The sequence below is a fragment of the Tamandua tetradactyla genome, chromosome 13 (assembly GCF_023851605.1).
Source record: "Tamandua tetradactyla isolate mTamTet1 chromosome 13, mTamTet1.pri, whole genome shotgun sequence".
In the NCBI taxonomy this organism is placed as follows: domain Eukaryota; kingdom Metazoa; phylum Chordata; class Mammalia; order Pilosa; family Myrmecophagidae; genus Tamandua; species Tamandua tetradactyla.
Genome location: NC_135339.1, coordinates 14900297 through 15044475, shown reverse-complemented (window position 1 = coordinate 15044475; position 144179 = coordinate 14900297). Strand labels below are relative to the sequence as shown.

At 37.7% G+C, this 144179-nt stretch overlaps 1 long non-coding RNA gene across 7 annotated transcripts; it reads left to right on the top strand.

Moving 5' to 3' along the window:
• Window positions 1–32310: 32310 nt before the first annotated feature.
• LOC143653029 (uncharacterized) lies at window positions 32311–119363 on the top strand. 7 transcript variants are annotated; one of them, XR_013161040.1, is made up of 6 exons: window positions 32311–32388; window positions 37485–37560; window positions 72364–72456; window positions 82709–82817; window positions 105190–105215; window positions 118916–119363. It is a non-coding gene; the product is annotated as an uncharacterized LOC143653029 (long non-coding RNA). The 7 variants fall into 7 exon arrangements; XR_013161039.1 differs by having other exon boundaries at window positions 105190–105258; XR_013161034.1 differs by lacking the exon at window positions 118916–119363 and adding an exon at window positions 116067–116387 and having other exon boundaries at window positions 105190–105258.
• Window positions 119364–144179: the final 24816 nt, after the last annotated feature.

Below are 144179 nucleotides of genomic sequence, written 5' to 3'. Positions count from 1 at the left end.
TGTTAGAATTTTTATTGTGATTTCTTTGAAGCTGTAAATCACTTTGGGGAAAACTGATATCTTAACAATATGTCATCTTCTAATCCATGAAAGCAGAATTCTTCTTTGATTTTTTTTAGTACTGTTTTACAGTTTTTTTCAAAATTAAAAATCTTTTATTATTATTATTTAATTTTTTATTATGAACAACAAACATACAAACATTCTTGACATAGTTACAATCACTGGCTCACAATATCATCACATAGTTGTGTATTCATCACCATGATCATTTGTTTTTGAGCATTTGCATCTCTTCAGTGAAAAGAAAGAAAAAACAAAAAAGAAAAAACATAAACATACCATACCCCTTATCCCTCCCTCTCACTGACGACCAGTATTTCAATCTACTCAATTTATTTTAACCTTTCTTCTCCCTTTTATTTATTTATTTCTTATCCCTATTTTTTATGCATCTATCTATACTGTAGGTAAAAGGAGCATCAGACACAATCACACAGTCAATTGCAAAAGCTATATCATTATACAATAATCTTCAAGAAACATGACTATTGGAACACAGCTCTACAGTTTCAGATACTTCCTTCTAGCTACTCTAATACACCTTAAACTAAAAAAGGGGATATCTATATAATGCGTAAGAATAACCTCCAGGATAACTTCTCGACTCTGTTTGAAATCTCTCAGCCACTGACATTTTATTTTATCTCATTTCTCTCTTCCCCCTTTTGGTTGAGATTTTCTAAATCCCTTGATGCTGAAACCAGCTCATTCTAGGATTCTTGTTTCATGTTGTCAGGGAGTCATGTCCCAAGTAGAGGGATGGAGAGCAGTGAGTTCAGTTGCCATGTCAGCTGATGGAGAGAGGCCACATCTGAGCAACAAAAGAGGTTCTCTGAGGGTGACTATTAGGTCTAATTTTAAGTAGGCTTAGCCTATCCTTTGCTGGGATAAGTTTCATAGGGGCAAACCCCAAGACTGAGGGCTCAGCTTATTGATTTGGTTGTTCCCACTGCTTGTGAGAATATTGGGAATTCTTCAAATGGGGAAATTGAAAATTTCCTCCTTTCTCCCCATTCCCCCAAGGGAACCCTGCAAATATCTTTTTTATTCACTGTTCAAATCATTCTGGGATTTATTGGGGCATCACACTAAGCCCTTAGAAGGAAGTTGGACACCAGACCAGGGGAATGTAGTCAGATGGTCGGGAATGTCAAGGACTCATCTGAGGGAAGAGGCTGTAGTGGGTTGAATAGAGTCCCTCAAATTGATGTCCGTTGGGAAGCTGTGAATGTCATTTAATTTACAGATATTCTTCACAGATGTAAGCAAGTTAAGGTGAAGTTATACTGGGCCCTAAATCCAATGACTGGTATCCTCATAAGAAGACTATATGATGACATGGGAGACACACACACACACACATGGGAGAAGGCCATGTGAGGATGGAAATAAAGATGGAGTTATGCTGTCACAAGCTAAGTATCACCAAGGATTGCTGCCAACCATCACAAGCTAGACAAGGGAAGAAAGGATTCTTCCTTAGAGCCTTCAGAAAAATCACATTATTTAAGATTTCTGGTTTCCAGAATTGTAAGATGATAAATTTCTATTGTTTCACATCATCCAGTTGGTGGTACTTTGTTACAGCAGCTCTAGAAAACAGAGGTGATCATGAATTTATGACAATTTCTACTTTCCTTATTGCCGCAGGTAGTATCTAGCAGCAGTACTGTGTGCAGGGTCAGAGAAAGGAGTTCACCAAAATTCAAATTAAAATTGATTCTTCATTTTTTTGGAAGTATTTATCTTTTGACAAATATATAGTGGTGTGTGTGTGTGTGTGTGTTCACTCATCTGAAAGTCTGGCTACTTTTCCCTCCTTTTCTTAACTTTTCCTTCTAGGCTTATTTAACTACCACTCACATATCTTAAAGTATATCAAATAGGTATTGCTAAAATTCATAAACATTTAAAGTAATTCATGATATTTATTCCCACCCCAGAACCTTCTTTCATTCCATGTGTACTTTCACAACACTTTTGGAGGCAGGACAGATTTGAGGGTTAAGATAGTCAATAACTGACCTAGAAATCAAATTCAGAGTTCCTGGTCCCTAATCTTTTTATACCACGCTAATTCTTTAAATCTTATTAAAACATTAATTACTATAGATTCATTGATCTGGGAATTTAAATGGACAAGAATAGATAAAGTTTTCTACTCCCTGATTAAATATTCAGTGCAGTTAACTTCCTTGAACCCCACCCATCGTCCAACCTCTCCAAGGTAATGGAGCATAGAAATTGTGGAAGTTTCTCTTGACTGTATGCTTGAGTGCAATCATAATTCTAGGTTCTACAACCACCAAGCTATAGGGTACTTCATATGGAGGGAAGTTTATAACACTCTTATTTCGGACAGAAAAGCTAAAGGGTTGACTAAGGTTGATATGGGCCTTTCTTATTTCCTTTCTTATTGAGCTTTATGACATTTTGACAGAAGTAGGAAGAAAATGACTGTAGGAAGCTTGTTGACATTCCCTTTTCTTGTTCCATACAACTTACCCACTGAAGTCTGAAAGCTACAGTCCTGTAGTGACTGGGCAATACTTATTGGACCATTTCTAGAAGGGATCACAATACCTAAAGGAGAAAATATGTCATAATTGGCAAAGGAACATTGGGTTAAAGTTGAACTTTTTCTTCCCCTCATTTTGCAATTATTCTAAATTTCAGAAGAAAAAAAGAAATATGAATATATTCATACAATTTTGCAGGTTATCCTTAAATATCCCAATGTAATGGTGCCTAAGATTATTTTACAGTTGACTAAGTATGCTTTTGACAGTGAAAATCAAAGTTGAAACATAGTAGATACAGACAAAATTTGCGACCAGCTATTTTGTTTTCAATCACACCTTACACTCTTTCTGTCTGTAATATTTAATTTAATATCTTCTCTCTATATGGTATGTTATATGGTATGTCATAATGTCATAATTCCCAATTGTGCTGTTGGGAAACTCAAGGACACATGCAGCTGCCATCTTCCAGCCCCTGCCTAATGCCTTGATTTTCCCTTTTCGCTTGTTCGTGTGCAGGTATGTGCTATGTTTTCACTCTTGTTTATTTGCATGTAAGTGTTTCCGTTTGTGCTTATTTTCATGCAGGTGTTAGATATGTTTCTATTTTGTAAGAGAGAAGATATTAAATTAAACGTTACAGACAGAAATTTAATATCTTCTCTCAGTTTATCCATTTGTAGAATGGAGAAGATAATCACTAATTTCTTCAAGTGATAGTCCAGATAATAAGGCAGTAAAATGGTAGCAGATTGTTTTCAGAGAGGGCATCAAGTTCATTTGCTTGCAACTGACAGCAGTTGGCAGAGTTTTCATGTGTTTGGTAAATCTGAGCACCTGGATTGTGCCAGAGCAAAGTCCTGACTTTGGGTGATGTGACATGGACACTGGACCCCAAACCTCCCACTGTACAGGATCAGGGTAATATGAATTTTGCTTTTCCAAAGATGAGCAGTGATGCCAGCTTTGTGGCTCCACGTTTAAGTTTGGGTCTTGGAAGTCTTTTCTTACAGAACACAGGATAGCTTTATAGCTATTTAGCAAACTAGCTGTTCTCTCCTCTTTTTCTTCATCCTTCTCTGCTTTTGATGGTAAGGAATTCTCTGATGGGGCTTCTGAGAGTAGAGTCAAGGCCTCGATGACTACTACCTGCTCAAGAGTTAATCTCCTGTCTTTCATTAGGGATAAAAGACTTGGTTGAACTGGAGACCCATCTTTTGGTTCTTTACCTGGTATGGTCTCAGGAGTTTTGGGTTGATCACTTTCATTGTTGATACTGGCTTGACTATTCAAATTGAAGTTTGCAGAATATGGAATAGACTTGCAGTGAAAGCCAGGCTTCTGGAAGACAAAAACATCACTCACCCCCTTGAGATGATCACAGTTTGCACCATTTGCAATGAAGCTCATGGCACTGTTGAAGTTTGCAGTGTCTTTCAGGAATTTGTAGGAATTGTTTTCAAGTGCCTTGCCAAATTCTTCAATATTGAATTTTTTAAATGATTCGTTTGTTTCAGTTGGTAAATAGGGTACATTTTAAATGGCATTTCTTACAGTTTGTGCAAAAAATTTCTGAAGTTCAAGGAAGTTGGTAAATAGGTCTTTTATCTATCCTCTTCAGACTTTTTCAATTTTTTAGCTTCAGTCATAATATCACTGAAATCTCCTTTGACATAGTTGATTAAATGTGATTTCTTATTTCGTGTCCACTTCTCCACTTCAGTGCCTGTTATGCTTTCTTCATTTTTAGCTACATTTTCAAGGGGTGTGAATTGAATTCTAATCTTTGTTCTTCCCTATGAACACATCTACTGTATTCCATGGATTCTGACTTGGGGCCATTTGCTGGTTTGTTGCCAGAATCTGCCTTGAGTACTGCTAAGAGTCAGATGAATGAGCAGGGCTTACCAACTAGCATTGCACCGAACATGACATACTCTTCTATAGTGATCCTTCACATAACTTCATTAAGGGAGTGTTTGTGATCATTATCACTGCCTATTGCCAACACTGATATTCGTATTGCCAGTCCATATATTGCCACCAGGGGAGGAATTGAAAAGCCACAGAAAGGCAGGGCTGTGTCAGCCCAGAGAGGTGGATCCTAGAGACCTGAATCTGCACTTGCCCTACCTTGGTGTAGAATGGCCTTAAGATTCTTCCCTGCCTAAACCAGATAGGAGCCATGGCAGAGCACTCAGAAGTTTCCCAGGATCAGAGTAGTATGAAGCAGCAAAAGTGTGTGATACCACCAGGTGTTAGTTGTGGAACTGCGAGCTTCTGCTGTTGGGAAACTCAAGGACACATGCAGCTGCCATCTTCCAGCCCCTGCCTAATGCCTTGATTTTCCCCTTTCGCTTGTTCGTGTGCAGGTATGTGCTATGTTTTCACTCTTGTTTATTTGCATGTAAGTGTTTCCGTTTGTGCTTATTTTCATGCAGGTGTTAGATATGTTTCTATTTTGCAAGAGAGAAGATATTAAATCTTAACCCATCCCAGCTTTCCAGAGCACAAAGGTTGCTCATTGGCAGCGCCCCTTCCCCAGGAGTATATAAAAGCTCAGCATTCAGTCAGTGCAGGCGTCCTTCATCTCTGATGTGAAGAGAGGAATGCAGAGCTGCCGAGCAGTTGGCCTCACTGTGGGACCAGTCAATGTGGGGTCTTTTCCTCTACCCTTTTCGACTCTTTGTGCTGTGCAAGGCAAATGTGTTCTTTTGCTGGGAGCCTCTGTTGTGTCTGAGTCTGTGTTTCATGACATACCATATAGCAATTTGTTCCACATTTGTCCTCAGTGGCTGCCTGTGCAGCCCTGTGAGAAGTAGTTACCTCGTCTGCCCTTTAATCAAGGTAGAGGAAGTCTGGGGGAAATGCTTAGGGTGGGGAGTCTGTATTCTAACTCTGAATTTCTTAACTCAGTTCAAGAGTTGATTGTGGTACATTTTGTTTCTGTTTGAATGCTATGCTCAATTTTTGGTTGTTTTTTCCATAAGGTTTACTTAAGTGAACATTCATCAAACTTACTGTTAAAACCTAAGTTGAACACTTAAGATAAGGAACAAGAAGCATTGGGGAAAACTTCCATGCCGCTCCAGCTTGGGTATTGAGTCCGTCACTGGAGAGACAACCTTAGAAGCCATGGGCCTGTTTTTACTGTGGTCTTTTCAGATGTGAAGTCCCCAACCATAGAGAGATACACATGTACAATGAGCCCCTGGCCTTTCTTTGTTTTGTTCCTCTGTGTATCCCTGACACACTGAGAATTGGATAAGTTGATCCTTTGTCCCATAATGCACATATGTCTTTGCTTGATGACCTCCACAAAAATACCCGGGCACTGGCCCTTTTGAGTTGAACATCTCCAATCTTCAACACACCCAGCAGAAATTCTTCAAAGCGTATGCCATGCGGGCAGCTCCTTTCTCTAATTCTGAGTGTTAGTGTAGCTTCTTCCAATTCCTTGGTGGGTTTGATTCTATTTGTCAAGTAGAGATGTAGAAGGAGTTGGGGCATCACAAATTCTTTAAGTCTTGTGGGCCTACAGTGGTCTCATTTCTCATCATGGTGTTGCAATTATTTGCATGCTGATATGTTTATCCCACAGCAGAGATCTTTTAGGCAGGGGCCCTGTCACATGCATATCTGACCCTTTAGTGTACATCTATCATAACATGTACAGGACATGTATGCTGAAAACCACAAAATCCACTTTTTATTTCATTCATCTTATCTATTGTTTGTTTGCAATTTAATTAATTTCTGCTCCTTATCACTCCCTTCCTTCTGTTTGCTTTCCATCTGTTTTCTCTTGCTCTTCTAGGTTCTTGAGATGATACCTTAGATTATTGATTTGAGACTTCTCTTCTTTTTAAAATATATGCAATAGTTTAAAACAGCTGCTACCTCCCTGATGACCCTCCTTGTGGGAAAAGTATACTTCTCATTCCATTGACACCAGGCACAGCTGTTGAGTCTTGCTTTGGCTAGAGAAATGTGAGCAGAAATGAAGACTCATATTTAGACTAAAGCTTTAAGAATGTTCATGAGGAATTGCCATTCTTCTTCTTTTCCCTCTGCCCCAGGAATGACATGTCCAGTTGGGTGCCTCTCCTTCAGCTGGAATCCCAGATTAAAAACAACGTGGAGCAGAGCAATAGCTGAGCTGTAGAGGACATATAATCAATGAGAAATAAGTCTTTATTGTTGTAAGACCTGAGATTTCAGAGATGTTCATCATAAAAGCATAACTTAGTGAAAGCTAACAACTACACAAACTGAGCATCATGATGTCTCATCTTCTCTACCTGAGTGTGGGGTCCCACCTCCTCTCAGACAAATTCTGAAGAGGGTCTTGGATACACTTATTTATAAGAAAGACTTCAATTTTAATGTGTAAGGAATTGGAATATGATGGTCTGGTGAGGACTCTTTCTTTCTTGAATGAATGAACATCTTGAATTGAGAAAGGTCCTTTTTATTTATTGATTTATTTTTCATTTTAAATCCTATTTTATGGCTCACTCAATATATAATATCCAGTAAAATCTTATAATGACTTCTAAGGTGAATTCTTTTACATACAACTTTATTGAGGTACAATTTATGTTCAGTAAACTGCACACAGTTCAAATGTACAATTAGATGAATTTTGGCAGATGCATACACCTACGAAGCCACATTGACAATCACGATACAGAACAGTTCCATCATCCCAAGATATTACTGCATGCCCCTTATTGTTCAATCATCTCTGGACCCAGGCAACCACTGATTTGCTTTCCATCCCTAGAGATCAGCATTGCCTTTTCTTGACCTTAAATAAAAGGAATCATGCAGTAGTAATACTTTCTCATGTCTGTTTTTTTACATGGGCAGGCACCGGGAATCAAACCTGATGTCTGGTGTTTTTAAAGGTGACTCTTTTTTAAATGAAGTGATGGATCTCTAGCTCATCCAAATTTTCAAGTAAATGATTTTTCTTAACTTGGAACTCCTTTTATACAGAGATCATATTGGGAAACCCTAAGAAATACATTGTTTGATGAGGTCTTTGTAGATTTTAAGGTAGGTTGAAATTGAAATTAACATTACTCTTTTTCAGAGCCATCTGAAGAGGAGATAGCAAGCTTTTATTTAGGTATTTTCTTTAATGTTTCTATTTTCAGCCAATTTCAGGTGTTTTGAAACATTAAAATTCAGACTAAATATGACACTCTGATATATGGTATCTGATGGGATATTGGAAAATCCAGGAAACAAAATGACGGCCTTAAGAATGACTTTAGATTTAGAAATTATAAACTAAATGCCAGCAGTATAAAAATCTCAATTACTAAAATGCCCAAGTAGCTGGAATGCATTTTCCTTTTCCCCCTTTATGTTAGAGGCAAATCACAAAAAATGAGACTACCACTCAATAATCAACAACTACACAAAAAAATTGTGCCTTCCCCCCTGGAAAGGTCCTTTTTAAAAAACAAAACCCAAACCTGTTATGGTTCTATAACAGTTTACCCAGCATCTATTTAAACAATTGTTATAAAATTTTGTTGGGTTCTTACTTAACACCGTTCATCCTTTCAAAACACATTCTTTTTGAATGAGCAATTTTTTTGTTGGGGAAAAATATAAAAACACTAGAAGAATTTTTATTCCAGATTAAGTATTATTACATATATAACTGAGTGTTGTTAATTATACTCACAATATTGTGCTACCATTACAACCATCCATCGCCAAAACTTTACAATCAACCTAAGTGGAAATTCTTCACAAATTAAGCATTAATTCCCCATTCTCTAGCCCCACACCATCTCCAGTAACTATATTCTAAATTCTGAGTTTACTTATTCTAATAATTTTTTTTTCAGTAAGATCATACAGTATTTGTCCTTTCGTGCCTGGCTTATTTCAATCAGCATAATGTCTTCAAGGTTCATATGTGTTGTGGCATGTATCAGAGTTTCATTCCTTTTTATAGCTGAATAATATTCCATTATATGCATATATCACATTTTGATCATCCTACACTTGGGTTTGAGCTACACTTGGGTTGTTTCAGTTTTTGGCAATTGTGAATAATGCCACTATGAATGTTGGTGTGCAAATATCTATTTGAGTTCCTGCTTTCAGTTCTTTTGGATATAAACCTAGTAGAGGGATTGCCAAGTTTTATGGTTATTCTATATATACTTAGTTTCAGAGAAATTTCGAAACTATCTTCCACAGTAAAATGTACCATTTTATATTCCCATCAATGAATGAGTGTTCCTATTTTTCCAAATCATCTTCATTCTAGTGAGTGTGAAATAGTATCTCATTATGGTATTGATTTGCATTTCCCTAATAGCTAGTAATATTGAATATCTTTTCATGTGGATTTTAGACATCCTTTTCAGAGAAATGTCTTCTAAGGTCTTGTGTATGTTTTTAAAAAAATTGGATTTGCTTTTTTTTATTGAATTTTAAGATTTCATTATATATTCTGGGTATTAACTCCTTACCAGGTATGTGGTTTCCATATATTTTCTACTTTTGAGTATGTTGTCTTTTCAATTTCACACCAAAGTCCTTAGCTTTGTTTTTAATTTTGAGGAGGTCCCATTTATCTATTTTTGCTTTTGCTACTTGGGCTTTGGGTATAAAGTCTAAGAAACCATTGCCTATGGAAAGATCCTGAAGATGCTTCCCTACGTTTTCTTCTAGGAATTTTATAACCTTGGTTCCTATATTTAGGTCTTTAATCCATTGTGAGTTAATTTTTGAATAGGGTGTGAGGTAGGGGTCCTCTTTCATTCTTTTGCATATGGATATCAAATTCTCCCGGCACCAATTTTTGAAGAGACTGTTTTGTTCCAATTGAGTTCACTTGACAGCTTTGTAAAAAATCGATTGGCCATAGATGTGAGGATCTATATCTAAACTCTCTATTTGATTCCATTGATAAGTATATCCTTGTGCCAGTACCATGCTATTTTGTTTACTGTCTTTTTAATATTTTTAAAGTCAGGAAGTGTGAGTCCTTCAACTTTGTTCTTTTTCAAGATGTTTTTGGCTATTTGGGGCCCTTTATCCTTCCAATAGACTTGATGATTGGCTTTTCCGTTTCTACAAAGTAGGATGTTAGAATTTTGATTGGGATTGCATTGAATCTGTAAATCATTTTAGATAGAATTGATATCCTAATGATATTTAGTCTCTGAATTCATGAACACAGACTGTCCTTCCATTTATGTAGTTCTTCTTTAATTTCTTTTAGCAATGTTTTATAGTTTTCTGCATACAAGTCCTTCATACCCTTGGTTAAATTTACTCCCAGATATTTTATTCTTATAGTTGATACCACAAATGTGTTTTTCTCTTGAGTTCCTCCTCTGATTGTTCATTGCTAGTGTATGGACTCGCTATTGGTATTTGAATGTTGAAATTGTACCCTGCACTTTGCTGAATTCATTTATTAACTTTAATAGCTTTAATTGTAGATTTTTGAAGACTGTCCTAAACATAGGAGCATGTTATCTACAAATAGTGAGTATTTTACTTCTTCCTTTACTATCTGGATGACTTTTCTTTCTTTCTTTTATTTTTTGCCCAATGGCTCTGGCTAAAACTTCTAGTAAAATGTTAAATAACTAGTTGACAGTAGGCTTTTGTTCCATATCTTAGAGGGAAAACTTTCAGTCTCCTACACTGAGTGTAATGTTACTTGTGGGTTTTTCATATATGCCCTTTATTATATTGAGGAAGTTTCCTTCTATTACTGTTTTCCAAAGTGAAAGAATGCTTGATATTATCAAGTGCCTTTTTTGTGTCAATGGAGATAATCATTGTTAATATGGTATATTTTTTCCATATATACCCCTCATTTTGTTAATATGGTATATTACCTCAATGGATATTCTTATTTGGATATCCTTGTATACCTCAGATAAAACCAGATCATGGTGTATAATTCTTTTATTGTGTTGTTGGACTCAGTTTGCAAATATTTTGATGATTTTTGCATCTATATTTATAAGATAAATTGGTCTGTAATTTTCTTTTCTTGTAGTACCTCTAAGTGGCTTTGATATGTGGGTGAAGTTGACCTCTTAGAATGAGTTGGGCAGTTCCCTCTTCTTCAATTTTTTGAAAGTAGGTTTGAGTAGGATTCATAATAATTCTTCTTGGAATTATTGGTAGAATTGATCTGTGAAGCCATCTGATCTCAGGCTTTTCTTTGTTGGGAGGCTTTTGATAACTGATTCAAGCTCTGTATTTGTAATTGGTTAGTCGAGGTCTTCTATTTCCCCTTGAGTCAGTGTAGGTTGTTTGTGTGTTTCTAGGAATTTTTTCATTTAATCTAACTGGTCTAATTTGTTGGCATACAGTTGTTCATAGTATCTTTTTTTGATCCTTTTTATTTCTGTGGGGTCAGTAGTAATTTCCCCTATCTCATTTCTGATTTTATTTATTTGCATCATCTTTCCTCTTTTGTTCGTAAGTCTAGCTAAGAGTTTACCAATGTTATTTATCTTTTCAAAGAAACAACTTTTAGTTTTGTTAATTTTCCATATTGTTTTTTTTTTATTCTCAATTTCAGTTATTTCTTCTGTAAACATTATTTCCTTTGTTTATTACTTGTTTGGGGTTTTGCTGTTCTTTTTCTAGTTCCTCCAGGTGTGCCATTATTTCTTTGATTTTCTCTCTTCTTTTTTAATGTAAGCATTTAATGTTTTAAATTTCCCTTTCAACACTATGTTCACTGCTTCCCACAAGTTTTGATATGTTGCAGTCTTGTTTTCATTTATCTCAAGATATTTACTGATTTCCCTTGTAATTTTTTGACCCCCTGATTAGGAGTTTTATTTCACTTCCATATATTTGTTGACTTTCCAGTTCTCTGCCTGCTATTTATTTCCAGCATCATTCCATTATGGTCAAAGAAGATGCTTTGTATAATTTTAATCTTTTTAAATTTGAGACTCTTTTGTGACCTAGCATATGGTCTCTCTTGTAGAATGATCCATGTGCACTTGAGAAGAAGGTATATCCTGCAGTTTGGGGGTACAATGTTCTGTATATATCTGCTAGGTCTAGTTCCTTTTATATATCATAGTATGTAAGTTTTGTTTCCTTGTTGGTCTTCTGTCTAGATGGTCAATCTCTTGATGAGAGTGGTGTGTTGAAGTCTCCAAATATTTTTGTAGAGGTTCATTTCTCAGTTTTCCAATGTTTGCCTCATGTATTTTTGGGCACTATGGTTAGGTGCATAAATATTTATGATTGTTATTTCTTCTTGGTGCATTGCCCTTTTATTAATGTATAGTTTCTTTGTCTTTTATAATAGCTTTTCATTTAAAATCCATAAAAAGTTTGATATTTATTTAGTTATTCTAGCTCTTTTTTGGTTACTATTTGCATGGAGTAGCATTTATCAGCCTTTCACTTTCAACCTATTTGTGGCTCAAATGAATTGGCTCTAAAATGAATCTCTTGTAAACAACATAGAAGGATCATGTTATGTTTAAAATGTTTAAAATCTATTCTGCCAATCTGTGCCTTTTTATTGGGGAATTTGTTCCATTAATATTCAATGTTAATATTGTAAAGGTAGTACTTCAGTCATTTTGTCCTTTGGTTTTTGTCATATTTTTCTTCTTTTTGGCTCTCTTTTCCGTTATTGAAACCACCTTCTCTGTATAGTTGATCTTTTGTTATGTATAGGACTGATCCACTTCTCATTTTTGTTTCTGTATATTTTTAAAATACTTTTAGAGGTACCTTTCATTTGTACTGTACAACCTACATCTATAACCTACTCATTCGAAAAGATAGTTAGCTTTAATAGCTTATGTGTTTTCTGCTCCTATAACCCTGTGTTTCCCCTCATTATGTTACGTTTTCCCCACTTTACCACCTTATATTTGCATGTCCTTTATCAAGAAATATGCCTTTTTTTCTTGTTCAATTATATTCTGATTCTTACAAGAATTAAAGGCAGTTTCATATATTGAGGAGACAGTATTTTTGATACAATAATTTTGGATTTCACTTTTACCCTTTCAGTTACACTTACTGATCTTCATTCCTTCACACTATTTCAAGCCACTCTCTCTTCTCTTTTCTTTCAATCTGTAGAACTCCCTTTGGTAATTCTTGTAGGGCAGATCTTTTGTTGACAAAGTCTCTCAGTTTCTGATTATCTGTGAATATCTTTAACCCTCCCTCATTCTTGAAGGACAGTTTTGCCAGATAAAGGCTTATGGGTGGAGTTTTTCTCCTTCTGTGCCTTAAATGTATCACCACTCACTTCCCACCTCCATGGTTTCTGATGAGAAATCATCATTTCATCTTTTTGAGGATCCCTTGATATGATGAACTGCTTTCCTCTTGCCGCTCTCAGAATTCTCTCTTTATCTTTGGCATTTGAAATTCTGATTAGTCTGTGTCTTGGAGTAGGTCTACTAGGATTTATTCTGTTTGAATTATGTTGTACTTCTTGGATATGTGTATTTATGTACATATACATGAGAGTTGGGAAATTTATGACCAGTATCTTCTCAAATATTCTTCCCTTTTGCGTCTCTTCTTCATGACAGCTATGTTTGTATCCTTCATGCTGTCATTCAAATTCTTGTGAATCTGCTCAATATTTTCTATTCTCTGTTTGTTCTACTGACTATATGATTTTTTTTTTTTAACATGGTCAGGCACCAGGAATGGAACCCAGGTCTTCGGCATGCCAGGAGAGAAGTCTGCAACTGAGCCACTGTTGCACCGCCCCTGACTATATGATTTTGATTGTTGTGTATTGTGGTTCACTGATTCTTTCTTCTGCCTTTTCCAAATACGCTATTGCATGCTTCTTGTGTATTTTTCATCTCTATTATTGTGCTTTTTATTCTCATAATTTGTTTCTTGTTATATTTTCAAATTATTCTTTATTCTCACACATTGTCTTCTTAATATTTTTATCTCTATGTACATTTCTTTCATCTTTATGAATTGATTTAGTAGATTTCTTTTAACTTTGATTAGTTGTTCCATATTCTGTGTCTCCTCTGAAGTTTTAATTTCTTCCCTTGACTGAGCTGCATCTTCCTGTGTCTTGGTATGGCTTGTAATTTTTGCTCATATCTGGGCATCTGATTATCTTTATAAGTTACCTCTGAAGGTCAGCGTCATCTTGTTGTCTAAGGTCTTTCTTATTGTTGACTGGCTTTGTGCTAATAATTTTCTTTGATGTTTGGCCCAACTTGTTTTGTACCTTTACAGTAGCTCAATTATTCAGATTTTGTCAGATCTTCATATGATTCTAGCCCTGCATATTTGGTACAATTTTAAAGATTGCACTTTTTTTTTTTTTTTTTGCAATTGTTTCACCTTCAGGAGAAAGCTTCATTTCCTTGATTTCTTCTCCAGAAATGTTGATCTGTTCTGCTCTGTTATTGTGGAGAATTTTCTTTCTAGCTCCTATGATTTGTTTAAATTCTCCCCCTCACTCAGTACTCCCATTTCCTTATACTTCTTTGTTCTGGGACCCTTCTGTCTTTTTTTTTTATTGTATAGTATAACATATATACAAAGCAAAGAAATAAAAGGCAATAGTTTTCAAAGCACTCTTTAACAAGTCGTTACAGGACAGATCCCAGAATCTGTCATGGGCTACCATATGATCCTCTCATATTTTCCATTCTAGATGCTCCAGAATATAGGAGGCTAGAGGGCTTAAATTTTTTAAAATTTATCATCACAATTGACTTTTTTCCCTTCTTTTCGTGTGAAAAATAACATACACATAAAAGCTATAAATTTCAAAGCACAACACCGCAATTAGTTATAGAACAGATTTCAGAGTTTGACATGGGTTACAATTTCACAATTTTAGGATTTTACTTCTAGCTGCTCTAAAATATTGGATACTGAAAGAGACATCAATTTAATGATTCAGCATTCATATTCATTTGTTAAATCCTATCCTCTCTGTATAACTCCACCATCACCTTTGATCTTTCCATCCCTCTCTTCAGGGGTATTTAGGCTATAGAGATTCTAAATTTTTGATGTTGGAAGGGTCTGTCACTAATATGGAGTAGGGAGATGGAACTATCCGATGTTCTAGAGAGGCTGGGCTAGGTTTCAGGACTTATCTGGACCAGGGACCCATCTGGAGGTTGTAGGTTTCTGAAAAGTTATTCTAGTGCATGGAACCCTTGTAGAATCTTATATATTGCCCTAGGTGTTCTTTAGGATTTGCTGGAATGGTCCTGGATAGGGGTTGGCAGGTTATGATAGGTAGCAAGGTCAACCTGAAGCTTGCCTAAGAGCCACCTCCAGAGTCACCTCTCCACTCTATTTGAACTCTCTCTGTCACTCATAATTACATTTATTACATTTCTTTTCCCCCAATTGGTCAGGATGGAACTACTGATCCTATGGTGCCAGGTCTGGATTCATCCCTGGGAGTCCTCTCCCAGGGAGACTTTCACCCTTGGATATCATGCACTGCCTCCCTTATTTTTCTGCAAAATTTTCTCCTCTGTTTTCCTTTCCATTAGGGTATCCCACCATGGAAAGCCAGATGGGATCAATCCTGAAAAGTCTATTTTGCATTTAAGAGGGCTAGCCAACAGAAACTGAATTGGGTGCATTTGTCACTTGCCATCAGTTCTGATGTGGTCTGTCCATCTCTATTTACACCCCACCCCTCCCTAGGGCCCTTTTGTACACAGCTTGATACAGTGGTTTGTGTTCCACCTTAGATCTCTGTGGACTTGGGGCCTTGTGCCTGGATATGTATGGGGTTCTAACTCACTGCTGTGAGTGGCTGTATAGTCTGCTTCCAATGCAGGTGGGACTAGCTGTGTTCAACTCCCAAGCTGCACAGGATTGAGTGAAGTGGGGAAGTGGGGGGTAGTCCAGACTGGCAGTTCCGTGATGGAAATTTCCTACTGATCTTGGAGATTCTTTTTCTTTGACCCAATTTTTGTGGAGTCCTTTTCCAGTCTTTATCATCATCTAGAGCATCCTTTAGAGTTCTTAGCATGTGTGATTTGTCCCTTTATTGGCTGGTTTTGAGGAGAGCCTTTCCCAGGGGATGCCTCCCTTTACTACTAATGATTTACTATTATTGATGATATGACTCAAGACTAGAAAATTTTTGTCATGGGTTAGTTCCACTGGAAGTAGATTGTGAAATAGAGCTTACGTGAACATTATGGAAAGTAGGGGTAAGTACAGAAAGAAATCTAACTGCAGTGCCAGACGAACAAAGACTTGACCATCCCCACAGGGATCTCTGGAGTGAGCATTGCCCATCAGAATTATTTTGCAACAGATTCAAATGTCTGGGCTTTTACTTCTATACCTTACTCAGGTACCCGATACAGGCTGCCCCTCGAAGGGCACAGGCTGCCCCTTGAAGGGCACAACCTTGGGTGAGGTGTCTCTCTGCAGCTGAGGCAGAGCTGGAAGAAGATGACAAATAAAAGCTGTCTATTGACCCTCAGTCCTTCCAGAATGTTGACAAATACTTTTAAAATCTTAGAAACATAGTGACTTTTACATGTTTTATACCAGTGGTGGAAACCTTGACTGATGTTAGTTTTCCTATCTGTGAACAGTTAGTTTATTTGTCAACTTGGCTAGGTTTTGTTCAGTTGATTGGTAAAGAAATTGTTGGTCTGATTGTTACTGTGAGGATATTTCATGGGTTTATATCATCAATCAGTTGATTGTATCTATGGCTGATTATATCTATAATCAAATGAGGAGATTGGATTAGACTTCTCTCATTGTTGAAGGCAGTCCGTTGAAGGCCTTAAAGGAAATAGTTATAATTTCAGCATTCAGAAGGGAGAATTTCCATCTCTGTTTCAGCTCGCCAACTTGTCCTGGGGAATTCATCAAAAACTTTCATTGGAGTTCCAGCTTGTAGCTTCACCTACAGCATTTGGACTTGTCATCTCCAGTCATGTGAGCAAATTCCTATTAAACAAACTCATAATATTCACATAATAAAATATCTCCTATTTGTTCTGTTTCCCTAGAGAACACTGACTAATAAACTACCTGTTCCTCCAGGAAAACTCCTAAAGATTTCTGTATTTAAAATCATTATTAACAGTATCAAAAGTCAAATTGTGACTATTTCCTAGGTAAAAGGCTGTTTTCCTTAATATAGAAAGAATTTTAAAAATAAAAATAGACTAACAAATTTAATGTAAAATGAGTAATGACCACATACAATAAACAAAAAATACAAATGGCAAACATTTATTTAATATACTTAAAAATGTGAAACCTGTTTAGGAGCAAAAATTGGAAACTTAAACAATGAAATTCTTTTTCCCCAATTTAAATAAGAAGTTTTTATCCCTCTAGAAAGGTATTATTCAGAGTTAGCAAGCTTGCAAGGAAAGGAATATTCTCACATATTTAAGCATTGGAGTCCAAATTGGTAACTATATAATATTCTTGAGTGAAAATTTGATAACAGGCATCAAAAGACAACACATTTTTATATTTTGATCCAGCTGTATGCCTTCTAGAATTTTATTCTAATAGATTGGTTGGGAACCAATTTTTTATAGATACATTATTTTTATATTAGACTGCTGGAAAATTGTAAGTATTCTAAAGCAATGAATTGGATAAATCATTGTTCATTAATTAGCTTCTGCTGTATAATTACCTGGGATTTGGAAGAATAAAGACATGAAAATTATTCAATGTACCGTTAAATGAATAAAAAGTGAAGAATGATGGTTTTAGAATGATGGCATTAAAATATGTGGAAACTGAGCATATTTGAATCTTAGCCTTAACAATATTTAGGTGTGTAACCTTCAGCCAGCTACTTCATTTTACTTGTTTTCATACTTCAGCTTTTATTTCTGTAAGACAGGAATAATAATAGTGCCTACTTCATAGGGATTTTGTGGGGAATCCATGAATTAATACATGTCAAGAACTTAGAATAGTGCCTGGTATAAAGCAAGTGATACAGAAAAAGTAAATTATTAAGTAAATTACTTTTCCTATTACTAATATAGAAATATTGTAAATTTTGTATTCCAAGATGTTGACAATAACTAGAATTATGTAGGTGTAAGCTTTCAGGCATTTCTTTCTTTTTATGCTAGTCTTTATTTAAAAAATTTCTACAAATAATAAGAAAGTTGTTATAAAAGATGCATATGTATTTACCAAAATTTCAGGGAGACAGAAGAAAATATAAAATTGTTGTTGTGTGTGTATATTATGGAAAAATAAGAGAAACACCAAATAACTCTAATCCTTGGCTCAGCCACTCTTACTATACTTCTGTAAACCTTCCTATTCTTTTCATAAGAAAGTCTGTGTGTAGTTGTAATCAGAATACATGCATTTTAATCCTATTTTTCACTTAATACATATTTTAATGTGAAAATGTTCTCATGAGTTTATTTAAAGAGTTTTATTCACACATCATACAATCCATCCTAAGTGTACAATCAATGGCTCCCCATATAATCACACGGTTATAATATTGACATTTAGCTTTGGTTAGGTGCCTTTTTACAATTAATGAAAGCATATTACAATGCTACTGTTAACTATAGATCTCGATTTGCATTAATTGTATTTTCCCATATATCGCCCTATTATTACATCTTATAACAGTGACATACATTTGTTCTAGTTCATGTAAGGACTTTCTTATATTTGTACAATTAACTGTCATTGTCTACTGTAGGTTTTGCTAAGTTATACAGTCCTCAGTTTTTATCCTCTAGGTTTCCTTCTTGTGACATACAATGACTCGAGCTCTCTCTTTCAAGGATACTCCTGCTCAGATTTATACTTAAACTTATAGTATAGTGCTACTGTATGCACTATTGTACTGTTTCCAAACATTTACAATCAATCAATTTATTAAACCTCTATACTCCTTAAGCATCCTTTACCTTCTCTCTCCTAATAACCTATGCTCTCACATTTAACTCCCAGAGTTTGCCCACTATGGTTAGTTAATACTAGTGACACCATAGTTTGTTTCTGACTTATTTTGCTCACAATAATGCCCTGTCCTCAAGGTTCATATAAGTCATTGCATGTATCACAACTTCCTTCCCATAGCTGCACAATGTTGCATGGTATATATATACCACAGTTTGCCTAACCACTCATAAGTAGATGGATGCTTGGGCCACCCCCGTCCATTGGCAATTGTGAATAATGCCACAATAAACATTGGTGTGCAAATTCATGTCCCTGCTTTCAGTTCTTCTGAGTATATACTTAGTAACTGGATTGCTGGATTATATGGAAATTCTATACTTAGCTTTGCCATCCAGAGTTGCAGCATCATTCTTCATTCCCATGAACAATGACTAAGTGTACCTATTTCTCTATTTCCTCTCCAGCACTTGTTTTCTGTGTGCTTTTTTTTTTAAAATAATGGCCATTCTAGTAGGTATGAAATGATATCTCATTGTGGTTATAATTTACATTTCCCTAATAGCTAGTGAAGTTGAGCATCTTTTCATATACTTTGGAGTCATCTGTATTTCTCTTTGGAAAAGTACCTATCCATGTATTTTGCCCATTTTTAAATTAGGCTGTTTTTCTTTTTGTTTTTGAATTGTGTGATTTTTTTAGATATTCTGGGTATTAAAACCTTATCAGATTTGTGGTTTCTGAATATTTTCTCCCATTGAGTAGGCTACCTTTTTACTTTCCTGAGAAAGTTCTTTGAAGCACAGAAGTTTTGATTTTGAGGAGATCCCATTTATTTATTTCTTCTTTCATTACTTGTGTTTTGGGTTAAGGCCCAGGAAGCTACTTCTTACCATAAGATCTTTAAGATGTCTCCCTATATTTTCTTCTAAGACTTTTATGGTTTTAGCTCTAACGGTTAGGTCTTTGATCCATCTTGAGTTAATTTTTGTATAAGGTGTGAGATAAGGGTCCTCTTTCATTCTTTTGGTTATGGATTTCCAGTTCTCCCAGCACCATTTGTTGAACAGGCTGTTCTGTCCTAACTGAGTGGACTTACTGCCTTGTCAAAAGTCAATTGGCAGGGGTGCGTGAGTGGTTCAATGGTAGCCTTCCATTTGGGAGACTCAGGTTAGATTAATGAACAATGCACAACCCTCCACCCCCCCCAAAAAGAGTCAATTGGCTGTAGATGACAGGGTCTATTTCTGAACTCTCAATTTAATTCCATTGCTCATTATATCTATCCTTATGGCAGTTTCATGTTGTTTTGACTACTGTAACTTTGTAATATTCTTTAAGGCCAGAAGTATGAGACCTCCAACTTCATTCTTCTTTCTTTCTCCAGTTTTTTTTTTAAAGCTATTTGGGGCACCTTGCTCTTCCAAATAAATTTGATTATTAGTTTTCCTATTTCTGCAAATTAAGCTATTGTAATTTTGATTGGTATTGCATTGAATCTATAAATCATTTTGGGTAGAACTGACATCTTAACAATATTTAACCTTCCAAACCATGAACACACTATGTCCTTCCATCTTTTTAGGTCTTCCCTTGATTTCTTTTAGCAATATGTTGTTATTTTCTGTGATAGGTTCTTTACATCCTTGGTTAAATTTATTTCTAGGTATTTGGTTCTTTTGTTTGCTGTTATAAATGACATTTTTTCCCTGACTTCCTCCTCAGATTGCTCCTTACTAGTTTATAGAAAAAGTACTGATTTTTATGCATTGAACTTATATCCTGCCACTTCGCTGAATTTCTTTATTAGCTCTAGCTGTTTGTTATAGAATTTTTAGGACTTTCTACACATATGGTCATGTCATCTGCAAACAGTGAAAGTTTTATTTCTTCCTATACAGTTTAGATGTGTTTTTTTTTCTTGCCTAATTTCTCTAGCTAGAACTTCCAGCAGAAAAATGAATATCAATGGTGACAGTGGACATCCTTATCTTCTTCCAGATCTTAGAGGGAAGGCTTTCTGTCTTTCCCCACTGAATGTGATGTCAGCTCTGGGTTTTTCATACATTCCCTTTACCATGTTAAGGAAGTTTTCTTCTATTCTTATATTTTGAAGTGTTTGTATCAAGAAGGGATGCTGGATTTTGTCAAATGTATTTTCTGTGTCAATTACGATGATCATGTGTTTTTCCCCTTTGGTTTGTTAATGTGGTGTATTACATTAATTGATTTTCTTGGGTTGAACCATCCTTGTGTACCTAGGATAACAGCTATTTGATCATGTGTATAATTATTTTAATGTGCTGCTGGATTTGATATGCAAGGTTTTTTTTTTTTTTTTTTGGCATGGGCAGACACTGGGAGATATGCAAGTATTTTGTTGAGAAGTTTTACATGTACATTCATTTAAAGAGAATGGTCTGTAATTTTCTTCCCTTGCTGTATCTTTGTCTGGTTTTTGATTTAGGGTGTTGTTAGCTACATAGAATGAGTTAGGTTGCATTCTCTTCTCTTCAGCATTTGGGAAGAGTTTGAGCAGTATTGGTAATACTTCTTCTTGGAATGACTGATGGAATTCACCTGTGAAGCCATCTGGTTCTGGATTTTTCTTTCTTGGGAGATTTTTGATGACTAGTTCAATCTCTTTGCTTGTGATTGTTTTGTTGAGGTCTTCTATTTCTTCTCGAGTCAGTATTAGTTGTTTCTGTGGTTTTAGGAAGTTGTCCATTCATCTACCTTGTCTAGTTTGTTGGCATACAGTTGCTCATGAAACTTTTACTTTGTAGTAATGTTCAGTAATCAGTAGTAATGTTCCCCTTCTCATTTCTGATTTTATTTGTTTGCATCCTCTCTCTTTTTTCTTTGTCAGTCTAGCAAAGGGTTTGTCAATTTTACTGATTTTCTCAAAGAACCAACTTCTGGCTTTGTTTCTCTGTATTGTAATTTTTATTGTCAATTTCATTTATTTTGCAGTAATCTTTGTTATTTATTTCTTTCTGTTTGCTTTGGGGTTAGTTTGCTGTTCTATCTCTAGTTCCTCTAGTTAAGCAGTTAATTCCTTGATTTTTGCTTTTTCTTCTTTTTCTAATATAGGCATTTAGGGCAATAAATTACCCTCTCAGCACCACCTTTGCTGCATTCTATAAGTTTTGATATGTTGTGTTTTCATTGTCATTTGCCTTGAGATATTTACTGATTTCTCTTGTTATTTCTTCCTTGACCCACAGGTTGTTTAAAAGTGTGTTGTTGAGCCTCCATAAATTTATGAATTTTCCAGTCCTCTACCTGTTTTTGATTTCCAGATTCATTCTATTATGATAAGAGAAAGGTTTTTTGCCTGTAATTTTGTTTTTTTAAACTTATTGAGACATGATTTGTGACCCAACATGTGTTCTAGCCTGAAGAATGATCCTTGAGAACTTGAAAAGAATGTATATCTTAATTTTGAGGGGTACAATGTTCTGCAAATGTCTAAGTCAAGTTCATTTTTTCATACTACTCAAGATTTGTTTCCCTAGTGATCTTTTGTCTAGACATTACATCCATTGATGAGAGTATGTATTGAAATCTCCAACTAATATTGTAGTGATGTCTAATTCTCCCTTCAGTGTTGCCAGTGTTTGTCTCATGTATTTTGGGGCACCCTGGCTGGGTGTATAAATAATTATTACTGTTATTTCTTCTTGGTGGGTTGCCACTGTTATTAATATATAGTATCTTTGTTTCTTTTAACAGTTTTACATTTAATGACTATTTTGTCCAATACTAGTACAGCCAGCTCCCTCTTTTCTGGTTGCTATTTGCAAGGAATATCTTTTCTAGCCTTTCACTTTCAATCTATTTGTGTTCTTGGCCTGAAAGTGAATCTCCTGTAGACAGCATATAGGTGGATCATGTTTTTTCATCCATTCTACTAATCTTTGTGTCTTAATTGGGGAGTTTAACCCATTAACATTTAATATTATTACCGTGAAGGCAGTACTTTCTTTCAACTGTTTTGTCCTTTTGATTTTATATGTCATTTATCTTTTTCTCTTGTCACCCTTTTACTTATCCTAACTGATGCTCTTTATTTATACACTCATCTCCAAACCTTTCTCCCCTGTCTTATCCTATCAGCCTGCAGCACTCCCTTCAGTATTTTTCGTAGGTCAGATCTCTTGTTGACAAACTCTCTCAGTTTCTGTTTATTTGTGAATATTTTAAAAATTTATGAAGGACAGTTTTGCTGGTTATAGAACCCTTAGTTGGAAGTTTTTCTCTTTTAGTATCTTAAATATATCATTCTACTGTGTTCTTGCCTCTTATTGAGGCAAGACTTATTGAACTTCCATTTTATGTGATGGATTGCTTTTCTTTTGCTGCTTTCAGAATTCTGTCTTTGGTATTTGACAATATGATTAGTGGTGCCTTGCAGTAGGTCTATTCATATCTCTTCTGTTTAGGGCACATTGCACTTCTTGAATCTGTGATTTGATGTCATTCATAAGGATTGGGAAACTTTTGGCTATTATTTCCTCAATTATTTTTTGCCCCCTTTCCTCTCTCTTCTCCTTCTGGGACATCCATGATGTGTATATTTATGTCCTTTGTACTGTCATTCAATTCTCTTGAGACCCTGACCAAATTTTCCATTCTTTTCCCTGTTTTTTTTTTTTTTTTTGGTGTGTGTGTGTGTGTGTGTGTGCATGTGCGTGTGCATGCAAGATTTCACATCTTGTTTTCTGGTTTGCACATCATTTCTTCTGCCTCTTCAAATCTGCTGTTGTATGTCTCCATTGTGTTTGTTATCTCTTCTATTTTGCCTCTCATTCCCATAAGTTGTGCTATTTATTTTGCATGCTTGCAAGTTCTTTTTGCTCACCCAGTGACTTCATATCCTTCATCTCTCTTGCCACATTTTCCTTTATCTCATTGAATTGATTTAGAAGATTTGTTTGAACATCCTTAATTAGTTGTTTCAACTCCTGTATCTCGTTTGAAATTTTAGTTTTTCCTTTTCCTTTTGACTGGGCCATATCTACATTTTTCTTAGTGTGACTGGTGACTATTTTGTTTGTTTGTTTGTTTTTACATGGACAGGCACTGGGAATCAAAGCTGGGTCTCTGGCATGGCAGGTGAGAACTCTGCCACTGAGCCACCATCGCACCGCCCAACTTGTGACATTTTTGATTGTACCTAAGCATCTGATTTCCTTGATTGGTTTATTCTAGAGTTCACTTTGTGTCTCTTACCTTGGTTTTCTAGTTGATTGGCTTTGTTCTATAACTCTTCTTTGACGCTTGGTTCAATGTATTTTAGACCTCTAGGTATTTTGTGTTTGTTTTTCAGCTCTTATGTGCCTGATTCTTCGCCTGCTTATAGGGAATGATTTTTGAGATTGCTCTATTTGTGCAGTTGTTTTGCCCCCTGGAGAAAGCTTTCTCTTTTGTCATCCTCCTTAGGAAATGCTGATCTCTTCCATTTGTTTTTTATTTGCCTCTCTATATTTTTAACACTCTTTTCATTATATCTAGCTATTTTAACCTGGTGGGCTGATTCTTGGAGGAGTCCCTCTCCAGGAGAGGAGAGGATGTACCTCAGTTAGTTTTATCCCCGAGGAAACAGGTTGAGACCTCATGAAGGGGGTGTAGATCAGTTCCAAGGCTCCCTGGGGAGGAGACATAGCAGGATGCCAATATTTTCTGTGAACCTCAGGATTCTGTGCTTTTCCTGTCCTGCCCAACCAATGGCTCTTTTCAGCCCACTAATCCCCATAGGCCTAAGGTGATACTGTAACTTTAGTTCTCAGTTGATCCCATCCCTGGCAGGGACATGGATGAGACAGAGGATAAGAGAAAGCATCTGAAACTGTTTCTTTTTCCCCCAATCGCTAGGGTCTTAATTCTCTAAATAACTGCCAGCATCTGTGCTGTGCCTTTCCATACCCTTTCTCGGGGAACAACTGTCCTTCAGCACCCCATCAGCTGGCAAATTGCAGTGACTGTCAAGCAGCCCCACTTCCACCCCTTCCATTGTGTTGTGACCAGTGCTGAATACCATTTTTTTGTGTGTGGATTAAAACTGTTGCTGGGTGGGTCACGGTGGCTCAGGAGGCAGAGTTCTCGCCTGCCATGCCGGAGACCTGGGTTTGATTCCCGGTGCCTACCCAAGCCAAAACACACACACACACACACACACACACACACACACACACACACACACAAAACAAACAAACAAACAAACAAACAAAAAACCAAAAAACCAAAAAACTGTTGCTGATATCCCAGCCCCTGTGATCTAGATTCTCTAAGTAACAGCCACCATTTGTGCTAGGCCCTACCCTCCCCTTCTTCTCTTGGGGAAGAACTGCCCTTCAGTGACTTGTCTATATCACCTGCAGAGTTACTGTCTCTCAATCAACCCTGATTCTGCCCCTGAAACAGAGTACCAGCTGCTTTCTTTAATGGGCTGCTTACAAATATGTAGCTGTTCTCATAGCTGGAAGCCAGTACCCTGGGATCTCCAATCAAGAGCCAGAGTTGCTGCTCATCTCTGCCTCCCCTTTTTCATGGGGCAGAGCTATCCTTCAGCAAACATAGCTCAACTATTTCAGAAGCTTTTCTACTTTTCTGCCTGCACTGTTTCCTCACGTGCTGGGTGTGGTGCTGAAACAGAGCTGGCCAGTTTCTTTCATTCCTGGGTGAGTTGTAAATTTACCTGTGCTCTGAGCTGGTATCCAGCAGTCCAGATCCATTATCAAATCTGCAATTGGCTGAGCTTCCTTCTCCCTAATCCTAGGAGAGAGGGCTCCTGTTTCCCACTTGGGAGTGACTCCCCAGTCAGCTTTGCCATGCCAGTAGGAGATGGGCACAGTCTTCACAGCCTGGAAAGATTCACTCAGCTCTTCACCACGATTCATAGTCTCGTTCCTATACTCATTCCTGGCTGGTGTATGATGTATGTCTGGTTTCAGGAGCCCTCCCAAACAGTTGTTTCAGACAGCTCCTGTCTATATACTAGATGCCCCAGAGGACAGGCTAAATCCTAGAACTCCCTATGTAGCCATCTTCTTTTCAATTTCTCCTCACATGACATTTATAAATAAAGCAATTCCTGAAAAGGTTGTAGCATATGTAGTACGAATATGCAGATATGCTTCTAATATTGTAATTGTTGGATACAAAGAATTGAGCTACTGCAATTATCTCAATACTTGTAGCTTTTTTTTGCCTTGTGTTACAGAAATGGAACTATTGGACTAACTAGGACTTCCGAAAATTTGTCAATAAATTTAAATTTTAAGAGTCTCTGGCAGTTTATACTGCCTCCAGAATAAGAAGAGCACTTTCTCAGTGCATTAAATAATTTTTTAAAAAACCTTTTTGCTAACTATTTGGGGAGAACTGGTAGTTTATTTCCATTACTTTGTTTCTTGTGACATTGAACTTTTTCCCCAACATGTTAGTTTACAGGTTGTATTTTCTCTTTTGTTTATCTCCTGCTGATGCTCATTTATCTTAATGCTTTTCTTATTGACTGCCATGCTCTCTTTGTTTAATATGGGTTCTAACCCATGCCATATTTCCCACATTTCCCCAGTCTGCTGCTTGTCATTATATTTTAGTTATTTTTTATGTATGGATGTTAGCTTTGTCTATAGTCAAGTTCATCAATGTTACCCTTTGGCCTTTTTCCTATTACTGTTAGGCTTAGATTTCAGCGCTTTGAAACATGTCACTCCATTTTCCTCTGGTTTTTATGCTTGTTTTTTTTTTTTTAATTTAATTCTTTAAATCTGTTTCAAATCTATCCTGATGAATCGAAAGTGTGAAATAGGCTATCATTTAAATAGGAAAAAGAAGAAAAGCCTATGAGAGTATGATTTAAAGTAAATGAGAAAAGTGAGTTCCATTCCACTCTGCCTTTCCCAGACCTTCCTTGAAGTGCTATCTTTATTTCATGCTAGTTTTTCTGGCCCAGGTTTTGAAGGAAAATGTCAAGGATGACAAAAGGATCACATGTTTTATGAGAAATGGCTTGACAGTATAAAACTGAATGATGGTGGTTTAAGATGCTTGGATGCTTGTCAACACGCTGCGTAGTGATTAACAGCTCAAGTTCTGGGACTCAAAGACCTGAGTTCATGTCCCAGCTTTGCCACTTATGGGGTAACTGATTTAGGGCAAGATGCGGATTCATGTAAAATGTCAACGTTTTCATCTGCTAAATGCGAATGAGAGAACCTACCTCATGATTATGTTATGAATATTAAATGAGAAAATGCAGGTAAAGCATTTAGAGAGACGTTTGCTCCATAGAAGATGTTCAATAGATGCTGGTTATTATTGTTATTGTATTTTGTCCAAGTTCAAAGAGTAGAGGACCAAATATGTCAGTTCTTCTCCTGGATGAGGATTTGCCGAGATTCTGGGTTGTTTTAGAGAGATAATGAATCTTTTATCATGGAAAATTTTCAGGCGATGGCTGGGATAAGGTAAAGCATTTCCTGAGTAACTGGACCATGTGTTTCTTACAACCCTTCCATGCCGCCATGCTGTGAGGCTGGGGCCCTGCAGAGCAGTTGGTGAAAACTTGTTTTTTCCTACTCCTGTGTTCTCCTGGTGTGGTAGCTCAGGGATACAGATGAAATTCACTCATCAACACCAAAGGTGTTTTTGAAAAAGGGAAGATCTGACATGACCCATACTTTGAGAGGAAGGAGTAGAGTGGATTGGCTTAGAGGCAGAGAGGTGTAAAGGACATTTTTGCATTGGTACAGGTAGGTTCTCTGAGGCTGCGAAGGGCAGAGGTGACGACTTGGGTCAGGTTGAAGACACATTGAAAAAGCAAGCTGATAGGATTTGACCACATTTGTCTGGGGGCAGGTGTGTGTGTGTGTGTGTGTGTGTAGGAGCTCTCTGTGTAGGGCAGAGGACAGGTTAGGGGGTAGAGTTTGAACACTGGAAACTACTGCTCTTAGAATTCATAAGTGGAGTAAAACATTGTTTCCCTCATGCTGTGATAATCAATAGGCTAATATATATGTGAAAGGACTCTGAAAACTGAATTGATTATTTTTAATAATGAGACTCATAGGGAACTTGGATCCATCTTGTGCTGTGGATTTATGTAGCAGCATAATGGCCAGGAACTGCCAGCTCTCCTTTCTAATTCCATTTGAAAAGCGATTACTTACATCTGGCAGCATCACACTTGTCTCCTTGAATTTTTTTTTCCTTTCTCTTTGGACTTGCTTTCTCAGCTTCAGGCATTAAAACCTAAAGTCCATCGTCAAAAGCAGGGAAAGTGCTTTAAAAAGAATGCTAAGTATGTTCAAAGTGTGTCCAAGATTACTATCTAATTTTGAAAGCATTTTTTTTTGTATTAGTATTATGCTGAAAAAGAAAGAGTTTGATACTTCCTACTCTTTTCTGCCCTGCATCCATGAGACACTTTCTCTTGGAAAACCTTCAGTCCTCTGATGAAGACTGACTTGATTTCTCATTGTATGGAAAAGACTTGATACAATGGATCAACAGAAATGTTCAAAGGAGTCATAAATTCAATCAACTTCAAAGCTTAATTAATGCAAACTATCCTTTGGATTTGGATGAAAACACTAGGTGCAATTTGTTTTTTTGTTTTTTTTTTGAGGAAAGTGCTAAAGAATAATCTCTTCTGTTTTGATCATGCTTTTATGTTTTCAAAATGCTTTTCATAATCTCATTGGATCCTCACAACCATCTGGAGAGCTTGTTAGGACAAGGGTTAGGTGCTGAGGGATTTTGTGTGAATTAGTGGCTGAGTTTGTGGTCGAGACAAGGTCAGCTGCCTATTCACTCCAGGTGTCATAAAATATTGCAGACCCAGTCAAAGCTACTGGTTCTTGCCAAGACCACAGCAAGATGTTGGGAATCTAGTTTGAATCCATAGTTAGGCTTGGATGGGTAATCCTTGTTTGTAGATGAAGTGAGATTACAGTTCAACATGTGCGTTCATATCCCATCTGAGCACTTTTTGAAGAGCCTGGAGCTAGGAAAATAATGGTCTCTTCTGATGTAGGAATATGCTTCCTTTTGACTAGAGGACTTTAGGGACATCCAGTGGTTGACTCTGGAACTACCTCTGGGCAGGACAGAATAAAAGAAAGTTGCTTGGAGGAAGGTAGGCAGTGAAAATGCAGGGCTGGGACACTGGATGTGAAGGGTGGGTAGATAATTTCCATGCAAATTTGAGACAGAACTTGGAGTAATGGGTAGTGATTTCAGCTACACTTAAGGAGCTCCCTTCTAACAGCTGGAAATCCAGCAATCGATGAGACTGTCCCCAGTGTTCTCAGCACCTTTACATTTGGTATAAATCAGGTTTTCAGGGACATGGGAAAATATTCCCTCACTGGATGGGAGGTTGAATGGTGTGATACCTTGGGTCCCTGCCAAGGCAAACATTGTACAGCTTTTCCTGGATGCTGCTGGGGTGTAAAGTCTCACAGAAGCCTCTGGGACAAGGGTTTGTGTTCAGCAAGGACCACAGCACCCTTTGTTTTATGGAGGCTGGGGGATGATAAAGGGAGGGAAGATCATTTAAACTAGAAAAAGAAATATGCAACATGTCCTTGTTTCCATTTGCTAAACTGCTGGAATGCAATATACCAAAAATGGGTTGGCTTTTCAATGAAAATTTATTAGATTAAAAATCAGTAGTCCTAAGGCCATGAAAATGTCCAACTTAAGGCTTCAAGAGGAAGATACCGTCTCTCAAGAAAGGCTGCTGGCATCTGGGGTTCCTCTGTCACATGGGGAGGCACATGGTCATGCCTGCTGGTCCTCTCCGAAATGTCTCTGTGCTCCTGTGGGTCCTGGCTTGTTTGTCCTGGGGCATTTCTGTCTCTTAACTCTCTCCAAAATGTCCTTGCCTTTTATCCTCCCATAAAGGACTCCAGCAAGGGGATTAAGACCCACCTTGAATGGGCTGGGTCCCATCTCCATGGAAACAACCTAATCAAAGGGTCCTACCCACAGTAGGTCTGCACCCACAGGGATGGGTTAAATGAACACAGGCTTTTCTGGGGGTACATAACAGATTCAAACCAGCACAGCCCTCCAGATATGTGTATGTCTATATGTATAATTTAATTTACTTTTTGCTATTTTATTTTCAAATAAAGAAAGGAAACTGCCTTCCAAAAAACAATTTGACAGAGTTGATAAAGATCCCTTTGTTCTGAAATATATATTTTGATTTTAAAAAATAGTTTTTGTTCTTTTGAAAGAAGGGCTATAAGAGCTTTCAGAAATTTGTGCTCCTAGGTTTCTTTATCTCCCCAGTGCCATTTCTGTTCATTTTTCCTGCAGGAATAAAAAGTTAGAAGTTGAATAAAACAGGGAATTTAGAGAAATTAACGATGTGACTACTTAAAGATTTTCTACCTTGTGTCAGAAAAGTTATGGTTTTTGATGCCAGCCTGCCTCTGCCAGTGCAGTCTTGGACTGGCAGCTCATGGGTTTTCTGCAGAGAAACCAGTGACATTCTGCTTCTCACTGTCAGCTCATTTGTACCAAAAAAGTGAGACAGTAGCCTCGTAGATACAGTAGCCTTTAAACAGATTTTCCAGGACAACAATATCAATCCACTGTTGTAGTAAGGATCAAGAAGGACTCTGCTTCCTTTTATGCCTTTCTTTTCTTCTGAAGCTGATATTTCTACAAATCTAACTGCTTTAGTGACTCCTACAAGCCGTATTTTAAATATATATATAATGCAAGTATGTGACTGACTTAGAGACCCAGGTTAGAATGTTCCCATATATCCAACCTAAAATCCTGCTGATGTCTTGCTGGCTAGTTTATCTCATGAAGCAAATTTTTGGATGAATAGAATAATGTCGTATATTCTTCTATTAGATCTGAGCATATCTTTTCCCCCACTCCTATTCAGAAAGTAGAATCATTACTTCTGGCAAAATAGTCAATCTAAAAATTCATTTTCAAATTACAAATGCAATATTTGAAAGACAAAGAAAGTACAAAATAAATTAAAATCACTCATCATTGCACCCCCTCAATAACAATTGTACTTATTTTTTCACATTCTTCCAGCCTTTTTTTTCTATGTTATTACCCGCCCCCTAAGTCTCTCTCTATTTAAAAAAATGTAATAAGAAAACTGTTTTGTTGCCTTTTTAACAATCACATGATTTAGTGGATATTTTCTTGAATATTCTACCACATAACTTTAATGGCTGCATGGCATTCTAGGTTATGGATGGATCATAAAATTTATAATTCCTTTTGCACTCAGATATGACACTGTGATCATTTTCATATATATATATATGTGAAACATATATATTTCCCTTTATTAGAGAAGCTGTGGATTTACAGAAGCCTATATATTTTTGAACAGACATCTTCTAAGTATATTTCTCCTGAAAAATTCTGGGTTTTTTTTGTGCATATTTTATGGTATTTTAAATACATTAGAGAGGTATTTTAAATACATTAGAGAGGTAATTGAACGTATACTCTGGCTTCACCAGACCTAGGTTCAAACCCCAGCAGACCATGTGTTAGCTGTGGGACCCTGAGTACGTCCCGTCTCCCTTATGAGTTACTTAAGAGCTATTCTATCCCTCTGAGCCTCAGTTTCTTTTGTCTGTGAGATGGAGAAACAAATAGTTCCTACTTCTTAGAGTTAAGAACTCTAATCCCTTAACTATTTAATCCCTTAACTAGTAAATTAGGGGGGTTAAATGAAGGTAACACTGTTTGTGATAAGCACTTAAAACAGTGCCTTAAACTAATCCCATATGTTTGCTGTTATTTTTATAAGGCCAAGGACTGCGACTTATTGTCTTAAATTTTTATTTTATCATTTTATGTATACACATTTTGCATCTTATTTATACAAACTTATCAATTAAAAAATTGTTTTTTGCCTTTATGCTCAGGAGTATCTTTCTCAAACCATTGTTTTAAAAAAAATGACATTTCTTCTCAATGTATTTACTTTTACAGATATAAGTTTTAAATATTTAACTCTAATTCAACAGGAATTTGTTTGGAACAACATATTTAACTTATCATCATATGCCTTTGTGCAACCGGGTTTTTTTGTCTACTCCATGTTCTGTCTAACTGATCTGTGTCTTTTGAAATCAGTACTATTTTGCCTTAATAAAGTGATAAAGTCAAGTTAAAACTGTTGCATTGTGAATGGAAATTATTTTGTCTGTGCTTGCCTGTTTATTATTCTGGGTGAAATATGTCTAGGTCTTTAGGTCCTAATCTGTTTTCCATCATTCTATCCATCTGATTTCTTTTTTACTGCCTTGGCTAGGACCTGCAAAGTATTAAATAATAATGGTATTAACAAGCACCTTTACCTTGTTCCTGTCTTTTTTTGTTGTTGTTGTTTTTAGCATGCGCAGGTTCCGGGAATCATCCTGTCCCCAGCACATCAGGCAAGAATTCTGCCACTGAGCCACCATTGCTCCTTTATCGTGTTCCTGTTTTTAATGGGCATGCTTGTAATACCCATAAATTCTGTTTACTGTATATTTCTAGCAGATTCACTTGATCTGATTAAGGAAGCTTTCTTTTCAACTTCATTTTCTATTCTTTCCTTCTTAAAAATATGTGCTGAACTTAAATTATTTTTAGTAACTATTAAAGTGATTATACAGTCTTTTTTTTTTCTCCTTTAATGTAGACTTGCTGATATGGAATCATCCTTGCATTGCTGGGATAAACTCTTAATGCAATTATGGGTTCTATTTGCTAATTTTAGAGTTTTCACATTTTTAACCTTTATGACATCATTTTTCCTCCTCCTCCTTGCCCTCCCTCTTTGCTCTCCTGTTCTGATTTTGATTCAAGGACTCAGTTAATCTGTTCTCATAGGGTGAGTTAAAAGTGTTTTATTTCCCCCCTGTGGGTTCTGGAAGAACTTAACATTGGAACTTTCAGATCTCTGAAAATTTGTTAAAACTTTGTCCTTAAAAACTCTTGGGTCTTGTGTGTTTTTAAAGGAGGAAATCTTTGATCGTCTTGCAATTTTCTCCGAGTTTCAGTCTATTCTGGTTTCCACAATTTTGTATGTTTCCCAGAAAACCATTCATTTCTGTGTAAACTTTCAAACTTATTATAAATTGTACTCATACATATTGTATTTTTTTTAAATGGCCGTTTCTTTAATTTGTTCTTTCGCGTTTTGAGGGTTCGTGTGTTTTCGCTTTTGTTTTTGTTGATGTTCAGGCTTATCAAAGGTCTTTTTATGTCTTTAGTTCTTCCAGAGGTTTTTTGATAACGTCTACATGTGTTGTTTCAGCTTCCCCTTTTTCTGTCTTTTTTTTTTTTAAATACATTTTTTGGTACTGCTAATTCACCACCATTTTGAACTGCAAGCCTTTCATTTAATAAAAAAAATTGTGCGAGACAACAACACACAAATAATATTAGAAATGGTTGCTTTCAAGAGATTTTCCAATTGTGACGGTTCTATCAGAGTTACCCACGCAGTGGTTCTGAGAGGCATCAGTGGCAGACACGGATGTGCCCTTCTCCCAGTGTCAGTCCCTTAGAGGGAAGCCCGCTGCGAGTCGGTCAGGGGGAGGCCCCACGCCCCGCATCTCCTCCGCTAGCCTCTCCCGTAGGCTAGCGGGTGTTGAGCCCTGTGATCCCGATACAAAGTCTGTCCCGATGGCTTTTTCTCTGCCCAGAAGTTTCCCATCTGAGACTCTTCTCTGTCTTCGAATCAGTGTTTGGGGAGTCCTTTTTCAGTGTCTGCCCATCCTTCAGAGTTCTAGACGATTGGGGTTTGTTGAATCTCTGAGGAGGTTTTACAGGGATGTCTTAGGTTCCATGTTGATAATGTCAACCAGTTCATTTATTTTTCACCTTTTTTCTAACATGCATTTATAAACTTCTCTTTGAGCATCATCTTGGCTTTTTTGATATATGGCGCTTGGCGGTTTTGGTACCTGTGCTCTCAAAAGGAATGAATTCTAAGCGACTCCATTTTTGTTCTTATCTCTTTCATGGAAGAGTTAGTAGTTTAGATTGTTCTAGTAGGTTGTTAGTGCTTTTTTTTTTTTTTTTTTTTTTTTTTTTTGCTTATTTTTTCTTTTTAATTTTATTGCACTGTTTAAAGATAATAATATGGCCTCCCATGATTTCGGCTGTTCGGGCAGTAAGGAGATTTTTCTTTGAGTCCGAATGGAGGATCAATATTTGTCTGTGTTTCATGTTTTCAGGAATGTGATTTCTCAGTTGGCTAGAAAAGTTTGTCTCTCTCTTACCAAACCAATTACATTAAAGTTTTTAATTATTCAGATATCTTTATCTTTTTTTTCCCCCTTGATCTTACTAATTCTGAGAGAGTTGTGATTAAGTCTCCAGTCTCCATTATGATTGTTCATTTGCAATTTCCTCTTAAATGCATATCGATTCTTTCTTTCTTTAATTTGGAGCTGTGTTTTGAATGTAAAGAGTCCATGTTTGCTTTCCTTTTTCTTTCATATTTTCACATGACTTTCTTTCTCCTTGATTATTTTTTTCTCAAATTGTATTTTTTCTTACAAAAAATAAGTTTTTTTGTAATTAGATATATTGTATTACTAACACAATATTAGTGTTGTTGTACTTTCTTAATCTTTGTAAACATTTCCCCTGCATCTTTTTCATTTCTTGTTTTCAATTCATTTCATTTTCTCTTAAACATATCCTTAAAAATAGCAATAGATTTTTTTAAACAATCCCGTTGGAATATCGCTATTAAATTTAACTCACTCATATTTATTATAACTGACACATTTAATCTTACTCATGCTGAAATTTTAATTTATTTTAACTGAAAATTTTATTAATTATAGTGATATGCAGTATAAGAAATAAGATAGAGAGATCTTTTGTACACTTTTCTCAGTTTTCCCTGAGAAACTAAATATATACATGGACAATAGCCAGACCACATATAAAAATAGAACTCTGATCCACTATCTGCAGCATCCAGTCCAGGAAACTAATCATTATTTATAGCAAACAATCCAGGAAGCTAAACCACAATCCCTGTACCAATCAAACCAAAATAGGCAGGACTCGATCAATAACTGACAGTTTCCTTAATTTTTGTTCTCAGCTTTGAATTTACTAAGGGGAGAAAACCAAATATGGGTCCCTGTCCAATCACGCAGAATGCTCTGCTTATTGTTAGCCTGCTTCCAGCTTCCCAAGGCCATCAGCCTCCAGTCAGGGCATACCTGCAGATCTTCCCTTTATTCCACTATAAAGTTTTCTCACTCCTCTGCCCGCTTTGGGTCCCTGCCCAACACAAGTGATGGTCACTGACATCCTTGCTATAGTAAGCTCTGAACAAACAGTCATTATTTATTCACATTTGGGCATTTTCTTTTTGTGGTAATTTCCATATCCCTTTAGGTAATATTTTGCAAAATTATAGCACAATATCACAACCAGGATATTGACGCTGATATAATCCACCCGTTATTCAGATTTATCCAGTTTTACTTGTTCTCATTTAAGTGTGTTTGTGTACAAGTTTTACACAATTTTATCACCTGTGTACTTTGTGTATCAAACACCTCAGTCAAGATACAGAACAGTTCCATAACCACAAGGATCCCTCTTCTTGCCCTTTTACATCCACCACAATTTTCTTCTTGTCCCCATCCCTTTCTTAATTCCTGGTTTGCCCCCTGATTTGCCATTTCCAAAATTTTGTTATTTCAAAAATGTCATATAAATGGGAATATTCGCTATGTAATCTTTTGGAATGACTGTTTTACTCAGCATGTTTTCCTGGAGAGTCATGCAAGTTGTGTGCATGGGCTGCCTCTCAGTGGGTCAGGCTGAAACTGCAGGGGTTCTGGTTCCCTCTCTTTGCCAGCTAAAATCTGGCTCAACATGTGTCTGTGTCCCCTATTTCATTTGTGAGGATGATTCCCCCAGCTCTCTCAGCCTTTAGCGTCCCTCCAGGCGGAGATTAGGTGACCCACTGCCATTCACCACAGGGATGGGGGAAAGGACTTTCAGACCCAGGGCTGGAAACACAGCTTCTGTCCACATTTTCTTAGACTCTCTGTCTCTCACTGACCTGGGCCTTGAAAAGTTCTCCCCATGTCCTCCACGTCTCAAAAAGGTAAGCGTCTTTCCCACTGCTATGAAAGAATTCAGAGTCTTTGTCCCCATTGGTGGGGCGGGGTGTATCCCTGCTGCTGTTTCTTTGTCCATCCCATACTGTGTGCGAGACTGAGCCAGAGGATTGGCTGGTGTAGGGTGGAAATTTCCTACGTGATATTCTTATATTTCTTCAATTTAGCATTTCTAGGGTCCCTCTCCAGTACATATCCTCCTCCAAGTTTCTGAACAATTCAGAATTGTTCCTTCTTTTGGTGAATCTCTGGGGAGAGATTTTCAGCAGCTGTTTATGCCACCAAGTTGATGACATCACTGAAATGTCTTTTCATATCTTTTGCCCATTTTCTAATTGTGTTTTTTTTTACCATTTGGTTTTAAGAGTTCTTTATATTTTCTACATACTAGTCCTTTATTGGATATGTGGTTTGAAAATATTTTCTCTCCCTCCATAACTGTCCTTTCATCTTCTTAATAGTCTTTTGCAGAGCAAAAGTTGTAAATTTTTTTGAGGGCCAACTTATCAATTTTTGCTTTCATACACTGTGCTTTTGGTATCAAGGTTAAGAACTTTTTGCCTAGCTCTAGAACTTGAAGATTTTTCCCCTGTGCTTTTTCCTAAAGGTTTTATAGTTTGACATTTTACAGTTAAGCTCTGATCTATTTTGAGTTATTTTTTGGTATAAGTTGTGAAGTTTAGTTTGAAGTATGTTTTTTGTTGTTTTCTTTTCTTTTTTGGTGGTGGTGGTTTTTTTTCTTCTTATAGATGCACAATCACTCCAGTACTAGTTGTTGAAAAACTATTATTTCTTTATTGAATTGCTTTTACACCTTTGTAAAAAAAAAAAATCAATTGAGCATATTTGTGTGGGTCTATTTCTGTATCTTCTAAATGTTCCACTGATCTATGTGTCTATTTCTCTACCAATACCACACTATGTTTATTACTATAGCTGTATAGGAAGCCTTACTGTTGGGTAGTGATTCTTCCCACTTATTCCTTTTCAAAATTATGTGGCTTCTCTAAGTTCTGTGATTAACCATGTAAATTTTAGACTAAGCCTGCCTATGTCTACGAAAAACAAAACAAAACATTGCTGGGATTTTGATAACAATGACATTAAGCCCATTTTTTTTAGATCTTTTTTGATGTCTTTCATCAGAACTTTATAATTTTCAACATACAGCATAGGAAGACTAATATAATAAGGAATAAACAAAAGAAATTTAAGACTTGACTACTGTAAATTACAAAAGTTTTCTGAGAAATTAAAGAAAATCTATATAAATGGGAAATATCCTATATTAATGTATTGGAAGCTAACACATGTTGAGCCAGATTTTAGCTGGCAAAGAGAGGGAACAAGAACCCTGCAGTTTCAGCCTGACCCACTGAGAGGTAGCCCATGCACACAACTTGCATGACTCTGCAGGGAAACATGCTGAGTAAAAAAGTCATTCCAAAAGATTACAATTAATGTATTGGAAGTTTCAATGTTGGTAAGATGACCGTGCTCCCCAAAATCATCTATAGATGCAGTGCAACCCCTATCCAATATTTACATGAGTATATATAAATATTTATTTTTTCTTTGGCACAATTATAAATGGTATTGTGTTTTTAATTTTGGTTTCTCCTTATTCATTGTTAGTGTATAGAAATGTAATAACTTTTATGTGCTGATCTTGAATGCTGGGGCCTTGCCAAAGTCACTTTTAGTTCTAGGAATATTTTTGTAGATTCCTTAAGATTTTATATAGAGAGAATCATGTCATCTGCAAATGGACATAATTTTACTTCTTCTTCTAAGTTGTATGTCATTTCTTTTTCTTGCCTTATTGCAGTGGCTAAAACATCCAGTACTGTGTTGAATATGAGTGATCAGCACCGACATCCCTGCATTGGTCCTGATCTTATGGGGTAAGTATTGAACTTATCATTCTTCTTTACTATTTCTTTCTCTTCTCATTGTCTCCCTTTTTGATAGAATTGTCTTTGTTTCATTTCTTTTGTTGTTGTTGTTTTGTTAAGTGGGAAGGTGTACATCTTACTCCAAACATTTTTAAGTTTCTTTTATATTTTAAAGTTACCTTTACATTTTTAAACATAAATGCTTAAATTTATATTATTTATTGGTCTGTTGGGTTAATTAGTAGCTATATCTTACTCTTGAATGAGACAAAGACAAACTCCTTTCATTTCAAATTTCCCCATGCAAGATCTATCATAAGATCAATCTAGTACAATCTAAAGATGAAATTAAGATACAATTTCATTCACCATAGCATAGGAAGAATAATATAATAAGGAATAAACTTAATGAAAGAACTTTACGACTTGACTACTATAAATTACAAAAGTTTTCTGAGAAATTAAAGAAAATCTATATAAATGGGAAATATCTTATATTAATGTATTGGAAGGCTCAGTATTGGTAAGATGACTGTTCTCCCCCAAATCATCTATAGATGCAATGCAACCCCTATCCAAGGCCAAGCAGGGCTTCTTTTTCTATTTTTTTGCAGAAATTGATAAGCAGATTCTAAAATTTAAATAGAAATAGCCAAAGCAATTTTGAAAAAGAGCAAGGTTTAGAAAGACTTTCACTTCCTGACAGTTATTAAAATAGTTTGGTACTGATGTAAGTTTAGATACATGGATGAATGAAATGGAAATTAGAGTTCAGAAAAAATATTCATAGCCAGTTGTGTTTTGACAAAGTAGTCAAGTCAATTCATTGTGGAAGGGATTGTCCTTTCAAAAAATTGTGCTGGGACAACTGGATATCCACAGGGAAAGAGATGAACCTTCATCCTTGCCTCACACATGAACAATAATGAACACAGATGGATGGAAGTGGTAGGGTAAGTGAGTAAGGGTTTATAAGCATTCCCTTGTCTCAGGAAGCATGGGCCTTGTTTTTGAAAATTCAGATTAAAAAAACTTTAGAATCTAAATGTGTTTTTTTTTTTTTTTCCCTTTGGCTAATTCATTTCCATTTCTTACAGCATATTTGGAATGTAGTTTCAGGAAATGCTATCTCCCAATTTTACCCTGACCAAACCTTACATATACACCTCAGTGTTGGGAGTCTCTTCCCTGGGCTGACTCAGTGCACGTGCTGTAAGGGCTCAGGTTTGAGAGAATCTATGCAGCAGAACCAACTTCTCCCTCTTACAGCTCCTCAGTAATGGAATCCCCATCTCTGTGATGGGCAAAAAAGTTCCAAATAAAGCAGTTCCCTATCATCTCATCTATGCATATCTCCAGACCTCTGTCCCAATTGTAGTAATTCAGAGGTGTTTTCTAGAATTACTTCACTTATTTATCACGACACAGTACTATATAGTTATATTGAATAGAATTTGTCTTGTGAATTGCTTCTTCCTTCAATATTATATCTAGCTAAAGCTTCTTTAAAGTTAAAGTATGTGATTTAGGCAGTTTCTTGGTGTCAGTGCTAATGAAATTTTCTTTTTCATATTTGATACTGTTTGGGTCCATTTCAGTCAGTTCTTGGGAGGGAATTTGAAGATTATCTTTTGAACAATCACATTTATCACTCCCAGATTATGCCCTGTTTGTGTGTATGTGTGTCTGCGCGTGCGTGCATGAGAGAGAGAGAGAGAGAGAGATAGGATGGTTAGTTGGTACTGTTTTCTCTCTCCCCTTTCATCATTTCACTTGTATAGAAGTCTTTAAAAAAATATTCTGAAGGAGAACAGTGTTTCATTGTAGGCTCTCAGCAAGCCTGTGAGCTAGGTATTATATTTTTCCCTTAAGGAAACTGCATCTTTCAGACACTGTGTTTCAGATTACTAAACAAACAAGTATATGATAATGCCTTCTAATAATTGGTTCTATATATACTTGTAGTTAAGTGAGCTCAAAGGTGGTATTTTTCTTTTCAATTTTTTCAAATACATAACGATAATAAATATATTTTATGTGAACCAAGGAAAGGTTGAAAATTAATTTTCTTGAAACAATTTAGTTGATACAGTTAAATGATAGCTACTTTATTGATTATTCCAGCTTAAAGAATTAACTTTAGAAATCTATGTATTATATCTAGCTGAAACTTTTGTGTCCACTCTGTGTGTTTACTTTTGAAATAGCCTAAAACTTCCAGTATCCAGTAAAGATAAGTCATGTTTCTGCTAAAGAAGGTGACAGAAATTGACCTGAAATATATGTTCAACTGTCTACCATTCATATCACTTTTTCATGTGTTTAGCTTCTGAGTCTTGCTTCCAAAACCCATGTGTGATATTGGTACTGAGCTTGGAACATGGCATTTGTATATGATCCCACCAGATTTAGAATCTAGGATTCCTTCCATGGCCTTTAACTCAATCTTACATTCCTTTCTGTTTTGGATGATGATGTGGGTTATAATTTCCCCAATAAATGTCCCAGCTGGGTCTATTTCATCCTTATTTGGGGGCCTAGAAAAGACTGGATTCAGGGGATGTCTTTCCTGCCAGGTTATTTAGAGGATATGTGTAGATATTCGACATGATACTTAAAAAAAAAAAAAATAAATAAAGGCCCCTGGAATGGAATGCAAAAATAAAGGGTTTGGAATAGAGATTGGGATGTAAAGCATCTTGGAATAGAAATGTGGGCACGGTAAGTGGGACTAGGTGAAACATACAAATAAAAACTTGGAGCTTGGGTAAAAGGGAGAGAAGCCTCTTACAAGACATCAATAAGTGGATATAGTGCCCAGTCTACAATATCAAGGGAAAGTTTTCCCATGGGTGTGGTTAACTGTCACAGATATATAATTAGGTTTTAAAAACATTGTGCTATTTTAAAAGATGAGACTGATATATAATTTAGTATTGAAACATTGAAGGATACAGTGGGATCTGATATCCTTCAATTCCTTCTGCCCATGAGGCTGGTAGTAATTCCTTGGCCACCAGTATGACCAGGGGAACATTCTGGTACTATCTGGATCATTCTCCTGTGCTCCTTATCCCACTTAATGATTTTATGCTGAGATGGTACCTTGCTTAGAGCCTTATGTGCTATGATATTGTATTTCATCTTATATTTGATCAATATTCATTTTTTTTCTCTCAGAGCTCCCTTTTCTTCCCTCTCCACTTTTCCTGAACTACCTTTTTAAAACTTCATGTGTTTTAAAACTTCATTATCATTTTATAATGATTTTAATAGCACTTTGGGGGAAGGATGCTAACTTGTGCACAACTATTAACTCCTCCCTCCAGAAGCCATCTAAAAGATAAGCTCAGAAAAACCTGCATTAACCCAGAAATACTCTAGAGGGCACGATCAATATGCCAAACATCTGATGAAAGTCTGCTGTATATCTGCAATGGCCATTAAATGGAGTGAAGGCGCCAAGCACTCACCTGCCATTCACATTTCTAAGAAAGCAAAGTGCTGCTGTGGGAAGTTGCTAGAGAGAAGCTGGTGAACCCTGCAGCTACTGTCTCTGATTTAGAGCCATGGGGTTGGAGAGAGGGCAGTCCGGGGACAGGTGGGAAATAATCCACTTGGAGTTCGTTTTGCTACTTTGAATTAATGATTTGGAAAATGCTCTCTTGGGCTACTCAGGTGTGCCCACACCAAACAGAAGACCCCAGAACATCAGGGTTCTTGCCAGAGATGGCATGAATGATAGAAAGTGGCACATGGATGGGGCCTGATACTCCAGACTGTATGACTCAGAGGGAGAAAGTGAGAAATGTCAAGCTTCTAATCAGCTGGGATAACCAATGGAGGCTTTGCCCACATGGTTTTTGTGGTAAAAACAAAAGTTTTTCAATAAACTTATTATTGAAAAGTGAGTAGATAATAATGATAAAGTAAAAACCAATATAGTTATACTTTTCACAAAATTAATTATATCATTAAGGCAAAGGGAAAAAAATCAAATGATTATCTTGATTAGGGATCAAAATGTTCTTTGATTAAATTTCATATCCATTCCTAATAAAAATAGTTTTAAAAATATTTTTAGAATTTAAAATAAAAATGTAGGCATAAAACTGTTTTGAAATGTATCTTAAAGGTATGGCAAGTTGGAAATATGTCAAAGCCTTAAAAATAGGCTTACCTTTTCCCTCAACAATTCCACTTTTATGAGTTGATTTGAATTAGTAATTAAAAATGCACATAATATTTCATTTTCAAAGATGCTTTTTAAATTTTTTATTAATTTATAAATTAAAAAAAATACCAAAAAACATCAAATAAACGCAAACATTCTTAACTTTTGATCATTCCAGTCTACATATATAAATAGTAATTCACAATATCATCACATAAGCTGCATATTCATCATGATGATCATTGCTTGGAACATTTGCATTTATTCAGAAAAAGAAAAAAAAAAACAGAAAAAATTCATACATACCATACCCCTTACCCCTCCCTTTCATTGATCACTAGCATTTCAATCTAAATTTATTTTAACATTTGTTCCCCCTATTATTTATCTTTATTCCATATGTTTTACTCATCTGTTGATAAGGTAGATAAAAGGAGCATCAGACAGGAGGTTTTCACAATCACACAGTCGCATTGTGAAAGCTATATCATTATACAGTCATCTTCAAGAAACATGGCTACTGGAACACAGCTCTACATTTTCAGGCAGTTCCCTCCAGCCTCTCCATTACACCTTGACTAACAAGGTGATATCTATTTAATGCGTAAGAATAACCTCCAGGATAACCTCTTGACTCTGTTTGGAATCTCTAAGCCATTGACACTTTATTTTGTCTCATTTCACTCTTCCCCCTTTTGGTCAAGAAGGTTTTCTCAATCCCTTGATGTTGAGTCTCAGCTCATTCTAAGGTTTTTTTTTCAATCCCTTGATGCTGAATCTCAGCTCATTTTAGGATTTCTGTCCCACATTGCCTGGAAGGTCCACACCGCTGGGAGTCATGTCCCACATAGACAGAGGGAGGGTGGTAAGTTTGCTTGTTGTGTTGGCTGCAGAGAGAGGCCACATCTGAGCAACAAAAGAGGTTCTCTTGGGGTTACTCTTAGGCTTAATTTTAAGTAGGCTTGACCTATGCTTTGTGGAGTTAAGTTTCATGTTAACAAACCCCAAGACTGGGGGCTCAGCCTATAGGTTTGGTTGTCCACACTGCTTGTGAGAATATCAAGAATTCAACTTGGGAAAGTTGAATTTTTCCCCTTTCTCATCATTCTCCAAAAGGGACTTTGCAAAAACATTTTTATTTACTGTTCAAATCACTCTGGGATTTATCGGGGCATCACTCTGGACAAACCAACAAAAATCTCATGTCCTACTCAAGGTTCCATGAACTTATGGTGTTCAATTAAGCTTTCTACATAAGTTATATTGGGAAATGCACTAGTCAAAGTATAAATTTTGTACCAAATAAAAATGTTTTGCTTTAGTCTCACACATAAGTTAGAATTTTAAAATATTAATTATCATCTATTTTCAGCACTCTGCAGTAATGGCATTCCTTTGTTCTTCCTCATGCAAAACATTTTTTAATTTGTACATTTAGTCACTATCATTGTACACTCCAGGCATTCCTAGGTTATAGCATCTCAATCTTTATTGTCTGTCTTTCCTTCTGATTTCATTTGTGCCCCCAACCCTCCTCCCTCTATCATTCTCACATTCAGCTTCATTCAGTGTTTTAACATAATTGTATTACAGTTAGGTAGTATTCTGCTGTCCATTTCTGAGTTTTTGCATTCAGTTCTGTTGCACAATCTGAGCACACCTACATAGTCATACTTATAGTTTAGATCTTAACAGATAGCCATAAAACCCAGTCACCATTGTACCTTTGAAAGCCAAACTATAGAATACAGGTTGGCAAACTTTTCCTGTAAAAATCCAGCCACTGAATATTTCAGGCTTTGTGGGCCATACCCTCTCTATTGCAACTATTTAACTTTGCTATTGTAGCGCAAAAGCAGTCACAGATAATATATAAATGAGTAAGTGTCGCTGAAGTCCAATAAAACTTTAATTATGGTCACCTAAGTTTAAATTTCATACAATTTTCGTGTGTTACAAAATAGCCATCTTTTGATTTCCCCCCCAACCATTTAAAAATCTAAAATCCATTCTTGGCTCACAGGGTATGCAAAAACATGCAGCAGGCAGGATTTGACCACTGCCCTAATATTTAATAATATTAGGTAAATTTTTCATTATTAGGAAATGATAAATGTAAGCTATGAAGCAGTATATATATATACTGTCATCTTCATTTTCTAAATTAAAAAAAATAAGCGCTGGGGTGCAAGGGTAGTTCAGTGGTAGAATTCTCACCTGCCATGTGGGAGACCTGGGTTTGATTCCCGGCCAGTGCACTTCCCCAAAGCAAACAAGCAAGCCAACAAACAAACAAAAATTCAACCAGTGGTGCTGTGAAAATGGGATAGTCACATGTAAAAAGAATGAAATGTGACCTCACCATACAGTGTACAAAAGAAAAACAAAGTGCTGTCCAAGAGGCTGGGGCTGGTAAGAGGAGCAAGGCAGGGCTCATTTCTGGAGAGCAGGGCACACATGTGAGGGCACCAATGGACAACACAGTGGGATTGGTTGACGTCATTGGTGGCCCTCCTGACTCCCCAAATCAATACCCTTTGGTTGTATCCTCCTGTGCTGACCCCGGTTTGTTTATGTAATTGACTTTGGACAGTTGGGCAGTATGAAACTTGGTGCAAAGAGTCTTGAAGAAGTGTTTGCCTATTTCCTCTTTCTTTCTTGGTCCCTGCCATCATCATGAGAAAATGCCCAGGCTAGCCTGCTAAAGGGACACCAGACATGCAGGAGAGTCACGTTATCCCAGTTGAGGCTATCCTAGATGGCCAGCAGAATCCTAGCATCTCCGGGAATCCTGCTGAGATCATGCAAGCCCAGCCCAGAGCAGCAGGATTGCTTGGAGAGCCATAGACTTTTGAGAAGTAGTGAGTCTTTTTAAAACTTTAAGTTTTGGGGTGGTATGTTATAATCAGTGCTAATTGAATCAGATAGTTTTGAGATACGGTAATGAAATCTAAATCCTAACTGATGATTCAACAGGGTGAAGAGGCAAGAGAAGTGAGGTGAAAGGTCATGGGGTGGTTATCAGGGAAATCAGCTCACGGCAGAGGGTGGGACTCCATGCCTGGTGGGGGGAGACCCTAACCTAGGGGGCCACTTTTAATCTGCTCCTCCTGGCTACATCTGATTGTGTTACTACTCTTTCAATACCAGAAAATGACCTTCCTAGCCCAGAGTTTTTCAGGAGACACACCATGCTTGGTTATAACTCTCCGGGCTGAGAAAGAACCACAGAAGCTTCCTAGGAATTCTGGTTCTAGCCCTCTTCAATATTGGTTTCTGGATGCTAATTAGGAGTTTGGGCCCCAAATTGCCAAATGTTCTGGAATTAGGGGCTTACATTTAAATGCGTATCCTTGGGTTTATTGCAAATACCCCAGAATTCCTAAGATCGGTGTGCATATTAGGGCCTCATCTGACCATACCTGATTTTGACTGTCCCGTGGAGGGCCTCTGGCAATGCCTCCTGCACAGACCGAATGAACTCAGCAACTTGCAATTGCTTTGGTGGGTAATACATGTGTTTCTCTCCTTTTGTGATTTCAGTTTCATCTAGAATCTACAATCAATTATGGGATTATCACTATGCTGAGTAGAAAGAAGGAAAGTGCTTTACTTTTGCATAGCATTTTATAAAACTCCTTCACATGGAAAACCCCAATTATTCTCATTATAGCCCTTTGAGGGACAGATTACTATTCACTTTTAAATATGAAGAAACTGAAGATAAGAGAGGAGAATAATTTATTCCAGGTTCAAGTTCATTAAGGGGCAGAAATGAGACAGGAAACCCAAGTCCTTTGATTTAAGATCCAAGCCCCTCTCCATGCCAGCACAGCTTTCTCCAAGAACATAGCTTCTCAGGTTAGAGTATATGATTGATTTAACCAATTTTCTCCCTCCCAAGGCAAAAATAACTGGCTCCTTTAGAGCATCACTTGCTGTTGCCAGGGGCCCTGGCTACAGAGAAAGCAGGAAGATTGGTTGCCTGTTAGGCAGTCATTCAAAATATCTGCAAAACTGCTAGTCTGTGAACTGTGGGCATGTGATTTAAGCACATCAATCCAGAATTATCTTCTAGAAGTCCTTTGTCGATTGTGTGCTACCTAAATTGTGGAACTATGCTAGATCTTTCAAATTTTATTGCCACCTTTGTGCTCTATTTCACTTAATGACAGCTTCATACATCTAGTCCCAGAAGTCCCAGACATAAATGTCCCCTTTTACTTTTCTCTCATTCTTGCCTTCAAATGGGGGCACCTAATTAGGTACCAAGTGAAAGGTTTAGGAGGTGAAAGGGTGAGAAAGAAGGACGGGAGACTGGGAAATTTAAAGCAGGCGGGTTTATTTCTGCACTCCCGGGCTGAGCTAACCAAATCCAAGATGGAGGGAGGTGAGTTACCACCTGGGTGATGGCGTGGGCAGTTTTTAAGCAAGGGGGTCAGGTGACGTCAGGAAGGGGCGGTTCTCCGGAAGTCAGATGTCAGGAAGGGGCAGTTTTCCAGAAGTCAGGTGTCCAGAAGGGGCGGTTTCGGAAGCCATGTTGGGAGGGGTGACACAGCCTCTGCAGTTACGGTTGCAGTGGCCTTCCGCGTTCCCCCATCTAACACCAAGTTATGTGGATCTCATTGCCATGCCATCATTGTTCTTTCTTCCATTCCTCTGTCCACAGGACTCATCATCATCATCTACCTAGACTATCCAGCAAGCACTCGGATGGGAATTCTGCTTCCTTCTTCCTCTTACTCTACCTACCCTTATTTTGCACTGCTCCCAAATGAACCCTTAGAAGCAGAGCTATGAGTACATCACTTTTGTGGCTAAAGAAATCTTTCGTGTATTTCAAAGACGTCATTGACTTTCCAATTTATCTTTTGGGAAATTTTGCTATTTTTTTTGGAAATATTGGACCGAATGAGTGTCACAGTGGCAGGGCACATACACTCAGGAAGGGAGGGAGACGGCTCCCGTGGACTGAGAGCTCCCCAAGGGAGGAGGAGGAACAGGTAGAGAAAGGAGCAGGACAGAAAAACACTCTTCGCTAGAAATTTCTGCTCACAATCCCCATCTGAGAGTCAAAGAACTCTCTCATGCAATCCTTATTAAGGAGCCAAAGGACCTGCTCTGTGCCATCCCCAGACAAGGAGCTGGGAAATACAAAGAGGGAGGAATTTGCTGCTCAGGGATCAGGGAGTAAATCCCCACTGAAGAAGAGTCAAGAGGATTTCTGTCCGGAAAGATTTCTTGCTCTAACAGGAGAGAGCCAAGAGTCCTGTGCAAACAGAAAAGAACTGGAAGGAGCCTCACTTAATAGAATTAAAGTAGCTCCCTAGCATGCTACAGCACACAAATATCTGTAGTACTGGATTAGGAATTGTGATTTAGCAACATAGATTCCATTTCCTCATACGAGAAGGAAACAGTGGGTCTCACTAGCTGGCACGAATACAGCAGGGTCTGAGGGGCTGTCAGCATTCCACCCAGTTAAGGCAAAATAACTAATCATTAGTAAAGTGAAACTTTATTCAAAAGGATTATTTCAAGGGGGAGAAAATGGACTACTGCAATAGGGAAAATGCTCTGGCCATAAGAACTGCAGGCATCTCAAAAGCAAGCAAAGAGGTTTTTCTTGCACAGGGAAAGGTAGGTAGAGCTAGCAGAAAGGGGGAGTTGAGTGAGCAAAGGAGAAAAACAAATTGCATGGTTTGACAGAAAATATGTCTGTGGATTATCAGCCTAAACAGATAAGTGAGGCGTCTTCTGCATTTGAATGATTGCTCAGCTCGGGGGCAAGTTTCCATGGGAAAGTGGGGAGGAGAGAACCTGACTGAGGTTTGGTCAAACTGAAGCAGAGGGTTAGAAATGCAGAATTATGAGCACTTGGTCAAAGCACTGCCTGATGCTGCACCTGGGCTTGCATCTCTTCTGGAACAAAACTTGTTAACTCTTAATACTCAGGTGTTGTTTTTCCTGGGAGACCAGGGAATGCCTGAGTATGGTATTGACTCCTGAGCCAGCATTTATTCCTGGTGAATATTAAAATGTGAAGTTCCATATTAACATAAAATGGAGGTAATTATGTGGGCCATCAGGAAGCCTTTGAAATCTTTCCCTCTCTCTCTTGCTGCTTAGGGGTTTGACATTACAGAAGACTGTAGAGCCTGAGTCTCAGACATAGATTTTCCTTTTCTCATTCACTTTGCCTAGTTAATTGTTTTAGGACAACCCTGCTAGCCCCTTTTGTTATTCTTGGGCATAGCAGCCCAGATTCTGCCTTGGTATTGAAAACATTAAGTGATTTTGAATCTTCGAAAGTAAGATGGCAGTCTTCATTTTAGGAGCAAAGTATGAGGGATAGTTTGCAACATGTGAAAGAGCCAAAAATGCGCCTTGGTACGAGTTTGGGGTGTCTCCTTACACTGTCCTGTGCAGTTAACTTAATGAGTTAACTTACTACTTAGTCAGCATCAATTTTGCCTTTTCTAGGTTAATTTAGGACACAGAAAAATATCTGTAATAGTGTAATCTGTAATAGTGGCTATACAGGACCAGCAGAGCAGGTGTCATGGGTCTTCAAACTCAAGAATGAGAAGCTGTTTCAGTTCTGAATAATGCATCAGAGTCTTCATTTTCAAATAACTTTTTTCTTCTTTAGGGATTTAGCTATTAATTCCCCACTGGTTTAAATAGCAATGATATACTGAGCATTCATTTGTTCTTGAGGCCTAAGTGAGTAGCCAAGAGGATCTTTCCTTTAGAAAATATGTACTTTATTTCGCCCACTGCATCTAAATGAATCTACTGCAAAGCTGTGTTTACCCACATCTATATGCAAATATTGACTTATGCATTGCAACAAAGTAAGCTTGGTAGGTTTGGGGAGAAAAATACAACTCAGATAAACATTTATAAGCAATTCAAATATTAAAGAGCTTGAGCATTCTGAAAGATATTCACATTTGCGTTTTTCTAGGCTGTCGTTATGGTGCTGCAGTCATTTGCAAAATAGAGTTACTGAACTATACAGCTTTTATGTATGAAAGGATGTGTTTATTTCTGACAGCAATAAAGTCAATATGTTAGGTATTCATAACATCCTTTATAAGAGTCCTCGGGGATATATATTCAGCTCTATCTTCTCTTTTAAGGTAATATGCTAGTGAAATGGGACAGTAAATTTCATAAACTCTCATTAAATGTTGCTAATCATGGGTAAGGATTATTTTAAATGTTTACTCTGATGTTAAGAGATATATAACTTTACAGCAGAATATGTCATTTCAGTCTTCCTGGGTTTGGTATTTGTTCCTCTAAATATGACTTTTATTAAAATGTCATAGAACTTAGTTCATGTACGTGGTACTGTTTTGAATCCTGGTGGCTTTTTTTTTTTTTCCCTACTTCTCCCCTTCGTATAACAGTTAAATTAAAATACAGTTTTACCCTCCTCTTAGTTCCAAGGAGTGTTAAAACTGGTAAACTCACACCTCAAGACAAACTTCAGAAATGTCCTGAAAACTTGCTGATACCCCTGGCCTCGCACTGCACACCCAGCACCACCCCCCATCCCCCACCCCCCACCCCCCGGGGCAAATGTGATGCTTACCTGTAAAGCAAAGCAGTTCTGTGAGTTCTTCACTACAGCACATCCAGGGTGAGGATTTCTACTTTGTTCACAAGGCTTTAGGTATGTGGTCTTTCACTAAGTAAGGAAAACAGCTGTTATTAAAAGGAATAAAAATGATGGTCAAAAAAAGATTCTATTAGCTTTCAAAGGTAAAAACATGGAGGCTATGATAAATTAGTAGCTATCAAATATGTAGTTAACAAAAAGATTGCAGTTTATTCCACAAAGTTTATTGTGCCTTGAAAAATATCTCTGCTGGGTTGTCCATTTTGGGAACAGTGACCACTTAAAAAATGTATACCATTTTTTTAATGTTTAGATTATTGTAGTAGGGTAGTTTTTTTAATTAGAGAAATTGTAGGTTTACAGAAAAATTATGCAGAAAATACAGATTTCCCATGTAACCCTCATTATTTACACCTTGCGTAAATGTGTTCATTTGCTACAATTGATGAAAGATTATTATTATAATTGTACTAGAAATTATAGTCCATGGTTTACATTAGGGCTCACTGTTTATCGTACTATGCTTTCTTAAAAAATTTTTATTTTAGTAGCATACACACAACCTAAAATTTCACCCTTTAACAGCATTCAAATAAAGAATTCAGTGGTATTAATTATATTGACCATGATGTGCTCCAATCACCACCATTCGTTACTAAAACTTTTGCATCATGCTGTCCCCTGCTCCTATCCTGGCTCCTCGTAACTTATGTTTTAGTTTCTGAATCTATGAATTTGCTTGTCATATTTATTTCATAACACTGAGGTCATACAATATTTGTCCTTTTGTGTTTGCTGATTTTTACTCAACATGGTATCTTCAAGTTTCATCCAAGTTGTCGCATGTATCAGAACTTCATTCCAGTTTATGGCTGAATAACATTCCCTTGTATGTATATACCACATTTGGCTTATCTGTTCACTGGTTGCTCGACAGACACTTCAGGAGTTCCCATCTTTAGGCAATTCTGAATAATGCCACTATGAACATCTGTGTGCAAATATCTGTTCCAGTCCCTGCCTTCAATTCTTTTGGGTAAATACCCAGTAGAGGGATAGCTGGATTATATGGTAATTCTATACTGAATTTTCTGAGGAACCACAAAAATGTCTTCTAACTCCAGTTGTGAGACTTGTCTCTGATTTGAGATTTCTTCTTTTTTAATGTAAACATTTAGAGCTATAAATTTCTCTCTCAGCACTGCCTTTAATCCATCCCATAAGATTCGGTATTTGGTTGTTTTCATTTTTTGTTTCAATCTATTCCCTAATTTCTCTTTTGACCCTTGTTTCTTTAAGAGAACATTGTATAATTTCCGCATATTTGTGAATTTTCCAGGTCTCCCTCTATTACTGTATTTCTGGCTTCATTCCACTGTAGTGAGAGAAGATACATTGTGCGATTTCAATATTTTTGAATTTATTTGAGGCTTGTGTTGTGACCTAACATGAGGTCTGTCCTGCAGAGTGACCCACGTGCACTTGAGACAAATGTGTGCTCTGCTGCTGTTGAGTGAAGTGTTGTATGTATGTCTGTTCGGTCTAGTTGGTTTAGAGTATTGTTTTAGTCTTTTATTTCTTTATTGATCTTCTGCCTAGATGATCTATCCATTATTGAGAATGGTGTATTGAAGTCTCCTATTAATGTAAAACCATCTCTTTCTCCCTTCAAAATTGTCAACATTTGCTTGTATATTTTGGGCTCTACCATTAGGTACATTTATATTTGTATGTCTAATATTTACTTGTCAATATTCACTATATCAATATCACTATATAGTAGCCTTCTTTATCCCTTTTAACACTTTTTGACTTAAAGTCTATTTTACATGACATGGGTATAGTTATCCTAGCCCTCTTTTGGTAACTATTTGCATGGAATATATAATTTACAATATTATAAGACTATGTCTTTGACCCCTTTCATATTTCTTATCTTTCTGGGACTCCCATAATGTATAGGTTAGTACTTTTGATGGAGTCCCAGAGGTCTCTTAGGCTCTGTTTGCTTAAAAAAATTTTTTTTTCTGTTCTTCAGCCTGAAATACTTAAATTGTCTTGTCTTCATGATCATTGATTCTTTATTTTCGTAGACAAAATCTGTTGTTGAAGCCCTCTAGGGAATTTTTCATTTCAATTATTGTGCTATTCAACTCTAGTAGTCCTGATTTGTTCCTATTGAAAATTTCATAGAGATTCCATATTGTTTATTCATAGTTTTCCTCATATCCTTTATTTCTTTCTGCATGTCTTCCTTTATCTCCTTGAGCATATTGACTATCGTTTTTTCCCAGACATTTTTCTTGCATATTAGAGAAGTTGTGGGTTTACAGAGCAAATGTGCATAAAATAGAGGACTCCTGTTTACCACCCCCCAACCTATACCTTGCCTTCCTGTGGAACATTTGTTACAATTGATAATAGCACAATTTTTTATAATTATATTATTAATTAAACTCTGTGGTTTAACTCAGGGTTCACTGTGAAGTGTAGTTCTATGGATTTCAAAAATATCTATTGTTATGTACAGTCTAACATTTCCCCTTTTAATCATACTTAGGTATATATTTCAGTGCTATTAATTGTATTCAAAAGCACCACCATCCATTACTAAAACATTTCCATCATTCCAAATAGGAAATAGATTCTGACTCTATGAGTTAGCTTGTTCTAATTTTTTCAAAGCAGGGAGATTGTATAATATTTGTTCATTTGTGTCTGCCTTATCTCACTGAACAAGATGTCTTCAAGGTTCATCCATGTTGTTGCATATATCAAATCTTCATTCCATTGTATGGTTTAATAATATTTCATTTACATATATGTCACATTTTGTTTATCCATTCATCAATAGATCTATACTTGGGTGGTTTCCATCTTTTGGCAGTTGTGAGTAATGATACTGTGAATATAGGTGTGCAAATTATGTATTTGAGTCCCTGCCTTCAATTCTTTTGGATATATAATTAGTAGGGGGATTGCTGGGTCATATGGTAGTTCTATACTTAGCCTTCTGAGTAACTGCCAAATTGTTTTCCATAGTGGCTGCACCATTTTACCTTGTCACCAGTAATAAATGTGTTCCTATTTCTCTGCATCTCCCCCAACACTTATTTTCTATTTTTTTAAATTTAAATAGAAGCCATTCTAATGGTTGGGAAATGGTATCTCATTGTGGTTTTGATTTCCATTTCCCTGATGGCTAATGATGTTGAGCATCTTTTTTTTTTGGGTGCACGATCTGGGAATTGAACCCGGGTCTTCTGCATGGAAGGCGGGCATTCTAACTACCGAACTACCCATACACCCCATGTTGAGCATCTTTTTTATGTGCTCTCTGGCCATTTGTATATCTTCTCTGGAGAGATGACTATTCAAGTCTTTTGCCGATTTTAATTGGATTGTTTGTCTTCTTTTTAATTTGAAGGATTTCTTTATATATTCTGGATATTAAATTTTTATTGGATATGTGGTATCCAAATATTTTGGCTCATTGTATAGATTGTAGTTCTTTCATGAGAAAGTCCTTTGAAGTGCAAAGTTTTAAATTTTCATGAGGTTCCACTTATCTATTTTTTTCCCCTGTTACTTGTGCTTTGAGTATAAAGCCTAAGAAACAATTACCTAAGACAAAGTGCTGAAGATGCTTCTGTAGCTTTTCGGCTAGGAGTTTGATGGTTCTAGCTCCTATATTTAGAACTTTGATCCGTTTTTTTAATTTTTCTTATTAATTAAAAAAAATAAACTAACACAACATTTAGAAATCATTCCATTCTACATATGCAATCAGTAATTCTTAATATCATCACATAGATGTATGATCATCATTTCTTAGTACATATGCATCGATTTAGAAAAAGAAATAGCACGACAACAGAAAAAGAAATAAAATGATAATAGAGAAAAAATAAAAATAAAAATAAAAAATACAAAAATATATAAGAAAAAAAAACTATAGCTCAGATGCAGCTTCATTCAGTGTTTTAACATAATTACATTACAATTAGGTAGTATTGTGCTGTCCATTTTGTTTTTTTTTAGAAATCATACCATTCTACATATGCAATCAGTAATTCTTAACATCATCACATAGATGCATGATCATCGTTTCTTAGTACATTTGCATCGGTTTAGAAGAACTAGCAATATAATCGAAAAAGATATAGAATGTTAATATAGAGAAAAAAATAAAAGTAATAACAGTAAGAACAAAACAAAACAAAACAAAACAAAACAAAAACCTATAGCTCGGATGCAGCTTCATTCAGCGTTTTAACATGATTACTTTACAATTAGGTATTATTGTGCTGCCCATTTTTGAGTTTTTGTATCTAGTCCTATTGCACAGTCTGTATCCCATTAGCTCCAATTACCCATTATCTTACCCTGTTTCTAACTCCTGCTGAACTCTGTTACCAATGACATATTCCAAGTTTATTCTCGAGTGTCGATTCACATCATTGGGACCATACAGTATTTGTCCTTTAGTTTTTGGCTAGACTCACTCAGCATAATGTTCTCTAGGTCCATCCATGTTATTACATGCTTCATAAGTTTATCCTGCCTTAAAGCTGCATAATATTCCATCGTATGTATATACCACAGTTTGTTTAGCCACTCGTCTGTTGATGGACATTTTGGCTGTTTCCATCTCTTTGCAATTGTAAATAACGCTGCTATAAACATTGGTGTGCAAATGTCCGTTTGAGTTTTTGCCCTTAATTCCTTTGAGTAGATTCCCAGCAATGGTATTGCTGGGTCATATGGCAATTCTATATTCAGCTTTTTGAGGAACGGCCAAACTGCCTTCCACAGTGGTTGCACCATTTGACATTCCCACCAACAGTGGATAAGTGTGCCTCTTTCTCCGCATCCTCTCCAGCACTTGTCATTTTCTGTTTTGTTGATAATGGCCATTCTGGTGGGTGTGAGATGATATCTCATTGTGGTTTTGATTTGCATTTCTCTAATGGCCAGGGACATTGAGCCTCTCTTCATGTGCCTTTTGGCCATTTGTATTTCCTCTTCTGAGAGGTGTCTGTTCAAGTCTTTTTCCCATTTTGTAATTGGGTTGCCTGTCTTTTTGTTGTTGAGTTGAACAATCTCTTTATAAATTCTGGATACTAGACCTTTAGCTGATATGTCGTTTCCAAATATTGTCTCCCATTGTGTAGCCTGTCTTTCTACTTTCTTGATGAAGTTCTTTGATGCACAAAAGTGTTTAATTTTGAGGAGCTCCCATTTATTTATTTCCTTCTTCAGTGCTCTTGCTTTAGGTTTAAGGTCCATAAAACCGCCTCCAATTGTAAGATTCATAAGATATCTCCCTACATTTTCCTCTAACTGTTTTATGGTCTTAGACCTAATGTTTAGATCTTTGATCCATTTTGAGTTAACTTTTGTATAGGGTGTGAGATACGAGTCCTCTTTCATTCTTTTGCATATGGATATCCAGTTCTCTAGGCACCATTTATTGAAGAGACTGTTCTGTCCCAGGTGAGTTGGCTTGACTGCCTTATCAAAGATCAAATGTCCATAGATGAGAGGGTATATATCTGAGCACTCTATTCGATTCCATTGGTCGATATATCTATCTTTATGCCAATACCATGCTGTTTTTTTTTTTTTTTTTTTTTTAAAGGAAAGACAGAGAGAAGGAAGGAAGGATAGAAGGAAGGAAGGAAGGAAGAAAGGGAAACATTTTTAAACATTTTCTTGTTTTATTGTATTCTGTTTCTCCGTTTTTGTTACATGGGCTGGGGCCGGGAATCGAACCGAGGTCCTCCGGCATAGCAGGCAAGCACTTTGCCCGCTGAGCCACCGCGGCCCGCCCACCATGCTGTTTTGAGCACTGTGGCTTCATAATATGCCTTAAAGTCAGGCATCGCTAGACCTCCAGCTTCGTTTTTTTTCCTCAAGATGTTTTTAGCAATTCGGGGAACCCTGCCCTTCCAGATAAATTTGCTTATTGGTTTTTCTATTTCTGAAAAATAAGTTGTTGGGATTTTGATTGGTATTGCATTGAATCTGTAAATCAATTTAGGTAGGATTGACATCTTAACTATATTTAGTCTTCCAATCCATGAACATGGTATGCCCTTCCATCTGTTTAGGTCTTCTGTGATTTCTTTTAACAGTTTTTTGTAGTTTTCTTTGTATAGGTTTTTTGTCTCTTTAGTTAAATTTATTCCTAGGTATTTTATTCTTTTAGTTGCAATTGTAAATGGAATTTGTTTCTTGATTTCCCCCTCAGCTTGTTCATTGCTAGTGTATAGAAATGCTACAGATTTTTGAATGTTGACCTTGTAACCTGCTACTTTGCTGTACTCATTTATTAGCTCTAGTAGTTTTGTTGTGGATTTTTCCGGGTTTTCGACGTATAGTATCATATCGTCTGCAAACAGTGATAGTTTTACTTCTTCCTTTCCTATTTTGATGCCTTGTATTTCTTTTTCTTGTCTAATTGCTCTGGCTAGAACCTCCAACACAATGTTGAATAATAGTGGTGATAGTGGACATCCTTGTCTTGTTCCTGATCTTAGGGGGAAAGTTTTCAATTTTTCCCCTTTGAGGATGATATTAGCTGTGGGTTTTTCATATATTCCCTCTATCATTTTAAGGAAGTTCCCTTGTATTCCTATCTTTTGAAGTGTTTTCAACAGGAAAGGATGTTGAATCTTGTCAAATGCCTTCTCTGCATCAATTGAGATGATCATGTGATTTTTCTGCTTTAATTTGTTGATATGGTGTATTACATTAATTGATTTTCTTATGTTGAACCATCCTTGCATACCTGGGATGAATCCTACTTGGTCATGATGTATAATTCTTTTAGTGTGTTGCTGGATTCGATTTGCTAGAATTTTGTTGAGGATTTTTGCATCTATATTCATTAGAGAGATTGGTCTGTAGTTTTCATTTTTTGTAATATCTTTGCTTGGTTTTGGTATGAGGGTGATGTTGGCTTCATAGAATGAATTAGGTAGCTTTTCCTTCCACTTCAATTTTTTTGAAAAGTTTGAGGAGAGTTGGAACTAATTCTTTCTGGAATGTTTGGTAGAATTCACATGTGAAGCCGTCTGGTCCTGGACTTTTCTTTTTAGGAAGCTTTTGAATGACTGATTCAATTTCTTTACTTGTGATTGGTTTGTTGAGGTCATCTATTTCTTCCTGAGTCAAAGTTGGTTGTTCATGCCTTACCAGGAACCCGTCCATTTCATCTAAGTTGTTGTATTTATTAGTGTAAAGTTGTTCATAGTATCCTGTTATTACCTCCTTTATTTCTGTGAGGTCAGTAGTTATGTCTCCTCTTCCATTTCTGATCTTATTTATTTGTGTCCTCTCTCTTCTTCTTTTTGTCACTCTTGCTAAGGGCCCATCAATCTTATTGATTTTCTCATAGAACCAACTTCTGGTCTTATTAATTTTCTCTATTGTTTTCATGTTTTCAATTTCATTTATTTCTGCTCTAATCTTTGTTATTTCTTTCCTTTTGCTTGCTTTGGGGTTAGTTTGCTGTTCTTTCTCCAGTTCTTCCAAGTGGACAGTTAATTCCTGAATTTTTGCCTTTTCTTCTTTTCTGATATAGGTATTTAGGGCAGTAAATTTCCCTCTTAGCACTGCCTTTGCTGAGTCCCATAGGTTTTGATATGTTGTGTTTTCATTTTCATTCACCTCGAGATATGTACTAATTTCTCTTGTAACTTCTTCCTTGACCCACTCGTTGTTTAAGAGTATGTTGTTGAGCCTCCACGTATTTGTGAATTTTCTGGCACTCCGCCTATTATTGATTTCCAACTTCATTCCTTTATGATCCGAGAAAGTGTTATGTATGATTTCAATCTTTTTAAATTTGTTAAGACTTGCTTTGTGACCCAGCATATGGTCTATCTTTGAGAATGATCCATGAGCACTTGAGAAAAAGGTGTATCCTGCTGTTGTGGGGTGTAATGTCCTATAAATGTCTGTTAAGTCTAGCTCATTTATAGTAATATTCAAATTCTCTATTTCTTTATTGATCCTCTGTCTAGATGTTCTGTCCATTGATGAGAGTGGTGAATTGAAGTCTCCAACTATTATGGTATATGTGTCTATTTCCCTTTTCAGTGATTGCAGTGTATTCTTCACGTATTTTGGGGCATTCTGGTTCGGTGCATAAATATTTATGATTATTATGTCTTCTTGTTTAATTGTTCCTTTTATTAGTATATAGTGTCCTTCTTTGTCTCTTTTAAGTGTTTTACATTTGAAGCCTAATTTGTTTGATATTAGTATAGACACTCCTGTTCTTTTCTGGTTGTTATTTGCATGAAATATCTTTTCCAAACCTTTCACTTTCAACCTATGTTTATCTTTGGGTCTAAGATGTGTTTCCTGTAGACAGCATATAGAAGGATCCTGTTTTTTAATCCATTCTGCCAGTCTATGTCTTTTGATTGGGGAATTCAGTCCATTAACATTTAGTGTTATTACTGTTTGGATAATATTTTCCTCTACCATTTTGTCTTTTGTATTACATGTATCATATCTGACTTTCCTTCTTTCTACACTCTTCTCCATACCTCTCTCTTCTGTCTTTTCGTATCTGACTCTAGTGCTCCCTTTAGTATTTCTTGCAGAGCTGGTCTCTTGGTCACAAATTCTCTCAGTGACTTTTTGTCTGAGAATGTTTTAATTTCTCCCTCATTTTTGAAGGACAATTTTGCTGGATATAGGAGTCTTGGTTGGCAGTTTTTCTCTTTTAGTGACTTAAATATATCATCCCACTGTCTTCTAGCTTCCATGGTTTCTGCTGAGAAATCTACACATAGTCTTATTGGGTTTCTCTTGTATGTGATCGATTGCTTCTCTCTCGCTGCTTTCAAGATCCTCTCTTTCTCTTTGACCTCTGACATTCTAACTAGTAAGTGTCTTGGAGAACGCCTATTTGGGTCTAATCTCTTTGGGGGTGTGCTGCACATCTTGGATCTGTAATTTTAGGTCTTTCATAAGTGTTGGGAAATTTTCAGTGATAATTTCTTCCATTAGTTTTTCTCCTCCTTTTCCCTTCTCTTCTCCTTCTGGGACACCCACAACATGTATATTTGTGCGCTTCATATTATCATTCAGTTCCCTGATCCCCTGCTCAAATTTTTCCATTCTTTACCTTATAGTTTCTGTTTCTTTTTGGAGTTCAGTTGTTCCATCCTCCAGTTCACTAATTCTAGCCTCTGTCTCTTTAAATCTACCATTGTAGGTATCCATTGTTTTTTCCATCTTTTCTACTTTGTCCTTCAATCCCATAAGTTCTGTGATTTGTTTTTTCAGATTTTCCATTTCTTCTTTTTGTTCTGCCCATGTCTTCTTCATGTCCTCCCTCAATTTATTGATTTGGGTTTTGAAGAGGTTTTCCATTTCTGTTCGTATATTCAGAATTAGTTGTCTCAGCTCCTGTATCTCATTTGAACTATTGGTTTGTTCCTTTGACTCGGCCATATCTTCAATTTTACTGGCGTGATCCATTATCTTTTGCTGGCATCTGGGCATTTAATCAGATTTCCCTGGGTGTGGGACACAGCAGGTTGAAAGATTTTCCTGTGAAATCTCTGGGCTCTGTTTTTCTTATCCTGCCCAGTATGTAGCGCTCGTCTGTCTGCGGGTCCCACCAGTAAAAGATGCTGTGGCTCCTTTAACTTTGGAAGACTCTCACTGTGGGGGAGTGTTGCCAGCCGAAGTGGTTTGGGCGAGTGCCGATCCAAATCTCTCAGCCCGCCTGGGAAGGAGGGAGGGAGGGGCTCTGGCCGCCAGCCACCACGGCCCGGGGAAGCGTGCACCCCTCGGGTATCTCACCGCAGAGGATTCTCCCAGTCGGTTCAGCCGTTCCAGAATGGGGTATGCTGTCTTTTTGGTCTCTGTCGTGGCTCTGGGAGCTGTTCTGTACCATTTCTATTTCTTTAGTAGCTGTTCTGGAGGAGGAACTAAGACCCGCGTGTCTTATTAAGCTGCCATCGTCTCCGGAAGTCTCTAAATTCAATTTTTTAAAGGCTGAGATTGATGTGTTCACACTCTGGTCTTCTTCTTTGGTGTTCTCTGGGTTTTTATCCTCTTCTTTTGGACAGGACATCATTTTCTATATCATTGTCTTATATTCTTGTACACTTTAAGATTTTAAATTGTTAACTCGAGAGTTTGCTTCCTGATATGTCTGTTTTGTGGTTTTGTAACAATGTGATGATAAGACAGATTTTCTTGAGCTTCAGCTCTCCCAGCCAGAAGGTCTGCCCAAGGCAAATGCAGTGTGTAGGGTTTTCCCTGCCTTTTTGGGCCTGTATCTTGTCCTGGACTTTGGCTTTTGGTTATTTTGGAGTTCCTCTGTTTATAGGAGTTTGTTTATCCTTGCTGTTTCCCAGGGACAGAGGTCCCAGGGAACCTCTGGGACCCAGGTGTTTGAAGCTGGCAAGCCATTGCTCGAGATTGTCTTCCTCTAAATTTTTCTTATACCCCTTTTGTTGTCTCAAATTGTTTTTGCTTGGAAAGCAAATTCTGGGAAGAGGGGCATGCTGGAGAGGACTTTCCCAAGTCAGTCTTTACCAGCCTAAGCAGGGCTAGTGTGCCAGTTTGAAAATATTATTATGTACCCCAGAAAAGTCATATTCTAGTCCCGATCCAATCACATAGGGCCAGACCTATTGTTTAATGCTTCAACTTTGATTGGATTACTTCCCTGGAGATGTGACACACCTAATTATAGTTGTGATTATTTGATTAGATGGAAATGTGATGCCACGTATTCCGGATTGGCCTTTATTAGTTTACTGGAGTCCTTTAAGAGAGGAAACATTTTGAAGGAAGCTCAGAGCAGATGCAGATTCTTGGAGAATAGTTGCTTCAGTGCTGACAGAAACACAGATGTTTGGAAATGTCTTGAGTGCCAAAAGAGAAAGCAGAAGCCTAGACATGGGCAGAGCCCAGCAGACATCACCATGTGCCTTCCTGTGAGATGATAAGCAAGCCAGAACTCAGAGTTATGTTCCATAGGTACTGAGTGAAAACCCACAGACACTTAGACAGGAAATCATTGGCATCAGAATCTGGGAGCAATGAACCGGGAACAAGACCAGCAGACACCAGCCATGTGCCTTCCCAGATCAGGCTTCCATCTTTCGCTGGATGCCTTAGTTAGTACATATTTATGGCCTTAGCACTGTAAACTTTCAACTTAATAAACTCTCTTTTTAAAAGCTGTTCCATTTCTGGTATATTGCAACTTAAACAGTTCAGCTGGGGACTTATAAAGGGGGCACATACCATCCTCAAATTGTCCTAGGGGATCAGGAAGGGCACCGATAGTTTCTCTGACAGCTCCCTAAATCTGAGCTTTCCTGGCCTGGCTGGTAAATGCAGCCCTTCAATTAACTGTCCCCTCAGCTCTTAGAAAGCACAGTGTCTTTAAGTTTCCACTGCTTCTGTTCAGGGAGGGTTGAAACAATGGCTGTGACTGCCTCTGTTTGGGCTGGTTGAAATAATAGCTGCCCTTAGATCTGGGGCCCCAGCGATCTGAATTCACTAATCTAAAGTCTTGATCAGTGATCAGCCATGGTCACCCTGTTTGGGGTAGAGGGTTTTTATGTCCCTTTCTGTCACCAGTGAGCTAGTTAGGGGCTGGAGTCTATGGCGGCTTGCAATGAGAGTGGGCGTTGGGCACTGGCAGCCACTGGAGGGAGCAATTTACTGTTCTTTACCATACTTTAGTTGCCTCTTACTCCTGTTCTTCCCTTGATGCTGAACACTGTTGTTCTGACCTGGAGTTTAAAAATTGTTGTTTCAGACAATTCCTGGTTAATAATTGTTTTTTGGTGGAAGGACTGATTCATGGAGCTCTCTACTCCATCTTCCTACAGCCAGTTCTGTGTTGCTTAAAGATCTTTTTTTAAACATTTTAAAATTGTGAAATATAATATATATTCCAAAAAGCAATAAATTTCAACGTACACAGCAGCTATTAGTTGTAGAACAGGTTTCAGACTTTGGTATGGGTTACAGTTGTACAATTTTAGGTTTTTACTTCTAGCTGCTCTAAGGTACTGGAGACTAAAAGAAATATCAACATAATGATTCAACACTCATACTCATTTGTTAAACCCTTTTTCATTATAACTCCACCATTACATTTCATCTTTCTTCCACTCTTTAGAGGTATTTGAGTTATGCTGATTCTAGTTCTTCATGTTGAAAGGGGCTGTCAATAATATGGGATGGGGGATGGAACTAGTTGATGTTCTGGAGAGGCTGGTCCCTCTGAATTTCAGGACTTATATGGTCCAGGAACCCATCTGGAGGTTGTAGGTTTCTGGAATGTTACTCTAGTGCACAGAACCTTTGTAGAATCTTACACAATGCCCTAGGTGTTCTTTAGGATTGGCTGGAATGGTTTTGGTTGGGGTTTGGCAAGTTATGATAGGTAGCAATGTCTAACTGAAGCTTGTGCAAGAGTAACCTCCAGAGTAGCATCTCGACTCTATTTGAACACCCTCAGCCACCGATACATTATTTGCTACACTTCTTTCCCCCCTTTTGGTCAGAATGGCATTGTTGATCCCACAGTGCCAGGGTCAGACAAATCCCATGCCACCAGGGAGACTTTTGCCCTTGGATGTCATGTTCCACCTAGTGGGGAGGGCAATGGTTTCACTTGCAGAGCTGGGTTTAGAGAGAGAGAGACTATATCTGAGCAACAAAAGTGGTTCTCTGGATGTCCTCTTAGGCATACCTATAGGTAGGCTGAGTTTCTCCACTACATACATAAGCTTCATAACAGCAAGCCTCAAGATCAAGGTCTTGGCCTATTGATTTGGGTGTCCCTGATGTTTGACACAGTATCTGGGGCTTCCCCAGTGGTAAAGTTTAATAGTTGCATATTTTTTTTCTCTCATCCCTCAAGGGGCATTGCCACTACTTTTTGATTATCTGCTTAATATACTCTGGGATGCAACCAAGCATTAAATTAAGCTATACAGGATTAAAGGCCCTTACTGTTATTCTGGGCTCCCTGTGGTTGGATTATTTAAATGATCTATTCAGAAAGAGATTGAGTTAGATTATGCGCTACAGAAAATTTAGGTTCTGGACAAAATAAACCTTTATTCCTTTGGTCTTAAAGAGTATATGAGGTTCTAAAATGTAGACAATATCTTCCTTATCCCTGTACTCTGAATTACCTTAATCTCAACCTGATCAGCCTCATTCTTATCTCCCCCCATCGCTCTCTCCCTCTCTCTCTCCCCCCTCCTCTCCTCTCTCCTCTCTCTCTCTCTATATATATATATCTATATCTATATATATATATATATAGAGAGAGAGAGAGAGAGAGAGAGAGAGGATCACTTAAAAAATCTTATCTGGTATGTCCAAAGTCATATTTTCTTCATTGATGTTTTCTGCATTTTATCTTGTTCCTGTGGATGGGTCATTATTTCCTGTTTCTTTGTTTGTCTTATAATCTTTTGTTGTATGCTGTACATTTCACATTTTAAAATATTACCTTTGGGATTTAGTCCCTGAGCTGTCTGTGCCTTACATATGTATCAAGCTGGTGATGTAAGAGAGATTTCCTTCAGTGCCAGGTGTTAACAAAAGCAATAAACCAAAGCAAAACAACACATTTCACATTCTTTCAAATTGGCTTTGCTTTGGCTGGTAGTTTCCTTCATAGGTTAGCCCTCCTATGTAGAACGTCAGCTGGAGGTGAATGCTAAGTGCTTGCACTCTTCTTGCCTAAGCCTGGGTAGAGCTGTAGAGACTTCTTGTATTCCTGGGCTTGTGCTGGCTTGTGGTCTTAGGAATTCCCCTGGTCACAGTTTACAGGAATTCTAATGTCCCCATTGCTCCCTTTGAAATAGACTTTCACCTCTTCTTGGGTGCTCTATTGTATGACTTAATTCAGGTAGCCCTTTGCTTCAGACTGCTTTAATTGTTTCTTCCACTTTAGCTGTAGGCAAGCTGCTTCTCTGCCTTCAGAGAAAATTCTGGGAGGGTGAGCCTAAACAAGTTTCCTGGTTCAATCTCTCAGACTTCCACTGTATAGACTGGCACTGACCCACAGGCCCCCTGGTATGCACTTAGGTATTACTCTGCTCCTCTAACACAGAGCCAGGAAGTCACAACAGATGCCCAGTCTGGCTCCCCACTGCCTGGGGAGGGCGTAAAGAAGGGGCTAGCATGAGTACCAGGAACTTTGCCTACTGTTGTTCAGGCTGTTTTTTCTTGATTTAGTACTTTCCCAGTTACTGTACCCCTTTAACTGTCTTCTAGAGTTTTGAGGAAGATGGTTTTCCCAGTTTTTGCTAGTTGTCTGAAGATTCTGTGGTGGGATGACACCCTGGAGCATCTTGCACTGCCATCTTGGTTGATGGCTATCCGTGCAATTATTTCTGAATGTCACTGGTTAAATCCTGTTTAGGATACATTGTTTTATGAGATAGGGCTGAAGCTTTCAAGGAAACTGTAGTCTTCAAGTTGAATTGACACGTGCACACATCACAAAACACAACAAAGTGCTAGTGCTACAAGGGAGATACAATTAAGAGCTGAAAAAGTTTCAAGAAGGTAGGGATAATTTTTAGCAGGGCAATTCAGACAGACAAATAAGATGGTCTTCAAAGAATGATAGAAATTCAATAGATATGGTTAAGGTGGCTTAGACAAAGGAACTGGCATGAACAGAAGTTTGAAGGTGGGATGAGAGAGGGTCAAGCATGTTTGGATATTCAGGCAATCTATTCTGGTCTCCAGAAGAGGGTTCATGAAGAGAAATAGTGGAAAATTAACTGGAAATGAAAGACAAGTCCTCAGTTGAGAAGGGTGTTTAATGCTTTTATAAGGAGTTTTGTTAGTTAATTTTAATAAATATGTATAAAGTTCCTGCACTGTGCCAGACACCATGCCAGGCAGATGGAATAGGGGTTCTTATGGCACTTAAAGTAGTGTGGGAAAGTCAGATGATTAAAGGAGACTTTGCAGTTGAATCTGATAATTGATATTTTGCTAGGTGTCATCCATTTGCCCCTCAGATCCCTCTCCAGCAACTTTTTCTACTTTTTTTTTCTGCTCTGGAAGTTGACCTTTATAGAATGGAATAAAAGGATCATTTGGCCTGGCTTCTGGATGTAGTCAAAGGGAAGGAAATGAGAGGTTGGAGAGAAGGTGAGGTTGGTATTTTTATCTCTTTATCTCTCCCGGTTGGGTCAGTTTGATTGCCCTCTTCCAAAGGTCACAGCACCTACTGGAAGGCCTCCTTATGCAGCTACTTTCCAGGTTCTGGTAAACACTCCCTTCTCTTGCCCTCTCAGACTTTGAAGGGGGTAATGGCAACTTATCATTATCCCCAAATTACTGTACTCTCCCTTTATTAAACTCTCCTCAGCTTGACTGTTCCCTCTATTTTCTGATGGGCCCTGACTAATGCAGCTATGATCAGGTATTAGTTTCCTCTGGCTACTGAAACAAATTGACTCAAAGTTGGTGGCTTGGAATGAGAGAACTTTGTTCTTTCTCGATTCTGGGGGCCAAAGTTCTGAAATCAATATTTCTGGGCCAAAAATCGAGATCAGTGGGACTCTGCTCACTATGGATGCCCTAGGAGAGAATCTGCTCCTTTTCTCTTTCAGCTTCTGGTGGTGGCCACATCCCTTGGCATGTAGTTAATTTCTGTTTTGGTTTTCACATCATCTTCTCTGTATGAAATTTCCTCCTGTCTCCCTCTTATGAGGAAAATCATGATTGCATTTAGCGCCTACCTGGATAATCCAGAATCATCTCCTCATTAACATAATCATATATACAGAGAGGTTTTTGTCTATATAAGTTAACATTTATGGGCTCTGGGGATTGGGACATTATGGCTTTGGGTGGTCATTACTCAGCCTACTGCAGATACGGAATGTCGGGTGCTAGGGAAGCAAAAAGAAGAGGAGTCCCAATGAGTCTATTAGGCCCAGAGTTGGTTTCCTGAGGAGTAAGGATTATTAAAGCTGAACTTTGCATGATGAAAAGAAATTAGGTAAAACGGACCAGGGGACAGAGTTATGGAGGAGTAAGGATGGTCAAAGCAATGAGTCAGCAGAGCAAAGACCTGGAAAAGGGATACAGCGGAAATAGTCCATTTAGCACATTCAGAGACACAGGTAGAAGGTAGTGTGGCTGGCATGTAGAATTGAGGAGGTGGGAGAGGATGATGAGAAGGTGGCCGGCAGGAGCTCAGGCCAGATTTTGAAAGATTTTGTCCCTGACATTAAGGAGCATGGACTTAAGTCCAGTTGGTCAAGAGTATACATTGCCTATTTTTAAACAAAGGAGAGACATGATGAAAATAGTGCTTTGGAAAGACTGATTTAGTTTTAAGATGCAGGGATTTCAAAGATGCTCAAGATGCTCAAGGAGAGGCTGGAGGAATGGAACTCAGCTGAGAAATGAGATGAAAATTTCACTGATGTTGGCCACACAGTAAATACCTGAGGGTATCAGACTCTGTGTAGAATGTGCTCCAGGCCGTCAATCATTGGTGAATATTTATCAACTTTTTACCAGCAAGTAAGATTTTGAACAGTTGAAGAAGTTGGAAAAAAGGCCTGTTACATGGTCTAGGTGTTGATGTGAGGTTTGCACTTTGCACTGAAGCTCTCCTTTTCTCAAAAAGATTACTTTTTATTTACTATTTAGGAAATATTTGATCTAATCACAAACATGAGTGTTTTGCCAGATAACACATCCCTAATTCTTGAAAGGAAGATTAGTGTCTGAAATTTTATATTGGAGGGCAAAGGCCAGGAATGTAACATCTGTTTTAGGAAATGATTTCTAATGAAACCTTCAACGGCAATAATTAGGAAAGTGTTAACCAGAAGGTTGTTGTGTTGAGTCATGCTAAAAAAATACTGAAAACAAACAAACAATAAAAACAAATACAAGGGCGGGCCGCGGTGGCTCAGCGGGCAAAGTGCTTGCCTGCTATGCCGGAGGACCTCGGTTCGATTCCCGGCCCCAGCCCATGTAACAAAAACGGAGAAACAGAATACAATAAAACAAGAAAATGTTTAAAAATGTTTCCCTTTCTTCCTTCCTTCCTTCCTTCTATCCTTCCTTCCTTCTCTAAAAAAAAAAAAAAAAAAAAAAAAAAATACAAGTGTTCTGTGTAATTTTAAGAAATGAGATTTTGAATATGACATTTTCTTACATACCATAACAATGGATAAAAACAAAAGAATCCTTATAAAGAATAATTCACTTATTACTAAGTTACTTTTCACCTATTGAAACATACTCTTCTGTAATAAGTATACAAGCAACATCTTGTTAAATTATGTTAAATATAAAAATCATGAAGGAAAATTAATTACTAAGGAAGTCCAATTCTACCAGCCAACCAAATCATAGTGTATAAACAGCTTGCATCTTAAGAGGGAAGATTTTCTTCAATTGTTTATTACTCACTTTTCACAATGTCTAAATCAAACACAATGTCTTAATTAAACATGATGGGTGTCTCTCCAACTGTAGTTAGAAGGCAACTTCAGCTCTCCCAAAGAGATACTTGATGAGTTGGCTATAAATGGGGGGTATGAAATTATAGTCAAGTTTTTGAAAAACAGATAATTAGGAAGTGGTAGTGGGAAGGTAGCAATAAGGATGTCCAGAATGTATATGTATGTATGTATATATGTATAGCCAGAGTTCCTGAGAAGATTTGAACTAACACATGGAAGTGTTCATCCAAGACCCAATAGAACAGAAATATGTATTATAAATTTACAGTTGACAGGGAAATGCCATCAAGAACCAGTTATTCTATAACCTAATTCTAAAACAAGTTTTTGAAAATAGGTGTTCTGGTAGAAAAACTACATTAAATAAATTTTAAAAAGAGGACTGGAATGTGTTCAGTCCTGATAGAAAACAAGCAGTGAATGAAGTCAATTTATATTTTGACAAAGCATGGAGACTGGGATTGAAGAGATGCACTGTCGAAAATGACTGGAAAATCATGTTAGGTTTGAAATGTCACAATTTAGTTAAGCTGGAACTACATTTCCCACAATTTCTTTCCCTCCATGGTTTCTGATTAAGGTGGGCCAAAGTGCAATTAATGTGTGGTATGAAAGGAGGAGTCACACAGCAGCAGGGGTTGTTGATCTGTGGGATCATGGCATGGGGCTAACAGTTCACAGCTACACCAGTTCCAGCCACGGCTTCTCTTTTGGCTTTTCTGAGAAAGACTCTCATGCAGCGCCATGGCCGCAGATGTCACCTTTCCCTGCAGATACCTTATGCCATGCAGGTCAGAGGCCAAGAGAGACAGATACCAGTTCCAACCTGCCCTTGTGGGTTCTTTGTGGATTTCAGTCTGTCTTCGTGGATTTTGTTGTTTTCTCTAATCCTTGTGTCACTTCCAGCTTTTCTTCCAGGTTGCTGGGCCTGCTGACCTATACTGACTTTGGGTCACCTACCAGATTCAGAGGCAACAACCTGCTATAGCCTTCTTCTCCACAAGGATCTTTAAGATTTCTGGTTATTTATTTCTCTGTGACCCGCCAGCCATTCACTCCTATACCTTTACTTGCCCTACTTTGCCCATGATTGTGAAAAGTCTGATTCCTATGATTCCTTTTTCCATATCACTCATACTGGTCTGTTCCCCCTACCACCTGGTGGATACAAAAACTTTAATCTCTTTCTTTCTACTAGAAGAAAAATATGTTGCTTAGCTAAAATAACAGCAAAAGATAATATATATATATATATTTGTATAAATGTACTATATGTCCGTGTATGTGTGTATATATATATATGTATATATACACACACACACACACACAGGAGGTTGATGGAATTTTTTTTGTGCATGATAGCTGTGACTCTAAGAAGTGTGCTAAGAATCTTGAATTCCAGATTCTTAAACCACTTTGTCACAGTTAATGTTGTCATGCAAAGGTTTCCTGCCCAATAAACACAGGAGTCAATTCTATGACACTGGGATTTTGAGAAAAGAGATCAACCAGCAAGGATACAGGAGGCAAGGCTCAAATCTGTCACCTCGATTGGAGGGTTAAGGGGAAGGTTAGTTTGGTATGGTTTGATTGATAGGCAGGGTCCAGACTGGATTTCCCTTGTTGAAGTGCCTCTCACCCCGGATTTACTTCTGACACCTCTTGGTTCGTGCAACTTTGGTTCCAAGGGAGATGCCTTTTTGTTCCTGGTGTCTCAGAGCTCATCTGAGGATGCCAGTCTCTATTGCTGCACATACCCAGGTTATATAACTGAGTTGGACCCCTAAAAAACTAGCACAAGATGAAAAGTTTCAGATAGGAAAAGTTACAGATAAGGGAAGAAGCTATTAACTGGTTGGGGTGGTTTCAGTCCCCCCTGGAGTTTTGATCATTGCTCAGTCTTGAGGATTTGAGATGATGACTGCTGTGGTTACTTTGCTGCTGGTCAGGAGCATAGATCAGGGCTTGAGGAATGGAATTGCTTAGCTTGAAGTTGGAGGTATTATTGAGTTCTTTGTTGCTGTTCCCGGAGGGGCTGACATCAGTCGGTCTCAGGGTTCAGTTAGCATAGAAACAGTCTCAGGGTTTGGAACCCTGAGAAATAAACTTTACAAGTAAATTGAAAATTATAGGCCCAAACACAAGGAGGATAATGATTTAGAGGGCTTATTAATGAATATAGCCATGTCATACCAGGGAGACTTTTCTGTGAACTCCCACATAGAGTCTGTAGAAGGACTGTTGATCCCATGTAGCCAAATGGCTTATGTACACATTTTCTGCACAGTTTGTTCTGTTTAATTGGAGGTATTAACCCAAGTACACCAGGATGTATTGGCTACTGCACAATACAATTACAGATAATCTACAGCCAAATAATTGTCCATGACAACATCTGCTAATGTGTTCTTGGATATTCAGGTGGTCTCAGGACTGCTGGTAGAAATTTCCAATTCTTCTGTGGAGGCTGTGAGGTTCTTTGATATGGCCTCAAGGTAAGCAAAGCTTCCTCCAAGGGGCCAGTATTCTGACTGTGAGCCCAATGTCTGCTATTATCTTTGAGGGCTTTTAAAACCCTGGTATGATGTGTGGGTTTGTAGATAGACATGTCAGGTTTTAAATATCCCAGAGTGCACTGGGTTATGGTCCAGACATTGTTAAAACAATTGAATGCCTGACATGAGGATGACAGGTGGTATTTGACCATCTAGAAAGCAAATGACCTCTCTGGACTTCCACAAATAAACTCACAGCTTTTAGGGGGACACAAAGATTTCCAGTCAGCTGAGTTTAGGCTACTTATACCCCGTATTATGCCAGAACCATCTTGGGCCATGTTGAGACTTTGGTACTGGAGAGAAAAAGGACCCAATTTATAAAGTTGAGTTAACTCACAGAATTTGTGGTGTGGGCTTCTTTTTACAGACGGTTTTGAGATTTCACCATTGGGGTGAGATGTTATATAGTAATGTCCTTTCCACATTTGCCTTGGGCCATCGATGGATGTACTCAGTACATGAATCTCCCTGGATGAATGTAGCGTATATTGACTGAAGTTGACAAACTTTTAAGTAGTTAAAGATATTCTTTATTGTATGCTTATATTACGGTTGATTGTAATTATCTTCCAAGATCCAAGCTGTGTTATGAAGGGGTCTTTGTTTCACAAGAAAGGTGGCATCAAGCAAGAGGTTGGACCACAGGGAGGACTTAAGAAATACAAAGCCAGTTTATGGCCCAGTTAGAAATAGGATTTAGGCTACAGCAAGGAAAGGTTCCACTTGTTATGTCATGTGTTAGCAGAGACCCCTCTATGGGGAGCTTAAATTTAATTTCCAGTTGGGACAGAAGCAGAACTTGGGAAAGGTTATTTAAGGAGAGGACAGAATATGAGTTGAGGCAACTGTGGGGATTCAGATGATGTATCTAGCAGTCTTGTAAGTTTTCCCCAGTGGCTACTGCCTGTGATAGTTTTGTATTAATGATTTAATTTTCCTCCCTTCACTGACCTACAGGTGGCACGAATTAATAACATAAGTACCAGAACCAATATTATAAAAATAGATGACATTTTCTATTTTAACTGACTACAGTGAGAAGGGTTTAATACATCAGGTAATTGAAAAAATAAGTAGACCAGCAAACACAGGTACACTAAGGCACCAAGTTTCAATTATTACTTATCTTGTAAGGTCAGCCATTGGCTCACAAGAGTACTCTGAGGGTGAAATGTACTGCTGATTCCTATTGTCTGTGAATATCGTTTTTGTTTCCTCCATGGTTCCTGCAGACTGGCGTGGGATAGTCCAGGCTCATTTCACTTGGGAATGATGAACCCATGCAACTTGCCATGCAGGTTAACTTGGGCAACAAGTAGGACTTCATAGGGGCCACTCCACTGGGGCCTTGATTGATCCTCTGGGCCTTGACTCTTCCAGGTTTTGAAGAGCACCGAGTCCTCTGGACCTATACAGTGAAGAGGCACATCTGTGGGAAACATAAAGGTGACTTGAAGCACATTGGTGACTAGAAGATAGCGTAGCACCTAAAGATTGTACACACTTTACAGGATAGCTCCTTTACAATATGGCTATTTTCCAGATTATAATAAACCTTAGTTTTAAGGAACAATCTCCCATATACCATTTCATAGGGGCTCAATTGGTGTTTGCTTTTGGGGGCTACTCTTATTTTGAGAAGTGCAATTAGCAATGCTTTGTCCCATTTTAAGTTACTTTCCTGGCAGATTTTGACATCTTCTTTAAGGTCTGACTCATCGTTTCTGTTTTCCCTGTAGATTGTGGTCTCCATAAATTATGCAGCTTCCACTGTATCCCCAGGGCTCCAGCCAGCTCTTGGGTCACCTTAGCAAGGAAGACTTCCCCACTGTCACTCTGTATATTGGATGGCAGTCTGACCAAGGAATACCATTTGGTAACGAGAGACATGCTCTTGTTACTTCTGAGGCTTTTCCTGTTACATAGGGAAAAGTTTCTCTCCATCCAGAGAAGGTGTCCACAAATACTAGTAGGTATTTAGAGTTTTCTCCAACCTTGGGCATGACAGTAAAATCTATCTGCCAGTCCTCTCCTGCTTCTGTTTCTCTCATTTTTACTCCTTTTATAGGAGTAAGGGTCCTGCTATGGGGCATTTCTGGTGCAGAGCATGCACTTTTGGACCATATTTTTAATTATCCTCTGCATGTTTGTGTCAATGTGAACTTTTTTAGCCGTTGGTACATGGCGTCCCTCCCATAATGGGTTCCCTGATGTAAATGTGTGATAATTTCTTCCTTTAAATGTTCAACTACTAGTATAATTCCTTGTTAATTATACATCCATTCTTCCTTGGTAGCTCTTATAAGGCTTCACAAAGGTTTGAAGATCTATATAAAATCTCTAACCATCAATGGAGTCTAAATCCATTGCTGAATATTGGGGTTTAAATGAATCAAAATTCAGGCTAGGTATCAAGGCCAACCTATTGTTGTGTGGCTTTCCCTCTGTTCTAGTTTGCTAGCTACCGGAATGCAATATACCAGAAAAGGAATGGCTTTTAAAAAAGGAAATTTAATCAGTTGCTAGTTTACAATTCCAAGGCTGAGAAAATGTCTCAGTTAAAACAAGTATATAGAAATGTCCAAGCTCAGGTATCCAGGGAAAGATACCTTGGTTCCAGAAGGCTGGTGAAGTTCAGGGTTTCTCTCTAAAGTGGAAGGGTACGTGGTGAACACAGTCAGAGTTTCTCTCTCATCTGAAAAGGCGCATGGTGAACACGGTCAGGGTTCCTCTCTCATCTGAAAGGGCCCAGGACGAACACGGCATCATCTGCCAGCTTCTTCTCCTGGCTTCCTGTATCATGAAGGGAGGGAGGCATTTTCCTTCTTCATCTCCAAAGGTCCCTGGCTGGTGGACTCTGCTTCTTGTGGCTTTGTCATTCTGCTCTGCTCTCTCTGAATCTCTTTCTTGAAAATGTTTCCTCTTTTGTAGGACTCCAGAAACTAATCAAGACCTACCCAAATGGGTGGAGACAAGCCTCCACCTAATCCACTTTAACCACTCTTGATTAAATCACATCTCCAGGTAGGTGATCTAATTACAATTTCAAACATAATACTGAATAGGGATTGGAAGAAATGGCTGCCTTTACAAAATGGGATTAGGATTAAAATATGGCTTTTCTAAGGTACATACATCATTTCAAATGATGTATGTACACACCCTCCCTAGCTACTTGTTTAGCAGTCTGGTTTGCTAAATTGTTTCCTTTTGGTGTCCAGCTATTAGTTCTTTGGTGTCCCAGCAATGGACAATTACTACTTCTTGTGACAAGATAATGGCTTTAGCAGGGCTAGTATTTGACTTCTGCATGTTTGATTCCTTTCTTCCTAAGGCTAATAATTCTCTTTCCAAATAGCTCCACATGCATTAACTGCCGCACAGGTATATTTCAAGTGTGCATAGATTGTGATCCTTTTTGCTGTTCCCAAATGCAGAGCTCTAGCAAGAGTTATAAGCCTTTGCACTGTCATACCTGGGAGAAGTGTATTTGCCTCTAAAACTTCTTGGAGAGTCACTGTAGCATACCCAGCTCTTTGGAGTCCCTGGTACGTGGAGCTGCTTCCATCAGTGAACATTTCTAAGCCTGGTTCCTCTAGGGGTTTGGGTTGTGAGGTCTAGTCAGCTAGAGTAAACTTTCTCAACTATTTGTATACAATCTTGGATAGCTTTTCCTGCATGCTGGGAAGTAGGGTGGCAGGGTTTAAGGAAGAGACTGCCTTCAATTTCACATTGGGATTATCCAAAAATATGGTTTGACACTTGCCTTGCCTCCTGGAGGTAAGCCAATATCTCGTTTTCTGTTCAAGAAGGGGTATCACACAGTGAGGTGTGTGCACTGTGGTTGGTTGTCCCAGAGTACACTTTTTGGCTTCCTGTAATAGGTCACAAGTAGCAGCTGGCTCATAGGCATACTAGGCCATCCTTGAGTTACTATATCCAGTTGTTTGGAAAAATAAATGAGAGGCTTTGTATATCACCTAAATGCTATGTATATCACCCAAGGCCTATTCCTTGTCTTCTGTGCATCAACAAATTGAAAAGTTTTCTCATGTCTGGGAGGCCAAGTGCCAGTATTGTTAAGAGTTTTTTCTTACTAGTGTGGAACGCCTGCTATTGCATGCATTAGTCTAGTTGAAGTACTCATTATATTCTACTTTAAGGGCTTCATATAAAGGTGTGGCTGTAAGTCCAAAATTTGGCATCCAAATACAGCAAAATCTAGCCATTCCCAGAAACCCCTGAAGTTGTCTCTTGGTGGCTGGTGCAGCTATTCTAGCTAACCCTACTCTCCTATCTTAAACTGTCAAAAGGCAAAAAAAATTTTTACTAGCCCAAGACATTTCACAGTAGGTTGTATGATTTTGGGTCTTTTTCTTAAAGACCTCATATCCTTGGTTTGTCATTAAGTGGGATAAACAAATTATTGTCTGATTTAGAGTTTGCATCACAATGCTACAAATTTCTTTTGCAAGTTGTTATTTTGATATAAAGATATAAAAGACTGAACATATGGGATGTCATCCCATTTTCCCTCCCTTTTGCAAAGCAAATATAATTGCAGGATGGGTCTTATAATTTAAGTTCAGAGTTAGGAGAGCATTCTGATCCAAAGCTTTCTTGGTGGTACTGGCAATTAGGATATTGCTACATAGTGTAGTAAAATCCCTTCCTAACGTTGGAATTCCTTAAATCTTTAGTTAGCATGTCTCTGAATATAGTGGGGGCACTTTTGAATCCTTGTGGGAGTACGGTCCATCAGTATTGTTGCTTTACATTTGTCCTGGGATTTTCCCACTCATAAGCAAGCAGTTTTTGTAATTCTGGACTCAGAAGTGAGAGAGTATCTTTTAAATCTAAAACTGTGAACTAACATAAGTTTCCTGACAGAGTAGTGAGCAAGGTATAAGGATTCGATACCACTTATGAATATCTTCCACTATTGATTAAAGGCCCTTAAGTCTCATACAAAGTGGTACTCACTAGTACTGGTTTTCTGTACTAGTAAGAGAAGTGTATTATATACGGTTGTATCAACCGATATCTGAGAAAGACATCTGGTAGGGGTTTGATGCTTTCTCTGGCATGCTTTTTGAGAGGATATTGTTCTAAATCAGGAATTTTCCTGTCAGGCTGGAGTTTTACTTGAATTGGATCCACTGTCCTGGCACCTCATTAGTCCATACCTCTGGCCTTACCCAGAGTAAAACCTCTGATAGTATGTCTCCACCCACTTGTAGCGGGACAGCCTGGAGAACGTAAGCTTGTTCAGGAGGAACATCAATGCTTAATTTTTCTGATGAAAAAGTCACGTGTGCATTTAGTTTGGTCAGTGAACCCCATCCCATCAATGGTATGGGGCATTATGGCAAATAGAGAAAACTGTGTTTGAGGGGTTGTAGGAACGATGTCTGGGTTTTTCCCCCCAATATTCTAGTGATAGCCATAGTTGATGGGTTTTCATTTAACCCTTTGTACTTCTTGGACCTTCTTTAAACAAGCTCCTTAGACTCTCTTTTGCATCCCTGTCATACATTCTGTGTCTAACTTGGCCCAGGCCCCAGGGTCATTCAGGTCCCAGCTCGTGTCTACTCCACAGACTGCTTGTACCACTGACATTCAGATTGTATCGTTGGGTTGCAGTGAATGCAGCCTGTTGGTCTCCCATCTCCCAATGAGCCTTTTTAAAAACCATTTTGTACTTGACTGTGATGAAGGTGTTTATGACAGTCTGAATATCTGCCGAAATGGGGTTTTGTGTAGCTAAGATGGACGTGAAGTGACTTTCCATCCTTTCAGGGTTATCTCAATAAGAGCCCATGTTATCCTTCCCCTTGTACAAGTCAGAAGTGGAGGAGGGAGAATGCACATATATAAACCCTCTGGGACTGCTTTGATCATCTAGTCCTGCAGGAACTTGAGTATAAATTTCCCTACTTGGGCTCCCATATTTCCCACTCAGGGCTCTACTGAGAACCCTGGGAGGGGGAGACCATTCCTTTCTGTGTGCCAGGTAAAGGAGGATACAATTTTGAACTGGTGGCCTCAGGAAGGTTAAGAGGGGTTCTCCCATCTCCAAAGTATGGCAGTGGTGCCAAGGGAGACATTAAGCAGGATAAACTTCAGTTGGAGTCTGGTAACACAGGGTTAGCTGCAGGTTTCAATGAGTCTGAAAACACTGGTTTTGCCAGCTTTTCTTGAGTTCCCTCCCTCTGGATCACAATGTTACATTTTTTCTGCAAGTTCTTATTTTGCTATAAAGACATAAAAGACTGAACATATGGGATCTCATCCCACTTCTCCTCCCTTTTGCAAAATAAATATAATTGCAAGATGGGTCTTAAAATTTAAGGCTCCATTCTCTGGCCAGTGTTCCCCTGGGGGCCAGACCATATTACAAAAGAATTCCTTTCTTTTCCTTCTCATAGGCTCACAGCTGAACATAGACCAATTTTGTAAAATACATCCCAAAGGACTGCGGTCAGGTATTCTATTGGCATTACCCATGGTGATAATTCTGACTGTGAGCAATGGACCAAAACAACTTATACCCTAAGGTGATGTTTAAGTGTTTTGGCCAGGGTTTTGTTTTACAATATGCCCTGCATGGGATACTCATTTTACCTGATGGACAACCTGTGCTTTAGTTGCCCCACCCATGACCAGGCACAGCTAGTTGCATGGAAATTGTTTTAAGGGTGGTAAGGGACTTATTGCCAATATTGCCTATCTGTGCCCACCTTATCCTAGTAGGAACTTTGTTCTTTTGAAGCTGAGGCTTCTCATTAAAAGGTGTCTGGTATTCTTGTAGCATTTAACTGCCCAACTCATGCCCACTGATAGTGAATTTCAATTGCTCACAGACAGGACAGAATTTCTATTTTAAACTAAAGTACCATGAAATTTTCTAATTTAGAGTAATCCAGATCTTTGAGTATCTTAGAATTCAAACTCCACCCAAAATTACCTTTTAATAGGGCACTTGAACCCAAAGGCAGACCTTACCCTAAAGAGTGGAACTCAAACCCACAGTCCTATGAATATCTCCATGGCTTAATTTTCCTATGTTGTTTTTTAATTCTTGGTACTAGAATCCAACCAGAGGTATACCTCTTAATAGCTGACTCATAACTCCCCAAGGCAGGACCTTACCCTAAAGGGTGGAACTTGAACTCACAATCCTATGGGGCACAGACAAAAGAGAATAGGCACTCATGAGGTTACTCACCCAGTTGTCTATTTCCAGAACTGCTTCTTTCCTCACAATTAATGTAGCACCAAATGCTGGGGCAGGATGTAGAGAGCCATGATCAATCTAGGTGGCCACTCAAGTTTGGTAGGAACAGGGCCTAAACTCCCCTGGGGCTACAGTGCCTCATGCAGATACCATCTGGGTCACTAAGAGTGTTGCCAAGCAAGGCTTTGCTACCCAATGCACATAGGAGTCATTTCTATGACACTGGGATTTGCAGAAAAGATTTACTATGAGGTCAACCAACAAGATGACAGGAGGCAAGACTCAAATCTGTCTCCCTGATTTGAGGGCTAAGGGAGATATTATTAAGGTAGGAGATGTGTGTTGCTATGGGGAAGGTTAATTTAGTGTGGTTTGGTTGGATTTCCCTCGTTAAAGTACGTCTCACATTGGATTTGCTTTCGATGCCTCTCAATTCAGGCAACTTTACTCCAAGGAAGATGATTTTTTTGTTCCTGGTGTCTTGGAGGTTATTGAAGGATGCCAGCCCATATTTCTGTGCATGTTCAAGTTATATAACTTTGAGTTGGCCACCTGAAAAACAAGCTTAAGAAGAAAAGAGTCACATAGGAAAAGTAACAAAAGTACAGATAAGTGAAGATGCTACTAAGTGGTTCTGGGTGCTTTCAGTATTGCACAGTAAATTCTCCAGGTAATGGAATGCTCTTCATTAAGAGGTAGAGGTCCTATATTTCTGTGTGTTCTCCTACTCTTGGGAATCAGGCTTAATCCCTTTGCCTCTCCAAGACTCTTTTTTTCTTTTTATTTTCTCCCTTGCTTCCTTTGTGCTGAGGTCCCTCCTATCTATCAGAGACTCAAAATCCTGCACTGAATTTCAAGACCAGAAGCAAAGGAAATATCTTTTTCTTTGGCCAATATCACAAGCTCTGGGTCTAATAGGAAATGAAATACAAAAGGCAAAAAGAGCCTAAACACTTTTTGGTGCATACTATGTTGTGTAGATGTTCTCACCTTCTTAAGTGAATAGGCCTGACAACTGGATCTGAGGTAAAACTGGTAATACAGTTTGGGGGAAAGACTCTTGGGGAAAGAGACTGGAAGAGTGTCAGAAATTTCCAGAATGTGCTTTCATTACAATACTTTCCAAACCCTGTTAATCATTCTGTATTCATCTGAGACCACTACGATAGGAGATGAATGCTTTCAAGGCCTTTTCTTGGAAGTTGCTATCAAATGCTTCTGGAATATGACCAAAACTGCTTAAATTAATTTTATTTGAATGTTGGTTTGTACACTGAGCCAAGAAATCATGACCTATTCCATTTATCAATCTTAAAGAACACTGTCCAAATAAATTTAGGCAAAAGTACCCTAAAGGACAGCAAAATCCAATGGCCGCCTTTCTAGAGATATAAAATTCTCCATATTGATCCCACCATATAAAATTAACCATTGCAACTACTCCTTTCCCATGTTGGTTTCTTGTTTCCTCAAGTAAACCAATAAAAAATTTCCAAATGTGTGCTAAAATATCTCACTTCCCTACTCCTTTTCCTCTTCAGGCTCAGCAGGGGTTACTTACCCTCTAATTTCTTTTATCATTCTCTTCCTTCTAAACTGCTGAGGCAGCATAAGGGCCTAAAAGAATATTATGCCAACATTCAAAACCTATTATACTTCCTGTTGAAGATGAATTACTGATCATAAAATAACAAAACATAAACAAAGGACAAAAATCCTCAAAACCCGAGCACGCAGCATACAACAGGTAACCACCGTTGTCCTTAACATTGCGTTAAACCAGGAAAAGTACAGCTTCTAGAGCATACTACATCTCAAAATGTAGACCCTTTGCTTCCAGATGCAAACACTGGCAGATATTTATTGTTAGAAGGGGAAAGACTGGAGGCAGAGAAAATGGAGAAGAGAAAAAGGAAGGTTAGAGAGTTTCAGTTTTTTAGAGCGTTGGTCAATTTCTTTCAGTTTCCCAGACTCTACCATCTGTGAACTTAAAACTCAATTCCAAGAAGTCTCCCACTGAGATGTAATAATTGGGAAAACAAAGTTTCCATATCAAGGAAGGAAAACCTTCTGTCCAAGCATACGCCTTCTCTTTGAGAATCTGTCTCATCACAGTTTAGAGATTCTACTCTCCATTCCTACAATTTTCTTGAGTAGTCCATCTTATTTTATTTTGGTCTATATACTTTCCATTCCTCCTTTTGTGCATCTTTTCCCTCCTATTGATACATTTTTGCCTCTGCAATTCCAATCCTATTATTTGGAATTTTTCCAAGATCACAGTCTCAGTTGTCCTGAGAGCAGAAGTTCTCATATTAAAAAAAAAATGACTGATCTATATAGCAAATTCATGACCCTGCATTGTCATGATGTCAGTCCTTCATCTATGGCTAATAAACAGATTAATGAGGAAAAGGTGAAACAGCAAAAAGTTTTCATCCACCAGTGCATGGTGTCAACAAATAGTACACAAAGTCTTGTTTACCTAAGTGACTTATTTTCCCCACTTTATTTGTGAGTCTCTTACTCTTCATGGCCACTGACCACTGGCTATGATGCGTTTCTTGCTATATGAGTTTCCCTACAAGTTTTTCCTAGCCTTGGAAATTAATGCATCATGATTACTATATCAGTTTCCTGCATTTTAATCTCTTGTCCATAAAATCACCTCAGTTTTTCAAATGACCTCAGATATTAGCTGTAATCATATAATGATACAGTTACACTTATAGCCCACCTGCTTGGAAGCCTGTCTTGCTCAAGATCTTGAGGGATCCATGCAGAAACCATTCAAGGCAGAAACACATTATTGCTCATTAAGGCTTAGTTATATGTTTGGCCTTCTAATGGAGTGAAGGATGACTTTGCCCTAGTCAAAAGATGAAGGATCTAGGTCCAGCTGATTGAACCAGCTCTGTGGGAAACTGAGACACAGCCCTCCTCAAAGGAATTCTATGTGGAAGACATATAAAGCTTTTGCTCTACAAAGTACTGTTCCCTAAAATGATACCATGTGCTAGTAATTGTTGGTTCATGCCTATCTCTCATTCATTAACTGATCAGCATTAACTAAGCATTCCCCCATTGTTCCAAGGCATAAGAGATAGAGCAGTGAACAAATCACATTGTCTATTCCCATGCAATTTATATTCTGAATAAGACAGACATGAAACAAATTTGCAAGCAAATTCATAATTATAAAAATGCATAACTAGGGGGAGGTGCAGTGGTGGCACAGTGGCAGAATTCTTGCCTGCCATGCGGGGGACCCAGGTTCGATTCTCGGTGTCTGCCCATGTATTAAAAAAAACATGCCTATCTAGGGTGGGCAACAGTGGCTCAGTGGCAGAGTTCTCGCCTGCCATGCCAGAGACCTGGGTTCTATTCCCAGTGCCTGCCCATGTAAAGTAAATAAATAAAAATGTATAACTAACATTTAATTAATAATTAATAGTTGGGCTGGGTCTCTGAAGAAAAGGTAAACTTCATGGATAGCAGTTTTGAGAGGGTAACTTGCTTCGATAGAGAAAGATTCACTGGTGAAGTTATGTTTCAGCTGAGGCATAATAAATTTTGAAGTATCTGGTTAATGCAGGGAAGGAAGGGTCTTCCACGCAAAGGGAACAGTACATGTAAGGTCCGGGTTCCACTGCCTCCTTAGAGGTTAAAGTGCATGGTCAGCAGCTCCTCTGAAAATTTAGCCCTTTGTAAAATCCATTTGGGTCCTATCAAGACCTGCCAATATTTTTTAAAAGTATTTACAACTGCAGGTCCAATTCCTGTTGGCCTGACCTAGGTGGACATCTTAGTTAGGTAAAAGAAGAAAAAGCACACTCACTCTCTGTCTTCCAGAATTCCAATAAACTCTTGGCTCTGAGGGAAAGTCTCTCCTCCCATTCTCAATAGGCTTTTAAACATTATGAATCAGTTCCTTCCTTCCTTTTTCATTCTCTCTCTCCTTTTTTGAGGGTATTGTCAAGTGGGCAGGATGCATTGGGATTGTCATCTTTAGAAGCGTCCTAAATATCTTCTGAATGTATTCATTTTTTTTTCACCTTCACCACCATCGTCCTGGTTGAAAACATTGCTACTTCTGCATGAGTGTCCTTACTATTTCTTTTCTCCTTTCATTCTCTGCCTCCCTGAAGCTACTTTAATTTTTTTAAAAATTCACATCTGACCATATCACAGCACTATGTAAAATCCTATAGGACATGGCTTTCACAGACTGCTTCAGTTTCTACCAGCACTATTCAATTCCTTAATCACTCTGTCGTAGAAGGTGCTTTTCAATATCTGGGAGAAGCTATGTTTTCTGCTAACTCTAGTCATCGTCACACTATGGTTTGCCTCTGCTCAGATTATAAAATAGGGTATATTCTTTCTACCTATCCATCCATTGCTTTTACTCTCTCCTATATATAGGTATATACTAGGGAAGCCTAATTTCATTTTTTTGGTCAGGGAAATTTTCCTTCAGAGAGACATGAAGTCTAGGGATTAGTGATAGGAGCTTTACAGGCAGATGGGGCATATTCTAAGGTGAGAGGCTATATTTACCAGATGGCACTTCTCTAGTAAGTGTCTGAACGTATCAGTAAAGTCACGTTAAGGTCACGTTAAGGATTTTAGTCTTCATCTTAAGAACACTTAGAAGCCACTGAAGATGAAGAAAAATGACCATTGGCATTGCTCTCATTTCCCAGGAATTGTGATGAATGTGCAAACCCAGGGCCAAATGTTATTACTTACCTATATTTTATGTTGAGAGATCCACAGAGCTGAAGAACCCAGCAGCCTCACCATTCAGTCTGCTGAAAGGTATCAGTGTGAAAATAAGCCCTAATGCCAGCCACAGCAAATACTACAGTAAAATAACTGAAACAGGAAGGAGGTGTTTGTCCCTTATGACCCAGCATTATCCATGGGGAGAGTGTATGGGGATTTACTTCAAGAGAATGATTTTTAGACAGTGGGTATGTGAGTTGCTAGGGAGGTCAAGAACTGCCTACAGGAAGAGAGGAATGATGTTTTTCTCTCCAACTGTTAGTTTGAAAAAATGTCAACCCCAGAAAAGTTGCAAGAATTATACGATGAAATTATGTATAGCTTTAACTTAGATTGATCAGTTGTCAAAATGTTACCATATGGTTTCTCTCTTTTTCTATAAATATATTTGTGAGAATATTTATGAATGATTAGAATTAGTTGAGAGTTAGTAGTGACACTTCAGTATAAAATTCTTCAGTATGTATCTCCTAAGACAAAGGACATTGATTGATATTATCATAATACTAATAGTCACCCTTAGGAAATTTAATAATTCAAAAATACTTTTCTTTCAGCATAGAGAAAGACCCAAAGGCTGATACTTGAGTTACTTACTAGTGAGAAAAAAATTTAAATATATTATAGATGGCTGTGCTGGGTTGAAACTATTATGTACCCCAGAAAAGCCATGTTCTTTTGCCTAACCCAATATTGTGGATGCAGACTTATTGCTTAGGGTGGGGCCTTTGATTAGATTGTTTCCATGGAGATGTGACCCATCCGATTTTGGGTGGGACCGTTTGATAAGTTGGTTTCCATGGAGATGTATCTCCACCCATTCAAGGTGAATCTTAATCCACTTACTGGAGTCCTTTAGGATGGAACCATTTGGGGAAATGCTCAGGGCTGACACAGAGATGTTTGGAGATGCAGAAAGAAATGGCCCTAGGCAAGCTGTTTGAGACCAGCAGCCAAAGGATCAGCATGCTAGCTATGTACTTTCCCAATTGAGAGAGTTGTTCCAGACAACATGAGCTTTTCTTGAGTCATGGTATCTTTCTCTGGATGTCTTAGAACTGAAAAATTATAACTTCATAAATTCCCCTTGTAAAAGCTGACCCATTTCTGGTTTATTGCATCCTGGAAGCATTAGCAAACTAAAACAATGACTTTCAGCTTTAGTTTTGTGTTTTCTTATCCAAAATGTTTACAATATATGTATTACTTATTCAAGTGAAATAAGTTCTGTAACTTGTTTTGGTTTGCTAGTAAATAGCCAGGAATCATTGGAATAACTGTTTGGGGAACTTCTGCGACCAGATTCACATAATATACCAGCCTGGTATGGGTGAAAGGACTGAGATCACAGCCCAGAACTGTAAGTAAATTCTTCCACCCTGTGGAATTGTTGCCCCACCTCCCAGTGGCATGACAGACTATCTTGTTTGATTCTCCCCTCGTGGGAAACAAAAACCCTCTGTTTTAGTTTGCTAAGGCTGCTGGAAGGCACCATACTAGAGATAGACTGGCTTTGCTAGAGAGATTTATATAGTTACAAATTTATAGTTCCTTGGAGGAAAGTAGATGGTTTTCCTCTAGGTATGTCTATCATGTGGGAAGGTATTCAGTAATGTCTGCTTGCCCTTTTTCCTAGCTTCTGGGTTCAAGTGGTTTTCCAAGGTCATTTCCCTTCTGCTTCTTCAAACTTCTGGGTATGAGCTCCTTCTCTCTCTCTTTTGACTCTGCCTTTTAAGTCTCCAGTTTATCACACTAAAACACCACTCTTTGTGGAAGGAACTCCCCTTAGCCAATTGTAGATGTAATCAGCCATGTGTAAATTTCAGATGCTGATGATTTAAATCCACAGCAATGAAACAACTGGGCATCATCTCCTGTCTACCATCACCTGGCCAAATTGACACCTAAACCTAACCACTACACCCTCTCTACTAGAAGTAAGGGAAGGAGAGTTCAACCAATCTAAATTGTGGCTTTGATTAACAAATTTGGACTGTTGAATACAAACTCTGAGCACAGATAAAACTGTAAGACAAATGCGAAAGAAAATGGGAGATCTCTCCCCAGCAGCAAGGAGGCAGGGCTAGTGAAAAAAACAAAACAGAGGCTTTTGGAGTTGGCTGAGTCCCAAGAAAAGGGGTGCACAGAGCTGAGTATCAAATCTGGCTCTTGGTTGGGAGGCTGGGGACAGGCTCTGTAAAGGACTTCTTTTCTTTTCCTTCTACTTTTATCAGCCTATTAAAGAAAGCAGCAGGCATTCTCAGTTTTCAGCACTGCCCCAGGCAAGGAGAGGGACAAAGAAACTAATAGGTGAAGAAGATATTTCCCTATAGGGCATATCTTCCCCAAGAAAATGGGAGATGGGGTGGGGTGGGGGTGAGCAGGTCCCAGTACAGTGGTGGCTTTTATGCAGAGAATGTAGACCCCTGGCTGGGGAGACAGTCCTCCCAGAGACAGACCTCTAGGTAAAAGTTGCCAGATTAATGAAAGGAGTGTTAAAAGCATATAGAGGCAAAAAATAAAACAAAAACAACAAATCAACATTCCCTGAGGAGGAATAGGGAAGAGAGAGAGCTTTTTCCTGGGGATGAAACATAGTCAAGGAAGAACTAGGAAGATAAAAGATGGAAAATTCTGATCAGTTAAACAGAAGCTATGCTAGAGGTCTAGAATAAGTTGAGCCAAATGCCAAAGAACAGATAGAGAACAAAGCCAAACAACAAGAAAACCCTAGGCAAGAGAGAAAATGACTTCCAGAATAAACTAATCAAGAAAATCAGATGCCTAGAATCCAGAAAAAAAGACCCCAGTCATTCTAGGAAGCACAAGATATGGCTTGGTCAAAAGAAAAAACTAACATGTAAAACTAGAATTGGAGTTGGAACAACTAATTAAGTATGTTCAAATAAATCTTCTTAATCAACTCAGTGAGTTGAAGGAAAATGTGGCAAAAGAGATGAAGGATATAAAGAAGACATTGGTGACCATATAGAAGGATATGAAGGCTTGAAAAAAACAAATGGCAGATCTTATTGGAATGAAAGGGACAACAGAAGAGATGAAAAACAAAATGGGGACTTACAACAGCAGATTTGATGAAGCAGAAGAAAAGATTAGTGAACTAGAGGACAGGACATCTGAAAACCTACAACAAAAGAACAGATAAGGAAAAGAATGGAAAAATATGAGCAAGATATCAGGGAATTGAATAATAAGTTTGGATTTCTCAGAAGAGACCATGGAGGTGAGAAAGCAGTGGTCTGATGTATTTAAGATATTGAAAGAGAAAAACTACCAACCAAGAATTCTCTATCTGGCAAAACTGTCCTTCAAAAGTGAGGCAGTTTAAAACATTTACAGATCAATAGACACAGAGTTATGAGCAGGGGACCAGCTCTAAAAGAAATATTAAAGGGAGGGCTACAGGGAGCTAGAAAAAGACAGGAGAGAGAAGTTTGGTGAAGGGTGTAGAAAGGAAGATTATCAAGGCAAAGAGGAAAAAAAAAAGATATGACATAAAATCCAAAAGACAAAATGGATGATGAAAGTACTGCCCTAACAGTAATAACTTTAAATATGTTTTTTGAGGAGCTTAAAACATAGAATGTTTTCTCAAAAAACATAGAGCTCCTCAAAAAACATAGAATGGACAAATTAATTTATAAACAGGTCCCATCAATATGTTGTCTACAAGAGACACGCTTTAAACCTGAGGACAAAAATATGTTGACAGTGAAAGGGTGGAAAATGATATTTCATGAGAACAGCAACCAGGAGAGAGCTGAGGTAGCTATACTAATACCAGACAAAGTAGACTTCAAATGTAAAACAATTAAAAGAGACAAAGAAGGACACTCTGTATTAATAAAAGGGATAAATCACCAAGAAGGCATAACATCATAAATATTTATGCACTGAGCTAGAGTGTCCTAAAATACATGAGGCAAGCACTGACAACACTGAAGGAAGAAGTAGATGCCTCTGTACAATAATAGTTGGAGATGTCAATACACTACTCTCATCAATGGACAATATATCCAGACATAGGGTCAATCTTGAATAATGTGATAAATAAACTAGATTTAACAGACATTTATAGAACATTGCACTCCACAACAGCAGGATATCTATTCTACTGAAGTGCTCATGGATCATTCTCCAGGATATACCTCATATTTGGTCATAAAGCAGACCTAAATAAATGTAAAAAGATCAAAATTATACAAAACACTTTCTTGGATCATAGTGGAATGAAGCTGGGAATCTATAACAGGTGAAAGACTGGAAAATTCACAAATGTATGCAGGCTAAACAACAAACTCTTAAACAACTGGTGGGTCAAAGAGGAAATTACCAGAGAAATCATAAAATATCTTGAGGCAAATGAAAATGAGAACACAGCATATGAAAACTTATGGGATGCAGCAAAGGTGCTGCTGAAAGGGATTTCTTGCCCTAACCACCTATATTAAAAACGAAGAAAAAGCAAAAACCAAGGACCTAACTGTCTCTCTGGAGAAACTAGAGAAAGAATAGCAAACAAATTCAAAGTATGGGAGGAATAAATAACAAATATTAGATCAGAAATAAATGGAATTGAGAACATGAAAACAATAGAATCAACAATACCAGAAGTTGATTCTTTGAGAAAAATCAATAAAATAGATGGACCCTTAGCTATGCTGACAAAAAAAAAAAAGAGAGAGGATGCAAATAAATAAAATCAGAAATGGGAGAGGAGACAGTATTTCTGACCCCACAAAAATAAAGGAGTTAATGGGAGGATACTATGAGCAAATATAAGCTAACAACTAGACAACTTAGATGAAATGAGCAACTTCCTAGAAAAGCACCAACAACACTGACACCCTGAAGAAAAACCAGACCTCAATGAACCAATCACAAGTAAAAAGATTGAATCACTCATCAAAAACCTCTCAAGAAAGAAAAGTCCAGGATCAGATGGTTTCACATGTGAATTCTACCAAGCGTTCATAAAAGAATTAGTACCAATCTTGCTGAAATACTTCACAAAAATTGAAGAGGAGGGAAAACTACCTTACTCATTCTAGTCAACTTTACCCTAATACCAAAGCCGGACAAAGTTACTACAAGAAAATAAAATCACAGACCAATCTCTTTGATTCAAAAATCCTCAAAATACTTGTAAATTGAACCCAGCAGCACATTAAAAGAATTTTACACCAAGACTACATGGGTTTTATTCCAAGAGCCATTCAACACACAAAAAATCAATCAATGTAATTCACCACATCGGTAAATCATAGGGGAAAAACCACATGATCATCTCTGACTCAGAAAAGGCATTTGACAAAATTCAGCATCCCTTCTTGATGAAAATGCTTCAAAAGATAGGAATAGAATGAATCTTTCTCAATATAATAAAGGAATACATGAAAACCCACAGGTACACTGTACTCAATAGGGGCAAGACTGAAAGCTTTCCCTCTAAGATCAGGAACAAGACAAGGATACCCACTGTTACCACTGTTATTCCATGTTGTGCTACAAGTTCTAACTAGAACAATTAGGCAAGAAAAAGAAATAAAAGTCATCCAAATTGTAAAGGAAGAAGTAAAACTTTCCATATTTGCAGATGACATAATCTTATATGTAGAAAATCCCCAAAAATCTACAGCAAAGGTCATAGAGCTAATAAACAAGTAAAGCAAAGTGGCAGTACACAAGATCAACATGTGAAAATCAGTAATGTTTCTATACACCAGTAATGGGCAGTTTGAGAGGGAATTAAGAAAAATTCCATCTACAGCAACCGAAAGAATAAAATATTTAGGAATAAAATTAACCAAGGACATAAAAACCTATATACAGAAAACTACAAAAGTTTGTTAAAAGATATCAAGAGGATCTATATGAGCAGAAGGACATACCATGTTCATGATTTAGAAGGTTAAATATAGTTAAGATATCAATTCTACCCAAATTGATTTATAGATTCAATGTGATACCAATTAAAATCCCAACAACTTACTTCGCAGAAACGGAAAAATCAATAATCAAATTTATTTGGAATGGTAGGTGCCCAGAACACCTAAAAATACCTTGAGAAAGAAAACTGAAGCATAAGTTCTCATAATACCTGGATTTAAAGCATAGTACAAAGCTGTAGTGGGAAAAACAACCTTTTACTAGCAAGACAGGTATAGTGACAAATGTAATTGAATTGAGTGTTCAGAAATAGACCCTTTCATCTTCAGAAAATTGATTTTTGATAAGGCAGTTAAGTTAACTCAACTGGGTCAGAACAGCCCCTTCAACCAAAGGTGCTTTGAGAACTGGATACGCATATCCAAAAGAATGGAAGAGGACCCCCTCTCACACCATATAAAAAAATTAACTCAATATGGATTTAAGACTTAAACATTAGAGTTAAGATCATAAAACTTTTAGAAGAAAATGTAGGAAAGTACCTTAAAGATCTTGTGGTAGGAAGTTGTTTCCTAAACCTTATGCCCAAAATGCAAGCATTGAATGAAGAAATTAAATGGGATCTCCTCAAAATTGAATACTTTTGACCATCAAAGGACATTATAAGGAAAATAAAGGCAACCTACACAAAGGGAGACAATATTTCGAAACCACATATTGGATAAAGGTTTAATATTCAGAACATATAAAGGTATCTTACAACTCAACAAAAAGACAAAAGACATGGACAGACACTTTTCCAAAGAGGAAATATAAATGGCTCAAAAGCATATCAAAAGATGCTCAACTTTACTAGCTATTCGGGAAATTCAAGTAAAAACCACAATGAGGTATCTTCTCATACCTACTAGAATGGCCATTATCAAAAAAAAAAAAAAAAAAAAAAAAGAAGAAGAAGAAGAGAAAACTACACGTGCTAGAGAGGATGTGGAGAAATAGGTGCACTTAGTCACTGTTGGTGGGAATGTAGAGTTGTGCAGCCACTCTGGAAGGCAGTGTGGCAGTTCCTCAGGAAGCTAAATTATAGAATTGTTGTATGCTACAGTAATCTCATCCTTAAGCATATACTCAGAAGAACTGAAAGTAGAGACATAAACAGACATTTGCAATCTGATGTTAATGGTGGCAATATTCATAATTGCCAAGAAATGGAAACAGCTCAAATGTCCACCAATGGATGAATGGATAAACAAACTTTGGTATATGATGGAATATTACACAGATGTAAGATGGAATAAAGTCATGATGTATGAAAGAACGTGGATGAACCTTGAGGACACGATGTTGAGCAAAATAAGCCAGAAACAAAGGACAAATACTACATGGTCCCCCTAATATGAACAAACTGTAATGAGCAAACAGGGAGAGTTAAAGGTTAGAACACAAGCTATCAGGAGATAGGAAAAGTGTAGAGATTGGGCTTTAATGTTGAAGGAGTACAGAATGTTCAACAGGATTGGATGTAAACGTTCAGAAATGGATAGCACAATATTATGTGTTATTAACAAAGCATGTGTGAGTGTGGTTAAAAGAAGAAGGCTAGGGGCATATATGACATCAGAAGGAATGATAGAGGACAAAAACTGGGACTGTGTAATTTAGCAAAACCTAAAATGGACAATAATGGTGATTAGATGTACAAATGAGGGAGAACAAATGAATATCATCATTGCAAGGTGTAAAAAAGGGATGGTATATGGAAAAAATACAATTAGCGCAAATTTTGCTCTCAAGTTAATAGTAACATTGTAATAATCTTTCATTAATTGTAACAGAGGCAATATACCAAAGCTAAATGTCAATAAGCAGAGGATATAAAGGAAGGGTAGGAGATCCTTGTTTTTGTTGTTTCTCCTTTCCCCTTCTTTCTTTGTAGAAGAACTTGAAATGCTCTCATACAGACTTGGTAGTGAATGCATAACTATGTCTTATAGTGGAAGCCATTGATTGTATACTGAGGATGAACTGATTGGTATATGAATAAACTTTAATAAATAAAGAGAAAGAGACAAGTGTTGGAGAAGAAATGGTGAGAAAAATAAAACCTATTTGCTTTTGGTAGGAAAGTCGAAAGGTACAGCACCTGTGGAGGGCAGTGTTGTGGTTCGAAAGGAGGCTAAGTATGGGATTGCCATATGATCCTGCAACCTTGTTATTAGGTAGCGTGCTGGTTTGAAAGGATGTATAGCCCCTAGAAAAGCCATGTTTTAATCATAATCCCATTTTGTAAAGGCAGCTGTTTCTTTTACTCCCTATTCAGCATTGTATGTTTGAAACATCAGATCATCTCCCTGGAGATGTGATGTAATCGAGAGTGGTTGTTAAACTGGATTAGAGGACAACATGTCTCCACCCATTTGGGTGGGTCTTGGTTAGTTTCTGGGGTCCTATAAAAGAGGAAACAGTTTGGAGAATAAGTGATTCAGAGAGAGCAGAGAAGAACGACATAGCCACGAGAATCAGAGAGCCAATGAACCAGCGACCTTTGGAGATGAAGAGGGAAAACACCTCCCGGGGATCTTCATGAAGCAGGAAGCCAGGAGAGAAAGCTAGCAGATCACGCCTTGCTTGCCATGTGCCCTTCCAGCCAAACCCTGAACTTCATCGGCCTTCTTGAACCAAGGTATCTTTCCCTGGATGCTTTTGATTGGACATTTCTATAGACTTGCTTTGATTGGGACATTTTCTCGGCCTTAGGACTATAGACTAGCAATTCATTAAATTTCCCTTTTTAAAAGCCATTCCATTTCTGGTATATTGCATTCCAGCAGCTAGCAAACTAGAACAGGTCGCTGGTTGGAAGAACTAAAAGCAGGGACATGAACAGACTTTTGCACACTGGTGTTTATGGGGGCATTGATCATGGTTTGCAGAGAATAGAGTTGCCCATAAGGTACATTGACTGATAAATGGAAGGTGAATTGTGACATTATAAATATAGTGGAATATTGAACAGCTATAGGTTGGAATGAAGCTGTGAAGCATGCAGCTAGGTGAATGAACCTTGAGGACATTATGTTGAATGACATAAGCCAGAAGCAAAGGACAAGTATGTAAGGTCTTACTAATATAAACTATAATGAGAAAACTCTGGGAATTGAATTTGAGGGCAAAGGTTATTAGGGGAGACAGTTGTCAGAGAATGTGCAATTGATTAGAAATGCAGAATATTCAATAAGTCTCATTGCAAAGGTTCGTAGATTGTAAGCTTTTACAGCCATCACATCTACTCCTGGGTTTTACTATTACTTCTAAATTTTGAGATGTGGATCTCTTTGTGTATAAACTGGTCATTTACTGGAACCTTGGGTATCTGTGTGACATCTGAGACTCAGAGTTAGAGTTCTGCAGTTCTGAAAATCAGACTTCAATCAGAGATATGAGTGAAACAGACCTTGTTAGGATTAAGGTAAATTAGAATACAGGGTAAAGGATGATGTCTGTATTTTTAAGCCTCAACTTCTGTGTGAGACCAAAGGAAGAAATGTTTATTTGGTCCAAAATTTATATTTTCTGTAATACACTATCTAATTCAACCTATCTTGTCAGTGTATTTATAGAACATAATTACATGAACCTAGAATAAGGTATAAGATTATGTTATTCTGTAAGGTTAACATAATATCCTGAAAAGTATCACACTATTGTGGGAAGAAAATTAAAAAAGTATTTGCAACATTCCCTTGATGTGCTGGGGAAAATGTGGAACTATTAAACTTCCCCACCTGGGGAATTCCTGATATTCTCTCAGGGGACTACCAATTTAATAAGCCAAGCTCTCTAACTTGAAGGGTGAACTTATAAAACCTGTTTATGCAATGGCAAACCTAAGGCTACTTATAATTATGCCGAAGTGTCACCCCAAGAGAATTTCTTTTGTTGTTCAGAGGTGGCCTCTTTTTCTTTTTTTTTTCAATGTCAAAGATTTTATCTTTTTATGTTTTAAATTAAACAGTTAAGCTACATTACTGTGCTTTTCTTATCATTCTTTTTTTGAAAAGGACATTCTTATATCTTCATTATTAATCACAGCCATCAATCACAATAGGGTTCACTGTGTTATACAGTCCCATGTTTTATCCTCTAACTTTCCCCCAGTAAAATACACGACCTAAAACTTCCCGTTTCACCCACGTTCATACACATAATTCAGTGTGTTAATTACACTCACAATAATGTACTCCCATCACTTCTAGCCATTTTAAAAAATTTACAATCAACCTAATTAGAAATTCTGCACAAATTAAACATCAGTTCTCCATTCTTTACTCCCATTCTATCTCCTGGTCACCTATATTTTAGTCTCTAACCCTATGAGTTTGCTTCTTATAATTAGCTCATATCAATGAAATCATATATTTGTCCTTTTGTGTCTGGCTCATTTCATTCAATATAATGTCGTCAAGGTTCATCATGTTGTTACATGCATCAGAACTTCATTCCTTCTTACAGCTGAATAATATTCCATTGTATGTATGTACCACATTTTGTTTATCCATTCATCGGATGATGGGAATTTGGGTTGCTTCCAAAATTCTTTTGGCAATTGTGAACAATGCCTCTGTGAGCATTGTTGTACAAATTTCTGTTCTAGTCCCTGCTTTCAGTTCTTCTGGGTATATACCTATTAGTGGGATTGCTAGGTCCTCTGGCAATTTTATACCTAGCTTCCTGAGGAATTACCAAACTGTTCTTCCATGGTGGCTACACATTTTACATTCCCACCAGCAGTGAATAAGTGTTCCTATTTCTCTATATCCTCTCCAATATTTGAAATTTCCTGTTAGTTTACTAATGGCCATTCTAGTAGGTGTGAAATGATATGTTGCTATGATCTTGGTTTGCATTTCTCTAATAGCAAGTGATGTTGAACATCTTTTCATGTGCTTTTTAGCCATTTTTATTTCCTCTTTGGAAAAGTACCTATTTCTTTCTTTTTTTTTTTTTTTTTACCTATTTGTAAATTGGATTGTTTATATTTTTATTGTGGAATTTCTCTATATATTCTGGATATTAAATCCTTTTTGGATATGCAGTTTCTAAATATTTTCTCCTCTTGAATAGGCTGCCTTTTCACTTTCTTGACAAAGTCCATTGTTTGAAGCACAAAAATATGTAAATTTGAGGAAGTCCCAATAATCTATTTTTTATTTGTTGCTCGTGCCTTGGGTGTAAACTCTAAGAAGCCACCACCTAACACAAGATCTTGAAGATTCATCCCTGCATTATCTTCTAGGAGTTTATGGTATTGGCCCTTATATCTAGGTCTTTGATTCATTTTGAGTTAACTTTTGTATGAGGTATAAGATAAAGGTCCTCTTTTATTCTTTTCCACATGAATATCCAGTTCTCCCAGCACCATTTATTGAAGAGATTATTCTGTCCCAGTTGAGTGGACTTGGCAACCTTGTCAAATATCAGTTGGCCATAGATGTGAGGGTTCTCTTATCATTCTTAAGTTTTTCTTTATCTGTTCTCCCTGAATTTTAGTTTGTAAACAAAAGCATTTCTTGGTGATTTATGTTTCCCTTCAGTCTAGTTCTTGGTGGAAGCCCCTCCTCTCCTTCCCTGTCTCAGCAGCACCCACTCTATTCTCAGCTTTTATGACTGGTGATGGCAACTGCCTGCATTGGCTGCTTGCATGGGAACACTGTGGCCTTGGCTTATTTTTAGGCCTCCATGCATGCAGAATTTTTACTTCCTTTCTCATGTTGTAGAAAGGAAAGAGAAACAATTACATGGTGCTCAGACTCTGTGTGTCCAGGAAAGGTCAATGAGATTGGAGTTCCTCTGTCCCTCACCAGTTTTTCTTATCCAACCAGACCTAAGCATTTTATTTCCACTTGAATAGAGGCACAAGGCTGTCCATCTCTTCTCTCTCTCTCTCTCTCTCTCTCTCTTTTTAAAATCTTTTTTATTGACAAACCAAAATAACATACGAACACAAACATTCTTAACATATGCACATTCCATATTTGGTATGCAATCAATAGTTGTCAATATCATCACCTAGTTGTATATTCATCACCATTATCATTTCTTAGAACATTTGCATCACTCCAGAAAAAGAAATAAAAAGGGAAAAGAAAAAACTCATACATACCATACCCCTACGTCTCATTGACCACTAGTATTTCCATCTACCCAATTTATTTTAATGTTTGCTCCCCTTGTTATTTATTTATTTATTTATTTTATTAATTAAAGAAAAAAAAAGAAATTAACCCAACATTTAGAAATCATTCCATTCTACATATGCAATCAGTAATTCTTAATATCATCACATAGATGCATGATCATCATTTCTTAGTACATTTGCATCGATTTAGAAGAACTAGCAAAACAACAGAAAAAGATATAGAATGTTAATATAGAGAAAAAAATAAAAAAATAATAATAGTACAAAAAAAAAGACAAACAAACAGACAGACAAAAAAAAAAACCTATAGCTCAGATGCAGCTTCATTCAGTGTTTTAACATGATTACTTCACAATTAGGTATTATTGTGCTGTCCATTTTTGAGTTTTTGTATCTAGTTCTGTTGCACAGTCTGTATCCCTTCAGCTCCAATTACCCATTATCTTACCCTGTTTCTAACTCCTGCTGGACTCTGTTACCAATGACATATTCCAAGTTTATTCTCGAATGTCCGTTCACATCAGTGGGACCATACAGTATTTGTCCTTTAGTTTTTGGCTGGACTCACTCAGCATAATGTTCTCTAGGTCCATCCATGTTATTACATACTTCATAAGTTTATCCTGTCTTAAAGCTACATAATATTCCATCGTATGTATATACCACAGTTTGTTTAGCCACTCGTCTGTTGATGGACATTTTGGCTGTTTCCATCTCTTTGCAATTGTAAATAACGCTGCTATAAACATTGGTGTGCAAATGTCCGTTTGTGTCTTTGCCCTTAAGTCCTTTGAGTAGATACCTAGCAATGGTATTGCTGGGTTGTATGGCAATTCTATATTCAGCTTTTTGTGGAACCGCCAAACTGCCTTCCACAGTGGTTGCACCATTTGACATTCCCACCAACAGTGGATAAGTGTGCCTCTTTCTCCGCATCCTCTCCAGCACTTGTCATTTTCTGTTTTGTTGATAATGGCCATTCTGGTTTTTTTACTCATCTGTCCATACCATAGATAAAAGGAGCATCAGATACAAGATTTTCACAATCACACAGTCACATTGTGAAAGCTATATCATTATACATTCATCTTCAAGAAACATGGCTACTGGAACAGAGCTCTACAGTTTCAGGCACTTCCTTCTAGCCTCTCTAATACACCTTAAACTAAAAAGGGGATATCTATATAATGTGTAAGAATAAGTTCCAGGATAACCTCTCAACTCTGTTTGAAGTCTCTCAGCCATTGACACTTTATTTTGTCTCATTTCTCTCTTCCCTCTTTCAGTAGAGAAGGTTTTCTCAGTCCCTTGATGCTGAGTACCAGCTCATTCTAGGATTTCTATCCCACGTTGCCAGGGAGGTTTTTTTTTTTTTTTAAATTTTTGTCTTATTTTTTTTCCCAGGGAGGTTTACAGCCCTGGGAGTCATGTCCCATGTAGAGAGGGGAAAGGCAGTGAGTTTGCTTGTTGTGTTGACTGAGAGAGGGAGAGGCCACATCTGAGCAACAAAAGAGGTTTTCTGGGGGTGACTCTCAGGCCTGATTTTAGGTAGGCTTAGCCCATCCTTTGTGGGGATAAGTTTCATATAAACAAACCCCAAGATTGAGGGCTCAGCCTATTGATCTGGTTGTCCCCACTGCTTGTGAGAATATCAGGAATTCTCCAAATGGGGAAGCTGAATTTTCCCCCCTTCTTGCCATTCCCTCAAGAGGCCTGTGTTGTTCAGAGGTGGCCTCTTTTTCTAAGCCAACTCTGCAAATAAACTCACTACCCTCCTCTGGACCTTGCATTATGGGATTGAGAATGCCTTCTTGACAAAAAGGGGGAAAAGTAATGAAACAAAATAAAGTTTCAGTGTCTAACAGATTTCAAATAGAGTTGAATGGAGTTCAAATAGAGTTATTCTGGAGGTTAATTTTATGCAAGCTTCAGTCAGATATTGCAAATTGCAACAGTATACCAAGTCCCAACTCACATTCCTGAAAACCTTAAATTGAGTGTGGTGATGAATGAACAACTATAAGATGGCACTATAAACCAGTGATTGTATACTTTGGATGGATTATATGCTGTGTGAGTATATCAATAAAATTTTATTTAAAAAATTGACAAGTTCCAGGAAGATGGAGGAAAAAGATAGGTTACGTTCACCCCTGATCCAAGAAACAGCTAGAGAAGGGATAGAAAGGTGACTGAAATGGAAATTCCAGGGTATAAGTGACCTGGGTGGATCCTCTGTATCACATAGGGAGGCCCTGGTTGCAAAAGCTGAAAAGCTGCGATGCAGAGAACTGGAGACTGTCCCCACTGGTGCAAATGGAAGTCCAGAGCCCTCAGGAGTGCAGGGACAGGGAGACTGGGACCAAGAAGTAAGCCAAACTGCATTCCTTGAACATGCTACCTTCACTGGTACAGCCCTGCCACTCACTCAATACCCCCAACCAAAGTGCATGCATACCTGCCCCAGCCCAACCCACTTCTCCTCCTCAGGCACAGTCTTGCCCCACCCCTCCCTGGAGGCCCACCATCCCCTCCCTGCCACCTGCAGGTAGTCGCCAGCACATAAAGGCTACCGGCGCTTAATTTCACACTCAGGCTACACATGCCCCCAGACCATACAGTTGTACAAAGCCACCCTGACCCCCAGCTCTGCACACATGTACATTAGTTTAGGCCCTCTCAGATATACGCATGTGCATTGCCCGAGGTGTGTCTCCCAGATCTGGGCAAGCCCGAGGTGTGCCTCCCAGATCTGGGCAAGCACTGACCTGTGCAGCTGCATCATACCTGCCCCCAGCCCACAGAGGCACAACCACAGCCTGCTGTCTCTGAGTTCTGTGCATGCACACAAAGGGCCACTCATCCTAGACCAGTGCATACTATGGCCCCACCCTCCCCATCACTGGGTGTCCATGCATTCGTGCACTGATTTCTTGACCCCTGCATTCCACCACCTGCCCCCAAAACGTGCACACTTGCCCCCTCCCCCCACAAAAGTGCCTTGTTCCCACACCTGGCAGGTGCTCAGAGGTGAATCTGTGCCACATAGCCCCCATCCTGCACATGTGTGCCCACCTGCTCCAACTCCCTACATACCAGTGCACCCCTGCCAGGGCACCACCAACCCGACACCACCCTACCCTGACCCACATCCCACAATGCCACTGACCTGGGCCTCCCCTACATATTCCTACATCCACATCCAGGGCCCTCTTCCACTGTGCAAGAACACACCCGTACACTGAACCTCATTCCCTAACCTCTGTGCCACCTACCATACACCCTGATACCCATGACCTGCACACTCCACTCACCCACCCACATCTACCTGCACATCAACCCCTGTGCATCCACATAGTCTCGCTGTCTGCTTCTCACCATGCTCTACCTCTGTGTCCTCCATACTGCAAACTGCTCCTGCACTCCAAGGTCTATATGAGCTGCACCCCAAACCCTTGGCTCTTCACTGCACTTCTACAACCCTGTGACCTGCACCCCATGATCAAAGGCACCAGTATAGCATCACCAGCCTGTGCCTATACCTGCACTGCAATGCATCACTGCACTATTTTGCCCTGCCCTGCATCCTGCTCCACATCCATCCACAAATACAAAGCTTTAGTCTACTGAAAGCAATCAACTTCCAAAGTAAACCTATCAAGATATTTACATGCCTCAAAGACAACAGAAGATCACTAAGCATATCATGATGCAGACAGATATAGCCCAGCCTAATGACCAAATTAAACACCAGAGGAGATACAGACTTTGGAGAAACTAATCAAAGATGTTCATAAATTCTGCTAAATAAAATAAATGGATGGCTAATGACATAAAGGAGATCAAGAAAACACTATAAGAGCATAAAGAGGAATTTGAAAGAATAAATAGAAAACAGCAGATACCATAGAGATTAAACATATTATAGATCAAATAAAAAATATACTCCAGACATTCAACAGTGGATTTGAAGTGGAAGAAGAAAGAAGAAGCAAACTAGAGGACAGGACAACTGATTTCAAACACTCAAAACAGCAAATGGCAAAAATGATGGAAAATCTTGAATAAGATCTCAAGGAAAAAAATGGACAAAACAAAGTACACAAATATAAAAATTATTGGTGTCCCAGAAGGAGAAGAGAAGAGTAAAGGGAAGGAAGAGGATTTAATGGGGGAAACTTCCCAACCCTTATCAAGGACATAATATGCAAATCAAAGAAGCTCAATGAACTCCAAATAGAATAAATCCAAATAGGCCTTCCCCAAGACACATACTAAGTGAAGCAAAAAAATCCTGAGGCAGCAAGAGAAAAATAATCTACTACAGAAAAGGGAATCATTAATTCTTATGCTCTCACTCAAGGAACTCCAAAGTACATGAGACAGACATTGGCAAAACTGAAGGGAGCAATAGATATTTCAACAATAGTAGGAGACTTCAATACAGCACTCTCTTCTATAGATGAAACAACCAGACAGAGGGTCAACAAAGAAATAGAGAAGTTAAATGTCATGATAAATGAATTAGACCTAACAGGCACATATAGGTCATTACACCCCAAAACACTAGGATACATATTCTTCTCTAGTGCTTATAGAACATGTCCGGGATAGATCCTATTCTGGGGCACAAAACAGGTCTTCATAAATTTAAAAACATCAAAATTATTCAGAGCACCTTCTCTGGTCACAATGTAATGAAGCTGGATATCAATAGCCACCAAAGAATGACAACTTCTTCAAATATATGGAGATTGAATAACATAATCTTAAACAGCCAGTGGGTCAAATAGGAAATTGCTAGAGAAATCAGTAGCTATCTAGAGACAAATGAAAATGAGAATACAGCCTATCAGAATTTTTGGGATGTGGCAAAGGCTGTGCTGAGAGGGAAATTTATTGTCCTAAATGCTTATATTAAAAAATAAGAAAGAGCAAAATCTCAAGTTCCTGTTTACCTGGAGGAACTTGAGAAAGAACAGCTAACTAACCACAAAGCAAATACAGTAAGAGAAATAAAAGAGATTAAAGCACAGTTAAATGAATGGGAGAACAAAAGAAAAGTAGAAAGAATCAATAAAAGCAAAAGTTGGTTCTTTAAGAAAATCAATAAAATCAATGAGCCACTAAGAAGGCTGACAAAGAAAAAAAAAAACAGAGAAGATGCAAATAAACAAAATCGGAAATGAGAAAGGGTGCATTACCACAGACCCTGAAGAAATAAAAGAAATCATAAGATGATACTATGAACAACTCTAGGTCAATAAACCAGACAATTTAGATGAAATGGAAAAATTCTTGGGAACACACAAACAAGCTACACTGACTCAGGAAGAAATAGAAGATCTCAACAAACCAATCACAAGTAAAGAGATTCAATCAGTCATCAAAAATCTTCCTACAAGGAAAAACCCAGGGCCAGATGGCTTCACAGGGGAATTGTAGCAAACATTCCAAAAAGAACTAACATCAATCCTGCTCAAACTTTTCTAAAAAATTGAGGAAAAAAAGAACATTACCTAACTCATTTTATGAAGCTAACATCATTTTAATACCAAAACTGGCTAAAAAGGCTATAAGAAAGGAAAACTACAAGCCAATCTCCCTAATGAATATAGATGCAAAAATTCTCAACAGAATACTAGCAAATCAAACCCAACAATAACATTGCAAGAATTATACACCATGACCAAGTGGGGTTTATACAAGGAATTCAAGGATGGTTCAACACAAGAAAGTCAATTAATGTAATACAGCACATTAACAAGTCAAATGGGAAAAATCACATGATCATCTCAATTGATGCTGAAAAAGCATTTGACAAAATTCAACATCCTTTTCTGTAAAGACATTTCAAAAGATAGGAATCAAACATAATTTCCTCAATATGATAAAGGGCATATATGAAAAACCAAGAGCCAGCACCATACTCAACGGAGAGATTGAAAGCTTTGCCCTTAAGTTAGGGAATGAGACAAGGATGCCCTTTGTCACCACTGTTATTCAACATTGTACTAGAAGTTCTAGCTAGAGCAGTCAGGCAGGACAAAGAAATAAAAGGGATCCAAATTGGAAAGGAAGAAGTAAAACATTCATTATTCAACAGGTAACATGATAATGTACTTGGAAGATCCTGAGAAATTGACAACAAACTTACTTAAGCTAATAAACAAATTCAGCATGGTGGTGGGATATAAAATTAATAACATTTTATATCAAAATGTTTATAGCAAAAATCAATAACATTTCTATACACAAGCAATGACCTAACTGAAGAATCAGTTAAGGAAAAAAATTCATTTAAAAGAGCAACTAAAAGCATCAAGTACCTAGGAATGAACTTAACTAGGGATGTAATGAACTTGCACACAGAAAACTACATAACATTGCTAAAAGAAATCAAAGAAGATCTAAATTGGTGCATAAACATTCCCTGCTCATGGATAGGAAGGTGAAATATAGTTAAGATGTCAATTCTACCCAAATTGATCTACAGATTTAATGCAGTAACAATAAAAATTCCAACAATCTACTTTGAAGACTTGGCAAAGCTAGTTACCAAATTCACCTAGAAGGGAAAGAGACCCCAAGTAGCTAAAACATCCTAAAAAAGAAGAAAGAGAGAAGATCAATACTTCCTGGTTTTAAAACTTATAAAGCCACAGTGGTCAATACAGCATGGTACTGGCCCAAAGACAGAAGTATTGACCAATGTAATATAATCAAGAGTATAGAAATAGACCACCTAATCTATGGTCAACTGATTTTGACTAGGCCCCCAAATCCACCGAACTGGGACAAAATAGTCTTTTCAATAAATGGGCATGGGAAAACAGCCAGAAGAGTGAAAGGGGACCCTTACCTCACACCCTATACAAAATCAACTCAAAGTAGATCAAATACCTAAATATAAGAACTCGTACCATCAAGTTTCTAGAAGAAAATGTAAGGAAACATCTTCAAGAACTAGTAATAGGAGGTAGCTTCCAAAAGTTTATACCCAAAGCACAAGCAACAGAAGAAAAAAATAGATAAATGAAAATTCTTCAAAATCAAATGCTTCTGCAACTCAAAAGACTTTGTCATAAAGGGGAAGAGGCAGCTAACTTAATGGGAAAAAATATTTGGAAATCATACATTGGACAAAGAGTTGATATCCTGCATACATAAAGAAATCATACATTTCAAAAACAAAAGGACAAACAACCCAATTATAAAATGGGCTAAAGATATGAATAGGCATTTTTCTGAAGAGCAAATACAGATGGCTCAAAAGCACATGAAGAGTTGTTCATTTTCACTGGCTATTAGGGAAATGCAGATCAAGACTACAATGAGATACCACCTCGAACCTATAAGAATGGCTGATATTAAGCAAACAGGAAACTATAAATTTTGGAGAAGATGTGGAGAAAATGGGGAACTTATCTGCTGCTGGTGTGACCCAGCAATGGCACTACTTGGTATATACCTAGAAGAGCTGACAGTAGTGACACAACCAGACATTTGCACATGGATGTTCATAGCAACATTATTAATTATTGCCAAAAGATGGAAACAATCCAAATGCCCATCAGAGATGAGTGGTTTAACGAAATTTGGTATATACATATGATGGACTATTAAGCAACAGTAAGATGAAATGACATCCTGAAACACATGACAAGATGGATGAACCTTGAGGACATAATGCTGAATGAAATAAGCCAGAACTGAAAGGACAGATACTGAATGACTCCACTTTTATGCCCTTGGTAAAGGGTAAAATTGGAGGCTTATCATACGGAATATAGAGGGCTTAGAGATATATAGAAGCTAGAGATGGATGAATAGTTAGCTAATGAGACTGAATGAAATGTAAGGGAGTAGATAGAAGCAAAGGCAGTTCACTAGTAGGTCCATAAGTAATATTATATTGAAGGTGAACATGATTGAAAGGGGTTGTATAGACCTATGTGTCCCACTGATTAACACTACAAATATAAGTAAGTTCTTGCATGAAATATTTCAAAGATATGACTCTTGTACAAGGGGTGTTTAAGTTTAGGGTACAGGGGCAAATCTACTATTGCATGCTATGGGCTATGTTTAACAGGAAAAAATCAGCAGTACCACAGCAATATCAGGGTTAAATAATAGGAGGGAGGGAGAAGAATTAAGGGGAGGTTTAGATTTCCTATTTGGTGAGGGTGTTTTTATTGGTTTTCTTTCTCTTGAGAACAATGAACTTGCCTAAAGTTGAGAGTGTTCATGGACTGTGGACTTTGGGCACTATACATGAGGCCTAATGAATGTAGGTGGCTGAAGGATGCATGGACTGAGAAGTAGATTGGCAAATGATGGTGTATACATATGATCAAATGTTGTGCTGCTACAAAAATGAATGAAGTGAGGCGTGCAACATTTTGAATGAACTTGTGTGACATGGTGAGCAAGATAAATCAGAAACAAAAGAGCAATTACTCTATGGACTCAGAAAATGCTTATAAACAAACGGCATCCTAGATTGTAAGCTCTTATAGCTGTAACATTTAATCTGGAGTGGTAATTATTATTTTTGGATTTTGAGAGGCTGTTTTATATATGTATGATGTGGTATTTAAAGATAAGAATGAAGCCAATCAGGTTGGGATTGAGGTAATTCAGAACACAGGGGTAAGGAAGACATTGCCTATATTTTAGATCCTTACCTGCTCTTTGAGACCAAATGAAGGAAGGCTTATTTTGTCCAGGACCTAAATTATCTGTATCCCATAATCTAACTCAACCTATCTGGTTAGCTCATTTAAACAACTGAAACAAAGGGAGGCCAGAATAAGAGTGAGGGCCTTTAATCCTGTATAGTTTAATGTAATACCTGGATACATCCTAGCATATATTAAGTAGAAAAAGTATTAGCAAAGTCCTTTGAGGGATGGGAGAAAAAATTGTAACTATTAAACTTTACCACCCAGGAACCCCCGATACTATGTCAAACATTAGGGACACTCAAGTCAATTGGCCATGTCCTTGATCATGTGTCTTGCTCTTGTGAAGCTTATGTATGTAGTGGAGAAGCTTAGCCTACCTATAGGTATGCCTAAGAGTTACTTCTGGAGGACCTTTTTTGTTGCTCAGATGTGTCCTCACTCTCTTTAGGCCCAACTCTGCAAGTGATATAGCCCAAATACCCCTAAAGAGTGGGAGAAAGATCAAAGATGATGGTGGAGTTATACAGAGAAAGTAAGGTTTAACAAATGAGTATGACTGTTCAATCATTTTATCGATATTTTTTTTTGGTCTCCAGTTTCTTAGAGTAGTTAGAAGTAAACACTTAAAATAGGAGAATTGAAACCCATATCAAACTTTGAAATCTGTTCCACGATTAATTGTTGCACTGTGCTTTGAAATTTATTGAGTTTTGTATGTATTATTTTTCACAAAAAAAGAGAAAAAACTCGATTGTGATGATAAAATAATATTTACTCCTTCTAGGCTCCAATGTTTTGGAGCAGCTAGAGGGAAAAATCTGAGATGATGGTATGATAGCCCATGACAAACTCTGGGATCTATCCTATAAGTACTTGTTGAAGAATGCTTTGAAAACTTGTTTTTTTCTTTCTTTGCTTTGCATATATGTTATATTACATAATAAAAAATTTAAAAAGCCACACATATGTTATTTGCCGTATGAAAAAGAAATGAACTAATATTCTTTCACAAAATTCTAAGTAATAATACAATAAATAGGAGTATTAAAGAAAGAATTAATCAAAATGTATCAAAGACTTAAGTGTAAGAGCCACTGTCATAAAACTTCTGGAAGACAATATTGGGAAACATGTTCAAGTCTAGTGATAGGTGATAGTTTCTTAGACCTATACTCAAAGCACGAGGAACAAGAGAAAAATAGTTAAACGTGGCTGCTCAAAACTGACTACTTCTGTGCTTCAAAGGACTTTGTCAAAAGGGGAAAAAGGCAGCCAACTCAATGGGAGAAAATATTTGTAAACCACATATTTGATAAGGGTTTGACATCAAGAAAATATAAAGAAAACCTACAAGTCAATAGTAAAGAGACAACCCAATCAACAAATGGGCAAAAGACATGAATAGACATTTTCCCAAATAGGTAATATAAATAGCTAAAAAAGCACCTGAAAATATGCTCATCCTCACTAGCTGTTAGGGAAATACAAAACAACAGTGAGGTATCATTTTATACCTGCTAGAATGACCAGTATTAATCCAACAGAAAACTACAAGTGTTGGAGAGGATGTGGAGAAATAGGAATACTTACTCATTTTTGGTGGGAATGTAAAATGTACTGCCACTGTGGAAGAAGGTTAGGTAGTTCCTCAGAAAGCTAAGTTGAGAGTTGCCTTATGAGCTGGCAATTCTGTTACTTAGTATATACCCAGAATAATTGAAAGCAGGGATGAGAATAGGCATCTGCATACTGATGTTCATTGAAGTTCACAATTGATAAAAGATGGAAATGACCAAAGTGCTCATCAACCAATGAATGGATAACCAAATGTGGTGTGTGTGTGTGTGTGTGTGTGTGTGTGTGTGTGTGTGTGTGTGTGTGTATATGATGGAATATTTTCAGCATTAAGAAGGAATGATGTCCTGAAACATAACATGGAGGAACCATGAGGGCATTATATTGAGTAAAATAATTCAGACACATAGGGACAAATATTATATGCTTTCACATATGATGTGAAAAAATTATAATATGTAAACTCATAGACCTAAAATCTAGAATACAATTTACCAAGAGATGGAATGATGCTACAAATTAGGGAGCAGTTGCTTAATATCTTTTAAACTAGGTTGAATTTAAATGTTTTGAAAATGATAGACGTGATGATAGCACATTACTTTGAGTGTTATTAATACTGCTGTATTGCATATGAATGTCACTGAAAGAGGAAACTTAGAGTCTTGTATGTCATCAGAAGGAAAAGTAGAGGTCAAACCATGAACTGTATAGCACTGTGAATCTTGTGGATGATGACTGTGATTAAAATACAAACACAAAAAAAGTTCCTTCATGAACTAGAAAAAACTATTACACTATTATTAGGAGTTAATAATAGAGTGGTATATGGAAAATGTACCTATTGCAATCTATGGACTTTAGTTAACTTTAGTTAATATTCTTTCATCAACAGTAACAAATGTACCATACAGATATTAGGGGTAATGATGGGGGGTATAAAGAGATATGGAATGTTTCAGGTTCTCTTTTTCCTTTTTCTTCTTTGGAGTAATGATAATGTTCTAAAACTGATTGTGGTGATGAATGCACAACTATGTGATGATACAGTGAGCTACTGTATATATGTATTATATGGTGTTTGAATATATCTCAGTAAAATTGTATTAAAAATGAGAGACTGATTAACAAATTCTCGGATAACAAAGGCTGATGAAATTCATTATCATTAGACCTGCCCTACAAGCAATGCTAAATGGAGTTCTTAAGTATGAAAGGAAAGAACACTAGATGATAGTTCAAGGCAGCATAAAGAATTAAAGTCCTGCACTAAAGGTAATCATTTGGATAATTATAAATGCCAGTATTTTTGTAGTGTTATTGCTTGTGTATGTAACTACACTTCTTACTTCCTGCAGGTGCTAAGATGCAAATATATAAAAAGGTAATGATAAATCTGTGGATTTGGACATACAATGTACAAAGATGTAAGTGATAAAAAGTAAAAAGAAAAAGGCAGGTAGATAGAGGGGTTTGGGAAACTATATTCGCATGTTGATGTTAAGTTGGTGTTTTCATTTGTTAAAGCTGTTGGGATGGAATACACCAGAAATAGAATGGCTTGTAAAAAGAGAATTTTTTAAGTTGCAAGCTTACAGTTCTAAGGCCATGGAAATGTCCAAATTAAGGCACCAACAAGAGGGTGCCTTCACTCAAGAAAGACTGATGCCATCCTGAACACCTCTGTCAGCAGGGAAGGCAAATGGATGGTTCCTCCTGGGGTCTTTGGCTTCTGGACACCTCTATCAGATGGGAAGGCATGTGGTGATAGCTCCTAGTTTTTTCTCTTGGCTTCTTCAACAATTTTCCTGGGTATATTTTCCTTCATCTCCAAAGTTCTCTGGCTGTGTGAGCTCTATTGACACTAAAACTTTTCCCAAAATGGTTCCCTCTTAAAGCCCTCCATAAGCAACCCCACCTTGAATGGTAGAGATGCATCTTCATGGAAACCAATTAATCAAAAGTTACCACCCATAGTTAAGTGGGTCACCTCCCCATGGAAACAATAAAAAAGATTCTACCCAGCAATATAAAATGAGGATTAAAGAGCATGGCTTTTCTGGGGTACAAAACAGTTTCAAACTGTAACAGTTGGCATCAAAACAAATATGATCATTATATATTTAGGATAATTTTTTTATTTCCATGGTAGCAACGAGGAAAATAAATGATGAATACATTCATAGAGAAGAGTGAAGGCATGCACTATGATGGAACACACAAAAAATCAAGTATATATAAAAATAGGCATTAATGGCAGGATTGAGGGACAAAAAATATAGAGAGAGGCTAAGTAGCAAAATGGTAGAAGATAGTTCTACATTATCACCAGCCATTTTAAATATAAATGCATTAAATTCTCCATTCAAAAAGCAGAGATCACCAAAATGGATAAAAAACCATGAACTGATTATATGCTGTTTGCAAGAAACTAACCTTAAATTTCAAGTAGGTTCAAAGTGAAAGGATAGGGAAAAAATACACCATACCAGTAATACCCAATAGAGAGCTGAGGAGGCTATACTAAAATAAAATAGACTGTAAATAAAAAACAGTTACAAGGGAAAAAGATGGTCATTACATACTGATAAAAGGGGAAATTCAGCAAGAAGATCTAATAATTATAAATATATGCACTTAACAGTAGATCTTCCATATATGTGGAGAAAATACTGACAGATTGAAGGGAAATTGGTTGCTTCTACATTAAGAGCATGAGACTTATATTTTTTAATTTAGAGAAATTGTGGGTTTAGAAACAGACAAAATACAGGACTCCTGTACACCACCCCACCAATAACTTGCATTGGTATGAACGTTTATTGAAACTGTTGATAGCACATTTTAAAAATTGTACTATTAACTGTAGCCCATGGTTTAATTTATAGCTCTATGTTTGTGGGGAATGGTTCCTTGGATTATTTGTTAAATTTTTATTCTGTTGCTATATGTACAAATATAAAATCTCATGTTTCCTTCTTTAATCACATTCATATAAATATATATATTTCTTTCATTGCTATTAATTGTCTTCACAGTGTTGTGCTTTCAACACCACCATCCATTACCAAAACACTTCCATCATTCCAAATAGGAGCTATATATATATTTTTTAGCATGGGCAGGCACCAGGAAACAAACCAGGGTCTCTGGCATGGCAGCAAGAACTCTGCCTGCTGAGCCACTGTAGCCCACCCAGAACCCTACATATTTTAAACCATAACTCTCCATTCCCTAGTCTTACCCCTTCCATTGGTAACCTATTTCTAGATTCTGACTTTGAGTTTGCTTTTGTGTCTGGCTTATTTCACTCAACAAAATGTCAAGGTTTATCTATGTTGTTGCATGTGTCAGGACTTCATTTCCTTTTATGGCTGAACAATATTTCATCATATGTATTTAGCACATTTTGTTTATCCATTCATTGGTTAATGGACACTTGGATTGCTTCCAATTTTTTTGGTAATTGTGAGTAATGCCACTATGAGCACTGGTATGCAAATATTGTTCAAGTAACTGCTTTCAATTCTTTTGGGTATATGCGTAGTAGTAGGACTGTGGGTTGATATTGTGGTTCTATTCTTAGCTATCTGAAGAGCCAACAGTCATCCACAATGGCTGCAGCATTTTACACTACACCAGGGATGAATGACTGTTCTTATTTCTCTGCATCATTTCCAGCATTTGTTAATTTCTACCTTTTAAAATAGCAATCATTTTAATGGGCATGAAATAGTATCTCATTGTGGTTTTGATTTGCATTTGCCTGATGGCTGATGATGTTAACCATCTTCCCAAATGCTTTCTGGCCATTAGTATAACTTTAAAGAAATGTTTGACTCTTTTTCCTATTAAAATTTTTCTTTTGTCATTAAGATGAAAGATTTCTTCATATATTGTAAATATTAAGCCCTTATCAAACATGAAGTCTCCAAATATTTTCTCCCGTTATGTAGATTGTTGTTTTGCTTTCATGATAAAGTCCTTTCAGGACCAAAAGCTTTTAATTCTCATGAGGTCACATTTATGTATTTTTCATTTGTTGTTTGTACTTTGGGTGTAAATTCTAAGAGACCATCACCTAATTCAGGATCCCGAAGATGGTTCCCTACATTTTCTTCTACAAATGTGATAGTTTCTGCTTTTATATGCTAGATCTTTGATCCATTTTGAGTTGATATTTACATATGGTGTGAGGTAGGGGTCCTCCTCCCTTTTATTTTTTGCAAATGGAAATCCAGTTTTACCAGCACCATTTGGTGAAGATTCTTTCCCAATTGAGTGTTCTTTGCCACCATGTCAAAAATCTATCGACATAAATTTGAGGGTTGATTTCTGAGCCCTCAATTCAATGTCTGTCCTTGTGGCAATACCACACTGTTTTGATCACTGACTTTGTAATAATTTTAAGATTGAGAAGTGTGAGTCCTCCAACTACATTCTTCTCTTTCAAGCTGTTTTTAAGTATTTGGGGTCCCTTACCCTTCCATATGAATTTGGAAAAAGCCAATCATCAATTTGCAAGCAATATTGTTGGAATTTTGGTTGGGATTTCATTGAATCTATAAATTTCTTTGGGTAGTGTTGACATCTTAACAAATTTTATTCTTCCAATCCAAGAACACAGAATATACTTCCTTTTCTTTAATCTTCTTTAATTTCTTCTAACAATGTTCTATAGTTTTCTGTGTATTTAATCCTAGGTATTTGTTTCTTTTAGTTGCTATTATAGATGGAGTTTTGCCTTCATTTCTTCATCCCATTTTTCCTTGATTGTGCATAGAAAAGGTTCTGGATTTTGGGTGTTGATCTTGTATCCTGACACTTTGCTGAATTCATTTATTTATGTCTACAAGCTTTGTGGTGGATTTTTCGGGATTTGCTGCATACAGAATCATATCATCTGCAAATAGGGAAAGTTTTACTTCTTCCTTTCCAATTTGGATGGATTTTATTTCTTTTTCTTGCTTAATCTCTGGCAAGAACTCCCAGTACAAAGTTGAATAATAGAGTCGACAGTAGGCATCCTTGTCTCATTCCTGATCTCAGAAGGAAAGCTTTTACTCTTTCACCATTAAGTAAAATATTAGCTGTGCACTTTTCATAGATGCCCTTTATCATAGAGGAAGTTTCCTTCTATTCCAGTGTTCTAATTGCTATTATCAACAAAAGGTGCTGTGTTTTGTCAAATGTCTTTTCTGTATCAATCAAACCCACCCAGATAATTGTGGGTCCCCCCCTTCATTTAGTTAATTTGTTATATTATATTGATTTTCTTCCCCTCCCCCCCCCCCCCAAAAAAGGCCTAGGACCAGATGGCTTCACAGGGGGAGTCTATCAAACATTCTAAGAAGACTTAACTTCAATCCTGCTTAACTCTTACAGAAAGTTAAGAAGAGTGAATACCCCTAACTCATTCTATAAGGTCAACATCATCCTCATACCAAAGCCAGATATAGTTACCACAAGAGAAAAACTACAGACTAGTATCTCTTATGGATATAGATGTAAAAATCCTTAACAAAATATTAGTAAGCCAAATCCAAAAGTATATTAAAAATAATTACGCACCATGACCAAGTTCTTTATGATTCAACATAATGAAATCAACTGTGAAACTTAAAACAACTTATCTGCATCAAATATATACAAGGGAGGAACGTCCATCAAGCATACATTCCCATTGCTACAGAGGGAAATTGGAAGGAAAATAGGGGTCATGGGTTCCAAACTCTTTGAAAACCCTCTATGACATTCCTTTTTTTTAAAATGAAATTTTATTGATATATTCATATACCATATAATCATCTGAAGTATACAATCAATGGTTTACAATGTCACCAGGTAGTTGTACATTCATAACCATCAATTTTAGAACATTTTCATTACTCCAAAAAAATAGAAAAGAAGACTCAAAACATCCCATACACCTTATTCTCCAAATTATTATTTATTTTTTGTTTGCATTTTCTTACACATCTGCCCATACACTAGATAAAGGGAGTGCCAGTCACAAGATTTTCACAATTACACGGTCATACTGTAAGAGCTATATAGTTAAACAATTATCTTCAGGAATCCAGTCTACTGGATTACAGCTCAACAGTTTTAGGCATTTTCTTCTAGCTATTCTAATACACTAAAATGAAAAATCTATATAAAGCATAAGAATAACCTTCAGAATAACCTCTTGACTCTATTTGAAATCTCATAGCCTCTGAAACTTAACTTTGTTTCATTTTTCCCCATTTTGGTCAAGAAGGCTTTCTCAATCTCATGATGTCAGGGCCAGGTTTTATCCCTGGGAGTCATGTCCCATGTGGCCAGGAAGATTTGCACTCCTAGAATTCACACATGATGGGGAGGTTAAAAGTTTATTTTTTGAGTTGGCTGAGAGAGGCCATATTTAAGCAACAAAAGAGGTTCTCTGGGGGTGACTCTTAGGGATAATTATAAGTAGGCTTAGCTTTTCCATTGAAAAAAATAACTTTCTTAAGGGCTAGTCCCAAAATTGAGGGGTTGGCTTATTAAATTGGTACTGTTAATCCTTGCAAGAAAATCAGAAAATCCCAGGTGAGAAGTTTAATTTTTTTTCACCTTTTCTGCCAGGCCCTCAAGGGGACTTATAAAATACTATTTTCTGCCCAGAATACTCTGGGATATATAGAGGTATTACATCAACCTGGACAAAACAAGATTTCATTCCTTATACAAGGTTCCATGTAATTATGTTGTTTGAATAGACTGGCCATACTGGCTAAATCAGATGACGTGCTTCGGAAAATATAAATTTTGGACCAAGTAAATATCTCTTCATTCTCACAAAGCTGTTGAAATTTTAAAACACAATCAGTATCAGCCTTTACCCTGTATTCTGATTTACATTAGCCCTAACCGGGTCTGTTTCATTCTTATCTCCAATTGAAGTCCGATCTCTTTTTCAGCTTTTTTAACAGTTGCCGTATAGAGTAATGCTAACTTTCAGAGTTTCAGAACTCTAACTCTTTGAGTGTCAGGTTTCACAAACATATCCAAAGAGCCCTGAATGACCACGTTATACACACAGAGCTCTGCACCTCAGAATTTAGAAATAATTCAGTTAAAACTCAGGCATAGAAGTGACTGCTGTAAGAGCTTGCAATCCAGGAAACTTTGCAATGAGCCTTATGAATATTCTGTACTCCTTAATCATCAATTTCCCAAAATCTGACAACTATCTATCCCTTAATAATGTATGTCCTCAAATTCAATCTCAGAGTTTGCTCATTATACTTGGTTTATATTGGTAAGATCTGATAATATTTTTCCTTCTGTTTCTGGCTTATTTCACTCAGCCAATGTCCTCAAGGTCCATTCACCTAGTTGTATGCCTCAAAATTTCATTCCTTCTTGTAGCCACTCAATATTCCAACGATTATATATATCCCAGCTCACCTTTCCATTCATCAGTCAATGTACCCTTAGGCCACCTCCATCCATTGCAAACCCTGAATACAGCCACCTTAAATACCAGTGTAAAAATGTCAGTTTGTGTTCCTGCTTTCAGTTCTTCCAAGTATGTATCTAATAATAGGGTTACAGAACTATACGGCAACCCTGTATTTAGCCTGCTGTGAAACCAGCCTCGAGAGGGTCTTCTCCACACCGCTCCCCTAGGGACGGTGAACACATCTTCTTCTCCACATTTTCTCCAGCGTTTATATCTCTGTTTATTTTTTTAAACAGTTTTGTTCCTACCCCATATAATCCATCCTTAGTAAACAATCAATGGCTCCTGGTAGAATCACAAAATTATATATTCATCACCACAATCTATATGAGGACATTTCCGTTTCTTCTGAAAAGAAATAAGGAGAGGAAGAAAAATAACGAATAAAAAAATAAAAAAGAGAAACACCACCACCAAGAATCCTATACCCCTCCCTTATACCCCCCTCTTATTGACATTTAGCTTTGGTCTATTGCCTTTGTCACAATTAATGGAAGCATATTACAATGTTACTGTTAATTATAGACCCTAGTTTTCATTAACGTCATTGATAGTATTTTTCCATATACCATCCCATTTTCAACACCTTGCAATTTTTTTTTTTTACATGGGCAGGCACCAGGAATTGGACCCAGGTCCTCAGGCATAGCAGGCGAGCATTCTTGCCTGTTGAGCCACTGTGGCCTGCCTATCACCTTGCAATTTCGACATTCATTTGTTCTCCCTTATGTAAAAACATTCTTATATTTGTGCACTTAATCACCATCACTTCTTTTCCTATCTCTGTGTCTATTTGTCTGAAAATATTTTAAACTCTCCCTCATTTTTTAAGGACAGTTTTGTCAGATGTGAAATTCTTGGTTGGCAGTTTTTCACTTTCAGTATCTTAAATATACCACTATACTACTACCATCTTGCCTCCATGGTTTCTGCTGAGAAATCTGCGCTTAGTCTTATTGAGCTTCCCTTGTATGTGAAGTATCACTTTCCTCTTGCTGCTTTCAAAATCCTCTGTCTTTGGCATTTGACAACCTGATTAGTAAGTATCTTGGAATAGGCCTATTCAGATCTATTTTGTTTGGGGTATGCTGTGCTTCTTGGATCTGTGATTTTATGTCTTTCATGAGAGTTCAGAAATTTTCAGTGAGTATTTCCTCCATTATTCTTTCTGCTCCTTTCCCCTTCTCCTTCTGGGACACCCCTAACATGGATATTTATGCACTTCATGTTGCATTTAATTCCCCAAGATCCTGCTCATATATTCCCATTCTTTTCCCTACGTGTCCTTTTGTGTGTAGGATTTCTGATGTCTTGTCCTCTAGTTCGCTGATCCTTTATTCTGCTTCTTCAAATCTGCTGATGTACATCTCCATTGTGTTTTTCTTCTCCTCTATTGTGCCTTTCATTCCCATATGTTCTGTCATTTGTTATTTCAAGTTTTTGAGTTCTTCTTTATAGTCAATGTCTTCTTTACAACCGTCATCTCTTTTATCATGTCTTTCCTCAACTCATTGACTTGATTTAGAATATTTGTTTGAAAATCTTTAATTAGTTGTTTCAATTCCTGTATCTCATTGAAGTGTTAGTTGTGCCATATCTTTGTTCTACCTGGTATGATGCGTGACTTTTTGCTGAAGTCCAGGCATCTGATTTCCTTGATTAGTTTATTCTGGAGGTCAAATTCTGTTTTGAAAGAAGAAAATAAGATTTTCTTGTTGGTTGGCTTTGTTCTTTGTCTGTTATTTGACATTCAATCCAATTAACTCCAGACTTCTAGAATAGCCTCTGTTTAATGGATCAGAACTTTTCAGCTTTTGTTTTTCTGGTTCTGCCTCTGTCTATATGGAACCTTTTTATTTTTTTGAGGATGGATACTCATTCATTCCTAGTGGTAATGTAAAATGGTGCAGCCACTGTGGAAGATGGTCTGGCAGTTCCTCAAACAGCCAAGTGTAACACTACCATATGATCCAGTAATCCCCTCAAAAAATGTAAGCAGAAACTGAAACGTGTATTTGCATACTGATGTTCATAGCTGCACTATCCACAGTTGCCAAAAGATGGACACAACCCAAGAATTCATCAGCAGATGAATGCATAAACAAAACGCGGGATGTTCATACAATTGAATATTATTCAGCCATAAAAATTAAGTCCTGATACATGTGACAACATGGTTGACTTTTGAAGATATCTTGTTGAATGAAATAAGTCAGATACAAAAGGACAAATTTGCGTGATGTCACTACTTTTGAAACCCTTAGAATAAGCAAACTCACAGTCAGAATCTAGACTATAGGATTGGGGCTAGGGAATGGGGAGTTAAAGTTTAAAATGGACAGGGTGCCATTTGGAATAATGGAAACGTTTTGGTGGGAAGTGATATTGATAAGCACGACATTGTGGATATAATTAACAGCACTGAAATAAATATCTGAATTTTATTGAATGGGAAAATGTTAGATTGTATATATTGTAACAGAGTAAAAATAAACAAAATCCATGGCACTATACTACACAGTGAACTCTAAGTTAAACCATGGATTATAGTTAATAGTATAATTAAAAACTGTGATATCATTGATTGGAACAAAAGTTCCACACTGATGCAAGCTGTTAATAATTGGGTGGTGTTGGAAATCCTGTATTTTATGTATGATTGCTCTGTAATCCCACAACTTTTTCATTAAAAAAACCAGAGGCCTTAAAAATGTGCATATGTTCAACTCGAAGTTCAATACTAGAAATTATACAAAGGTAATGTATTAATCTGGGTTTTCCAGAGAAATAGAACCAACAGGTTCCATCATATATTTATGTATGTCATATTCATCAGTGATAGTGTTAAATTTGCTCCTTGGACAATTTGCAATCATCTTCCTATAATGGTCAGACGTGAACAATTAATCAGAAATAAGCTTTATATGGGAAATGGAATAAATAAGTTGATCTATGCATATTTGATCCATACAAATAGATTTGTAATTTATTTGAATTAATGTAATACTCTACACAACTTTTTTATTTAATAATATATTCATTTCTCATGCTTGCTGTGTATCATTGCATGGCTTATATGGTTAAAGCAATATTGCTTAGACAAATTCATCTGAGCACATGAAAGTTTATTACTTAATAATGAGGAAATTACTGAACATGCATATTCTCAATCTTAGTTGTGTATTGTATTCATCTGGAGAGGTTTTTAAAAACTGAAACCTGGGATTTGCCACTAGGGATTCTGAAATAATTGGTATGGGGTGGGGTCCAGGAAGAAGCACTTCTAAAAAGCACCCCAAAGTGTTTCAAATGGGCAGTCAGGGTTACAAACCACGGAACCAGATATGCTAGCTTGACATAATGTGGGAGAAAAGGAGCTTTAACTTGGCACAGACTGCTGTCTTGCTATTTTACTTCCTGTGGACATAAAGTCATTTTCATAAGTGACAGGGTTAAATTTGCATCATGGATGATTCTGAATCATTTTCCCATACTGATTAGACATGAACCATTAACCGGAAATAAGAAGCAATATATGAAGATGCAAATGATAAGTAAATTGATCTGTGGCTACTAATTAGACATACCTAGTAACAAGGCATTATTTCTTGACAGGAGCCAATAGTAATAGGTGGCAAAATGGTGTTGAGTGAAGGTCAGCTAACAAGAGCAGTTTTCCTTTTCCTCAAGCAGCTTTTAATGAATTTCTCTAGCAAGCCCTCAAAGATGCTAAACACTCAATTTGCTTAATTCTCAATTTTTTTGGAAGAATTTTTCTTCCTCAGTACAATAGTATATTCAACTAATATTTCTTCATTCTAACCTACACTTATTAATATTTTAAAATCTCTGAAATTCAGATTTGTATTTATAATTGAAAGCATTTACAATTGAAATGATAAAAAGGCATTTTTATTGTTTAATTGGAAGCATTGTCTTCTTAGTATGCACAATGATGGAACATCTTGTAGTCAGGTGCAATGAAATATGTTTATTAAAAAATTTCAGTTTGGCTAGTTCTTAACACCGGCAATGCTATCACCCTAGGATAAACTGAGTGTTCTCATGGAAACTAAAGCCTGGCTTTCATTTTACCTCAGGTCCCTGCTTCCTTGCAGCCTCCCAGTGGTGACTCTTTTCTCTTCCACATTCCTCACTCCTCTGAGCCCCAGAAGGGGAAGGAAGTGTCTCCCTTTCTGCTCTAACCTTTCTCCCTACCCACTCTATAAAAACCCTGAGCTTTTCATCTCGTCACTAGAGAGTGGCCAATCAGCACTCATCCTCACTGAGGCCATTACTGATGTACAGATCACTTCCGTGAAGGTATTAGTTCCCACTTCACTGCCATTCTCTCTAGTGTTATTCCTAAACTCATTCTGGGTGAGTGAAAGATGCAATTGGATGATGCTTCCAATTCTCTAGATTTGTAGTTATTTCAACATCTTTCCTCAAATGGTCTTGTCTTCTAGTCTTCCACAGCACTAATCCCAAGACTGCACCTCCTCCAAAATCTCAATTTCAAGCTTCTATAAATCCTCCGACTATCTTTCCTGCTCATCCCTTCTAGTACTTGCCTGCAATAATTTTAGTCCCCCTGTAGGCTTTTAATCCATTGATGTTACCATCTTTGCCTTGTCTATCACCCCCTTCTTGGTTTCCAGTCTCTCATGACGCACCCTAAAGTCCCTGGTCAATCATTTTAATAACTCCCTTGCACATACCCTCATTTCTCTTGGCCTTTTGCAGCCTGGTGATACCACTGATGAAATGACTCCAAAACTTGAATCTTCAGCTAGAAGTGACTGTGGTAAAACACCAACTATGATGACTGTTCTCACTGTATATTGATGATCAATAACCTCAAGTTGCCTTTCAAACTGCCATGTGATCACATTGTATTTTCCTGGTTTATTTTCTTTCATACTATTTTAGATGGATATTCCTTACTTTCTCCACTTTCCTTAAATCTCCCTTATTCACTCCCTATCCTCACTTGGGGGGGATAAAGTGAATAAATGAGAAAGGAACTTCCATATCTAACTCCTTAGTTGCATTGGAAAAAATATATTTTCCTCCTTCTCCTTTTTTTTTTTTTTTTTGTCATTTTGGATGAACTCTGTGTTCCCAGCTTACTTTAGACTCCATTCCTGTCCAATAGATGCCTCCTGTAATTTTCCTCTCTCTCCCCTGCTTTCTCTTCTCTGCTGGGTCATCGCCATTAATGTGCCAGCATGCTGTTATTTCTCCCAACTTAAAGAAAGAAAAAAAAACATCTTCTTTAACCTCATCTTTCTCCTTCTCTTTGCAGCAAAGTTCTAGGAAAAGTAGTCTATTCCTATTGTCTCTAATTTCTCTTCAATTCTCTCTTGAATCCCTTCCAAACGGGTATTCACTCCACCATTGCATTCTAATTGCCCCTAGCAAGATCAGAAATGACTTCCACATTGCACAACACAATGCCTTTTCTTGATCTTCACCTTATTAGTCACAACACATGAATCTCAGAAACAGTTTCTTCTCTTGACCTTCAGGACACCACTCTTCCTGTTTTTCTCCTGCCTCACCAGCAGCTCCTTCTTAGTCTCTTGGCCAATGGATGGGAAAGACAGTGTATGCTCTGAGCTGATGCATTAACAGAGGTGGAATGATATTATCCAGTCCCAAGAAGAAAGATTTTCTTCTCTTTTTCCCTAACCTCTAAATATTGTATCCTAGGGCTCAGTCCAAGAACCTGCTCTTTTCCCTTTTTCTTTATACAATAAATCTCTAGATGACCTTATCCAGCTCATGGCTTTGAATATATCTAAATGCTGATAACTCCCCAAATTATATCTCCAGGTCATTCCCCTGAACTCCAGAGTTGTTTATCCAACCCATTACTTAACATCTCCATTGGGATGTCTAATGTGCATCTTGAAGTTAATAGGTCTCAAATGGAACTTCTGATATTTTTCCTGAAACCTGATCCCTGTGGAAAAATATGTAATATGTGACAGAACATGGAAGAAAAGCAATGCCTAACTCAGGTAAAACACTATGCTACTCACACCAGAAGGATAACATTTAAAAAACTTGAACGCTGTAGATGGGTTTATGCATTTGGAATTATAGCAATTCATCAAACAAGGAAGTATATTTTTACCTCTTCTAAATGTCTGTTGGTTTAAAAATTCCATTTTAGCAGGACACTTAGGAAAAAACAGGCATTTCTTTTGCTTGCTTTTTCAGCATTTGGTGTTTTACAGTTTCATTTGCCAGATGATTTATGCCATTTAATGAGGTTTGTCTTTTAATTTGGGCTGTTGGGACAGCATTTGATTATTCAGATGATTGGAAACAGTGCTGACCATACTGCTAATGCTCTCTCTACTTCCTTTTCCAATCCAAAAAGTAAAATGCCAATGGGGAGCACTGGAGTTAGGATTTTTGAAAGGTCTAATTATTATTTTTACAAAATTAAAAATATGATAAAAGAATTTTTACATGGAAATTATCCGGAAAATCCTTGGGGAAAATGCATGGTATTAAACAGTACAGATCATAAAATGCTTACAAATTTCTGTAATTAAAACAGCTCTTTATTTTTCCAAGTCAAAAAAATTACACCTGGGCGGGCAGTGGTGGCTCAGTGGCAGAGTTCTTGGCTGTCATGTGGGAGACCCGGGTTCAGTTCCGGGTGCCTGCCCATGTTAAAAAAAAAAAAAAATTGCACCTGTAAGTACCACATGTCAAGGTTGTCACTAGGTCCTTTCTCTTGGTTACTCAAGGAAGTAATTCACCCATTTTCCCTCTCTCCTGCATCATTAATTTTTTTTTTCCTCACTGGACAATTCTTGTCACCATATAAACAGACTATAAAATTTCCAACTTTAAATGAAAAACAAAATTCCATTTATCCCTCTGCCCCTGCCTGTTATATTCTCATTTCCCTGCTCTCAGTATAGAACAATTCTTTGAGTATTGTCCATCCTTTTCCCATTCTCTACATACAGTTGCACCTATTAATCTTAGGTTTGGCTGCATATAATAGAAAAATAGCATAATATCAAATTTTAAAATAGAGAAACGTATTTCTCTTTCACTTAAATAAGTTCAGAACTAACAAGTCCCTGGTTGGTATGGTGATTCAATGAACGTAAGGAACATATCTTTTCTACTCTACCATCTTAGCTCAGTATTTGTAGTTCATATGGTCCATGAAAGCTGCTGAAGCATTAGCCATCAGGTCAGGTTTTCTGGCATAGAAGGGATGAGCAAAGGAAGGGGTGATAGATTTTATTATTTGACCAAATCCTTCCTTCACACCTCTTCCCTGCCATGGTTTCTAGTGAGTGGAGAATCCTTATCCTCTCCATTGGGTTTGGACAGGTAAAGGCTTTGACCAATGGATGGGAAAGGCAGTGTATGCTCTGAGCTGATGCATTAACAGAGGTGGAGTGATATTATCCAGTCCCAAGGTCTTAAATAATGACTACATGCCCTGATGGCTCCCACGTTGTTCTCTCCAATTTACCTCTCTCATAACTTTCTACAAGTTCTCTTGGACCTTCCAGTCCTGTCATGACAACAGCATGTTTTTGTTCTTTTATTTTCAGCCTGGATCTGAAGTTAAGATGTGAAGTTCTGGACCCAATGCAGACCCTGGAATGAAGACTTAGCCAGTCATGGCCAGTGAGCCCAGCTCAGATCAACCAAACTGCTGGTGCATAAGCATGAGATAGAATATTTTTTTGTTGAAAATCACTGAGAGTTTTTGTTTCTTTTTCCTCATAGCTTTTTTTTTCTCATAGTTTTATCAGAGCAAAAACCTAATATATACAGACCAAAGGGTATCTCCTGGTCGAATAAGCTGCATTTAAGTTGGTTTCCAGAAATCCCACATGCATGTCTACTTATTTGTCATATAGCCACATCTTGAGGAAAGAGAGATTGGAAATTATAGCTGAGTGCATTTTACCGTAAACAGAAACAGATTTCTTGTTACTAAAGAACAGCACATGGATATTAGGTAGAAATCAGTCTTTGCTGCCCTACAATTCCATTCAGGTCTTTTCTCCATTCCTGTGATGAAACGACAGGCATTATTGACCTATGAACATCTATTATTTGACTCCTTGGAACAGATCCTTCATTTATTTTTAGGGCACCATTGTTTCTGTTCCTACTTCATCAACCTCCCCTTCTCTAAGTGCTTTACTGATTCATCCTTCTCCCTGAGCCCTCAGCATCTCTTGGAGCTTGATCCTCAGCCTCTCTTATATCCTAACGGCCTTCACTCTCCGATAGATATTATCCAGTCCCAAGGTCTTAAATAATGACTGTCTACCCTGATGGCTCCCATGTTGTTCTCCCCAACTGACCTCTCTCATAACTTCAGATTTATACATTCAGTTAACTTCTCAGCCTGTTCACGAGATGTCTGCTAGTGATCTTTTATGTAGCATGCCCCACACAAAACTAGTTCTCACTCCTCCCCCTCACCCCACCTAAAATTGCTCCTTACACAGCATTTCCCATCCCAAATAATGATCATTTTAAGCCTTCTAGCAGCTCAGGCCAAAAGCAACTCCTCAGTCTCTCAGACTCCATTCTCAAACCATCGGCAAATTTTGTCAGTTTTAGCTTTAAAATTGTGTCATCTTCACAAAATGGATATTACACATCAGTGAAAAAAGAGTGACTTCACTGCTATGTAAACAATATGGATAAATCTCATAGACATTAATATTAAGTGAAATATGCCAGGCATATAAATATCCACACTGTGTTATTCCATTTATATGACGTACATAAATAGGCAAAGTAAATCTATAGTGATGGAGGTCAGAATAGTGGTTACCTTTGGGGTGAACGTGGCCAGAAGGTCCAGGAAAGCTTCTAGGAGGTTATATCAGTGGGTGTATGTGTGTATATATGAGAATTTATCAAGAAGTTCCCTTAACCATTTTTAAGTGTCTTTCTTGCATACATTAGTATGTACAATTTATATTTCAATCAGAAAGAAATATTATTGGTTAATAATATTAATTTCTTACCAATAACTCACAAACTATAGATTTGTTATAGATAAAAAGATTTGACTCATTAAAATATATGTGAAGTTGTATTTATATCTACAGATTGTCTCTGAAGAATTGATCACTTTTAGCATATCCACTGCTACCACCTTGGTCCAAGCCATCATGATTTCTTGACGAGACACAGTAAACCTCCTGATAACCACCCCGACCTCCCCCTTCATCTCTCCTTAGTCTATTATCCACATGGCACTAAGAGTATCCTTCAAAACTTCAAGTCAGGTCATCTCATCCCTCTGCTGAAAACCCTCCAAATATTACATATTGTACTCAAGTAAAAGCCAAAATCCCAAGGCTGTTCCCTTATTTCTTTCAGGTACCTGCTCAAAAGTTGTCTAAATAGTGAAGACTTCCATGATCATCCTATATTATGTTAATACTCCCCTTAACTGCTTTATTTTTCTTTAAAGCACAAACCATTTCTTATATATGTTTGATGGCTTTTCTGTTTATTTTTCTCTCCCTTCTCCACTAGAATGTAAGCTCCTTGAGAGCAGAAACACAGTATGTTTTCTTCCCTGTTTTATGCTTAACTTCTAGGAACAATGTCTACCATGTTTAAAAAAAAAAATTACAAAATGAATGCCTAAATCAGCAAGTTAGAAATTGTGGTAGATTAAAGCCACCATTCATGGATACTCCTCCCACCAAGAGGTGTTCCCTTCCCTTGCATCTGGGTGGGCTCTCTGAATAGCTGCTTGACCAACAGAATATAGAGGCTGTGATGTGCCTATCTATTTCTGGGCCCAGGCTTTGAGATATTGGCTATCTCCGCTTCCTGTCTCTTAGAACACACTCTCGGCGATCTCTGAGCAACCATCTAAGAAGTCCAACTACCCTGAGGCTTTCATGTTGGAAAGATTATATGTGTTTCAGTGGACTGCCCCAGTGGAGCCCAGCCTTCCAGCTATCCCTGCCAAGCTGCCAGCCGTCTTTAATCTTCTAGACCAGCCACAAGTAACTTCAGCCAATGCTACGTGGAGCAGAAGAATCCACCAGCTGAGCCCTGCTTCAAAACTCCTGAACCACATAATCATGAGACACAATAAAATGGATGTATGTACAGGGAGTAGGTAGGCAGGCTTTCCCCTCCGCCCAGTGTCAAAAATCAATAGGGCTTTACCCTGCACAAACATTCACACCCAGAACACTGGCTGCCCTTAGGCAGATCACATGATTTCAATGCGGAAGAGATTTTAGACTTCAGTGTGGGGACAGATATTACTGCTAACAATCTCTTTGTATGTGTAGAGTGCAGAAGATACATCCTAGGTATCCCATCTACCTCTTTGTTCATCTTTATCTCACTGGAGGCTTAGAGGCATCCCCAGCAGAATCTCCCTGAGTCTCTTTGGCCCTCTCTATATGTTCCAGGCTGCAGGTCCCTGCAGTCTGGTTTGTTATTTGTTATACAACTCTCCCCTCTGTCAACCTCTAGAAATTCATCAAAGTGAACCACAGGTTCCAATTTTATTGTCAGAGCAGTAACAGGTTTATTCCCTTCTGTACATCTTTGCTGTCATTTCATTAGTTTTTAGAGCAAAGAGAGGGAAATATATGGACTCTATTCTCCCTCTTAAACCAAAACATATATTTCTACATTAAAAAATATATGCCAGGAATTCTTTAGATGAAAGGACCCTCAAAGAAGTGTATGTGAGAAGAAACATTGATGTCCCGTGGGTTCCAGAGCTGCCTCCTTTGTCTCTTGTTCAGATGTATCCCCAGGTTTGGCTAGGGGACTCAAACTTATCTTTCAGACTTGCTCAGTCCAAGCTGCCTGGTCTTGTTGGGAGGAAGTGAGGGGGAGGAGAAGAGAAGAAGAGGAAGATGGGGAAGGGAGAAGAAAAGGGGCAGGGAGATCCTAAACCAAGTTTCCCAACAAACTTCAGTTTGAGCGGTGAATCTGCCCCTAGCATTGAACTTCATGGAATGGTAAATATAGGTCTTCCATATATTTTATTTATTCTCAGGACTAATTCTTTAACTAAAATATACAAAAATCATTACTGTGTCATTTATAGATGCACAGAGACTTTCATTGCACAACCAACTAAAATGTTCATTAAGTGTTTTTAATGAGAGAAAATGCTCATGACAAAGTGTTGAGAAAGCAAGCAGCAAAGAAATCAAAGCTCATAACGTCAGCTCGAGTATGATATCAAGAATGTGAAAACAATCATAGCATTAGGATGGCATGTGAAGACACTAATTTCATTTGCTTAGTAAAATTATGTTTTCTTAAATTACAATGTCCCTTGCAAATAATTTAGGTAAATTTACTTTTTTAATAAGATAAAAATACACCTGACAGGATATAGGGTTTTTCTAAATCTGGTATAAAATGAGTTAATAATATTCTGCTTCCAGGGCTATGGCTGGATAATAATTCCGACTGACCATCACATGGGAAAGTAACTAGAAATGCAGGATAAAACATCTTAAAAGCATCACAGGGGTGGGCCACGGTGGCTCAGCAGGCAAGAATGCTTGCCTGCCATGCCCGAGGACCCGGGTTCGATTCCCGGTGCCTGACCATGTTAAAAAAAAAAAAAAAGCATCATGGGGTGCTGAGAAGTAAGGAATCTCCAGGTCAAAATTTTAGGGAAGGGGGCAGGTCACGGTGGCTCAGCAGGCAGAGTTCTCCCCTGCCATGCCGGAGACCTGGGTTCGATTCCTGGTGCCTGCCCATGTGAAAAAGAAGAAAAAAAAAATCTAAGGAAAGGGGCAGCTCAGGAAGCACCAGCTTTGATTTTTTGCTGAACTTGGTAACTTGGTGGGCAGATATTCAGGGCCTTACTGGGTGGGAGAGAGAAGTGTCCATCCATGCCAGAGAATCCAAGGGGCAGGGCAGCCCTCTGAGAGCAATGACCCAAAATGTTACACCTTCAGAGGAAGGTTGATCCAAAAGTGATGTGGCTTCACCCCCAGGGGACTAAAAGACTTTGCATCAAGGCCACCAGCCGGGAAGGAGTTAAAAACAAATCTCTAAGACATTTTTCATATGTGCCTTCCTTTACTGGGATTCACAGCTCCAATATTTACTTAGCCTGGGTACAGTCAGGGTCTAGGTTTTATAAGGGCTGATATACAATTTGGAGTAGCCTCATAAGTAAAAGAATATGCAATTGCAAATACATAATTAGGTACAAATATAACTATTCACCTGGAAGAGAAAAGATGTTGCAACATCTTCCAAATCTTAAAAAGCCGACAAATATCATAAACATCAGAGAATCCAGGAAATTGACATAATGGTTTTCTTTATCAAATGTTTTACAGTTCTAGAACCCTTATTTTCCTCTACTATTTTTTGGCCACATGCACTTTATTGTCGTTTTATATGACAATGAGTTTCTTTTTTTTTTACGTGGGCAGGCACCAGGAATCGAACCCAGGTCCTCTGGCATCGCAGGCGAGCATTCCTGCCTGCTGAGCCACCGTGGTCCGCCCAACAGTGATTTTTAATGTAAGTTTCCATGCAGAGGACATAACAATGATTTAGCCGCTCCTCTAGCATGAATGAGAGAAACATTTTATTATTGATGATTTAGAAAAATTTCCTTAAGTTTTATAACTCATTACTGGCAATGCCATGTAAATTTTTAGGACTGTTTTCAAATTTTGGAAATTCTCACCTTTCACATATCAACTATAAAGTTTCAGGGCATTTCAAGTTTTCTTATGCAGTGACAAATCTTAAATAGTCTTTGAATGAATGATTCCCATTAGCCAGTTTGTCACTGATGTCCAAGCTGTAGTGAGGTATTATTAACTTTATATTACCTTAGTTGATGTCAGTATTTTGTGTCAAATCGGAAGAAATTTAAATCTTTTCTTTCAGTTGGTGAAAAAGTTAAAAACCATACATTTTTGTTATGCCATTTGTGCTGATCAGTGTTTGTCTCATATAGTGACAAATCTACAATGTAGAAGTACTTGCTGTCCGCTTAATTTGATTTACCACTTCATTTTACATATGTTCCTGTTGTTTTTACTAATGCTTCACAAACTGTTTTGGATAAAAAAGTCATATCTGTTTTCCTCATTTGACATTTTGCAAATGCTCATGCAAAAATGTATCAAATTCAGTAGAGGATTCCCATGCCATTTCTGTTATTTGAAGAATACTATTTTCATGCTCACCTCTGAAACTGCTCTCACAGAAACACTCAATAACCATATACTCTTTAGATCATTTATTAAAAATAATAAATGCTAGTTTCTGTTTTTCCATTTTGTACTTAGACCATTTATAAAATTTTAATTTTTTTCTCCAAGTGCTGTATATTTTTCGGTGCTAATGTAAATCATAACGTATAAAAATTTTATTTGCTTTTACATTTCTTTATGGAAAGGCAACTGATTTTTGCTGATTTCATATCGAGAATCACCACTAAATTCTAATTCTAGTAATTCATATGTAGATTGGTTTGTATTTTCTATATATATACTATGTCATCTATGATAATAGCTTTATCTATTCCTGTCCAATCCCTATGGTTTAATTTTTTTTCTTGCTTTACTATACTGGCTATGACCCCCAGTGCAATACTGAACAGAGTTGGTGGTACTGGGCAACTTGGTCCTCTTTTAGACCTCAAGAGGACCCTGTTCAACGTTTCCCCATTAAATATTATCTGCACTGTAGAATTTTTAGTTTAACTATCTAACTGACCCTCTAAGCTGGAAGAGTCTGCAGAGCCTCAGGACTGGGAAAGGAGGCTGGAGGAATTACAACGACTGGCATTAGGGTCTGAGGGTCAGTGGCACAGGTGGAAGGTGATAGAAGGGAAAGCAGGCTGTGACAGGCAGACTGGGGAGAGCTGAGACATGTTCACCAATCTCATGACTGTCTTTGTGGGCAACCCAGATGTTTGGGCAAGAGTAGGCTTTCCACCTGGGCACAGGACACAGGGAGGGTAGCTAGAACAGGGACAGCTCCTGACTTTCACCAGAGTCAGATTCTTTATGTGTCCTATTTATATTCTATTATACCAAACATGAAGTAAAATAATAATTGAACTTTTCTGGGGTTGCCAGTCAGACTTTCCTGGCAGAGGGTGTGAGGTAGATAATGCTCCCCAACCGTGCATGTCTTGTACACACACACCCCAACATACACAAATGCCAGACAACTGAGCAAACTTCTTCATGGACATCAGGGAGGCAAATAAAGATCCTAACCCATGAGAGTAAAAGACACTGGTTTTTTTCTTCTTTGTTTTATTTAAACTTTATTTTCTTTTAGGTTTTTTTTTAATTAAAATTTTCTTTAATTTTAATTAAAAAATATTTAATTAAAAATATTAAGACATTTAGACTAGGCTAAAGTCCTCCTCTGACTGCTCCCTAGCCCTGTCCTCTCTCTCCACTGGCTCATTCCATACCTCTGAGGAAACCACTAGTTTCAGCTCATTGGCTCTCCTTCCAGATGTTCCAATGAATTTATATTCATAAGTATGGCTATAGGAAGTATTGTTGTGTGTGAGAGTAAGAAATTCTATCACATTGAAGGTGTATTTTCTCTCTGCTCCTTTTGTAGCATCAGTTTTCTCAAAATGTATCTTCAGAGAAAATGCTGCAAGGACTATAGTGAAGCACTTTTCTCTGGAAATGCTTGTCAGGGATGATAATGAACGTGGGGATGGAAGATGTTAAAGCCATAGAAATTCAGGATGAGGGGAATAGAAAATGGCTTATTTTATAGCAGGAATTGCATAGCAGATGAAAGAAAAAAGCAGCTGCCCCCAATTTCTCCCTCCCTGCCTGATGACCATAGGACACCCATACACTTTAACAAGGAGGGTCAGTGGAGAGCTCTGCATGGCCCCAAAAATGCAATTAATTGTTTCCTAGCCTTGAAATGAAATCTGAATGAAAAAGCTAAATGACTTTCCTCTAAGCATGAAAAGACTCTTGTTCAATTGCAATTGAACTGCTGCAAAGATGAAGGATGAATATGGGGTGTGTGTTTTAAGAACCCTGCTTACAATTATTCTCATCCCTTTATTGTTGAGAAGCAGAGCCTGTATTGGAAGGATCAGGGGCTGAATACACTTCAGAAATTCATTATATGCAGTAGACACTTTTTAACCTTTGCCTGCAAGTGATTTTTGAGATGCACTCATGGCAGATGATTTTTAAATTCTAAAGGTGAATGAATGGCATTGTCAAGGCAAATGTCTATGGTGATGAGAAGACTAGTACCTGAAAATTGAGTTCTCTAAGGGAGAGACATTATAGAAAGAATTACAAGGAATTGTGTCTTGATTTCCAATATATTAATTTATTCAAATAGCTTCATTTACTTATGTATAAAAAACAAAATGTTAGCGTAAAAAAGACATTAGAGATAATATAGTTATTGAAATAAATTTATGGATCTTAGAGAAGGGGCAGACAAACCACAGGAGTAGTCCAAGGTCACATAGATGGTTAGTAGAAGAGCCAAGAAAAAACCCTACCTTCTTGGATTTGGATGGGGCAGCGGGCTTTGGCTCTGTGGTGCGTCGCCTCCCTAATTTGCCCAATGTACTGATCCATGTATTCACTGACTAATTCCAACAGATGAAGCTTTTGAGAGACAGTGTGGAATTGATGGGGGAGAGGAAATCCATTAGCTGTGAAGTTTGACAAATGAAATTGAATTCTGAATTGACACTTGATTTTAGGTAAATTTCTTAGCTTATGTTTAAACATCTAAAATTCTGCCTTTGTAGGGTTTTTGGGAGCGCTAAATGGAATAATCCAGGGCCCAACTCATTGTAGTTTCTTGACATGTGATAGTTCCCTTATTCTCTGTTGTAAATAGACAAAAAGGAGGAAATAAACAGAATAAAACCAAACAAAAATAAAGACAATGCATTTGAAAGAAATCCCATATTGAGTCATCTATATTTGTTTCCTTTTCCCTTCCTTTGTTATCCTAACAAATTATGTAACCAGTTGCAATTATAATTTTGCCTAATTTGCAAAATGATTTTGGGAACTTTAGTTTGCGAAGAAAGGCTGCTAGGGATCTACTTTTACATGATGACTCAAGAAATGGTGAAGAAGACTTTGGAAATAATGGTTCACCCTAGATCACTTAGATTCCAGCACTCAACTAGAGAGAAGAAAAAGTTCACTCAATATCTCAGGAACTGTCCTCAGTGCTTGGAAACTCACTTTGAAAATGCAGAAAATGCAAAGGTGCTGGCTGGTTATAGGCATGATGGAATAGTTTTTGGTGTAATACTTAGTAGGACCAACAAAATGCATTCTGAAAAGTGTCAGCTCCTTGAGGTTCAATTTTACAAGCAATCCCTCTACTAGCTGTTGGGGTTCCAAGGATAAACAAGATATGATATCTCCCTCCTGGGGAAAATAATTTCAAATTCTTCTAAGAAGGGACAGAGACAAAGCAAGACAGTAAATAATTATGAAACATAGTAGCATATATACCTCCATCCCTATACCACTGACTTTGACCCAATGTCCAAGGCAATGTAAATATATTTTAAGTTAGAGACAGATGCTGTGGTGTATTAAATTATGTACCGAAATTTAGACATGTTTGGGTTTTGACCCACATTCCTGAGGGTGTGAACCCATGGTAAATAGGATTTCTTTAAGTTATTTTAGTTGAAGCATGGCTCAAAAGAATAAGGGTGGGTCTTAATCTGGATTACTGGATTCTGTTATAAGCAGAAGAAATTTAGACATAGAAAATGCTACAGGGAGGAGCTGCAAGTCAATGGAAACCAGAAGAGAAAGGAGATGATATCAACATATGACCTAAGGCAGAGATGCAAGCCAAGGAAGCCCGAGGATGGACAGCAGCCAGCACCAAAACATTACAGACTTTGGGGAGAAAGTATTTCCTTGCTGACACCTAGACTTTGGACTTCTCTTAACTTCAAAACCATGCATCAGCAAAACGAGGGATTAGGGAGGGAAGGCAGAACCTCGTCTCTCCCCAAAATAGCAAGTAGCCAGGCAACTGTTTGGGTTTTGAGGGGCAAGGGAGGTCAGTGCAATGCCCAGGGAAGTGCTGGACAAAGAGACTGAGAAATCATGGTCAGAGACTGTGAGTAACTCTATATGCACCTCCTGGTGCCATCCCCCACCCTTGAGGGAAATAGCAGTAGGTGGCCCAATCTTTGCCTGGGGGATGGTTGTATTCTGGGATGGCTGTGGGAATCCTCTGCCCTAAGTACAGCCCAACACTGAGCCAGATAGTGGCCAGTGAAGTGAGAACACAGGATCCCTGCAGTTTCAGCCCTTCTTGGTCAGACACCACTGAGTACCTCCATTTCAACAGCTTCAGAGGTGGATATGGCAAAAAGTCATCAAGTCAACCTTCCCAGGACTGAGTGGAATAGGTAGCAAAGGAGCACCATCAGCTGGGCAGGCCAGAAAGTATAGGGAAAAGAAAGATGTCTGGAGTCTTACCAAACTATATCACAGGACCCACTCGATCTTCTCTATGCCCCATGCCTGGGTGCCAAGCACTGTTTTGTCTGGGAAATACTGGCAATCCAACTGTCTTAATCAACCACAAACTCCTACACAGAGAAGAGTCTGAATCAACCACAAACTCCTACATAAGAAACAGAAATGCACCTTCAGAATAAATCCATGAAGATAATCAGATGACCAGATATCAGCAAAACATCATGAGGCATACTAAAATGCAGGAAAATATGGCCCTATCAAAAGAATGAATTAAAAAGTTGGAGGAAATATGGAATTTGGAAAAACTCATCAAAGCTGTCAAAAGTAAGTCATCTAAGCTAATCCAGCAAAGTGGCTAAGGAAATAAAGGCTGTTATGATGACACTGAATAAGTATAAAAAAGATTTTGAAAGAACAGAGAAAAATAACGAACTTAAGGGAATGAAAGACACTATAGATGAAATTAAAAATATATTAGAGACACATGACAGCAGATTTGAAGAGGCAGAAGAAAGGATCAGTGAGCCAGAAGACAGAGCAACTGAACTTGAAATGACAAAACAAATGGGGACAAATATCGAAATGTGTGAGCAAGTGCTCAGAGTAATGACTGGCAACACAAAGAGCACAAACATTCTCATCATAGGTGTCACAGAAGTTGAAGAGAAGGGAAGAGGGCCAGGAAGAATATTTGAGGAAATAATGGTGGAAATTTTCCCAACTCTTATACAAGACACATTATGCAAATTCAACATACTCCAAACAGAATCCAAATAAACCCACTCCAAGACACATGCCAATCAGATAGTCAAATGCCAAAGAGAAAGAATGGATTCTGAAAGCAGTAAGAGAAAAGCAATTTACCAACTACAAGCGGAATCAAATCAGACTAGATGCTGATTTCTCATCAGAAGCCATGGAAGCAAGAAAGCACTGGTATGATGTATTTCAGATACAGAAAGAAAAGTTGCTAGCCAAGAATGCTTTATCCAGTAAAGCTGTCCTTCAAAAATAAGGGAGAGATTAAAATATTCACAGATAAACAGAATCTGAGAGAGTTTGTTAACAAGAGAGCTGCACTAAAAGAAATACTAAAAGGAGCTCTGACAGCTGAAAAAAAGAGACAGGAGAGAAAAGCTTGGAAGAGAGTATATACAATGAAGATTATCAGTAAGTGTAACTAAAAGTTTAGAAAGAGAGAAAAAAATAGATCCGACAAAAGCCAAAGGATAAAATGGTTGCAGTAAGTATTGCCTTTATAGTAATTACATTGAATGTCAGTGGATTAAATCCTTCAATCAAAAGACACAAATTGACAGAATGCATTAAAAATTTGATTCATCTATATGCTGTTTACAAGAGACTCATTTTGATCCAAAGATACAAATATGTTGAAAGTGGAAGGGTGGAAAAATATATGTCATGCAAACACTAACCAAGAACAACAACAACAAAAAGCTGGGGTTACTATATTATCAGATAAAATAGACGTTAAATTAAAAAATGTTGTGAGATAAAAAAAGACATTAGATAGTAATAAAGGGGAAATTCTCCAAAGAGAAATAACAATCATAAATATGTACGCATCTAATAAAGGTGTCCAAAAGTACATGAAGCAAACACTGGAAAAACTGAAATGAGTAATAGTTGTCTCTGAAATAATAGTGGGAAATTTAATACACTATTCTTCAATAGATAGAACATATAAAAAAGGATCAACGGGGAAACAGAGAACTCATATAATATGATGAGTGAACTAGACCTAACAGACATATATAGAATATTGCACCCCCAAACAGGATATATATGCATCTCAAGTGCTCATGGAACATTCCATAGGATAGAACACGTGCTGGGGCACAAAACAGATCTTGATAAATTTAAAAGATTGAAATTATACAAAGTACTTTCTCTGATCATAATGGAATGAAGGAAGTCAATAACAGCTGGAGAACTGGAAAATTCACAAATAAATGGAGGTTAAACAACATACTCTTAAACAATCAGTGGGTCAAAGAAGAAATTGCAAGAGAAATCAGTAAATATATTGAGACAAGTGACAATGAGTACCTAATATATAAAAACTTTTGGAATTCAATGAAGGCAGAGCTCAGAGGGTAATTTATATCACTTATTGCCTACATTAAAAAGGAAGAAAGAGCTAAAATCAAAGACTTCACTGACCACCTGGAAAAACTGGAGAAAGAACAGCAAACTAATTCCAAAGCAAGCAAAGGAAAGAAATCACAAGGATTAGAGTGGAAATAAATGAAATTGAGAAAAAAAACAAAAGAGAAAATCAATAAAGTCAAAAGTTGGTTCTTTGAGAAGATCAACAAAATTGACAAACCCTTAGCTAGACTGACAAAGAAAAAAAAAAGAGAGAGGATGCAAATAAATGAAATCTGATATGAGGGGGTATTACCACAAGCCCTGTAGAAATAAAAATGATCATACAAGGATACCATGAACAAGTGTATGCCAACAGACCAGACAGCTTAGATGAAATGGACAATTTCCTAGAAACACACAAACAACCTACATGGGCTCAAGAAAAACAGAAGACATCAACAAACCAATCAGAAGAAAAGATATTGAATTAGTCATTGAAAACCTCCTAAACAAAAAAAAAGCCCATGGCAGGATGGCATCACAGTTGTATTTTACCAAGCATTCCAAGAAGAATTAATACCATTCCTGTTCAAACTTTTCCAAAAAGTTAAAGAAGAGGGAACACTACCTAACTCAGTCTATGAAGCCAACATTACCCTAATATCAAAGCCTGATAAATACACTAAAATAAAACTACAGACTAACCTCTTTAATAAATATAGATGCAAAAATTCTCAGCAAAATACTTGCCAATCCAATTCCAACACAAACTAAAAGAATTATACACCATAACCAAGTGGGTTTTATCCAGGTATCCAAGAGTGGTTTATACAAGAAAATCTATTAGTGTAATAAACCACATTAACAAATTGAAAGGGGGAAAACACCTGATCATTTCAATTGATGCAGAAAAGGCATTTGACAAAATGCAGCATACTCTTCTTTTTTTTTTTTTAATAAAATCACTTCAAAAGATTGAAATTGAAGGAAGCTTCCTCAACATGATAAAGGGCATGTGTGAAAAACCAACAGCTCTTAATATACTCAATGATGAGAGACTGAAAGCTTTCCCTCTAAGATCTGGAAGAAGACAAGAATGCGCACTGTCACCGCTGTTATTCAACTCTGTGCTAGAAGTTCTAGTTAGAGCAATTAGGCAAGATAAAGAAATAAAAGGCATTTAAATCAGAAGAGAAGAAATAAAACTTTCACCACTTGCAGACAACATGGTCCTATATTTAGAAAATCACAAAAAAACAATGACAAAGCTACTAGAGCTAAAGTACAAGTTGAGCAAAGTGGCGGGATACAAGATCAACATGTAAAAACCAGTATTGTTTCTACACACTAGTAATGAGCTATGAGACGCAATAAAAAGAATTCAATTTACAATAGCAACTAAATGAATCAAATATCTTAGAATAAATTTTACCAAGAATGTAAAGAACCCGTACACAGAACAACATAAAATGTTGCTAAAAGAAATCAAAGAAGACCTAAATAAATTGAAAGATACTGTGTTCATGGATAGCAAGGCTAAATGTGAAGATGTCAATTCTACCCAAATTGATCTACAGTTTCAATGCAATACCAATCAAAATTCTAGCAGCCTAATTTGCAGAAATGGAAAAGCTAAGTATCAAATTTATTTGGAAGGGGAAGGGGTCTTAAATAGCTAAAAAAAATACTGAAAAAGAAGAAAGATGTGGGAGGAGTCATACTTCCTGACTTTAAAACATACTATACAGTGGTCAAACGAGCATGATATTGGCATCAGGATAGACATATTGATCAATGGAATTGAATTGAGATTCAGAAATAAACCCTCAGATCTATGGCCAATGGATTTTTGACAAGGCTCCCATGTCCACTCACCTGGGACAGAACAGTCTCTTCAATAAATGGTGCTGGGAGAATGGGATATCCATAACCAAAAGAATGAAAGAGGTCCAATAACTCAAACTCAACACAAAAATTAACTGAAAATTGATCAGATCTAAATATAAGAGCTAGTACCATGAAACTCCTAGAGGAAAACGTAGGAAAGTATCTTCAAATTTAGAGAATATGCAGTACTTTCGTAGACCTTACACCTAAAGCACAAGCAATGAAAGAAAAACACAACAAATGGGACCTCCTCAAAATTGAATACTTCTGTGCTTCTAAGGACTTGTTCAAAAAGGTGAAAAGGCAATTGACTAAATGGGAGAAAATATTTGAAAATTTAACTGAAAATCGATCAGATCTAAATATAAGAGCTAGTACCATGAAACTCCTAGAAGAAAATGTAGGAAAGTATCTTCGAATTTAGTGAATATGCAGTACTTTCGTAGACCTTACACCTAAAGCACAAGCAATGAAAGAAAAACACAACAAATGGGACTTCCTCAAAATTGAATACTTCTGTGCTTCTAGGGACTTTGTCAAAAAGGTGAAAAGGCAATTGACTAAATGGGAGAAAATATTTGGAAATTACGTACACAAATATGTAAATGTTTGCTATCAGAAGTATATAAAGAAATCCTACAACTCAACAAAAAGATAAGCAACTTAATTAAAAAATGGGCAAAAGATATGAATACACATTTTTCCAAGGAGGAAATATAAATGGCTAAAAAAGCACATGTAAAGCTCTCATCTTCATTAGCTATCAGGGAAATGCAAATCAAAACCACAATGAATTGATATTTCACCCCTACTAGAATGGCTATCATTTAACAAACAGGAATGAAAGAGGAAACAAAAGAATGAAAGAGGTCCAATAACTCAAACTCAACACAAAAATTAACTGAAAATTGATCAGATCTAAATATAAGAGCTAGTACCATGAAACTCCTAGAGGAAAACGTAGGAAAGTATCTTCAAATTTAGAGAATATGCAGTACTTTCGTAGACCTTACACCTAAAGCACAAGCAATGAAAGAAAAACACAACAAATGGGACCTCCTCAAAATTGAATACTTCTGTGCTTCTAAGGACTTGGTCAAAAAGGTGAAAAGGCAATTGACTAAATGGGAGAAAATATTTGAAAATTTAACTGAAATTTTCAGTTGGAGAGGATGTGGGGAAACAGAAACACTTATGCTTTGCTGGTGGGAATGTAAAATGGTACGGCCACTGTGGAAGATGGATTGGCAATTCCTCAGAAAACTAAGTATAGATTTGCCTTATGATCCAGCAACTGTGCTACTAGGGATATAGCCAGAAGATTTGAAAGCAGGGACATGAATAGACGTTTGCACACTGATGTTCATAGTGCCATTATTTACAATTGCCAAAAGATGGAAACAACCCAGTGCCCATCAACCAAGGAATGCTTAAACAAAAAGTGGTATATACCTACAATAGAGTATTAGCAGTAAGAAGGAATGACAGCACAAGGCAACATAGATGAACCTTGAGGACAATATGTTGAATGAAATAAGTCCGACACAAAAAGACAAATATCATGTGGTCTCACTGATAACTAGTTATAACTAGTTATCAGTATATGTATGCTCATAGGGAATGAGGCTAGAGCATGGGGAGTGGTTGCTTAATATGTGCAGAATTTGTAACTAGGTTCAATTTAAATGTTTGGAAACAGAAATGATGATAGCACATTACTGTGAGTATAATTAATAGTGCCAAATTGCACGTGAATGTGGTTGAAAGGGGAAGTTTAGGGTCATGCACTCTAAAGCATGTCACTAGAAGGAAAGCTAAAGGTTTAACGTTGGACTGTTTAACAGTGAACAGTGTGGTAGATGCTGACTGCGATGAACTGTACAATTATAAAAACTTCTTTCATGAACTAGAACAAATGTCCTAAAGTATTACAAGGAGTTAATAATAGAGTGGTATATGGGGAAAATGTACTTATTGCAAGTTGCCGACTATAGCTAGTAACATTTCAATATTCTTTCATGAACTGTATCAAATGTAGCACATGAATGCTAGCGGTCAATAATCGGGGGGGCGGTTAAAAGGTATGGGGTGTTTTGGGCTTTCTTTTCTCTCCTTTTTTTGAAGTAATAAAAATGTTCTAATATTGATTATGGTGATGAATGCACAACAATGTTATGACACTGAGCCACTGATTTGGATGAATTGTATGGTATGTGAATATATCTCAATAAAATTCCATTACAAAAATAACAATTTAAAAGGTGCTTATAAATCTGAGCCTTGTAATGACATGTATTCGAGTTATTTTTGTTTTTATAGATTTGTTATTAAAATGAGCTTTGAAGTATACTATTCAGCTTTCAGATGAACAAAAAAACTGGTTTGGATTAAAAACAAAAAAACCCATGTTTTGATAAATTCCAGTATTTAATCCAACCCATTGTGTGGTATTTGTTATAGTAGCTGGAAAACGGAAATAGTGTTAAATCAGCTGCCAGAATTGGAGGCACTGCAAATCAGTAAAGAAGACTGTGGATTCTGTCCTGAAGGGGGCATGGTCTTGGGTGAATTAAACAGACACTCCCAAAAGGAGCAAGGACTTGAGCTAAGATCAAGCTATACGTTATTGTGGGAATGTACCACTCAGATCGGAGGGTACCATGCCAGGTGATGTAGCAGCAGTGGAGGACTTCAGAAATTTTAAAGCCCTTTCCTTGGAGTGGGGTGGCAAGACCTGAAAGGAAGCTTGCTAAATTCAAGGAGGCCAGATCAGGGGCTGATGAATTGATTGCCTGGTTGGCAAACAGCAGTGATGAGGGGATTTGGCAGATTTGGGGACACTCTCTCTTAGCACTGAGCACTGAGGTGTAACTATATACTGGAATTACAGAACGCTCAGCATGAGGCGTGACTAGGAATGGGGCACTGTCCCGAGAGGTGAGTCACAGTGGGGGAGGGAAAGCGGCTGCATGCAGGGGGCAAATGCACTGGGACGTAGTCTTATCCTACTGGCACTGACCTCTTCCTATAAGCTTCACTGCAAACTGGGAAGAAAAGGCACAGAAGTTGGTGGCATGAGGGTGATAACCAGCAGGGAGTGACCATCGCCGCTTCCCACTTCTGCACCTTCCATCACCATCCCCTCCACCCCCACCATGCTCTCTCCCCGCCAACTGACCCTCTGGCATGCAGTCTTCTGATTTCAGGCAAATTTACAAAAGCAGTCTCTAGTTTTCTAGCAACAACTATGGGACTTTTGAACCAATCCAGTGTTGGGAGGAGATAGTATCATATCAGAGATTTTGAGTCCCTTCCCTCAGTGTCAGAGGAAATTGGCTTAACATGAACACTCTTGAGACAGGTAGGAGGGGTGCAAAGGCCCAGGCAGCTTCAGCAGAAAGCTTGAATACCACACTTATGAGTTTCTGTAGTGCTCTTGTCTGGGGATGTACATCCCTTCCCTAACCACTCCTATCAGGGGTCAGGGAGGACCGTGAATTCTCTAAGCTCTTGCTGAGTGGGGCTGGAGTGAGCTCCACTCAGCTCCTTCTATGGACACTGGCATTTGGTACAAATTCTGATGACCCTATAGGGACCAGGACTGAATCTGTGTCCTCTTGCCTCTGACTCCCCTACCCCGACTGCTTTCTCCTTCAATCCCAGCTCCTTCAAACAAGTGGGTATAAGTGGGAGTCCTTTCATTATAAACTAGGGAGACTTTTGCATCACACGTGGTGGGTTGGCTGACTCTTAACCTCTATCCAATCCTGCCTACCTCTATGTACTTGAATTGATTGACATTTCTGGCCCATGGTTTAAGGACACAGGAGAATATGCTTACTATTTAATGTCTAGACAGGGTTTGCATCCCTTATACTTTTCTCCGTTCTAGAGAGGTACAGACATTGTCAAATATATAAGCACATAGTAGCAGAGAAAGCCCAGTGCAAACTTATGTTTAAAAAGCATCAATTATAAAAAACAAAGTACTGCCTTTGCAGAGAGCAAGGTATTGGCTAAGATGATAATTAATACTTGCTTTTTCTGATCATCCCTGTCACTCTGTATGATCGACTTCTCTCTTACTCCATAGTTTTGTCATACTTTATATAACTTTTGACTTTCCACCACTTTTGTTGGCATTTTGACTCTCTTTTTCTGTTCCTTGCTCTGTTTGAACTATTGTTCCTTTTTATGCAAAATTACAGTGTAAGCCAGAAGTCCAGATAATGTTAAGCTAGAAAGCCCCTGTTAATATGCATTCTCACTACTAAAAGGAAATGAGCACATTTGTATGATAAAGGAAATGTATTATCTTGCAAGAATAGTGGTCATTAAGGTTAGGCAATGTGAAGTTTCAATGACATTCTCCCAAGTGCAGCATTGCATTTGGGAACTATAAATCCCCTGGGTTAGAGGCTGCTGTTAAGTAGACATAGAACTGGAAGCTGATAAAGGAATTACTAATACTGCCATTGGTTTTACAAATTTCAATTAAAGGATTTAATATGATGGTTAAATTATAAATTACATTTAGTGAAGCAACAAGACAGGATTTCCTTAATTTAATATTCTTGCTTAAAGCCATGTGCTCATAGAGGCAGCATCAGGGGCACTCAAATTCAAACTAAATTCCTATATTTATGAATCCTGGTTAAACAAGAAACACTGTGCATTAGACTGGAGAGTGGAATAAGGTAATATGGTTTTTCAGGTTCCAGAATTTAATATGATACTATTGCATCTGTAATATTTAACAGATCTCAGAATGAATCAAACATTTGGAAAAACTGCTGTAATTTTTCTTTCATTAGCTTGACAGCTGCAAATGAAGTAACAATGTCACTTCACTAAGTTTCCAAGGTAATAAAAATGAACACTTAAGGAAAATGAGCATTAAGACATAAATGTGTATACCTAATGTTAGCAAATTATAAAAGCTTAAAAAAATCAGTTATGCAGCATTTATAGGGAAAATTCTATATTTTCCACCAGGTGAAGAGGACTTATCTTGTTCAGACATGATGATTAGCGTGGTCTGTCTAGTTCTTCACAGTTTTCATTTGAAGTCTGTTAAAGGAACACCTAATTCCAAGTTAGTTTACATATATATTTTTAACTTTTCTCCAATTTTATTTTGTTTGGTGTTTTGAGTTGTCTTCAGTGAAGTCAGACACATGGAAAGGTAAAAGCCTTTGAGTCAAAGGTTCCGTGCCTTCTCTTACTTGAGAAGCAGATCATGTCTTGGTGATACAAATCTGGCTAATATGGATGAGAATCCTATGGAGAAGAAATGAAAGAGGGCAGAGTGAATGAATGGACACCAAAGATGGTACTGAGGAAAATGCAAAAGAAAAGAAAATCAGGTTAGAATCTAGCAGGGCTTTAGCAAAGAGATACCAGAATCTGCTGATACATGAGGACTATGAAATGATGAGAATTTGTTATGGCTCGAGTCAGCAGAAGCAGTTAACTCATCACAACCTGACAACCACACATCTCTCCCTAAAATTCTCCATTGAATGTCATTACTCTTGGGATCAAGTTTCTTTGAGTCATTTTGTAGTTTTGTGGGTTTGGTTACTTTCTATATCCTGGCTCCTTGTCCCTTCTGCTCAAGCCACATTAGCCGCCTTTAAATTCCCACCAAGCATCTTTCTGCTTTCTGCTTCAGAAACTCGGCACATATGATCACCTGCTCCTGAACTGCTGCCCAACTCCACACAGCCCTTCCCCTCGTCTGCTCCTGCTCATTTTCCAGTTCTCACTTCTGCAGAGAAGCCTTTCCTTTCCCACGGACTAAGATGGGGCTCTTTGTTAAGATCCCCACACCCTCCGGCACTCATGGCAATTGCAGTTACTTATTTAGCTAATTTGTATAATTATTTCTTTAATGTCTGACCCCTTTTACTGATATTTCCATGAGAAGAGGGACCATTGTCTGTCTTGTTTATGAATATATTCCATGGCACATAAGAAAAAAAGAGTTAACTACGAATTAACAAGGTAGAAGCTTAGTCATTGGAGCTGGTGACAAAGGTTACAACGCCATCAGCAGCAAGAGGCGCTGACTTTTATCTAGGGTGTTGGATTGATGATGGGCACTGGGGCTGAAGACCAGATTTGCTCTTGAGACCTGGGATTAGATTGATCTGGCAGGGGAAGCATGAAGTAATAATGCTGTGGAAGGTGGAGTTTCAGGGGCCAGAGCAGACAAAGCCTGAAAAAGGGTACCTGTGAGAATAGCTAGTAGTAGGAGTCAGCATATTGTGGGTGATTACATATGCCAGCATCATTCTAAGTACTGTATTTACATGATTTCAGTTACCCCTGAAAACAACCCCATGAGGTAGACTGTATTAGCCTTATGTTATAGATGAAGAAACTAGGAAATTGTGAAGTTAAGAAATGATAGAGCCTTGATTTGGCCTCAGGCAAGCATGAAGGACAGATGGCACTTTGTGTATAGTTGTTTAGTTCAAAAAAATATGTATTAAGAACTCATATGGGTCAAAACATTTCAAAGGTTGCTATGCACTGAGATTGCACCTATTTCAAACGTAATTGGCATATAGGTATAGACTCTGTTTTTAAGTTTGTTTTTGACAATTCTGTCAATCAGTCTACATGTTTCATAACCCCCCTGGGCAATGTGGTGTGATGTTGTCATCATATTCATAAGTTTTGTTTTATATATGCCTCATTAAAACCTACAAATACTTATGACATTGCAGTGCTGCCTCCTTCCTCTCTTAGAGGTTTCTTTCCTTCTCCTTCTAAAGTAGGTCATCCAGTAGTATTCCGGGCTCAGAAAAAGAGAATGCAGAGGAATCAAAAGCTGGAAGGAGTTTTGATGGAGAAAGAGATCACTAATTCCCCCTTTAGAGAAAACTGCATTTCTGAAAGATGAAATCTATTCTTGGAATTCCCAAGGAGAAGAGACTCCATTGAGTCTCTTAGCATAGAGCATGGGATTACCGAGACAGGGCAGGGTAAATAGTCAGAAAGTTCAACCTTGGTTCTTCCACTTTGATGCCATCACTCCAATGCTCTGAGCCTCTGTTTCCTGGTCTGTGAAACAGGGAGAAGAGCAGCTCACCAGCTCTCAGGATTGTTATGAGACAAACATGAGAAATGAAGGTGTTTGTTTACTTAGGACAATTCCATTAAAAATGTTCGACCTGGAGGGAGCATCCTTTCTGTCATTTTAAGTGGGTGAACATTTTTATAACTGTGTTCCAGGAGCCTTTAGATTTGCTCTTCAGTCTTTTTTCTCTTTTTAAATCTCAAACATCTCCACTGTTCTTTTGGATCTTTTTTTCCATTTCTCACTTGCCTCATAGCAGGCAGAGGCTAAAATTGCAAAAGCATCTGTACCCTCTATTGTACACACCAGGACAACTACGTTGAGAGAAATGCTGTTTATAGGAACTTTAAAGTACTTTATTTTCTACAGTGACTGACTGGGTTCATGGGCTAATTTTCATGGTTTTGGTCATGATAGCAATTTTTGCAGCTCACTTTCTTCTCTAGATATATTTCTCAAGATTTTCCCTTTTGGGTGTTAATCTAATCTTGGCAATTTCTCCCTCTTATGGTCATCTTAAATTCTGATAGTATTCTCCCTAAACAGAGTTTCCTCTCAAAATACTGTGAGGTTTGCCCTATAAAAAACTATTCATTATTCAAATCACGAGTCCAACTAGTGTGGTCATTGATCTCAAGTAATGGCTGCTGAAAACTCTGCCCAGCATGTTATAGGAATGTCAGTACATTGATGTGACTGATTAGTGGTGGTAACCATAATGATGATGATGATGATAACACAATCAGGGACAATACAAGGAGGACACATACTATGTGCTGGGTACTGGGTTAAGTTCTTATGTACACTGTAATAGTTGTCCTTACAATCCTGGCATATGGACATTATTATCTACACTTTGCAGAGGGGAAGTTTGAGGTTTCATATTATCTCAGAAAAACTATCCAAGCAGTTTGGGTCTAGGGACTCAAGTGCTTATGCTTTAACGTCTGTTCTTGACAGCCTCCTGGGGATTTTACAGCCCATTAAGGGCTGAAAGAGCTGGTTTTGGAACTCGTATATTGGATTAGGGCATCAGGACACTGTAGACCCTTCTTCTGAATATCTGCAAAATCTGCTTCTTTGCCCTTTACAGTAGCTTTTATATCCATCTGCTCACTGTAAATTTCTTAATCACCTCTGGTGATGAGATCCTGACTCCTTCAGTATTTTGTCCCTACCACCCGTGAGGAATGCATATTGTTTCAGCATCTGCTCACGCCATTCTTCCTGGTAAACTCAGAGGCAGAGAATTCACTGGAGGGTTTTTAGTGATGTCTACCTTTTCTGGGTATGAGGAAAGTTTGCCATCTGTCATTGGTCATGGAGTGTCCTTCACTGACCTTTTACTTTGAATTTTCTGGACTGTGCTCCCAAGCTTATCCACCCCATTTACCATGGTAGTTTTTGGCGTCTATTTTCATAGATGGCTAAGAAAGTGTAAATCCTCCAGGAAGGACTAAAGCTTTGTTTTCAGCAATTTGAAGACTTTATTCTACCATAACATGACTTTGGTTTTCTAATGGAATATTTTATTATTTGTGCTTATTGTAATATTAATTTCTTTGAATTTATGTATAAAGGGCACAGCTTTCTGAATTCTAGTTTACAAAAGCATAGGTACGGGCTGTGCAATGGTGGCTCAGTGTCAGAATTCTCACCTGCCATGCTGGAGACCTGGGTTCAATTCCCAGTGCCTGCGCATGCCAAAAAAAAAAAAAACAAACAAGTATAGGTAAGAGGGGGTGCAAGCGTTGTCCAGTGGTAGAATTCTCACCTGCATGCAGAAGACCCAGGTTCAATTCCCAGCCCATGTACTTCACAAACAAACAAACAAACAAACAAATTTAACAAATGGTGCTGCAATAACGGGATACCCACATGGAAAGAGAATGAAATGAGACAATGCCATACAGCATACAAAAAAAAAAAAAAGTGTAGGTGAGAAATAGCTTTCTCCGATCACTCCCTCCACCTTCCTGGAAACTCAGCATTTTTTGATGAATAGATAAATTAGAAACATGTAATCGTGCCTTGAGACAAGGGGCTGGCTTTTTATGGTGGTTTACTTTAACTTTGAGGAATAGAATTTAGATGACTCACTCTGCCTTATAATCTGCTTTTCAAATGCACACTTGCCCTCTTAGAAAAGCTGCCAAGATGATTCTTGCTTACTTTCATGTGCACCCTCTAAGATGCATGAATTTGATTAATAGGGCCTTGTTCCTTTGGCTACAGAAAAGCAAATCCAGACATGGTCAATATACTAAATCTTAGATTTCCAGACACGCGCTGATGGAAGAGTTTCATGAATATTAAAAATCAGTGCAATTAATGTGCAAAATGTGGCTCTTGATTATCTGCTTTTAATCTCATCAGAGTTTTCAGAAGAGCGATGTTTTCCTCACTCAATAGCTAGGACCACCGTATCCACTTTCTCTCTCCAGGGAAGCATCTGTTGCTCTTTTCTTCATTTTCAATTCTATGAATTCTTTCCTCCATATTATTTTAAGATATGAGTGTCCATTCAGAAATGCTGAATTTCTCCCATACACCTGACTTCCTGAGCAAGCTACCAGTTTGTGATTCTTTACTAGGCTTGAACCATCTTCCCTGCTCTGGTTTTTGTAACACATTTTTTCTCTCCTTGATTTTAATGTTCTCACTAAAGGTCTTAGAAATGGTGGGTTTTGAATATTATTTGTCCAAGTACCATCAGGATTTCAGTAGAGAAGGGACTGAAAGAAATAGAAAAACATGGCCCCGTGTTTCTATTCATCTTCAGCCAGCCTTGTCACACTGTCCTTTCAAGGGTGGTTTCATAATTAAGATGGGTGACAGAGAGGCAGGCAGAAGTACTGGCTGTCCAGACCAGTCACCTTAATGCTTTTATACTGTTAATAAGACATAAAAGAGGCTAATAACAGCATTTTCATACTGCATTAATGAAACACAATTTCTGAAGGCGATATGAATCTTACCTAATTATTAGCTTTTAAAATGCCCTCAGTCCTGTGTTTGAATGGAATTCAATGCACCGAAAAGGGATTCTAGAGGCAGAGACCCAAAACGGCTCAACATTTTGCAGACAGTGTGAGACAAATTGCCCATGTGGCTCAAGACATCCTATTCGTTAAATACAGATGGAGCATAAACGTTTTCACTTGTTTTCCTCCAAGTAGAACAATACCTCAGACTCTTGAGTTACCATTTCCTCCCAACCATGCATTAAAAAAAAAAAAAAAAGAAAAGACAACAAACAAAAGCTGGCCCCTTTCTACAGTTTGAAGAATTCATATTTCCTGACACTCTCTCATGGTACAGCAGATCATAAAGTCTGAAAAAGAGTCAGCTTATAGTACAAAACGTGGAAGAGGTTCGTTAGAGACTCGGGCTACTAATGGGTCCCAGTGACCTCCAAACTCTTGATCTAAAAGGTTTAAAAATAAATTTTCTAGCTAATTTGCCTTTCTTCCTTCCTTGCCTCCTTTCTAGCATCCCACTCTGGCTACTTTTTTTTTCTTGGTTAATTTAGTTTCACTTCCTTCCTCTAGTCCCATTTTCTTTTTTGTGGACCTCAGCTAATGAAAGTCAAGTTAATCATATTCCTCAATTCACGGTTCACCAGCATTATTGATCCATGCAACTTCTCTTGTTTTATTTTATTTTACTTTCTTTCTTCTCTATTGCCCATCCTTATGCTCATTTCTCTACCTTCCATAATAATTCTCTCTAAAGCATTTAAGGCACATGTACTTAGATAGGCATTAGTGAAAAGCATAGCTTTATCTGGCAAATATCTTTTTTTTAATGTATATAAATGGTATTCTGTTTTAGAATTCATTTTGTTTCACCTGTTTATTCAACACTGTTTTTAAAAGCTCTAATAACATTGTAGTGTGTCAATCTCTAGCTTCTTCTCTCAAAATGTTCCATCACCTTCTCTCAAAAATCTGTACTGCATTTTACTTACTCATTACTCTAGTGATGTATCTAGGCTGCTTCTAACTTTTTTTTTTATCATGAATATTTTAATTAGCATACTTGTACATGTCTCCTTAGGTTTCTAGGAGTTTCTCCACCGAGGAGCGAGATGGTGAAATGAATTTTGTTGGTAAGGCTATGGAGAGAGATGGACCAGCCCAGTAATCCCAAGACCTTAGTTGGCCCTCAGAGTATAGATTCCAAATACCATTTCTCTCAAAAGGAAACCAGTAATCCTTGAGAGGTGGCTGTTTTCCAGTCTGGAGCAGAAACATG